At 43.0% G+C, this 143378-nt stretch overlaps 8 protein-coding genes across 22 annotated transcripts in view; 6 read left to right on the top strand and 2 right to left on the bottom strand.

The window, feature by feature from the left end:
• The window catches only part of LOC133133682 (glypican-3-like), an 89647-nt gene extending 80843 nt beyond the window's left edge, over positions 1–8804 (top strand). Inside the window, exon 8 of the mRNA XM_061249829.1 lies at positions 6700–8804. Coding sequence (XP_061105813.1) covers positions 6700–6890 — 191 coding nt within the window. The 3' untranslated portion in view covers positions 6891–8804. The remainder of the gene's footprint in view (positions 1–6699) is intronic.
• Positions 8805–13204: 4400 nt separating this feature from the next.
• Positions 13205–54048, top strand: LOC133133909 (glypican-4-like). The gene is made up of 9 exons (XM_061250197.1): positions 13205–14127; positions 37426–37584; positions 44488–44885; positions 46393–46558; positions 47652–47782; positions 48495–48641; positions 49341–49465; positions 49763–49935; positions 50429–54048. The coding sequence occupies exons 1-9, from the start codon at positions 13971–13973 to the stop codon at positions 50659–50661; spliced, it is 1689 nt and encodes a 562-aa protein (XP_061106181.1). The 5' UTR covers positions 13205–13970; the 3' UTR covers positions 50662–54048.
• A 3587-nt stretch (positions 54049–57635) lies between these two features.
• On the top strand, positions 57636–63960 carry LOC133133873 (heparan-sulfate 6-O-sulfotransferase 2-like). Its single transcript, XM_061250141.1, has 2 exons — positions 57636–58216; positions 63251–63960. The coding sequence occupies exons 1-2, from the start codon at positions 57636–57638 to the stop codon at positions 63957–63959; spliced, it is 1290 nt and encodes a 429-aa protein (XP_061106125.1). The 3' UTR covers position 63960.
• A 5422-nt stretch (positions 63961–69382) lies between these two features.
• Positions 69383–111936, top strand: LOC133133017 (muscleblind-like protein 3). Of its 14 annotated transcripts, XM_061248912.1 has the most exons (14): positions 69383–69693; positions 79857–80077; positions 80240–80445; positions 80925–81117; positions 90789–90953; positions 91079–91276; positions 92486–92728; positions 98424–98577; positions 100334–100369; positions 101648–101758; positions 102920–103014; positions 103644–103695; positions 104022–104044; positions 105023–111936. In XM_061248912.1, exons 4-12 carry the CDS (start codon positions 80944–80946, stop codon positions 103692–103694), a joined length of 1227 nt encoding a protein of 408 aa, XP_061104896.1. In that variant the 5' UTR covers positions 69383–69693; positions 79857–80077; positions 80240–80445; positions 80925–80943; the 3' UTR covers position 103695; positions 104022–104044; positions 105023–111936. The 14 variants fall into 14 exon arrangements, with proteins under 14 accessions (XP_061104896.1, XP_061104899.1, XP_061104897.1 ...); XM_061248915.1 differs by lacking the exon at positions 80240–80445 and having other exon boundaries at positions 69383–69416; XM_061248913.1 differs by lacking the exon at positions 80240–80445 and having other exon boundaries at positions 105026–111936.
• A 3-nt stretch (positions 111937–111939) lies between these two features.
• fam199x (family with sequence similarity 199, X-linked) lies at positions 111940–119515 on the bottom strand. The gene is made up of 7 exons (XM_061248909.1): positions 119365–119515; positions 118546–118730; positions 118141–118360; positions 117581–117733; positions 117098–117259; positions 116253–116474; positions 111940–115603 (listed from the first exon to the last, which is right to left on the bottom strand). The coding sequence occupies exons 2-7, from the start codon at positions 118710–118712 to the stop codon at positions 115430–115432; spliced, it is 1098 nt and encodes a 365-aa protein (XP_061104893.1). The 5' UTR covers positions 118713–118730; positions 119365–119515; the 3' UTR covers positions 111940–115429.
• Positions 119516–119893: 378 nt separating this feature from the next.
• On the top strand, positions 119894–127460 carry commd5 (COMM domain containing 5). The gene is made up of 7 exons (XM_061248559.1): positions 119894–120484; positions 121583–121743; positions 122076–122104; positions 122404–122454; positions 122936–123031; positions 125079–125154; positions 126960–127460. Exons 1-7 carry the CDS (start codon positions 120376–120378, stop codon positions 127059–127061), a joined length of 624 nt encoding a protein of 207 aa, XP_061104543.1. The 5' UTR covers positions 119894–120375; the 3' UTR covers positions 127062–127460.
• Positions 127461–128335: 875 nt separating this feature from the next.
• LOC133132695 (LON peptidase N-terminal domain and RING finger protein 3-like) lies at positions 128336–136580 on the top strand. 2 transcript variants are annotated; one of them, XM_061248333.1, is made up of 12 exons: positions 128336–129121; positions 130032–130150; positions 130272–130394; positions 130726–130878; positions 131284–131383; positions 131488–131572; positions 131749–131863; positions 131972–132093; positions 132354–132512; positions 132819–132981; positions 133148–133297; positions 134277–136580. In XM_061248333.1, the coding sequence occupies exons 1-12, from the start codon at positions 128473–128475 to the stop codon at positions 134433–134435; spliced, it is 2097 nt and encodes a 698-aa protein (XP_061104317.1). In that variant the 5' UTR covers positions 128336–128472; the 3' UTR covers positions 134436–136580. The 2 variants fall into 2 exon arrangements, with proteins under 2 accessions (XP_061104317.1, XP_061104316.1); XM_061248332.1 differs by having other exon boundaries at positions 131146–131383.
• Positions 136581–142304: 5724 nt separating this feature from the next.
• Positions 142305–143378, bottom strand: part of LOC133132559 (CRACD-like protein) — a 22403-nt gene continuing 21329 nt past the window's right edge. Inside the window, exon 11 of the mRNA XM_061248036.1 lies at positions 142305–142918. Coding sequence (XP_061104020.1) covers positions 142752–142918 — 167 coding nt within the window. The 3' untranslated portion in view covers positions 142305–142751. The remainder of the gene's footprint in view (positions 142919–143378) is intronic.

The following is a 143378-nucleotide window of genomic DNA, read 5'->3' as shown; positions in this document are numbered from 1 at the left end:
GTTGTACGTTGGCATGTTGGGCGTGTGTGTACTGAAAACCACGAGTGTTGAGATTTCTCTGGCCCGATTTGGAACATTCGGTCGTCGCTGCAAACACGTTTTATTGCCTTTGTCAGTTCAGGAGGGTGCCAGTTCATCCGTGCAAGCAGGAGATGGTGACATATGCTCTCCACCTCGGGGTGACGTTACCGCTGGCTTCATGTCCCTCCTGTGGGAATCCCTGGCCCTCCACAGTGGCGCAGCCAGAATTAAATTCCCGACCATAACTGCATTGAGACGCGGTGGTTCATCTGGATGCGTCCGAAAGGCTGAGGCTGCCCTTTTCCGCGGCGCTCAGATGCGTTTCGCAGACTTCCATCCTGACTGTCTGAGGCAGAATTATATGTGAGGTGCAGAGGCGCGGTTAGCAGTCGGAGGGCCTGATGTTTTTGGCACACCCAGCGAGGAGGTCCTCCCTCCTTTCTCAGCGTGGGGTCAGGGCCGGTCTGGAGAAAGCTCCGGCCTGTGGGGAACGCAGCTGGGCCCGTGTGTCTGTGGCCGGCCCCAGTCCGCTGGGATCCCCTCCCTTGCCCCTGTCTACTGGAATCGGCAGTCAGCTGGACCCTCTCCATTGTTCCGACTCTCCCGGAATCTTCCCCACCCGTGACCTCTGTCAACCCTGTCCGTGAAAGCGCTGTTAGCTTTCAGATTTATGGGCCTTTTTAGTCTCTGTCACCCCACCCTAACATGGCCCAGGCCCAGGCCAGCAGCCTTAACATAATCACTTCTTTGTCATCTTTAATTTGGTCTTGCTTCACCCTTCGCAACACTTTGTGTTTCATCTTATTGGAGAACTCCCAGTGAATCCTCCCCATCTCCACTGAGAATTTATTGATCTCTCCCTCTTCTCCTTTCTCTCCCTCTCTTCTCCCTTATATGTTTTGCTTTTGTAAAGCCGGTGGCTATAGACTTGGAGGCAGTAGGAAGGTTGATTGAATTGAGTGCAAGGGCGGGTTATAGTCGTCATGACGTCTTGCTTCATGGGAGCAGTGACACACATACATACACACACACACACACACACACATACACAGCTTGGCCATGTCTATGGGTTCTGAGTAGGTTTTTGGCTCACAGTGCCTCTGAATGTATATTTGAAACTGATATAGGGTGGTCAGCTTGGACAAAAAAAAATCAACTAATAGGACAGTACAGACACATGTTAATACTTGCATTTGAAAAGCATTTTATACTATTGCATTTTATAGTATGCGTAATTTTATACTATGTATTTTTTACTATTCAAGTTACATTTCAAATGAAATGTAATACCATTGGATGATGTTCCCCTTCCAGAAAAGTTAAAAGTGCAATTACTAAATGTGCCAGCAGTTTAAAATCTGGAACCATTTTCCATATTCCTTAGTAAATATTGCACAAGAGGAACAATAGCTTTGGTAATTTGAAAACCATTGAGATTCTAAGTAATGCAGTGTTGTCCATCACCCTCCTCTCTCTGCGGCGGGAGTGGAATAATAGTGTACGTTTGCGGAGGTGTGGAGGGCAGCGTCACTCACAAAGCCGCTCTGTTTCCGTGCTTCGGCCTCCGCCGAGCGGCCCGTTTATCTTGGCTGCGCGTCCTCGGGCTCCCAGTGTGCCCCTGTAATTGGGACATGGGCGTGGGGCCTTACTCCAGCTCCAATCGTGACCCAGCACCAGGCACCGCAGAATCCAGCATTACTCAGTCTCGGCTCTGAACTCTCTCCAGCCCAGAAGGCATGGGCTCCGCTTGCAAAACAATATAATGGAGCTTGCCGCATCATGTTAACACAACGCGCAATAGGATACAGGTACAACGCGACACCATGACAAATAATGCCATTTCCACCCCACGCATTCACATTCAAACAACAGAATATCAGAGCCCACTTACGTGTAATGTATATGTTTGAAGGAACAGTGGTATCACTTTCCCTCAACAGTACCTGACTGTATTCTTAGGTGTGTGGACATTTTCTTTATCTTTAACTTTCTGTTGGAAAGAAGAAGATGACTAAATCTTACGGGCCTCAGAGAACTTTTTTAGATACGTTCTTTCCCCAGACGTTTTAATTTCAAGGTACATTCCTCTGGACAGTGGGATGAATTACTGAGAATAAGACCTGGCCCCACCTCTTCGGCTGTGCAGCTGCCATCTGAACCTTCCAAGTGTTTTCATTAGCAACACCTGCTTTCGGTGCTGAGTGCACGTGCCCCTTTTGTGCGTGTTTCTGTCTGCGTGGATACGAGCAACTGTGCATGTGACCATGAGTGTGAGCATGTTTGTATGTTCTTCTGGAGCAGTTGCGTAAACTTACATACAGTGACCTCCATAATTTTTGGGACATATATTTTCATTGATTTGGCTCTGTATTCCACAGTTTTAGATTTGTAATCAAACAATTCACATGTGGTTGTGATTCTCAGTTTTATTAAAGAGTATTTCTATACATTTTGGCTTCACCCTACAGAAACTAAAAACTAAAACTACTTTTCATACATTTCACGACTCCATAATTAATGTCATGCTAGCTGTTATGAGGCTGACAAATTAGAAAAAACAGTAAGAGTAACCAAAACCAACTGTTTGGAACATAATTAAGAAGAAAGAGAGCACTGGTAAAGCGCACTTGCCAAGGGCCTGGCAGGCCCAGGGAGATGTCTACAGTTGATGACTGAAGAATTCTCACCATCATGAAAAATAAAACCCAAACACTATTTGACAGATCAAAAGCCCTCTTCAGCAGGCAGGTGTGGATGTGTCAGTGACTACTGCCTGCAGAAGGCTTCATAAGTAGAGCTTCAGAGACTACACTGCAAGATGCACACCACTAGTTACCAGCAAAAATGGGATGAGCTGGTTACAACTAAGAATGGAATTCTGGAAGGTCCTGTGGACAGATGAGACCAAGATTCACTTGTATGAGATTGATGGCAACAGCAGAGAGTGCAAAGGGGAACTGTCCAAGATCCAAAGCAAGGTGAAGCCAAAGTATGGATGGAAAATATCCATCCATCCATCCATCCATTTTCTATCCTCTCTCCAGCAAGATATAATCCCTCCAGCATGTCCTAGGTCTGCCCCTGGCTCTCCTTCCAGGTGTACATACCTGGAACACCCCCAATGGGAGGCGCCCAGGGGGCATTCTTATCAGATGCCCAAACAACCTCAAATGACCCCTCTCAATTCGGAGGAGCAGCAGCTCTGCTGGGAGGTCCTCCCGGGTAGCTGTGCTCCTCACCTTATCAAAGAGAGTCAGCCCAATTGAAGAGAGTGAATCATCAATTGTACAGTGCTTTGGATAAAGGCACTCTATAAATGCCAACTCTTTACCATTTACCGTTCTTTGGCTTTTCCCATGCTGATGGATGACAAAGGGATTTTGCATGCTTGTCAGTTCATTTTTATACTCTAGTGTAACAGCAAGTGAGGGAATGACATAATGTAGTTTCTTCAGAATGAGATTATCTAAAGAAAGTAAAATTGTCAATTGTCAATTTCTCTTTGTTTAATTTTATTTACAATAATTGTCAGGGGTGCCAATAATTTTGGCTCCTGTGGTTCTCAGAAAAAATAGATGACTAAATAAAAAACATTGAAACGTAAGAGTAAATGTATTGAAATAAACTTATAGTTTTCCCATATATTTGAATATAAAATATAGATCATTATCCATGTTGTTTATTATATGCAGCCTTTTTCCTCCATTTTTATTAATTCTGGAGCCCAATGTATATAGCATTATTCTGCTGTATATTTTTCTTATGTATATAAAGCAGTCAGTCAGAATGCTTCTTATTCTTCTTGCCATAATTAGCTGTGAAAGTAATTGTGATGGTGTAATACTGTAAATGAAAAAATAGTGAAGGAATGATGTAATATGTTAACAATTGGTAATTATCTTTCATTACCAATCAATTTTCAAGCTGTCAACGTCTAGCCTTGAGAGCATGTTCAGCTGGTAACACTCTTTGGTAATTGGAATAAACTTCAATTCTATTCCATATGCTTTATTGTCATGACAAAATTTTACATTTGTATTGCTAAAGCGTAGCAGGTAGATCATTGAATATATAAACATCATGACAGATAAAGATATCATAATAGGATTAAATGAAAGGACTCAAAATAATACAGATTTCACTTCCAATAGAACCATTAATTCCTCCACAGTCTCTCTCTCTCTCTCTCTCTCTCTCTCTCTCTCTCTCTCTCTCTCTCTCTCTCTCACACACACACACACACACAGGTGTTTTTCACTCAGGGGAGGGGTTGTACATGTTTGGGCCCATGGCTTTTCAGAGCTCCCACTACACTACAGGCTTGCACCAGAGATAATGAGAAATGCAGGTCCTTCAGCCAGAGAAAATTGTGCTGAGAGTGTAAACTATATGTGCTCCATTTTGTCATGGATTTTGTCTCCATATCTAGACTTGAGTACATTTGGAAAGCATTTTGTACTCACTGATTCCCACACCACTCTCTCAGACCACATATAGCACTCCTTCTCCCATAGACACACACAGACACACACACACACACACACACACACACACATACACACACTGACTATGAAAGCTGTATCGCATTGCACCTCAGTATTAATTGGTCCAAGAGTACAGTGTGCTGCTGTCACAATGACAAATAATCCTTTCAGGGCTGAGAGAATGTCAAACCTCTGCCTTGTTAGAGGAGAGAGGGAAAGAAAAAGAGAAGTTAATTGTCCTCTGGCCTTCATTCAACTTCTGCCGTAATGGCAAAGAAATGTTGAAGAGGTTTGAGCAATCGGAGGTTTGTTTATTTGCCTCCTTCCTCTGTTTTAAACTATGTCTGCTTGAACTGGTCCATAGGGTTGGCAGGGACCCCTTGAGACACTGTTCCCCCTCCCCTCTTTCCGGTCCTGAGCCCGATTTTCAGTTGGTACCGGCTTTATTCTGACAGAGAATTTATCAAAACTTTTAATGCTCTCCCTAATCACAAGTTTGAACCTCTTGTTTTCTCCCTCTGTGTTAACGTAACCAAGTGCATGGTGAGAAACCTGATGGCAGGCCCATGTGTTTTAAATGTGTTGTGTGGGTCTTTGCTTGTTACATTCCAATGTGCATTTCTGAATACCCTCTCATAATATCCAAGGGTTGTCTATCTGTGTGCTGGAAGGAGCTGTACCCTGGTCATTACATTAACTATAAATCAAACTCTTTTGAAGATTTAGAAAATTCCTTTCTACCAGTTCATAGCAAAAGCTGCAAAGGAGGATATTTTATGCCTTTCTGTACTTTCTGTGACATACGGTTTCGTTGCTAACACAGATTGTGCCAGTGTTGGTAAAAACATTTTCTCAGATTTGATGGAAGATCAGTGTTGTTGTTGCTTGTATGGCTTGGATCAGCTTTAGCTGTCGATGATATTGGGTTAACTGCTGCTTTGTATTGGGGCCTTTGACTCTGTGTTTGCTCTTTCTGTCAGAATTGTTCCAATGGCTGTTGCTTTTGTAGAAATCCTTGATGTTGAGACTTGTATGTTTTGCAGTTGTTGCTGGGTCTGTATTTGCGTCTGTGGTTTCTGTCAGAATCGTTCCCTTGTTGTTGTTGCAGGAATTGTAGTCATGGCTGGTATTGTTGCTGTGCCTGTTGGTTTGATTTGGTTCTGTGAATGTTGAGGGTGTTGTGTGGTTTGTGGGTGTCACTGCTTATGTTGTTGTCAGCATTGTCCCTGTGGCAGTTGTTGTGGCAGTTGTAGTTGTGTCTGTTGCTCTGTGCTGGCTGCTGGGAGCTTTCCTGGGAGAGGTATGTGAGAAATGCAGAGCTTCTGTAAGGCAGGAGGCAAGTGTGTGTCTGAGAGAGTGCTCTAAGCCGAGGAGGCTCCTAAGCTGGCTCGACAGGGGACAAATCCATACATAGCCCGCATGCCACAGTGTCAGCATTTTATCATGCCAATTTATCACACTTTCCCATAAACAAAACTTTTCATGCTTCAATCTTAGTGACCTGTTTTCCTGGAAAACAGCACAAGCACAAAAGCAAATGGAGGGATGTATGAGTATTAAATAAGAAATGTCATGTGCTTCTTCTTGTACACTGAGAGAGAATGCCAGGAAAAAAAAGAATGACGCCCGAGGAGAAATATACAGGCAAGAGAAGCTAAAGTAGGTGGCATTCTGAGTGGAAACAGAATAAGAAGACATGATAAATGCCAGATACACAGGGTGCTGATGGTCAGGATTGAAGGGTGGGGTGTTGAATGGCAAAGGGAAAAAGTGTTGATTTAGGGTCCTGATTTAGGGTGCTTTAGCAGTGAAGGGGGTCTGTCTTGGTTCAGTATGTCTAACACAAGGAAAATGGAAGGGGGCTTGCATTACCCAGCTCCTCAAATCCCCATCGTGCCTCTGAGTAGCAAAAGGATATGGTAGGAACATTCCTCCTGACCCAGTGGGTGTAAAATGTTGTCATCCATAAGTCGTGGTGACATTGTACCATTATCTGGAACATGTCCACTGCTACACATCTGCTGTGTTGTTGGAAATGATACAGATCAGTTGTATAATTGCCATGCGACTGTTGTATGCTGAAGATGAGATGATTATTCCCCTCTTTCCCTTTCGTCTCTAACTATTTCTCTGGTCTTTAAACATGTTCACCATTGTTTCACCACCTCTTTGCTTCTCCTTGTCTCTCTTTCAGACCTGGCTGACAGCTTGGCTCTGGATGACCTCACTTTCAATGAGCAACTGTTGACACCTAGGCTGGCCACAGATACAGAGGGAGGAGAATCGGCAACAGGGGCTGCCAAGGGCCTGTGGGGCCCGACCAGAGCTCTCCCAGGGGCCACCTTTCTCCTCACCCTCATCATCACTGTGCTTGGACCTCATTGACATCCTAGCCGAATTCTCACCATCCTTACTTCTGCCTTTGTCTCCCTCTGAATTCTTAACCCAATTTCAAATTTCAGAGTGCCAAAAATGGGCAACTGGTGTCTTTCATTGTGGTCTGAGAACAGTTTGAAAATTGCCTCATGACTTTTATGAATTCACTGGAATGACTTGAGGACTGGAGGACTACCTGCTGTTTTAATGCTGTCTCTACTTCTACCCCTCCCCTCAATTGCTTATTCTGGATCAGAGACTCAGAAATCACTCACCCGGGGCAAGCCCAACCCCATCTTGTAAATACACCACTTCCCTGACCCCCCTTTCACCACAGCCAGTCTAAGTGCTGTCAGATTTGCCATTGTGGTCTTTTTTTTGCAGAAGTCTCAACCTTTGTATAGCAACAGCACTGTAAAAACAGGGATTGCTCAGAGGTTGACCTCTAATTTAACCCTTTTTACTGCTGAGCAAGTGATTATGAATATGCAGTGGCTCTCCACATTCACTCAGTGGAATTCTTGCTGGTCTCTCATCTAATCTATTTCCAGTGATACTTTCCCCAAAGACTCACAATGCAGAGCCAAGCATAGCAATAGCCTGGAATAATGTCTGAGTGTGAAATGTAGTAATGTTTTTTCTAAATGTTTACTTTAGTTTCCCTGAACTAGATTTCTAAAATGAATATTGTGTGATAAGTCATTTCCATATGCAGTTTAGGTTTGAAACAGTATTAAGATTACATTACATTATTATCAGCATTTAATGTTCATAGTAATGGTCAAGCCAAGTATTTCCAGTCTGAAGAGAACTTTGTATTAAATAGCTGGAATCTTTGGCAGCAAAACACAACTTACATTACCTACCCTGTGGTATTACATGACTTGACAGAAATGGCCAATGAGAGACATACACATGAGGTGATAAATGGTGATCTCCCCGTTTTGTTCCTGATGTTAAACACAGCCCTTCCTGCCAGTTTCAATCTGTTTTTTGCGGTAACCGTAGAATGAGAAGAATTTCTCTGGGGGAGCAAGTGGTCCTGCCAAAAAACTGAGGTTAAAAAGATACTTTTTTACCATGAATTTGGATTGTAATAATTAATACAGTGTTTATAAACATGGTGTCAGAAACAGTTTGTTCTGCCAATTGATCTGGGTTTGTCTGCAAACTGACAGGCAGGATGTGGTGTATTTTATTTGTAGGCAGAAAATGAAGTATATAAAGGCATTTAATATGAATGTATTAATTTATTTCCCTGATAAATGGTGTAAGATAATTTTTGAGTCACTTGTGGAAAAAGGTGAGGGGAAATTCATTTAATTTTCTGATTGCCATAGACACCTCCATTGCTTGTATCACCGTAGCTAGCAAGACAGCTGATTCCATTAACTGCCTGTCTTTTACCTTGTTACCTGTGAGAGTGCACACAAATCACATACTCTTTTTGTTGCAATAATGATCTCCAATTCATGACGTAGCCTAAAATAACTGGGTATGTTGGCTATAGACCACTAGGACCCCTAGTGAACAATCAACAAGTTGTAGAATGCACTGATTTTGGAGCTGTCTGCAGCAGTAAGTATTTTAATTCATTCATCAGTCAAATGAATATTTGCAAAACATTCATGGTTGATCACAATTTTGTGTTCTGCCAAACTGGCAGCCCCTAAAATTGAGTGTTGATACTTGATTATCTGACACTTTATTACACTTTATTAAATTTCAGTCAGTTTCCACCTGTTCATGTTCCCTGTCCTTCAATATGCCATTATGATTCCTAAATCTGAAAGGGTAGTATTGTCTCCAAACAATATGTAAGATACCATTTTCACACAGAATATTATCAGCGAGTACTGAATGATTTATAATTACAAGTGTTCATATTCTAAACACAGATGAAAAATAAAGGCCAATTTTGGATTATGATGTGTGTCTCTATGTGTTTGCAGCATAAGGCCGGTTGGGGTTGTGTGCACACAGGCTCTGGTTTACAGCTACATATAGCAGAACTGGGGCCTGTTCCACAAAGCAGTATTACACAGTTTGCTGGATAACTGCACAGAGTAAAACCCGAGAACAACTATATTTACTTCAGTCCATGTTCCAGATGTGGAAGGGGTCCGGGTTTTACTCGGTGCAGTTATTCGGCTAACTCATAATCCTACTTTGTGGAACAGGCTCCACTTCCCAGATGCGTCCTTACCAGAATCAGCTAAATAGGGAATCTGGGAAAGAATAGAATCAACACTGTTGGGTCAGTATTTATCTAATTATGCTCCACAACACAGCAGAAATGAAGCCAATAGTTGAGAACATGGAAAGGACAAGTGGTGCATTACATTTAGACAGCACTGTCTAAAATGGTCAGTTTTAAGAATGTGTATACATGCATTTGTATACCAACTCCCACCAGAGGAGGGCAATCTCACAGTGGGAGCAACCAGTCGTCAATCCCTGGTCGTCACATGCAAATTAAATCTGTTCTGTTAGCTTTCGTAGCATTTCCGTACACCTCCTTTGTATCTTTATTCAGATAATACCACTGATTTTGCCATATAGGCCACCTTTGGGCCTTTCAGATTTTGTTTCAGTCCATTTCAATTCCCTTTCTGAGGTGACAACTTCTCCAGCCTAGCTAAAATCCCAAATGATCCAGCCATGTTCGTTTTCTAAACAGGGCAGCAGCACCTTTGGGGTGGCACGTTTTTGGTTTTATCAGTGAAGTGACTAAACATTAACCAGAGGGAGAGCAGCTGCAGGCAGTCTTGGATACACATTCATATTAAAGAGAGGCCGAACACTCCTAATTAAATGTGAAATTTGGCTAATGGCTTATGTTGATACTGGGGTGACAGTTTCCAACAACTATGTTGAGGTCAAGGAGTCAGACTTTATTTACACCCTATATTTTCTGAAGTGTCCAACTTGTTATGACTGAGTGAATGATAACAATGATATGTGACTTTGTAAATATTCTTGATTGAATTGAAGTGTTGCAGAAGAGCTACTGGGGTTAAGTGTAGGTTATTATAGGCTAAGATCCTTAACAGACACAGAGATAGGTAACAAGACTGATCTCAGGTCACAAAGAGATTACTAAGATTGGAAGAACTTTTGAAATAAATTTTTGGTCTGAGATAATCTCTTAATTTAATGTAACAATGATAGAAAGCATTTGCTCAAGAAAGAGTTGTTTAATGCGTGAAATACCATGTAAGGACTTGCACGAGAAACGCCAAAGGAAGTAAATGTATTGGTATTATGAAGGCAGTATTATCAACCATGATTTGATGAATTGTCATGAAAAATGCTCTTTCAAATTGTACTCTGAGGCATGGCAATGATACATGCTTGCTTTACTAACTTTGTGGGCGCCTTCCAAAAACGGATGTCCCATAATGAGTGGGCGGTCACACCTTATGAGGTCCGAATGAAAGGGACACCAGTCCACTCTTTCACACACCCCTAGAGTCAGTGCACTCTCAGAGTCCCCCAGGAGTTCCCTTGCTTTCAAATGCACAGTCACACAGAATGGATGGGGGAAGCTGTGGAATGCTGTGATACAATGAGGAGAATTTAATTTCACTGAGCGCACTCACCTAACAACACAATCCCTCATCACACACACACACAGGTTTTATTATATTTATTATTTACTATTTCTGAAGAATGCAATCTAGGAAACTCAATAATGTATGATATGAATAAGGGCAACTCTGACAATCTGTGTAAGACCGACTTAGGACTGACCTACAATACTTTCCAAAAATCAAAACTTCTCTAACTATTACTTGTCTCCCTAGCCCAGGGGTCGGCAACCCTGGTCCTGGAGAGCCACAAGGTGTGCTGGCTTTTGTTGTTACTTGGCATTAATTGATCAATGAAAGCCGTTGATTACACAGTTAACTCACCTCACCTGGTTTCTTGGGTCTGAATCAGTTGCTTATTTTAAGGTGGAGACGAAAGCCAGCACACCCTGCGGCTCTCCAGGACCAGGGTTGCCGACCCCTGCCCTAACCCATAAAAAGTGTTTATCATGTGTATATAACTGTAAATTTACATTTTGTACATGAAGCTTATGGGTCCAAATATCTGAACAACATATCCTGAAGATGCATCAGTTAAAGGGAAAGGATAAATATACAGTAAAAAAGAATACTAAGAACAAAACAGTTAAGTCCTAATTTGTATCTGTGCGGTACCTGAAATATCCATCACTGCATCTATTTATTCACTGCTCAGTCACTGTTTGTTTCAGGCACTGACTCGAAACCCACATTGGAAAACCTCAGAACAGAGGGAAGAGTGTCATATCATTCTGACACAGCAGAAAACAATTATGTTTTCCCCATGCACATGCAAAAACTTTCCCTTTCCGTCCAGAAAAATATATTTTCCCCAAAAATTCACAGTCATGTTATAAACCAAAGCACTATGTATAAATATCTGGCACTGTGTTTCTGGGATTTATTTATTTATTATGAACGGAAGTGGGTTCCCCTCACTTAATGCTAATTTTGACCAAAATGGTGCCTTGGCATCTAGAAGCTTTGAAAAGCAGCATTTGGAAAATGGCTTTCAATTTACTTAGCAGTGAAATGAATTTTCATTTATGCACCAGTAAATGGTTTGGCTACAGTTTACAAGGTTTAATAATTATTTTGACAGTTCACTGAATAGTAGCAACACTTTTGTTATTTAAATTGACTTTCCAACTTAAAAAACAGCCAATACTTTTTATAATGGAGAACTATGATTTTTGGCTAGGATTTTTGGCCACTGTAACTGAGAATATAATCTAATATAATAGAATATAATCTTATGAATACGACAATTTAAAAAGAAAGAAGTAAACAGTAAACCACTGACACCCACTGATTTACATTAATAACATGGCCCACTTGAAAGCTATCTACCGTTTGAGTGTGTGATTGCAGGGAAAGGAAGGCCCCATCTGAATTTGGATTCTGCAATGGGACAGTTTCTGTTCTTTTGGCTCTGTACTCCAGCAGATTGGATTTGAAATGAAACAATAAGCATGAGGTTAATTTGAGGGTTTACATCCAGATCGGACGATCCATGTACGAATTACATTCCTTTTAATACATATGGTAGGTCTGTGCAAAGTCCAGTTGGCCTTTGTTGGTTGAAGAGATTGGCCACGCCAGAGTAAAGGGCTTTGGAATGCAGAACATCAAAAAATCACTGTTTTACACTGATTGCTCGTGTTCTAATATAAATAACAATTTTTTTGCGATAATATGCTAACTCATAATAATAATACAATAAATGTATCTTGTTCATAATTTTTTTTTTCATTGCAACAGAAGTGGGGTGAAATAGCGAAATTGGTGGGATAAAATAAGATGTTTTATCATTCTGAATTTGATTCATTTTTGCCAAATCTAACTTTTACTCTCCTGCTCTGATGGCCAAATCTCACACAATTACACACATCCCAGTTGAAACACACCCTCACTGCAGTGGGGATGCCATTCTTACTGCACCTCCTGACACATTGGCTCTTGACTTTAATTATAATCTGTTTGGCTGTCTGGCTGTCCTCATAAACCTGTCAGGAGGCCAGGGCTTGTGTTGTGATGCCAAGTTGTCATCCCCTGAGAGAGACATTAAACCCTGTCCACTATGTTATCAGTTTTCCCTGGGTCTTTCTCACTGCCCTGTTCAACCTCAGAATTGTGGTGTGCCAAAAAAACACACCCATATTCACACACACTGAACTTTTTGAAAGTAAATGTATCATTTGTGTTTCGTTTGGTTTAATGCTTAAAATTTTCTCTCAGCATCAGAAAAGAGTGTCACACATTGAATATGTGTGACATGGATTGGTCATAATAAATTAATAAATAATGTGGATATATGGATCCTTTGGACTGTTTGTATTGTTTTGCATGTGCTTTGTAAGCATTTTCTTTTCATTAATTTGTCTCAGTTGACATGACTGTAGTTATCCGCAATGTTGGGCTTATGTGAAGCAGGGTAACTCAGGGACATATGGCACTCTCATGGATAATATATTTGTATTCATATTGTATTGCCAAAGTGCTTATTTGGCAATACAATTAATACATTTATTTAATTTACAAGTCCCTTGGTGTGTAGACATCTTTGACAAAAAATGAGTAAAAACAATAAAACACCATGAATACATCTGTAGTTAGTTATGTGAGAATATGACACAAAACAACACATTCCAATTAAAACAAAATTGGGTCTTCCAGTCAAGAGCACGCGGAAGATATACTAGGCAGGCGCACTTTAACCCCCTCCGCCGTTCCAGACGCATCAGAAGTCCACGTCAGGTATTGTGCGCGATCCACTCTTTGTCCAGAACACCAATGCGTGTTCGCGCAACGCTGGCTGTCCGCCGAGACCTCGCCGCGCATACAACCTCCAGACTACAGCAGAAGCAGGCGTCCACGGTCCCAGTACACCGTCAAAACTGCAACAGGCGACAGAAACTTTTTCACTTATTATTTCATTTATATTTTCAGTAACTGTTGTCACAACCAAGCCCGAATTCGCCTTGGAAAGTACTTTATCCATAAACCCTGACACGAAAGTTATTTTATGAACGATTTTATCTTAAGACAGTGGACTTTTTAAAATCGATTACTCGTGTCTTTTCGGTACGCTGCAATCCAATTGTCGTTTTTTCTTTTGCCTTAAACGTCTCTGGAGACTTGTGGAGCTAAACACGCCAAAAAAAAAAGTAAAGGAGGAGAAGAAAAGTTTTATTTTAACACAACAGAGGTTGTCTCATTCCAGTAGTCTATATTTTCTATTTTACTATTGGGACACTAATTTGACAATCATTTGCACTGTCTTCAACGAGGCCCTTGTAGCACTGGCCGAAGTACCGTGCACTTTCTAAAAATCCAGTTGGCAAGCTAGTCAACCAACTTGATTTCTGACTGCCCGGCTCGCGAGCTTAGCTAGCTAGCTAGCTTGCGAAGAAGCGTACGTCTAATACTGTGCATGTGCAAAAATCTAACGAGGTACATCGGAACACTTGAGTAGGAAAGAGTTTTTAAGGTTTTGAGTTTTGCTGTTTAAAGTATAACCATGAAGATGTTAAAAGTGCCTTCAATAATGTGCACGTTGGTCGTGTTTTTCGTCTCGGCACAAGCCGAGCAGAAATCGAAGAGTTGCAGTGAAGTAAGAATAGCGTACAGTTCCAAAGGTTTCAACCTCAATGATGTTCCCAATCAAGGAGTGAATGGTGAGTAGTAATTTACGACGATCGCCTTACTGATTTCCTCCGCATCCATGAATTTCTATAGCTAAGTTACCTTCACATAATTGCCTCAGCTGCCTACGCGTCCTGCAACGCACCGGCCCATATGAAGTTCACAAACTCTATCTAACATCTCGAAACTGCTTTTGACTAGTTGTTTGAACGTGTTATATTTTTCTTTTCTAAACTTTCAGCCAAGCATTTGTTGTGTGTGAGATGCTGGCAACGACCACAAACCTCGTGTTTTGGCGAGTGATTTGTCACGTTGTGTTTTCGTCTCTTGTCGAGAACTTGAAATTTGCTTTTTTGCTTGCAAAATGAATATGGTGAATTTTCCATATGAAAACCAATAGGTTCACGTAGCGATTGCATCCCGTAGATTATTGAAAGCTACCGCGAGCTCTGGGTGTACGTTTACGTTTGCAGCCGCTTAATACATCTAGCCTTAAATTTAGCTAAATTTAAATAGTTTTATCAGTTACAGGGGCAGCCAGTGTAAATTGGTTACCCGTCCATCATTGCGTTTCACTTGGCTTTTATTTAGCTAGCCAAGTGCTTTTTCCTCTAAAAAATTTAAGTCAAAAATATTTGGGCATGCTTTGGAGATATGAGTATCTGTGCGTGTTAAGGGGTCTTTATTGTGCAATTAGTGTAGTTGAAAGGTCTGGGTGAATTTCTTAACCTCTCTTTGTGGGCCATTATGGTCATGTAAATCGCGTGGGAGGGGAGCCTATGGAGCTAGTACAGTGCTTCACGTTTTTGTCGTATTTTTTTCTGCAAGACGTGAGAAGGACTGTCCCCGGAGTATGCGTTTCGACGCTTCTATTGTTTTATTGTGAATTCAAGCTATTGGAGTAGTCTTAAATGTGTGCTGACTATTCAACTGGTGATGTTGATGAGGGAGAAGAAAAGAAGGGGAAAAAGATTACAAAAGATCCCTGTATTGAGTGAAATTGCACCCCTTGCTCACCTGCTACAGGCACTTTGCCTTATTGTGCAATTAGTAGATATCCACTTAATTATCTATTTTTAAAGAAACATGTCTCAATTCCTATTTCAAGCTGACTTCTATTTTCAAGCAATGTGCTTGGTTATAACGATAGTTTGCTTTTGATCAACAAATAAGGGCCATAAAATTTGTGTTGGTCAGTTATTGCTTATGAACTTTACTCAGGGTTGTAAATCTGTCTGGGGAGGGGACCAATATATTTTAAATGTGTGCTTTGATACTGTGGTTTGATGGGGCTGTCACTGATGGTTGAATGGGCAGTTTTATGGTGTTCACAAGCAAAAACTTTATGGCTTCTGTTTTGCCGTTTGTATTTGAAATGGTGTGAGTGATTTCTAAGGCTCTGCTAGTTGTCTATGTGAGACATGCACTGTATTTCTAGACTGGTTTGGAGGTTGCTTGTGAGGCATGCTCATTAACAGAGTTGATTTGTGAGGGCAGTTAATCCAGGGCAACCTACATATTAAGGCTAACTCCTTTATCTGCATTTAGGCCTGAGCCTGCGTCTTTCTTTGAAAAATGATGCTGATTGGAGCTCAACACCTTTGTAGTTGTCTTTTTTTATCTTTGTGGTCCATAAATGTAGTGGGGGTGGTTTTTTTAATGAAAGCAGCGTATCAGGCCTTTCTCTGTGGGTTTGTGTCGCACGTGCCTTGCCCAACACAAAAGGTATCCTTATGCACAAGGTTCTGTACATGCCTAACCTCTTCATTGTTAGTGTGGGAAACCGAGATAATTGAACTACAGAGAGCAGCAGCGTCTACTGTCAAAAAATAAATGAAAAAAATCCAAGCTATAGGAAGACGGTGCACCCTGTTGCTAGGGAGAGAACCATACAGCTCAGAAGCTGCAGTAGGCCTCTTATGCTGGCTCTCATAGCTGGAACTCAGTTCCCCAGTAGCCAAAAGGTTTTTCACCATAGTTCAATCATCTAAATTCCATCAACCTCGGTCCTTTGACCCTCTAAAAGTTATTCTAGCAATAAGCGTAATAATGAACAATATTGTTATCTGTGTGATGTGAGAACATCACATGATATTTGCCCCCCTCCCACCAAAAAATGGATTACATTTTTGGCACAAGCCAGGTTTTGAAACATGCTAAACATTGCAGACATAGCCTCAACCACGCACATCATATTTATCTGGCAGCTAGCTGTGAGCTCCATGTCTTAACCCTGTGCTTCTCTGATGGAGTGGCACAGCAGTCCATGTCCTAGTTTTAGGGAATGTCAGTTTTAACAAGACACGGCAGCTGTAAAATAAGAAGCTGAATGAAATCTTTAAATGCTTAATGCTGTATAAGGGCAGCATGCACAGCTATTGAGCCCTCTGTTACGAACAGACTAGGTTCCATTAATGCAGTAAAAGTGAATCTTTGGTTCAGCGATCAGTCAGTAAGGAAAGCCTTCATTGGCTCTGGTGATGTATTTTTTTCTTCCCAGAAAAATGTTAACATGCATATTTGCTGAATCGGCTTCGGTGTAAATTCTTTCTGTGGCATTTCTCGTGTGAACATTGTAGTGTTCTGTGTGACGGGCCAGTTACTGTAATCATTGGGTACCCCATGTAATATTTCTTATCAGCATTTATTTATTTATTTTCTGTATTCAGTCAAATCAAATGCATATGGGAGTATAAACATCATGACAATGGGTAAAAGGGTTAAGAAAATATCTTATCAATTTTATATATTGGTGGGGGGCTGAAGAATGCAGAAACACAAGATCCCCTCGCAGAAATCCGAGTAGAAACCACTTGTGTTCCAACTGCTGCTGTCCTATTGTACGTAGAATTCACCCTGTGGACACAAGTTTCACAAGCCCCGCATTACAAGCCTTGCAAGAAAAGAAACATCCAGCCCACCTCTTCGCAAAGCCTAGCTGATGATTCGCCTGTACTGAAACTTATGAAGTGCATGGCGTAGCTTGCTGTGGATTGCTGGAGGACTAATATCCCAGAAGCCCGAGCAAAGAAGTGGGTAATGGAGTGCAGACGTGGGAGACGTCCTGTCGGAAGCCCCTCTCCCCCGACTGTGTTTGCGATGCCAGTCCCACTCGTGAAATTACTTTTGCTTTTTGCCCCAGGCTCTGCAGAGATCAAAGAAGGGAAATGCCTTATTTTTATTCAAACATTTGCTTATTATTAACTGTGATATTTAACCTGAGTGGCCTGGAAATGTTCTTGGCTGTGAATAATGTGTCATATCCCCCAGAAACTTCAGTGTCTGGTTTGTAGGCACCATTTTTGGAGACGTTGGTGAATAATAGTTTCTGTTGTTGCAATGACATTCAAGTGATTAGATAAGAGCGGAGAAACTGGGACAAGCATGTCTAGGTCTCGGTAAATTGTAACAAATCTCATCTGCTTTTCCTGGTTCTTCCCTTTTAAAACTGTAATTACTAACTAATTAACTTATCTTGAAGACAGAGTTTGCATAGTGTCATGTGGATTGCAGGGTGCTGGATTGTTTTCGTTTTTTTTAGTTTAGTCTTTTCTTCTTTCTCTGCCCTTTGCCTGAATCTGTCTGGATGTCTTAATCAGAGTCACAAACAAGACTTGGACTTTGCCGTTAACTCTCACCTCAGAAATGCCTCACAAGCCCTGACCCTTACTTATGAATTTGACATTCTCCCGTCTGATCTTGGAGATCTCTAAATAGCCCAAACACTAGCTGTTACGTTATGGCCTGGATTCAAGTGGATGGATTTGACCTTCGCTTTCCAAAATTAATTTTCCTAAAGTGTGTGCATTTTTGTCGGGCACAAATTTTCCGTTTATTTAGGCTTGAGGTTGTGCCAGAAGAAAAATAGCCTTAATCTGCAGTGCAAGAGAATTGAATGTGTTCTAGTGGAGATTTCTGCGGGTTTATTTATTATGCTCTTAAAAATGTTAATCCACGTGAATATGAACTGTTTTTCTATGAAACGAACTTGCTGAGAATGCGTTCCTTTCTGGAGCTAGTTTTAAGGGAAAAGACGTTGGCAACCGTGAACTTTGAGTCGTTACTGAGGGCACAGTGTGCTATAAATGATCAGTCCTCCTGAACACCAGCTCCTGCTTGTGCAGTCGAGTATTTCTCTGGGTCTGAAATGTTGCGTTGGTCCGGGCTCATTAATGTGGGGTGCAGTCGGGCCGGCTGGGTGTGGACTGGCTTCTCTGGCTGGGCCTCTCAGACAGCGGCTTGAGACGGCTCTGCCTTTAGAAGTGAGACGGCGCAGTTTTGCCCTGTGACTCATGTGGCTGGGACGCTAGTGTTCACAGTTGGCCCTGTGCTCAGTGACTCATGGAGGAGCTCTGTGTGCTGTGGCTGCGCTTAGTGTCATCTGACTGGGGGAACTGAAGTGCTATGTGCAGCATGTGCTATGGCCCATAGAGCAGCGGTCTCGCTAGGCCAAGCTGTGTCTGTGGAAGGCAGGACGTTTCATCTGTTCTTCGTTATACACCAATTCGTTTGTGTTCTGATAAAAGTAACTATTTTTGCGATAATTTGGCAACTCCCAATAATAACACAAGAAATTTGTCATTCGTAATTTTGTTATGACTCTTGTAACCGAAGCAAGATGAAATAGTGGAATTAGCGGGATGGAATAAGCTACAAATAATGTTTTGGCATTTTGCTCAAAACTAATTTTTGCCATGCAGGCGAATATTAAAGACAACTCTTGGAGTGATTCTGTTTTTATTTCAGCAAGCTAGCTAGAACGTGACATCTCGTTTTTGACTTTTCACTCAAATTAAGCGTTTTCTCTTTGAATCTTACAATACTACCATCAGCTGTGTAAATATTATGACCAATGAACCACACAAATGTCAGACACGAAAATGTGATTGGCTCAAGGAAACATAATTATTTTGTTGAGGTTCAAATCTGCAACAGCATCCATTTATAATTGTAAAAAAAAGACCTTGGAATATGGTCTGTAACTCACAGGAAGGTTGTAGTATTGACTCTGCTCTGTGACTCACAGGGAAGCTGTAGTATTGACTCTGCTCTGTGACTGACAGGGAAGCTGTAGTATTGACTCTGCTCTGTGACTCACAGGGAGGTTGTAGTATTGACTCGGCTCTGTGACTCACAGGGAAGCTGTAGTATTCACTCTGCTCTGTGACTCACAGGGAGGTTGTAGTATTCCATGACTCGCAGGGAAGCTGTAGTGTTCACTAATCTGTGACTCACATGGAGGCGGTAGTGTTGACTCTGCTATGTGACTAACAGAGAAGGCAGTAGTGTTGACTCTGCTCTGTGACTCACAGGAAACTATAGTGTTGACTCTGCTCTGTGACTGACAGGGAAGCTGTAGTATTGACTCTGCTCTGTGACTCACAGGGAGGTTGTAGTATTGACTCGGCTCTGTGACTCACAGGGAAGCTGTAGTATTCACTCTGCTCTGTGACTCACAGGGAGGTTGTAGTATTCCGTGACTCGCAGGGAAGCTGTAGTGTTCACTACTCTGTGACTCACATGGAGGCGGTAGTGTTGACTCTGCTATGTGACTAACAGAGAAGGCAGCAGTGTTGACTCTGCTCTGTGACTCACAGGAAACTATAGTGTTGACTCTGCTCTGTGACTCACAGGAAACTATGGTGTTGACTCTGCTCTGTGACTCACAGGAAACTATAGTGTTGACTCTGCTCTGTGACTCACAGGGAGGCGGTAGTGTTGACTCTGCTCTGTGTCTCACAGAGAAGCATCTGACCGTGCTGCGTTGGTACAGCTGTGCCCTGTTACTGATGGGGAGCTCGCCATGTTTCGTGAGGCTGCTGTTTTCTGGGGGCTTATCAGTGTTTAGCTTTCCACACCTCCAGGCCCTGCTGCAACCACACATTCTGATGGGCCGCAGAGCCCTCCTGTCCCACGACAGGAAGCTTTGAATTCCTCCCACGGCCGATCTGCCAAGTCTCTTTTTTTGCTTTATTTTTAAAGAGGCTGTTCAGTCCAAAGGCTAAATAAAACCATCTTCCCCTCCGCCGTCCCCGAATCGGTGCACGTTGCTCCACCGCGCGCTCGGTCCCCCCTCAGTCCCCCTGTAGGCAAGTGACCCGTGGGGGGTGGACACACTGTGTGGGAACAATAGGGCGCCTAAATCCACCCCCCCACACCCCCGCCGCATTCCAGAGGGGACCACCAGGACCCACACACAGGGAGCGGGGAAAACTGCAGCAGCGGGACAGAGGCTGAGAGAATGGGAGAATCGGCAGAGAGGGAGAGATATCTTTAGTCTTTTACCAGGCGACACATCTGTCTGCTGGGGAGAGGACGCCGGAGGCTGGTGTTTGCAGTGAGCTCTGCTGAAATGACTGAGGGCTACGTAGCATTGCGCGATGACTCGCGCTCACATGCTAACGCAGACACACTGGCCTGCATTCAGCCCCACGTATAAATCCTTTCATGGTAGCAATCGTGAATGTACACTTTTCTGTTCCCCCTCAGGCTTATTTGGCTGTGCTGAAGAGCCTGGCTCATGGAAGAGAAGACTGGGCCTGTATTCATAAAGCATCTAGGATCTTTTTTTTTTGGGTCTCGTAGCTCGTAATGGATAAGGCCCTGATTCGTAGAGTGACTTTCATCCTCTGAGTGTGAGTGACGCTGTTGCTGAAGTTGCCTGGCCCGTCTTTACTGGCTGCTGCCATGCCAACGGTCCTTTCCGGTCCTATTTTCGCTTCGCGCCATCTCCAGTCACGCTTAAATTCCGCTTGTCCTTCCGGCAGACGGGATTTTCCTGATGATGATATTTAGAGGAGGAAGACCTTTTGGCACTAATTCCCCCCCCCCCCCCCCCTCTCTCATTTCACCTCCTGCCTTCGTGTTCCTCTTAAAGTTTTTTTGGATACATGGCCGTTACCCCCCCCCCCCCGTTCCAAACTTCCTACTCAGTATTCCCATTCTCTCTCCTCCTTCTCTTCATTATTTCTTTGCGTGGGAAGAGTTCCACGTTCCAGAGGATTTTCAAGCCAAAACAGCCCGCCGGTGTTAGCAACCACTTCCGTCTGAAGCCTCGCCAATGTGCTTAAGCGCTCAATGGTAGCACTAAAGACCCGACGCTGGGAGGGCTTGCTGCTGTTATGGACGCACGTCTCTTACCCCCCTCCACGCTAGCAGGCTGCCCTCTTTGCCAGTTCTCAAGTAAATGAGGTCTGGGATAAGTTATATCTAGTGTCGCGTTGTGGGGTTGTGTGCATGCTGGTGGCTCTGCACATCTGTACATCTGTGATATTTGCTGTAAGGGTCTGTCCGGCAGTTGGGAATCTAGGATCAAAGTCCAAGAAAATGGTGAGGATGTTACATTATTGGCATTGTCACTGTTTGATATTGGTTGTGGTGGACATTGATGACGATGAAAACTGGAGGGGTAGGGAAGTAGGCGTTGAACACGGGGAGTTGCGTTTAAGTCCATGCTCGGTTTTGGGGTATGCATGTGGTAATTGCTCCCAGATCCATCTGAAGCATTGCTGGCTTCTTCTCATATATTTCTGTGCTTTCCCTTATAGATCTGCCTTTAGAACCTAAATCAAATGCATTCTGTGTTCAGTGCGCATTCAGGCAGCATGTCACAATCTGTGCCTTTGTGTTACTGAGTTGTTAAATAGGGTCTGAAAGTGAGTGGACTGTCTAACGTTCCATGTAGGCCAGCCTAATAATTTTTGTGGTTTTCTGAAACCGTATAGAGTACGTTTGAACCAACTTCACTGGAGTGGGTTTTGTTCTGCGAGCAGGTGTGTCCGAAACATTGCTCGCCAGTTGTAGCTTTGAGTGCTATGAAATTCTATCCTGCCAAACCCCATTGCGTATTTCAGTGCATTGTCTGACCTCATCCATTGCATTATCCTGTTAAGTGTTTGCTGCTGCATCAATATCCTTCCCCAGTGAAACACTGACTTGCGATATCAGTTCCAGTGTGTGTACATAAGTTTTTAATCCAAGCTTACTCACCATACAGTTTGCACACCTGCACTAACATCGTTTTAATTTTAATTATATCAAAAATCGAATGTTTCCTCCACAGTTCCTCTTCTAGTTTATCTGTCGAGGCACTCGGTCGGAACAAACAAATAGTAGTTGAAGCCCAGCTGCTCATAATAAATATAATACTGAAATGAATAAAACACCACTGAGTGTACAACAAACGCTTTTTGTTATTCAACAGTTGTCCTAACATGCAGTCTCATTTCAGGTGTCAACAAAATTATGAATGTATTCAGAACAACGTCCTAGTTACAGTCCACAGTCAAGGTACAAGGCACAGATTATACAAACCTTTATTTGACTAGGAAGTAACATTGAGATTAAAACCTCTTTTACGAATGAGACCTAGCCAAGACAGGGTCAAATAGCAGCATAAAAAAAGATTGTTAGTTACAGTATATACACGCAAGTTAAATCAACAAATGCCCTTCAATTTAGTGGTTTATTTGTCCTTACAAGATCAAGAAAGTAAAAAAGAAAAAAAAAGAAAATGACACCTGGCAGTCCATATGATCGGGACTGGGTTAATGGAAAAGCACTGAACGTTATTCAGTCTTAAAAGTGAAACGATGAAATCAGGGTGTGTTTCTGAATGTTGGGGAAATTTGACACGCACACTCACACACTTTCATGTAGTCCATTGTTTATAGATTAGGAGCTTGCTGCATGTTTTCTCTGTTTCATGACAATTGTAGCGTGAACCATCTCCTCGTATTCTGTTCTTTAAGCCTGCATCTGTTCACACTGCATTTCAGCCTGTCATGCTTTTTCTTACCTATATTGTGATTATAGGCTTTCTCTCTCCACATAACTCTTCTGTTTTATGTACAGTGCAAGAGGTGGGGCTCCCTTCTTCATTAAGAAAGAAAGGGGTGTTTGGACACGTGCGTACAAGCGTGTATGCAAGAGTGGAAAATGAGGGGAAATTGAATTGGGGGGGGTTTCTGCAGGGGAAACCTGGAATGTAGATGTTTTGAATTGCATACACCTTAAACTGAACTCAGAGGGCGCCATTTCCTGCAGTCAAATAAAATACACCCAGTCCTATGTTCAGAGTTGTATAACATTTATTTGCGTTGTTTTTGGTATAGTGCCTAGATCTACTTACATTTTAATTATGCCTGTGCATACATGACGGTTTGTTGAGCGATGTAGATTAAACAGAGAGGTTATTGGGTGTCTTGATTAATACTGGTTGAAAGTTGACCGTTATAACAAGCAGAACCTGTAAGCTACAAATGTACGGTTTAGTGCTCCAGCCTGTAGCAGTTAAAAGTTTTGAATCCATTGGAGAACAGTTGAATGCCCCTCAAGGAGCTGACCTGGGAAGTGCTGTTGGCAGGAAGCTTTTTTTTTTTTGTTGGGAGACAGACAGAAAGTGAGGTGGGATGAGAGAGCAAGAGGCCAGAATGATCTTGTGGAATCTCCTAAGGGGATTCTGGGTAAACTGTTCATGGATGACAGCATTTTGGAATGTTCACAAATGGAGTGTTTTAATTGGCCAGCAGCCCTGACTGGTTTAACCATCAGAAATGAACTCTCTCATGGCAGTGAGCGGGGCGGAGAGTGTGTTGGTTTGTGTGTGTGGTGTGTCTGTGTGAAAGAAAGGGAGCGGAAGAGGGAGACCAAGTGTGTAACGGTACTGCAGGAAACAAATCTTTAAATTAATTTATGGTATGTCCATTTAGGGATATATCCATGTCATGTACTGCTAGAAAAATATGTCATCATTGGAATTAATGGCTGACAGATGTTTGCATGTTTATTCAGTTTACTCCATACTGATCATTCAAATGTTGGCACTTTGTGAAGCATGTTGACTCTCAGAAGGATACTGCTGTGTCCGTAAACTGGCTGTAAGCCTGTAAAACTTGGACTTCAGGTCAAGCAAATCTGTGTCTATTTGTTTCAGATGAAGAGTTTTAATGCTTTTGACTTGTGTCTGTGCATGCACAGTCGTTTTTAAATCGGTGCACTCCCATCTGTAGAGCAAACCCCGGCAGTTAGGTGCTTTGACAGCTGTGTATCGAGAGATTTTAATCCCCAATTTATTTAAGGAAACATTATTTCTTGAAACCCCTTCCCTAAGCCCTGTGGCTAACTGTGTAAAAACCCCTGAACTCTAAAATCATGAACTCATGGAGCATGTTTTTTTTTTCCTTCCAGTTTTAATATAACCTGTAAACTCTGTGGCTTCACTGCTAGTACTTTCCTTTTTATTGCGATTCTGGAATATCTGGCCTTTATTTAGCTTTCATTTTCTTATTTTTTTATTTGGTTCCCCGTGTGGGGCTGAATATGTACAATTCCTGTCATAATTTGGAACATCCAATTATCTGCAACTGCAGCAGGGCTCAACAATAAAGATTGCCCTATGGCCTAGGTCAAGTAAAACCCTGCTTTTTGCCTGGTGACAAGTTGACATTCCAGTCGTGTAGATTTTTTTCCAACCAATCCAATCATTTAATAACCCACTTGCATTTTCAAGCGAGTGTGGATCTTAAGTGTCACTCCTAAGCACCCTTTGAACATGCATTCAAATGGACTCCTGTTAATCCAGTTTAGTGTCTTGCCAAATCAAACCAGTCTTATATTTTATCACTCTTTAGTGCGACATGATTCACACAAGAATACGAGGCTTAACACCTGTGAAAATGTGCTGAATTATACCAAGGTCAGGGTGATCTCAGTTCAGATTGACTGGAAGGTGTTCATTAAGAAGTGAGAACTGCACTCCTGTGACAGTCAAATGGTCTGATCACTGTTCTAAATTCATATGCTGTCTGTTGATACTTAAAAGATGAACAAAAAAGGAAAAAGGTTTATATTTCAGAAACTGAAATGCATGCTTATTTGAGTGCTTGTATATTACTGCGTAATGTTATGGATGAGCGCGCAGAGCTGTATAAATTTTCTCTCCCGCCATTCTTTGCTAAAGCTCATTTTCTGCTAATTTGTTGTTTTTGGAAGTTGTGGCATTTGACGGAGGCATTTAATGGGCTAATGTTATTTTGTTAAAGTGTCCAATTTGAGTTCTGTTCTCTTGTTCAAGAATGTGTGGTAGAATTAAATGGATTTGTGGTTGTCTGTTTTTTTTAAAAAGAATAACGGATTATAACGAAGCTTTGCTCAGAGTAAAGGAAACCTGCTGGCAAGAAGCCTGTTGGTGTAATGGGCTCCATCTCTAGAAACAACACCGTGTTCGTCCAAACTGCAGTTTATTCAGAACGCGTTTGCTCATGTAAACCACCACTGTGAGTGGAATAATATGTTTTACTTGCTCATAAAAAGAACATTCAGAAAATACATTCCAAATTATGCGTTTGGAATTCCCCTAGATTCCTAACATGGTTTGGATGCAACGTAGTCGCTCAGATGACCATGTTGAATGCCGTTATATTTTGCCAAGATTGTTCTGCCTCAGCATGTTTCTACTCTTATCTGAACTACATATTGCTGGGGTTCACCTTTCTGGGTAATGTATGCATCCCATGAGTCAGACAACTGGGCCCGTCAAAGTCAAGTGGACATTTTATTTCATGAACCAAGAGATGGACAACCAATGAGAGACAGAAGCACTGAGGGATGGAGATGTGAGAAGAAGGCTATTGGGCGGAGGGGAAAGGTGAAGAAGAGGGTAGAAAGGGGGAGATTTCCCAAGCTGAGGTGGGAGATTTCCCTCGGTGTGAGGGTGTCCCAGGATGACCCATGTGTTAGCACTTAGAAGTGGTTTCCGGTGACGTTGAGGGTTCGGCTTGGCTGTCCAGTATGGGATATCCTGCTTGTTAGCGCACTTCCTAATTAGCAAACCCCGGCACTGGACCACAGACTAGGGCGAATCCATCATGACTGACGTTGCGAATTGGAGGGTTATGGAAAAATAATTGTTGTGCAGCTGCCAATGCCATTCATTATTTAGCTGCAAGTTTTGAGTCTAGCTTTCCTTGGCTCTTGCTTGCAGAGCTCAACATGCCCTGTCAGACAAGTGGACTGAAAGACCACTGTCCTAAACTCAAGCTGGTATTGATTTGTGTATTAAATGTCAATGGTAGCCACTTTATGCACACTTTCCAGCCAATCTGTCAGTCGAGTTCACCCAGACCGTGGTATAATTCATTGTAATTTTGCATTTGCGTCACCGACATTTTGAATCATGTCTCACTCCGGAGACAAAAAATGCAATTTGCTTGATTTGACGAGACTCAAAACCGGATTAGTCCATTTTAATGTGTGTTGAGAGTGTTTAGGAGTGGCACTTTAGATATTTATGCAACTTGCTTGAATATGCAAGTCGATTGTTCAAGTTCTTTTAACTGCTACTGTCCAAATCCAGCATTTTACTTGCCCGGAGCAATTGCGCCATTCTTATTGTTGAGCTCTGGCTTGTCATCGAAGTATTGTCAATTCATAATTGGCTCTACGCTTCTTTTGTGTTGAGGTGGAAGTTCGGAGCATTACTGATGTTAAGAAGGCCATAGTACACTGCTTAAAAAGCTTTTTTTTTTTTTTTTCCTCTCTCCCCAGTAATCAAAGTAAATGTAGCGTGACTGACACATATGTCGTTCATAACCTTTGGATTTGAATTGAGATCTTGAAGGAAGTCTTTGCAGCAAAATAAATTGATGTATTGTGACATGTGTTTGCCATCTTTATTAATAGGGATGGGGATGGATTTTCATGTTTCGGTTAATTGGCAACGTTTAATCGAATAACTGATTTAAAAATCTTTTTTAAGAACTCCCTTAATAGGCTGAACAATCATGCTGCAATAGGCTGGACTACAGCCAAAACTATGAAAGTCGGTATAAGCACATTAATTGGATATATTACTGCACAACAGGGGCATTATTCCAAGAAAAAAGCTGGGCAAAAAATGACTTACTTAATTTATGGTTGCATAAAAGACAGTGTATCACCGGTAATATTTCCAAACTCCAAATATTTCGAAGGCATGACATTGACAAGGGGTGATTGCCGATCAACTTCCTTTTTTTCGCTTTGGAAAAAGCACAAAGTTGCATATTAACGGGCTTGAAAGCTGCCAATGCCACTTGTCGAACTGAACTTGTGAGGCACTTGAAGTGTAATTTCTCATTGGCTTTTTTTCTTTAAAATCTTGTGCTGTTTTTGGTTTCAATTTGTTTTAAAGGTAATAAAAATACAACTGACGTTTGCTATCGTTTTCCTTCACCTCGAGATTTGTCATGGTGCTTTGGTTGTGCATTATATCATGCAGTTGTTGAACCTAAATTTGATGCGACTTATTTACACTGAAGTTTTTACAGATTAGATGTTAATTTGGCTTCTCTGAAATTCTTCAAACCCTATTTATCGCTACAGGTCATGGAATTAAAAAAATACAGAGCTGGGTGTCTCGGTGGCGCAGCCTGTGGAGCACTGACCGCATGCTCAATGCGGGCCGCGACGTCGGCGGTTCGAGTCCGACCGTCTGACATTTGTCGCATGTCTTCCCCGCTCTCTCGCTCCCATTCTTCCTGTCTCTCTATACTATATACTGTCCAATAAAGCTGAAAAAGGCCTAAAAAATATCTTCAGAAAAAAAAAAAAAAATCCAGAGCTGCGTCAGATAATGAGCTTTCCCTCTTTTTGGAATGTGTGGCGATGGATATTCCATCATGTATCCATTGAACCAAGGCCAATGAACCAAAATGGTGGGTTTCAGACAGATTGAAGGCCCTCAGTGAACCGCATAGAATATGCTTATCCAGGATAACATGGATTGGGCTCATTTGTGTCTGCAATGTGCAGTGAGTGACACTAGAAGAGAAGGCTATATTGGGAATGGTGGGGGTTGAGCTGTTGTGCTGCTCTTACTGTAAACGGATACGTCATGATCCTTGGGTGTGTCTTTTTTTTCTTATTGTCATGCCAATTTGAGTTGAATCAGGGAATGGGCTGCTTAGAATATGGGTGTATATGCTCATAAATGGAAAATAAATGTAATTGTTACTACAACAACAACAACATTGTTTATGAATGAATTACCGTGATTAATAACATATAAATAATACTAATCAAATGCATTACCAATAACCCTTATCCTAGTTCTGGACAAGAATCTCATGAGCGCAATAATCTCAAGTTAATATGCCGTATACTTCTGCTTAAAAACAAATGATATTTTATTTTTTTATTTTTACCCAGTGGCCCTCAACAGGACACCATGGACCCTATACCAGGTGTACTTATTGGACAAGAAGAAGTTAACCTTTAAAAAATATCTTTTAAAAGGTTTTGGTAGAGATTAGTCTAGTAGTTCAACTGTAACCCATGTAACACAGTAACCCATTTTGTGTTTACTCAACTGTGTGTGTGTGTGTGTGTGTGGAGGGGGTCATGTGTACACACAGACTGTGCGTCTCCATGTGTATATGTCTATATGTTATGTTCAAACATGTATGTCTATGTCTTGGTCGGTGCCTTGCATGGCAGCCAATCGCCGTCGGTGTGTGAGTGTACATTTTAGATTTTACATTTTAGTCATTTGGCAGACGCTTTTAATCCAAAGCGACTTAAGTGCATAGGTTCTTCCACAAGTCAAAGCATCACATCCTTAACTAGGAAAATACAGAGGAAGTGCTGTTTTAAACATATAGTCATAAGTGCAATCTTTTTTTTTTTGGGGGGGGGGGGGGGGGGTTAGACAAGAGGGATAGGGATATCACAAAGGGGGGTGGGGGAAATCAGGAGGGAGGACTAAGGTAGAGTTTGAAAAGGTGTGTTTTTAGTCTGCGTCGAAATAGGGGGAGGGATTCTGCTGTCCTGACAGTGGTAGGCAAGTCTTTCCACCACTGAGGAACCAGAACGGAAAACAGGCGTGAACGTGCAGCTCGACCGCCAGGTGCTCGTAGTGAGGGAACCATAAGGCGACCAGAGCTGGCAGACCGGAGTGGTATAGCTGAGGAGTAGGGAGTGATCAAGGGAGTGATCAAGGATTGTATGTAAGGTGGGGCAGTCCCCTTAGCAGCCTGAAATGCCAACACTAGGGCCTTAAGTCGGATGCGTGCGGCAATAGGAAGCCAGTGGAGGCCAATGAGAAGCGCGGTGACATGAGCATGAGCATGAGTGTGTGTATAAATGGGTGAATGAGAAGCATCAATTGTACTGCGCTTTGGATAAAGGCGCTACATAAATGCCAACCATTTACCATTTACCATTCTTGTTTCAATGTTTTTACATTGTAGTCTCACTTGAAAGCCATAGGTGTCAGAATTAACAATGAAATAATCTCAAACGGAAGTGCAATTGTCAAAATGAGTGTACTTAATTTAGTTTCTCAGTCTAAAGGAACTATATTGTCATATATATTATCTCTTACCGCTTTGCCATCCATCTGCGGAAAGCGGAAAAACGATCAATTCAGAAGAGATGCATAGTAGTTGACCATAACAAGTTTGGGAAACTGACTGTGAGGAAGATGGTGACGGATGCCATAAAGAACACAAGGATGCAGTTTGCTGCAGTTGCACACCGGGGACCGGGGTTCGATTCTCGGTCCTGCCAAAAAGCCAAGTTTGGCCAGCTCACGTGGGGCAGCAATAATTGGCTCGCTGCTCCAGAGGGAGGGACTTGGCGGGGTTATTAGATCGCCGCACAATAAGCACCTCGGGCGCCTCGGAATCATGGCAACGGGCACGAGACGAGACGGCTTGAAGAAGGCGTGTCGCTCTCATTCGGGCCGCCGAGGGACGGGGTACGGGCGGTACATCTAATACAACTACCTCCAATTGAATCAGACGAGGTACAATTGGCTACCAAATTGGGAGAAAAAGGGAAAAATCTGGAAAAAAAAAAAAAAAAAAGAACACAAGGATCACAGTTTAAGAATTGCATACATTGGTTGCATGCTTGGGTCAAAAAGAACCATAAACTGGCACCCTTTTGGAAGGGTGGCATGAAGACTGCCCTAACTGAGCATAATAAACAAAGGAACGTATTTGGAGTTTTTCCAAACATCATTGGAATTATGACTGGAAGAGGGTGCTATGGTAAGATGTGACCAAAATTTAGTATTTTGGCCATACACACCATCGACATGTTTGGTGGCAAAAGAGGAATACACACAAGCAGAAGCACCTAATACCTACTGTCAAATATGGAGGTGGGTCATTTATGTTTTGGAGAGATTTTGCTGCATAGTAAATTCAGCAGTACCTGGACATTTTGGCAGAATGTCTGGTTATCTCTGCTAGGAAGCGGTGACTTTGTCATAGGTAGATTGTTCTGCTGGACAATGACTCGAAACATACATCAAACCCGTGTATTTGGGTCCTCAATTGGGATGGACTTCTATTAAGCAGTAAATAAAAGCTAGTCAGTCTTTCTATCAGCCATTAATAAAATAGTCAGCCTAATGTTAATGAAATTCAACAGCCTAATAACCATATACTAATAGCTTGCTGATTTTATTGACTGCAAAATAACTCCAGACATTGTGAAATTACACCGCTTGAAAGCATCAACATGTACAGTACATATTTGTTAAATGTCAAATGTCAGTGGGTTGCTTATGCAACTAAAGGGCAAATATGTGTCTGCATTGTGAAAATATGGACTAATATGTATTCAAGTTGAAATGTATGCAGTTTGTATTTTGCCAGCAGTCTACATTAATTACTTTTGTAATTACTCTTGTAATAGGTAATGAGAGGGAAATGAGCCTAGCTTTTATGTGCGGGAAAAGGTTTGATGTATGTGTTGTGTTGTCTAAAAAGCTTTTGGGAATATTTTGTGGAAGTGGTTTTAACTGTCACAAATTTATTCTGCCTTTAACAAAATCACTCGTAAACCTGACATTCCAGTAGATAAAGATTCCATAGAGATTTCATAGGGAGTGCAGGTCACTCTCAGTGGGGATATACCATTGTTCCTCCGAATCATCTCCATTGAAGTAGCCTCTAATAGAGGTATCCCGTGACCAGAACCTTCAGTTAACACGTTGTGAGGAGGATGGCACCGCCAAGGCTCGTGTGTACCTACATGTTTCAGAGAGGCCTATTTAAAGAGAAGCAGCTGTTTCCTGATGAGTTAAGCTAACAGTGAACTTTGGGCTGCTTGGGACATTTTTTTATAGTCACTAGAATGGCACAGCTCAATGTGCACTGCATTAGCTGGAAACCAAAGGCAGACGTTGCAGTCTAAAGTAATGGCAGTGTTTGTATAGATAGTGCGGTGCTTAAAACGTGCAGACAGTCCTGTCTTTGCACTCCTTTCAGCATGCTGGGCTAAGAGCTCTTTTTTCGAGAGTAGCCTGAGAGTCTGTGACTGGGGGCTCATGGGAAACAGGAGACGAGGGTGGGGTTGCCACCCAGCGCAAGTGAAAATTCAAAGAGCGGCTTTTACGACTATTCTGGAGTCTGGAAACGACTGAGAGCTGTTAGCCCTGGATAGACAGGCAAAGCCTTGGGGTATGAAAAAACTGAAAGAAAGCAAGGGGGGTGGGAGAGGGTGGTAGCTTTGGGGAAGATGAACACGTACGCATGCCACAACATGAGACACAAAATGGGGGCAGGGGGACAGATAGAAGTGACTTAAGTTAGACGTAAATATGCTGTAATTAACCAAGAGCTAACCAATGCTTTTTGTTATTAGTTGGGTCTTAGACTTGCTTTATTGTTAAACTGGTCCCAAGGTATAATTTAGGTTTTAAATTATTTGAGGTTTCAGAAAGTTAGTCGACCACCATCTTTAAAGTTTTAAATATCTGTTTATGTAGGTGTCAGTGTTTAAGCTGATGGACGCACGCAGATGCGTGCACACCCACACACACCCATATGCACACACACACGCGCACACACACACACACACACACACGCACACGCACGCACATGTATGCACACAGGAACATGTGCACTTTACAACCTCATGCTTAATGAGAGGAACAGAGGAAGAGGGGAAGAGACATAAAGTTTCACAACTCCCCCTTCCCCTGCCACAGTAATGAACCAGAACCAATGATTGAAGAGCGAAGAGATTGTGTTTGTGGCGTTTGTGGTGTGGCTTGAGGTAGCTGTCTGTTATTGTGGGTGCTGTTTAGGAATGGGCGTGGTTATTTGAATTAACCGGTTAACCAAAATCGACACTTGACCGAAGTGGCCAACGTCTTAACTGGTTAACTTTTTTATTTTTTATTCTGCATTATGGCTTCATAATTACCGTAACTTAAGGAAGGCTTGTAAAAACATTTTTCAGAGTGTTCTGTATTCTTAATTGCTTTTGTGGGTAACCTACAGCAGTGCGGTTGTAGAATTTGCTTATAATTTGATCATTTAATTAATACGAAAACCATCCAACGCAGCAAAGTAGGCTAGGGCAACATGTTGAAGAGGATAATCGAATAATTAAAATGTTGCATCACACTAAATTTGCCTATAACAGTTCAGCAACAGTGTGATATATATAATGCCCATCAAAGACACCATGACAAATATCTAGATGAAGGAAAACAATAGCGATCTACTAAACGCAAGTTAAACCATTAAAGAGCATATTGTACTGCTTGTACTCACTTGTATGATTCCTAAAGGCCATGTTGGCTCTTAATTTTTGTTAAGCTATATAAAGGCTTTCCTGAACTCATCGAGTTGTTAGAGCCTGAATATTGTGATGCATATTATCGAGTGCCAGGAGTGCATACACACATGGTGCATACATATACACTCAGTTAACTTGTTTGTGAATGCATGGGCACCTGATCCCAGATGACTTTCTCACAGGAGTCCTCACAAGTGTGTGAAAACAAGATGTGAGGTCTGCTTTCCGTGTCCCTGATTCTGACCTTATTTGCGCGCACCTGGGTGCGCGTGTGAGTGCTCCTTGGCTGTCTGTCGAGAGGAAGACTGAACGGTTAGAGAAAAATGGCAAGAAAACATAAACTGTTTGGATGAGCGGATCTGTACAAGTAAACGCTTTGCACCCAGATGATGGTGGATGGCTGACAGATAGCGGAGTGGGTGTGGAAGAGATTGAGACCGGATGGAGAGCCGGACTGCTCTGGTTCCTTTCAGAAGGAAAATCAGAGGTCCTGACAAAGAGCAGCCAGTCTGCTTTTTATCACTCTCCCACAAAGTCATGCTGCGTCTCATTTGCTCTGACACTGGAATGACAATGTAACTGAGTGAAGTTGTAGAGATGGAGTAGTCTCCAGAATTGCAGAGATTGGTTGTGTCTTGCGGTCACCAAGTCTATAAAGTGACTACTACATATCAGCAAACTCTTTGGAAGGGTGGCAGGAAGACGGCCCTTACTGAGCACAATGAACAAAACCCAGAATTTGCCAAACCTCATCGGTATTACGTCTGGAAGAGAGTGCTGTGGAGAGAGGAGACCAAAATGTAATGCTGTGGCCATACACACAATCAACGCGTGTGTGTGTGTGTGTGTGTGTGTGTGTGTGTGTGTGTGTGTGTGTGTGTGTGTGTGTGTGTGTGTGTGTGTGTGTGTGTGTGTGTGTGTGTGTGTGTGTGTGAGCAAGAGAGTCAGTGGGAGTGAGGCAGTGTTCAGTGCTGTGAGACAGCGAGGTCAAGGGACACAGCCTTTCTCAGAGGAGTGGCTGTTAACCCCTGATGGTAGGGGGGGTAGGGGAGTGTGTGTCTGGATGGAGGAGGGTGGGTGGGTGTTGTGGTCTAATTTGGGTTCTGTCTAGTAGGCATTTTCAACCTGCCTCTGCCCTCACCAAGAGTGGTTTGAGGTTCAAGGAAACAGAGGAGGGAAGTGACTTATTTTTAAGTTCACGGAGGAAGCTAGCTACCCACAGTGTGAGTGTAGTCGGTAGGGAGAGTGTATGTCTGCCCGAGCTTTAAAAGCTAAAGCACAATGTAATTTAGCGCACATGAAATAAATGGTTACTTACTGGGCATTACCTTCCATCCCTGTATACCAGATGATCATGTAGTTCTGCTGGAATAAGGGGGGTGGGTTTAGATATTGTAGGAAGGTAACCATAGAAGATAAGGTTGAACATGGGGCTGGTTTGTTGACCCTTGCCCTTTCACTCTTTAGATAGGACTGGTTCCAAACCCCTTGGTTGAGGTCAGCTGCCCAAAGAGGAGAAAAGAACCCATTGTACGATGCATTCATTTTCCTGTGAGCTGGACAGTTTAGTAGTACAGCTTCTGGATTTCTGTGTAACATATCTCATTGGAATACTGTATGATATGATACATTTCCATTTCGAAACTGAAGCTTCTGGCAACTTGTGTGAAAAGAATGTTGTGAAAACATATCTATAATCTGAGCCCCTGCCCACAGAGAAGATTACCTAACTTTGCCTACCACAAGAATGGATATTCTCAGAACTAGCTGCTGAATGACGTAACGTTATCAATAATAGCTACCTAGCTACTTTCGTGGCTAAGTTTATTACTTGCTTAATTGGCTGGCAAGTAGAAAATCCAGGTAAATTAGTGTTGAAATGTAGACCCTTCTGTCCAGCAGAAACAATTGGAGCTCTGTGGCCTTCAACTTCACCCACTTGCCACTTTCCGAATTGTGCGCCCATATTTACTCGTTTTAGTGAGCTCTATCCATTTTTATTTTCTTCTTTTTGGCATTACGTAGTGGGAGCAGCTTGTTTCGCTGCATTGTAAACCACTTGGCTTTGTAAACACTAAATCTTAGCCAATCCCTGGTTTTAGAACACAGAATTTGAGGGTATAAACACAGTCTATGTATGGTGCTGGATTTCTCTGACAACCGCTCTTTCCATGATTGTTACGAATTAACCACGACCATTCCCTAATATCATTCTGAAAATGCTTTGATTTTTCAATCGTGGGCCGGTACAGCACAAGACGGCACCCTAATTACACTATCATTAAAATAATGTTGAGTTGGACTGTTTTGGGAGAGGAAATATCTTAATTTTCCTTGGTTACAATTTCCCTGTAGTATTAGGAAAGGTGGCAGTGCAAGGGGATTTGAAAACTTACAAAACTGAGAGAAACAGATCTACAAAAAGTGGAAACAAATTCTTTTTAATGTAACTTGTGTTTTTTTTTGTGGTTTAGCTCAATGCCAGTCTCTTTTTGGCTGTACTCTTTGGGACTTTAGTCTGTTGCACCATGTGAAACTAAAACCAGCCCGTTCCAGTCTCCCTTTCAACTGACGGTTCACTCCAGGTTAAATTGTTTTGGAAAATGGATCAAATTTGCTGCCAATATGTCCAAACTGTTTATTTCTTGTCCGTTTGGTTTAAGTGCAGTGGGTCTAAGAATTTGTTTGAATCTTATCTTATTTAGCTTTTCCATCTATTTATCGTCTTGTTTTGGGTCATACTGCACGGCTGAAAAGCGTCAGTGGGGTTAACGGTCTTGTAATTCATAACCATTTTTGGATTCATATCATCGTCCCATAGTTATTCTGGGGTGTGTGAGTCAGTATACTAAAAGACGTATGCATGTGGTTCTGTCTTGTGGTCTAAAGATGAGTCAAAAATATAATAAAATAATGAAATTGAAATGCCAAAAAAAGAGCCATCAGGAGATGGGGAGAGAGCAAGATGGGTACCGAGAGACCGAGAGAAACCTGGGGCTCCTGAGTTTGTGTTCCATAGGGTGAAAGAAACCTGGGGCTCCTGAGTTTGTGTTCCATAAGGTGAAATATTGCACAAAGCAGACCTTTCAGACTCCACAGGATGGAAAGAGTGGGGGAGCTGACATGGTCCTGGAGGTTATTTAATTCTGCACCTTTTGCTGATGGAGGGAAAGGGGGCATTGCAAAAATAAACAAACCATAAAAGCATCAGTCTTTGGGACTTGTAGCACTTGGCGGGGCTGAACTAGGTTCTGCGGGTGTGCGTGCTTGCCTGTGTGCACACTGATGAAGCTGATTGCTTTATGATGATGAATGCCTGTAATGTACAGATGATATCATTTTATAATCAGGGTGTTCTGTAAGGGGTCAGTCGTATCGATGATGCTGCACTATAATTCATTGCAGAAGTTCCATGCGCATTCTCTGAATTGTTTGTAGCTTGCCTAGACTTCTTTTCAGTTCGTAGTCTACTAGCTAAGTTAACGTACGATCACACTTTAAAATAAGGGTACATGAATTGGCATTAACTAATGTAGTTAAGATTAATTTATTGATTTAATACATTAATTAAGCATGAAATTGCATTTTCATTAGTTCATATATTAACTGCTAACTAATGTATTGGTTACAGGAATATTTATACATTACTAAATGATAGGATGGACAGAATTAATTAACCGTTAAAGGATTTAACTAATGTTGTTAACATGAATTAAGAGATGCACAAATGCATAAACAAAGCTGCACATATGAGTCATTAGTTGGTTAACAACTACATTAGGTCATGCCAATTCATGTAACCTTATTGTAGAGAGGAACCCTGCACGAGTGGCACATATGACAACAACCCATCACTCAGTGAACCAGAGGAGGGGAAATTCAGAAGAGGGATATTCTGCCAGCCGAAACTTTGGTGATGCTGTGGCCAATTATCGGTAGATTTGCGAGGCATTGCAATGTATGGCACATGAGGGCTACGAAAAAGGAATTTAATTTAATGCCCGAAAGAGGGGGTCCCTTTAATTGGCACAGTTTTAATTGGGCCTCCTGGTGTGAGGCTATACGCCTTATTGAGACAACTGCGGCGAAGGTATGCACTGTACGGCGCACTTTTGTTTGCGGCTTTCATCGCTTTCGAACCTTGGCAACCAACAAATACCCCGAAGAGCGGTATTGTGGGAATTTGAGGCCCGGTGACCTCTCGGGTAGCAGATGCCTCCTTGCGGAGTGTCCCAGGCCAGCTCCGGACCGCTGGCACCCGGAGCCAAGCGGACGGTTGGAATCGGAGGGCTGAAAGAACTCTTGTTCTGCCAGGATTCCAACGGCCGCGTTTAAAAGAAAGATAAACACAACTTTGGGCGCTGGTCTGCATTCCGCCTTCAGAGTTTATTCTGCCCGTGTTAATTTGACATCGCAAGCGGGCTCATTTGGGGGGAGGCATTATTCTATCAGCCGGGGCTTTCCCTATGGGTTGCCTTTATAGAATAGCTGTAAATCTCTCTGGAGGTTGAAGTGCTGATCTAACTTTCACCAGTGTATCATTGAGAGTGGTGGAAAGGGAGAGGTTTTCTTTATGGATTGTATGGTAGTGAGAGGATAATGTTGTTATCTTCCTACTCCCATGACTCTGCTGGTTAGTCATCCTTGCCCAGAATGAAGTAGCAGAATAAGCTGAATTTGTCAATTTGTTTATGCGTGAACCCCCCCCCTCTCTGCACCATGGAGTTGACCTGTGACCCCTCCATCCCGTGTAGGTGCCCACCTGAAGGTGTGTCCTCAGGGCTTCTCCTGCTGCACGGTGGAGATGGAGGAGAAGCTGAGTGAGCAGAGCTGCACTGACCTGAAGGCCCCAGTCAACCAGCTGAGCAACACACTGAAGAGCACCTTCACCCAGAGGCACCAGCACTTTGACCGTGAGTCACACGCACACAGACGTAGTCAGATGCATGCATTCAAGCACACTCTCTCACACACACACACACACACACACACACACATATACACACACACTCATGCATATATCCACACACACACACACACACACACACACACACACACACACACACACAGAAGTACACAGTCGTGCGCACGCACTCACAAGCTAACACACAAGCACACGCAGACATGCGCACTGTCGCATGCATGCACACATGCCCTCACACAAGCTCACACACACACACACACACACACACACACACACACACACACGCACACACGCACACAAGCTCACACACACACACACACACACACACGCACACAAGCTCACACACACACACACACACACACACACACACTCGCACACACACACCCACACCCATGCACAAGCGCTCATATGCTAACATACTGCGTATGTGCGTGAGCCGATGCACATGAGGCTCAAGCTTCTTCACAGTACAAGCTTTTGACTTTGTGCTAGGGGTGTAAATCTATCATCGGTCACGATATGTGCCTGTTGAGTCATGAAATCGGTCCATTTTTCCCACTTCAGCCATTTTTGCTTTTCTTTGATTTCTATTTCTTTTATCTGTGCACATCCAGTTACTGAACAAAATGGTGAAACGCCTGAGTGAACTCACTTAAGGTGGTTTTGGGCCACCCCGTGTCACCGTTAAAAAACGATCGACTCGCACTTAGCTGGTTGGGAAGTGGAAAATGCTAGATCATTCCAAAACTCATAAAAGCTCGTTTGAGTTCAGATCTGGTGATGAGAAGGCCATGACATACGGATGATATGATTGCCATGCTTCACAAAGCACGTTCACAAAGCTCTGTCCAGTAGACAATTTCTTGCTCTCTGGATGGTGGCATCCTGACAGACACCACTGTGTCGGACAGAAATACTTCAACATGTGGTGAAAATTGTGAAAGTCTCCCAAGATGAGCGTGTATCATGGAGGTAGCTATAGTAACAAACATAAAATGTGTGGAAGTGGGAGCACGGTCTGTCAATCATAGCTAATTGACAGTTCTCATTACCACGCCCAGACAGTTTGGGTGAACCTTTATAGTTGGAAATTTAGGCTTGGTAAAAATAAGTTTCAAAATACATTTAATTGACTGAATAATAACAAAAATTATGCACATTTGTTTTGTAGTTGCCTAAAGGCAACTGGCAAGTGGCACAATCAACCACCATGTTACACATTTAACTTTAAATCTAGGAAAAGATTGAACAAAGACCTGCAGTTCTTAATGAATTTAAGTGGCTGATTTTGGAATATGGTGTTCTTGCCGACAGCTGTACATTTCAGTGTGGCACTCTGGGAGGCCAGGGGGTGACATTAGTGGCCAAGAATGGGTGTCCCATTACAGTTTAAAGCTGTTACCACACCAAATTGGGTGTCTGATTCTTCTGTCATCACCATTGCTTCTCTATACACACACAGCCGCACACAGAGATGCATGTGGCTGCAGACATGTTTGTGTGGTCTGGTATCACTGTCCCTCTCTGGACCCCTTGCAGAGCTCCACTACAGAGCTGTGTTGGGCTTTCACAGGTGACCCATTTTGAAGAATTTTGATAGATATTTTTTCTTTTTATTATTTTAATTTAAAGCTATTTGTATTTATTAGTTAAATATTAAAATATGGGGGTGTCTCAGGGGCGCAGCCTGTAGAGCACTGACCGCATGCTCATTGCGAGCCGCGACGTCGGCAGTTCGAATCCGACCGTCTGACATTTATCGCATGTCTTTCCCTCTCTCTCGCTCCCATTCTTCTTGTCTCTCTATACTATATACTGTCCAATAAAGCTGAAAAAGGCCTAAAAAATATCTTTAAAAAAAAATTATAATTAAAATATGTCACACCCTGCAGCATTTGTTAGCACCAGAGGGGAGCAGCAACACTTTAGTCAACTAAACATACGTGAAACTAGAAATATTAGAACAAAATCGTTATGAAATGCTTCGTTTTTGCTGGAGGAGGCTATCATATAACTAATAACATTAAGCATTTTTTGATGTTTGGATAAGCGATTGGCTTACAGAACGTTTATGCATTGATTTCTATGAGCTTGGGTGCATACCACAGGGCCAGGTTGACTTAATAGATGGCAGGGAGAGCAGCATCATTTCAGGATGTGTTCCATGTCAGGGAGAGCTGAAGAAGAGAGCCTTGCACACATTTTAGCCTGTGAGCCCCTCCTCTCCCCATTTCATGATGGGTTTTCATCCTTTTCCCCCTTCTTGGGAAGTCATTTCCGTGCTGCCTGTCTGTAGTCCCTCCTGCATAACAGCTTCCTTCATTTCCCAGGTGGCTGATGGGTGGATAAGCATCACCATCAATTCCTTTATTACCAGTCTGTGAAACTTGTATATGCCTGTATATGACATCATAACACAGTGGTTCTCAAACTGGTGTTTGGACAGAATATTGTCCCCTTTTTAAGCATACTTTGGTAGATTCATTTCTGTATTTCATTAATGACGTTTTACACTTGAGGATAAGCTGGTTTGATCTGGCCTGGTTTATGAATCAGTAGTGCTACTGGCATCATTGCATTTCTCAAATATTGATATTGACCACAGTAGCCATGTGTTATGTAGACCCCTGGAGGTGGAAAAGGGGCAGAATGGCACCTTTTTGAAGACCCTGTTTTTATGTACTTATTTATTTACTTAATTACTAACTTAACGACTCGCCTTTCAAAATGTGAGGCGTTGTTCTTTGTACTTGGCTATCCTTGGCACAAACTTTGTAGTCCTGCGTGATTTCCAGTCCATTAAAAATGAAATTAACCCTGCAGCTGTAAATCCACTGTAGGCTGCATTTAATTTGATTATCAAACTCCGCTTGGAATCCAGTAAACCACCGGTGGCATCACAAAGTTGATTAAAGGACAATAATTACAGTCTGCGTCAGCGGCATGAAAGGACACTGCTTCTTGTGTGCCTATGCTCCAATTTTGACCAAATAATATATGTATTTCTGTTGTGACTGGAACAGTAAACTTTAATTTCAATTAAAAAATATGTATATGAATGAAAAAAAATTTGTAAAAAAATTAAATGCGTGTTTCCAGTTTTGTTGCCCCAGTGACTGGAGTAGCAGGATCTGAGGGAGGAGAGGGTAAAATTGGTGTGAATATGGATGAGGGGGTGATGGTGGTCTGGGACAGGACTGAGAGACATGGGCAGTTTGGGGGCACGTGGCTCTTCTGTGCGGTGAAGAGACGCACAGGGGCAGAGAGGCGGGTGGACGCACGCTCCTTCTGAGGGATGTGCGGAGAAAAGGGAGGCGGGGGGAGGCGAGGGGGGGGGATTCCTGCCGCTGCGCCTCACCAGCGACTCCGAGCAGGAGCGTGACACCCCGGCCCAGCTGCCCGGAGCTTTTTATCTCCCTACAAAACGCACCATTCTCCCGCTCCGTCACTAACCTTTCACACACATTCTCTCCGCATACTACCGAGCAGCAGTCATTTTTATGGGAACCCGTTCGGGAGGAGCTAGCCCGCCCGCAAAATTGGCTGACTCCTGGAAAGCGGGCGGGAGAGGGGAGGGGAGACCGCTTTAATGACTGAGCGAGGGCCTTGTGTAAGCCTGACTTCATGTTCCCCAGCCCGCTCTGAGTTTATCAGCAGCTGCGACATTACCGCTTACAGCGGGGAATGCAGTTTCCCTTTTCTGTAGCAATTACTTTCCCCCTTTTTCTACTCCCCAATTTGGGTTAGACAGCCGCTCCTCTGGGGAGGGACCCCCCCCCTCCCACGCCGTGTGAGAGCTGGGACTCCCGGCCTGATGTGGAGCCGTTTCCCCGGCACATTCCGTCTTCCTGTCCAGGTGTGATACAGACACTCTGCAGCGCTGGGACTTCCCCGGTCCTTGTGCGGACATTTTAAAACGTCGCCGTCGATAATGCACCCCCATTACTCAGCCAGCCCGCAGCCGGTCTTTCTTCTTTTGGGGCGCAATTCCGAACGCGGTTTGTAAACATTTTTAAGATTGCAGCCTTGACCGTTCCTTCTCCTGGGTGTAAAGGCTGCTGACCCGGAGTACCTCCCTTTGCTAAAATTGCCCTGTTTAGGACTCTGAGGTAATTTCAGATATGTGAGAAATACAGGAGGAGTCTGTGCCCGTTTTAAGACGTTTTCCGCAAACTATTAGACAAAAGGCTGTACGTAAACGCTGCTGGGGTGACGGTTTTCGTATCATATCGTGTGTGCTGTGAGCTGAGGGTGAGTTTTTGGTGTGCACTTGGAAAGTCAGTGTGGTTTTATCTCTGTGGTGAGGGTGTATGGGGGACGTATGGTGCCAGTACAGAGAGGCTCAGGGGGCAGAAGGAGTCCGTGGAGCCGACAGTGAAAGTCCCTGGATGCTGCTGGGGCTACATGCTCTGTTGATGGCGAAGGCTGACCCAGACCAGCCACCCCACAGGGGGATTTAGCTCTGCCATGTGAAGCAACCCCCCCCCCCCCCAACTCCAAATCCCACAACCCCCCACTGCCGCCTCCTCCCCCTGCGAACGCTGACTTTAACCTTGCGGCAGCGGAGCCGTTCTGACAGGGGAGGGTGTGTGTGCGGGGTGGGGGGGGGAGAGTGGTAGCGGGGGTCTGCAGAAGTCTTTTGTTTTAATCTCTCTCAATGGACCGTGCTGCTTGGTGCCCTCGCTCCAGTCTGTGAGCGAGGGCAGGGGGCTGGGAGGTAAAAGGAGAGGCCGCAGTGTTTCCGGTACCCTTGGTAACACAGTGGGAGGGGGGTGAAGTAAAAAAAAAAAAACTTAACCCACCAGAAGCCCCCGCCTCCCCCCTCCTTTCTTGGCCTTGTGTGTGTCTGTCTGAAGTGGAAGTGACAGACTTTGTCAGGGCCTGCATGGCAGCTCACCGAGAAAGAATGCGCGCCCGCATTTGAATGCTGATGTATGCGACTAATTATGGCGTGCATAGATTTGTTAACTGTCGGCATTGTTTAACAGTAATGACTGCGGTTTTCGAATGCCCTGTCCTTTTGTTGATGCTCCGTTTTGATTGATGGAATATTCCGCCACCCTCTGGGCAACTAATTCGGTCAGGGGAGTGTGCGCCGAATATCCCGTGGCAGAGCAAAGGGGTAGCACCTGCGGTTTTCGGGGGGAGCACTTGATCTCTAAAGCGCCAGGGAGGTGAGAAACTAGGAGTAATTCTCAGTGTGAACATGTTCCGCACGGAAACGGAAAGGACGGGGTGTCCGCAGAGAGCTGAACTTTCCAGCCGAAACGCGTTGTGCGTTTTTGTCCGTAAAGTTCTGCGTCCTGTCGGGGAGAGAGAGAGAGGTAGAGAGGGAGAGCGAGAGAAAAAGAGAGAGTGAGAGTTAGAGAGGTATTCTCATTTTGTACAGATTATGGAAGTGAGAGGTGGGGAACGGTTGGGGTCTGTAGAGGGAGTCGGGGGGGTGGGGGGTGGCTGGTTGGTGGATAGCATTCCTCAGGATGAAGTAGGTCATTGTTCCTTCTGAAGGAACTGATGATCTGAAAGGGGGAAAGCGAGGGAGAGGGAGTGATGGGGAAGGGGCTTTAGGGGGGGTACAGGTCATTTTTTAGGGGGGGGGGGGGGCTGCATTATTCAGTAATCCTATTGAAAATGTCGCTGAAGGACAGACAGAGAGGCTGAGAGGGAGAGAAAAGAGAATGGAATGTGACAGAAAAATGCCATTGATGGCGGTGTGCCTGAACCGGTCTGTTGGTAGTCATTACTTCTTAACGCCAGTCTGGACTAAGGAGCAGGCTCAGCTGCTCCCACAGTCTAAATAAGAACAAGGGCCATCTCTCTTCATCCTCCTCCTTCTCCTCCTTCTCCTCTCCCCCTCGTCCATCTCCAGCATTCTTGCCTCTTTCCAAGCCTTAGCCTCTAATTTCTGTACAAATTGCACCATTCGGTCTTCTGGACAGTTTCACTTTTTCAGTGGAGCATGCGTGTTTGTTCAGAAATCTGTTAAATGCGTTACTGGCTGCCCACGTTCCAGTTCAAGCCTTATTGGCCGCAGTACCGCAGTATTTCAGGAGCGTTTAACACACATGGCCAGTGCATTGAGAGAACCTTAAATCTCTTTCTCTCTTCAGTTGCCTCAAAGTGACATGTTTCTACCTGTATTGCCAAATAGTTCATATGTAGTGTGTTTAGGTATTAAACCTATTCCCTTCTGACAAAGGAAGCCGTTGTTTGTGAAGTTCTTTGTGTTCTCTGTTTAGTGTCGTTTGCGCAATCAGAATGCATTTAAAGTGGTGCAACTGTGCCATCTGAACCTCCGGCCGTCTGGTGGTTTTTATTCTAGCTGCAGTATTTGGCAATTCTCACACTTTAAATAATATCCTATTTCACATTGCGTCACGTTGAATACATTCAACATTGGAATTAATTTGCTTGACAGATCTTAATCCAAACCTGCATTCTTTTTTTTTTTTTCTTTTCTTTTTTAACGAGCAGCCCAAGCCCAGCGAGATGCAGAGATTAACTTCTACCCTGAAACTGCTCATCGCTAATCAAGTTGTTTCTCTTGCTGTTACAGACTTTAAGCCCTTAAACTTGAACCTTTTCCAAATTAATATTCAGAGAGTGCAGTATTTGCTAAACCGTTTAAGTCCCAAGCCCAATATGGAGTGGCTCCAGCCAAATCCCAAGGGGTTTGAAAATTTAGAAAGTTAAGAGCATTTAGTAAGGTTTTAATAGGGGCTCAAAACAATAGTATAGCAGTCATTATGATTGGTTGAGAAGGTATAAGGTGGAGAATGTGAAATGGCACTCTTGGGACTGAAAGTGTTAAACTGTATCACAGCAGCTGATAAACCTGCATGTTCGCATAAGAAAAACAATAAGTCGTTTGCCGCCTCTCTCCCGCCCGCAGAGTTCTTCCGCGAGCTGCTGGACAACGCGGAGCGCTCCCTGCACGACATGTTCGTGCGCACCTACGGCATGATGTACGTGCAGAACGCCGAGCTGTTCCAGCGCTTCTTCCAGGAGCTGCGGCGATACTACGCCTCGGGCAGCGCCGCCGTCAGCCTGGACGGCATGCTGGCCGAGTTCTGGGCCGAGCTCCTGGAGCGCATGTTCAAGCTGGTCAACGTGCAGTACGAGTTCCCCGAGTCCTACATGGACTGCGTGAGCCGGCACACGGAGGAGCTGAAGCCCTTCGGCGACGTGCCGCGGAAGCTCCGGCTGCAGCTGACGCGCGCCTTCGTGGCGGCCCGCACCTTCACCCGCGGCCTGGAGCTGCTGCCCGAGGTGGTGGACAAGGTCTCCACGGTGAGAGAGCCGCTCCGGCCAGTTTTATTTTATTACTGTTTCTCAGCGTCAGAATGGCTTCCTTGACTGTTATTGGCACAACTCTGGTCTTCATGTTGACAACTGCAATAAGACCCCAAAGGCAAACAAAATGCTAGAATGAAGACTAGATACTGAAAGGTCATGAATACACCCGATTAATCGCAAACGGCTGAGAAGCAAACTGTCCAATTACTTTTGGTCCCCTTAAATGGGGGGACTTTGTATTTTTTAAAAAGTGTGTAATTCCTACATGGATTGCCCAATATGGATAGAAAATAGGTCTGCACTTTAACCTCATATTCATTGTTTCATTTCAGATCTAGTGTGCTGGAGTACAAGGCCAAACGGACATAAATGTTACCATTGTCCAAATAATGACAGACTGCACTATATGAGCTACTTTTAGAATTTGTTCTTGCTACCAAGCTGCGATGACCATTGCTTTCTTGTATAGCCAATTAACATACTGTACCAATACAAATTCATTATTTTGGGTACACTTTTGGTTAAAATAACTTTTAACAAAAAAGTTTGGAACAAGAGAGGGCAGAATTGCGATCAAATTAGTGCCACTGTGGATGTAGACGCCTCCGTGCCTGTAAAATAAGGGAGTGAAGGGTTTGTTTTTGCCCAGTCTACATTGTAAGTACACCAGCGCCTGAAACTCATGCTTGTCTATATTTGTAACTCCCCCCGTCCATGTCAAATAACCAGAGACGTTCTCTGAGTCATACCCAGGCTGCCTGACCGAGTAACTGCTAAGGCTAGGTGTTTGGCTGCAGCGCATCTTAGTCATGCCTCATAGGACATCAGCTGGTTGAAAAACACTGAACCCATAGGCCTAAACCTTGAACCAAAAATACTCTTGACTCATTTAGGCTTTGCTCATGCGCTGAAGTGCTGATTCACTGTGTACGTTGGCTGAGAAAGCGATGTGAAGTGAACAGCTGTAATAATGAAAACGCACACCACTGGCCTCTCCCTGGTTGTATCTCTTGTTTAACCAGGTGTGGGAATTCCTACAGGGTAGTCATTTTGGGAACAAAATGGAAGCCTCCTTGTTGACCTACCTGTAGACCTGTTTTTTTTTTTTTTTTTTTTTGCGGGTCAGAGATCAGGGTCTCTCGTGTGTGCGTCAAAAATGCCTGATAAGGGCCACTTTTGGCGTGTGAGGTGCAACACAACCCATTAGCATTACATGGTTACGCAAGCAGTAATAAATAAATAAATAAACAAACCCATTGTTATTCTAGAAGTATCTGTGAAAGTACTCTTAAGTTCTCGCAAAAGACTGTGGAGGGAGTGCTCCCCAGACTGCAGCATAAACATTTAGGAGTGCCCGCATTGCCTGTGATGCTTTTTTTATGCAGTTTAGCTATCTCCGTTGTGGGACTGAGGAGATGGCTGTTTTTCCGGACTACGGTTCCTTTCGGCCAGTGTCTGTGCGGGGTGTGGTCACCGTGGTAACGGCCCCTTTCTCCCACAGGTGAGGGCCTCTCCCGCCTGTGAGCGGGCCGCCATGAAGATGCTGTACTGCCCCTACTGCTCCGGGCAGGTGGCCCTGAAGCCCTGCCTGAACTACTGCCTGAACGTGCTGCGCGGCTGCCTGGCCAACCAGGCCGACCTGGACTCAGAGTGGAACAACTTCCTGGGTGAGAGGAAGTGGGGGAGCGGGCGGTTTCCAGGAGCAGATGCTGTTATATTGCAAAGAATTCTAACAGACCAGAGTACTTTCCGGAACGTTAAACAACAGGCCTACAAACAGGAAACGGTCGACTGGATGTAAGGAAGGCCTGTTCCCGCAGAACCATAATGTTGGACATGTTCTGCGCCTGTTTAATGGCACATTCACTTAGGGTCTTAAAATCTCGGTCGTTGCGGTCGTTTTAATTAAGGCTTCTCTTGGAGCAATGGCGTAAAGGGTTTATATGCCACAAACAGCAGCCCCACGCTTTGGGTTTGCCGGATTAGGGTGCGAAGGCCCCTTGGTTTGGAGGGTTTAGCGCAGAGACGACGCGCAGATGTCGCTGGAGGTAGAAGAATCCCTCGGAGCGGGGGACGTGGGCCCTGCTGCAGTGCGGTTTGTGTTTGCAGCGGGCCGGCCTGTGAGGAAGTGGAGACGACCAGGGGAAGGGACACTCCTTTGAGCGCAGTTTGGCTCTCAGTGTGGCTTCTCCACAGGGGCTCTTTGTAGCACTTTAATTGGTGCGTCTTGTTAAAACCCCTGGCTGTTTTACAGGCCTCGCACACAGCACGGTCCCGACAGTGGAGGACTGGCTTGGCGCACCCCCTTGTGGCATAGAGGTGTAACAGATTGTATTTTATTTTTTTGGGCGGTCATTTCAGAAATCACTAAGTGTTTTAGCGAGGGGTTAGGCGGTGTGGAGCACCCACGCGGGTGACGCACAACATTTTGTGCAAGAACGCTTCACCACACACCACTGCCTCCGGAGAAGAGAGGTGTTATTTAGAACAAAAAAGATGGGGATGATTAGGAGGTCAGTTTAAATTAACCCAATTGAGTTTGAGCAGTGAGCATTCCTGACGGCAGGGAGCCGGGCTTGTGAAAGCGAGGCGTGTTTAATGTTTGTTTATGTAGTGTAAACCTGGGGGGAGGACGCGGTGGTCATGCACACTAAACGTACCTGCCTCTTCACAGATGTGAGAAGTGTCTTTAAACCTTGTAATAAAACCCTTTTCTTTCACCTTTTCTCCTACTTTGTCCTTTTAATTCCTCGCTCTCAGAGGCCATGTTGAGCCTGGCAGAGAGATTGGACGGCCCGTTTAATTTCGAGTCTGTTATGGACCCCATCGATGTGAAGCTCTCTGACGCCATCATGAACATGCAGGAGAACAGCATGCAGGTCTCACAGAAGGTGAGTTTGTGTCTGTGTCTGTGAGTGTGCTCATGTGATGTGATTTCATAGGGTATGTCCATTTTAACTGTGATGGCTGTATTTAATGGCTAAATATAGTTTTAAATTGTTTGAGTGTGTGCAAACACAAGCCAATTCTAGACTGTAGTGCTCTGAGAGGGTGAACACTTTGGTCACACTACTAGACAGGGTTCACAGTCATTCGTAGACTAAAAATTACATTACATTACATTACATTAATGGCATTTGGCAGACGCTCTTATCCAGAGCGACGTACAACAAAGTGCATACCCATAACCAGTTATATAGCCCAATTGCAGCCCGTCCAGGCTTTTAACGTCTGTCCTTGTGGAATTGTGCCGAGCGTCTGCTCCTGTCTGTGTGTCGCTGAATGGTTGAGCGGTCAGGCAGGATTGTGCTGCCAGCTGTCCTCTAAACTGGGGTGAAGGACTCGGAATGACCCGGCTCCCCTGTCTCTGAACACTGGCCAATGGGCTACAAGCCTGCTGTATTCCAGTTTCAAACATACCTTATGTGCCTTTGTGTGCATTGGTGCCTGCGTGAGTGTGTGCACCGTTGTCCGAGTGTATGCTTGTGTGTGTGCCTGCACGTGTGAGTGACCATGCACGCCGGGGGTGAGAGAGTGAAGGCCTCACAAGGTCAGCATCCTGTGCCCTTTCTCTGGCCTAACATCTGTGCCCTCCTCACCCAGGTGTTCCAAGGTTGCGGTCAGCCCAAGCTGGCCACGGTCCCGCGGGCCAGCCGGTCCATCAAAGACGGGAGCTTCCCTGGCCGCTTCCGCCCGTATACCCCTGACGCCTGGCCCACCACTGCGGCCGGGACCAGTCTCGACAGGCTGGTAAGAGAACGCCACCAAGACCGCCTCCTTTCACGCATGGCTCAGTTAATACATGAATTCTGCTCTGGTCTCCAAAGCAGGTTTGTGTTGCTGGAGTAGACCCAGGCATATACAGTACAGTTAGGCGTGCAAGCAAGTGTACTGGACAGACATTATGGCCATTAATCCGGTTCAGTCTCATTAGTACCAAATGAATGAACCATATGTACCATCGCTTTTAACACATTTTTAAGTATCCATCCATCTGGAATTTTTAGCCACTCAATAAGTGACACATACCAGTAAAATATATGTAAGAAAAAACATTTTGTACATTGTACTGTATGTTTTACAGCAGTTATTGCATTGCATTGCAGTCCACACACCTTGTTCTTAATGCCTTAATTGGCTGATTGAAAGGAAACCACAAATACCAGCAGACACTGTGGCCCTCCAGGACTGGACTTTGCCACTCTTGTGTTAGTTGCTGAGCTGTCCACCAGGGGGTGTTGTTGTGTTGTGGCCTCTCTCAAATATGGAAATAATCTGCATTTGCAGATTGTGTATGGCATTCCAATGTTACTTATTTTGATAACCATTTGTTTCAAGAACATGACTGTAAGGAAAATTAATGAAACTAATGAAAATTAGCATACAAATATGAATCAATTTTCCCCTCTGTTCTTTTTCCGCCTCTTCACTCCATTTTCGGGCCTCCAGGTGACGGACGTGAAGAAGAAGCTGAAGCAGGCAAAGAAGTTCTGGTCCACTCTGCCGGAGAACGTGTGTGTCGGGGAGAAGGTGGCACCAGGGGACGAGTGCTGGAATGGCACTGCCAAGAGCAGGTGAGTGGGGGTCCATGGAGCCATTGTTGGGCGTTTTCAAGATTGTTTTCTAAGTGCTGGATTTTCTTTACATCCTAGGCAGAATCTTCTCACCTGTATAAAAAAAGTTAACTTTCATTCTGATTCTATTATGTCTCCTTTTGCCATGTTTATCCGTTTCAATTGCATTTTGCTTCTAAATGTATTTCTTTTTTTACTCCAAAGTACTGAAAAGTTGGCATTTTGGCATTTTACAAAAATAGTGTGAAATTCATGACTGAGACCCGTCATGAATGCTTGGCTCCTGACTTTTCTCAGGTACGAGTCTGCCGTCATGGGCAACGGCTTGGCCAATCAGGCGTCGAATCCCGACGTGGAAGTGGACGTCACAAAGCCGGACGTGATGATTCGCCGCCAGATTGCGGTGTTGAAGGAGATGACCAGCCGACTGAAGGCGGCCCACAGCGGCAATGACATCACTGTTGAGAATGGTAAGAAGAGGGCGGGGCTCCACAGTGACATTATCATCTGCGTCCCCAATCCGCCCTTTCGCACTTCTGCAGTCGGAAATGTTTCCCCTTATTTATTGCTCTCCCCATCTCTCAATGTATTACATTACATTTGGCTGATGCTTTTATCCAAAGCAACTTACAGTTGATTAGACTAAGCAGGAGACCATCCTCCCCTGGAGGAATGCAGGGTTAAGGTTATGTTTACCTTATCCACTACGCTACAGGCCTTCAATTCAAATTTGAGTGCTTTATTTGCATGACAATGAGAACCTGTAGCTAAAGTGGTGAATGCATCGATGACATTAAAAAGCTAACACGGAGACACAAACGCACACAGGGCGCACCATGAAAAACGGAAGGTTTTAACTGATACAAATGAAACGTCGGTCCTGGACTTCATTGATAGATTGATACGAATGAAACGTCAGTGCTGGAATGGATTGTTGGGTTGACCGAGTTGTTCTGTCTCCAGACGAGGACGAGGGCAGCGGGGAGGAGAGCGGCAGCGGGTGCGACTCTCCCTCCTGCGAGGACAACCGGGACATCTACTTCTCCACGGCCACGCCCCGCAAGCCCGTCGCGCCCCGCGTGAAGGAGGTGAAGACGGTGGAGGACGGGAACGCCGCGGGCCTGGAAAGACGGGGCAGCGGGGCCCTGGCGCTGGCGGGCGTGGCCCTGGCTCTGCTCTTACCCTTCTGGAGATAGACCGCAAGAGCGAGAGAGAGAGAGAGAGAGAGGAAGAGGAGGACACCGTCAGCGAGGACATTTGACTGCCTTCAGGACCTTCGTCTGCCATCTGGGGATGAATTTTGAGCTGTTCACCTTTTATTCCTTTCACCCTTCTAGTTTTTTTTTTTTCCTTTTGTGAATGGACATTGTACGCCAATGGGATCTGAATTCCCTACTTTTAAAGTCACCCTCTCGCAGACTTTTCTTAATTGGTTTCCCCCATATGATTGACGGCGTCTGTTTTAATTCAGTGTGCCTTTGTCTTATTTTCTAAAGATGCACGTGGCCATCGTGTGTGTGTGTGTGTGTGTGTGTGTGTGTGTGTGTGTAAGAGAGAGAGGGAGAAGACGTATGCATTCCTTTTCTAAACCACAATGTATCCTCTGACATTTCAGTGTAATGTAAACCAATTTCCAATTTTACAGAAGTTTTCAGTTAGGAATTAGAGTATTTAATTGGAGTGACAACACCTCTTAAGTTTGTTTTAACCCTGTTTGATTATCATGGATTTGTGTGCATGAGGCTATTGGTTTGATCATTTAATCTGACTAGGGGATGGAATTCTCTGCTCACATTGAAAGAGAAAGTGCTCTGGATATAAAAAATTCCAAGTTGGAAATTATATGTATACAATGGATCAGGCCTTGTTTAACATGCGTCAGGTCAGAAATGCACAATCGTGCATCTGTACACAGGTGTACGTGTGTATCCCAAAGGGGGTGGGAAAAATAGATTCTGGGGTTCAGTGTCAGGGGGGCATAAGGGATCTTTGTTCAACGAAAACCAATTTGGTGTGGCTTAGAAATGGTGGATGTCAAGTGCTGATAGGTGCAGATGGAGCTTAAGCGCAAAGCGACTATAAATTTAAGAAAGGTGAATTGTTGCCTCTTTGCTAGGTTGAAGCTTTTGGTGGGGGGTGGGGAATTGGAAAGATACAAACGGATGGCCAATAAGAGGGTGATAGGATGGTAATGGCAAGGGGTTTGGGTTAAGTGTGAAGGCTTTGCATTGGGAGTAATGAAAGAACAGTGCACAAGAGCATGTGCATACGTAGGAGTGAATGCTGACTTTTGGATCTACACTTAATAAACTTCCTGCAGATGGGAAGTGTTTGGGCTGGCCGATGGGCGGTACACAAGAGAGAAATGTCCAGTAGTGTTGCGCACAGGTCGAATGTGGAATGTGACCATCAGAAATGGCTGGGACTTCTCTCTGTACATTGAATGTTGTTGAAGAGGGAAAAACCAGCCCTCAAAACAAGCCCTGAAGAAGCAAACCCCAACGGCAAGGGAGTCCAGAACGTGGAAGTGTACAGACTCTACACAGTCCATCCCATCCTATCACACTAGAGCAGTTAAGCCCCACAGAGTATCTGATGAGACTGACAGGTGACCCGACCGAGAGGTGGTGTGGATTTTAAAGTGTGAATGTGCAGAATGTGAGATTTTATGGCTCGGAATAACCACCCAAATGGAATTGGAGGGTGGTCAAATTCAAATCTTTTATGTGGAAGGAATTTTACTTTCATATATGGTACTTAAGTTAATTTTATCTCTAGTTCCAAAAGGAAGACTGAAGTGTTTGTTTGCACCCCAAAACCTGCATCTGTGTACCTAGACTGACAATTTCTTTGAATGTGTCATTTCCGTGTATTTCCACTATTCTGTATCCCTCTTAGTTCATTGGTTCAGTCACCTGAGTGCCTGTAGAGGCAGCAGTGTACCCAACGTTGCAACCATGTTCCATTCTTGTAACTCCGTAATTTAGGGGCACCGTCTGCTACTTAAGTGGTGGGAGAAGAGACTGGTCTTGACCTTTCAAAAGCATACATCCTGTAAAGTGCCTGCAGATGTCCCATATGCTTACAATGGCCAATGTGATTGTTGACCATAGTTGATTTTTATTATTTAATTCTTTAGCCATTTGATCATTGACAAATATTTTTAGCAGAAAATCAGCCGAATCAATATTTCAGTTGATACTAACTTTTTTCCTGCACCAAACTCGAGCCTTTGCCATCTCCAGATTCTATTAATTGCCTTACATTTGACATTGTCTCGGTCATGTACAGTAAATTATTTAATTGCATGTTCATTTTTTGGTAAGTCACTTACAAATACACACACGAAAATAGCTTCTATAGCTATCTGAACAACACAGAATTGTTACAAATAAAATATATATTTACATACACAGTTGCAGATGAGGGGGAAAAAGGCATTTTAATGGTCTTTGAAGAATTAACTAGTTTTTATAATAACTTGATGTTTTATGTTTTTTAAATGACATTACATTATGTAAAACAGATTGTATTGTATGTCAAGGACTTTTTTTTTTGTAAGGTGATGATGTAGACTGACTGAACTGGGTGTTTGACCAGGTCTGGCCAACTCCCCATTGAAGGTACATTTCCAGGGATCATTAATAACAGCTACTATAAAGCTGGGGGTGATTTCCTCAAGCAGAGCTGACACTCTGCTTTGAGATTGAGTAGATGTCAGAATCAGTTTTGCGTTTTAACTGGGCCAGTCCCTGGACTGGTAACCACAGGGGCGCAGTTCAATGAGAAATAGCCAGCGTCTTCTGCAGAAAATGGAAAAACTGGATTCACTAAGTATGTGACAAACCTGACAAATCGCCAGATGGAGGGTAACTGTGTGTGATATTCCATGCAACGTCCTGGTGTGAGCGTAAAGTGTGAGAAATGGCGGAAATGAAACCGAATCGCACAGCCCGTGCGGTTGCCATGTTTGTTTGTTCTGCCCCCGGCGTTTATGAATGAGGGTAAATGAACGTTTTTGTGTGCTTGAGGAAACTGAGCTGGGGGGAGAGTTTTTGAGTGTGCCGTTCACAGATCAGTGTACAGATTCCGACGTGGTGGAAAACAGCCCCCACTTCTCCTTACCTCGTGTAATATTCCCATCGCCGTCACACGCGCCAGGAAAAATCGCTAAGAGGAAGCGATGGGAGCTCCGGCTCTTAAGGCCGGGCTCTTGTAAAGATTAAGTGGGTATTCTAAAGATTAAATGGCAGGTGTCAAATACCTGGAATAACAAGGGATTTAATTTCAGATCCAAATAATGATTTTAATCCAGTAAGTGAGACTTGAGATGGATTGATGTCTTTTGGGCACATGAGGGCTGGTTTTGGCCATCTCTGGTTTTTCAAGCAACTGGATAAATCCTTGTAAATACTGAACAGCCATTTTGTAATGTTAGATTCTTTGAAAGAAGCCTTAACAAATCACTGAAAACCTTACCAAATCCTGTTTGAAGGGGAGCGATTGAAAGAAGATAGATACTAAAATGTAAAAAAAAATATTGAGGAAAAAAAAGTCTTGTTAAAATAAAGACAAGTATTTAATTTGTCTGTCGGACATTCTTTTGTGCACTCACAGAACATGCAATGACAATAAGAATGTGTTAAAGTGAGAAATGCAACTTCAGAAGAAAATGGTGAAGAAAGAGTTGATAGAATTATCGTCTGAATGAAGGTGTTGCAACAACTGAAACTCCCTACTGGATATATCTGAGAAGATTAGGAAAATCGGAAATGTTTTAAAGTTATGTATACTGGTTTTCTGAATTTTGATTTTGAACTCCAGTATGCAACTGCTCCAACCTCCTGCCATACAAAGGAGGTTCTGTAAAGAAATTAAATAATTCTGAATGGGCTATAACTCTGGTCTGTCCATTTTAAAGCTGGGAAATGATGGCCGGGGGGGTGTATTACACAAGGAATTTAACATACCCGGGGTTTCTTTGTATAACCTGGCTTCACAAAACCAAACAACCACTATTGGGCTTAACTGGCATTACAAAGGTTGTTACCAACTTGCTGTGAAGATGGGCTGTGTTAACCAAGAGCTGTGCACGTTCCCACAAAAGTGGCAGTGTATACAAAAATACAGTGCAACTGGGCTGTCGGCCACTCAAGCCACATATTTCTCATCTGAGGAAGAAAACTGTTAAGAACGAATATAATGGACAGATACGAAGAACATGAAATATTCTTATAAATAGCAAAAAAGTTACACTGATTCTGCCAACAATGCCAAGGATAAAGGTTGTCAAAAATTGCTCATGTAAATTTGTTAGTTATAAAATTATCTAGGCTATCGTACCACTCAAATAAATCTACAATACTCAAATTTTATTCGTTTATTTCTGCTACGGGAATTGGGCTACACATTCTAGAACTCCTAAAACTTCACTTAATACAAGACAAAGTATTATGCCTGAAGCTGAAAATCTTTATTCTTACTCTTGAGAACTCATAATCAAAGAATTCAAGAAGCTTGCATTAATTTGGCTACTGTATTCTCTCCGTTGTAAATCTAGCTTATATTTTTCATACAGTGTAACCAAGAAGAAGGACAGCCAATGAATTTGATTTTATGTTTCAAGCAGGCAGCCTGAACATAACCTGCCCTGGACCAAGTTAGCCGTACAGCATACTTTTCCCTGGTGATCCAGATTTAAAGTTACTTGGTTTTGTAGTACGGGAAACCCAGGGTTAGAGTTCAAGTTACCTTGCTAACCCTATAATTTCGCTTCATAGTCGGCCTACACACCCCAGGACTAAACAAACGGATAAACTAGCTTGCATTAGATGTTCTCAAAGCTAGGACCCACCCCCCTCCTCCAGGCAGCTGGTGTAATTATGCTGCTCATTCATGGGCATACATTCAGAGCAGGCATTGTTTAGATCTACTGAGCTGTATACTATCTGCATGTGCTGATTGTGCATGCAGATGATTAGCCTGACAATCATAAAAGCTGCTGTAAATGATACTTGTGTCTGGCGATAAAAGCTCCGCCTTTTACTTCAGAAAGACTTTGATAAAGGCCTGAATTGTCTCCCATCTTTAGCAATAGCACCAATTTCACCATTTGTGTTTGTCGACACCTCTCCATTTAAACTAAACTGAATATGTTATCGGTGGACCTTTTTTATTTAACAGCCTTAGAACCCTGCAAATGTTAAATATGCTTAAATATGGTCAATATATGGATATCATTCCACAAGATAAAGAGTGGCTGGCAGAAGAGGTCACCAATAATTTGGCATCCTGTAGCTGAGAGCGCACACTTCTAAGGAAATGGAAGCACAGGAGCCAATAAATGACCGTAACTTGATGTGCAACACATCAATGCTACAAGGTGAACCTTCATGTGGTCTGACACTTCTGGCCAAGGTTACTGTACAGCATTACATTCTGATTTAATATTAAGGCATATAAGCTTCTACCCTGCAATATAGTGTGTTGTGTTACTATGTAGTTGTACTGTTTGCATTGACACGCAGTTACATTATTGTAGTTTATTGTACACTATTTAGACTATTGTAGTTTATTCATTTTTGGGCTGAACAGCACTGTCAAATTCTGGAGACTGTGTCAAAGAGAGGACAAATGCAAAAAAGAGCCCATTATGCTAACTGAGCTGCCGGACAGGGTAGAGCAGAGGTTATACTCTGCATAGTAAAAACTACAAATTCATTGTTGACTACTACACGTCATGTAGAGATAACACTGCTCATACCACTTGGTCAACAGTTGTCATCACTGGATAGGCCTACCTGAGATCCTGATAAGTGACAATGGGTCAGGGAGACACTTTTGAGCTTTTGCAACATATTATGGCTTTAAACATACGACAAGCAACCCTTAAACACTAACATCACACATAACCAAAGATTACACCACAGTTTTCACTATTATAAACTAAGTCGTATAGTGATGTGCATGAGCTGGGTTAGCTATTATACTGCCATTATGATGGGATCTATATCAACGTTTTGAGGCTTCTATTCTTTGAGGTTGAGGTAGCCTATTTGTAGATAGAGCAGTTTGGGGAGCATATGTTATATGTTTATAAGTCAGTTGCCACTTCCAGTAAATGGCCATTAAAGGAGAGACTTGCGTAATCAATTATCTTACCGACAGCTACAAAGCAAGTAAAATGCCGAAACCCGGGATCGAACCAGGGACCTTTAGATCTTCAGTCTAACGCTCTCCCAACTGAGCTATTTCGGCGTAACACGCGTTGTGCTCACACAAGAAAATAAACGCGGAAATAGAGAAAGCGTAGTAAACACAGAATAGCTAAATGTAGTCCTGTACGAAATAGTTTTGTATTAAAAATCTCCTTTCAAAATTTGTTTTATTCTTGGACAAGGCTTAATCTCTGTCTGTGAAACTAGCCCATAGTCGTTAACGTTAGCAAACCGTTTCTTTATCATTTTGACATTACGCTTAGCTAATAATCAGCTGTAGGCAAGCTAACAAATGAAATACCTCCAGCTATTCCCTTAAATATCATTTTTAACGATAGGTGCTTGAAATGTTAACGAATTTAAAAATGAACTTACTGACATCCATTTTTATGATCAACTTGTTCAGTTCACAGAGTAACATTAGCGTTATGGACAATTTGTCACGACTCTTCTTTCGAACTAACGTTATCTTTATTTCAACTATTTATTAGTGGCTAAGTACAAACACCAAGCCACGTTGCTGTGCCATTTTCGTCAAGTAGCCTCGTTACCCATGTTGTTAGCAGGAATCAAGCACAACGCTTTCTTTAACTACTCCTACCAGATGAGCTACGCGGCGCAGGGTCTGCTGGGAAAGGGAGATGATATTTAGGATGGAGCCTATGGGATAGAGGGATACATTTAAACGGCGAAACCACGCACAGGCTACTCGAAGAGCAAATAGTGGAAGTGGAATAGTGGAATGGAAGATCATTTACAGAAAAGCACCGTGGTTTTTTTTGTTTGTTTCAGTAATGCTCTAACGAGCTTTAAATGGAGTAACGTCACTGTCTTTTGGCTTTAACTTACTGCCAAGCTACCTGTATTTGTCAGTCGAAGAGCACAATCTAACCAGTTTTCCCGGTGCAGTGTGCTGCCCATCACAGTAATGTTACTTGCTGTCGCAAGAGAAGATGGATGAAAAGTCCAACAATAGCCGGCTTCTGTTGGCCCTATTGATGGCGCTCTTGTTTGGTATAATTGTGTTACAGTATGTGTGTCCTGGCACCGATTGCCAACTGCAGCTACGCTTGAGTTCGCTATCCAAATTGCGTGAAACTACATTGGAGACTCGTATAGGAAGAGTTGACAGCAGTAGAAGAGAAGTTGCTGGAAGTGACCCGTACATTTCAGTAGACGTCGCTCTTGCCCGATTCGTGCCGCAGTTTAATTTCTCCACGAACGACCTGGGGCGCACAGTTGACTTCGATATTAAGGGCGATGATTTGATCGTGTTTTTACACATCCAAAAGACCGGGGGCACCACATTTGGTCGCCACCTAGTGCGCAATATTCAGCTGGAGAGACCATGTGAATGTCGGGCTGGCCAGAAGAGGTGCACCTGTTATCGACCAGGTAAGCGGGAGACCTGGCTGTTCTCACGCTTTTCGACCGGTTGGAGCTGTGGGCTGCACGCGGACTGGACCGAGCTCACCAGCTGCGTACCCTCGCGTATTGACATTGCAGAGCGGCCCAACATGCAGAAAGTTCCCAGGTGAGTTCTGGAGTAACCCAGAGCGGAATAATTGCAATCAATAGACTATAATTAATGGAGCTTACTACTAGCTGCGACTAGCTGTTGTTCGAAATAAACGCATTTGGCGCACAACACGAATACGAGTGTGACATTAGTGTCATTTTATCAAATTTTAATACCGCTAATTACTTTGATGACCTCGATGTCGCTGTCACTAATGGGTTACTAATGGCAAAATTGAACATTGGGAGTCAAAGAATATTTAACTTTTGAAGTGGAACAAGTCGACACAACATTTTCACATGGCAAAAAGCATCTCCAAATTACCAATAGGAACACATTTTCAAATAAATCCTATGGATGTAGCCTACCTACGGCATGTATGCTTTACAGATCTTGCATGATGTCCATAACGTACGGGATCTTTGGCATCATGTTTTACATAACATCCGGTTAATTACTTGATAGGCTCACTACACGATAGGCTTATTTGTAGATGCATTGCTTGTATCGTGTGTGCAGATGTTCAGTTAAAAATAACTTCACCAGAACCCCCCAATTAAACGCACAAGTGCTTTTCCCCGTGACCATTCGTGACAAATTGAATACTGTTTTGCATCTTTCGCATTATTGCGAGCATTGAGTAGAGAAACCACATCTATTTCTAAGAAGATCCTTTTCTTGGAGTGTGACTCCAAGAAAATAGACAGCAATACGGCAAAATGTCACTATCTGTATTATAGTACAGCCGTCTGGAACACTGATGAGTTCCATTTCATTCAGGTCTTGAGAGAAATTAAGCGTGGAATCCCCGGGCCCTCCCCTCTGTCTGCGCTTTAGGTTTGCACGTGCTCCCCTGTCAAAAGAGCCTCATTTGTCTGTCAAGTAGAAACATTGGGCTGACGTTAAGTCCGCCCTGTTTGCTCTTGGGGAAACTTCAGTAAAGGGAAAACAGCCATTGACAGCAGGCATCTTCCACTTATCTTTTATCTTGGTTTTAGTTTTAATTCCCAGGGGCACACGAGAGGAACAGAAGGAGGTCCCATAACATCTGGCCCCTCACAGCCTAGCGTATTCCCCATTCAGCACTGACAGGTTTGCCACGCGGACACTGGTCCCGCTCTTGATTCGCTTGTCTGTGGAGTGGATTTACTCTTGGCTTTAATCGGGCAGTGTCAATCCAGTGATTAATAGGCGTGTAATTACAATGCCATGTGGTAATGATGGGCTTTTGTGAATCCTGTTTTTTAATACCTCATTGAACCTCATTTAAGCCCTCGTGCAGTTGCTGATCTTGGAAGAATCCAACTTTTGACCTATTTACTAATGAACTGAAAGGGTTCTTATTTAAAGTAAATTGAAATTACATAAAAAACAGTGTATAAACCATGTACAAACTTGTGCAATGATAAGACCTACATTAAACCCTAAAAACTAAAACTAGCGCAGTTAAAATAGCAAACGGGATGTTTTTTATTTGTATTGGTGCAATAATGCTTTTGTGAAGGTTAATGGTACAATAGTGATCCTATATATTATCCTGTATGGAGAAATTCATTTGTTTGGTGTTACCATGCCTTGAAACATTATCGTAACATACTGAGGGTAAGGAATATAAAAATGACACTTTTCCACAGTAACACAAAACCGCATGTGCCCAGCACCTCACCTGTTTGCAGCTAGCCACCAGACATATTGGCTGTAATTTCCTTTGGTAGAGGTGGCTGTGAATTGATTTGTATGGGTGGGATTGATTTTGGTAATAGCATTGCATCCTGATTTCCTTTGTGTTGCCAGGCATTGCTGTGTTGGTCTGCATATTTATGAAACATCCCATTTCCCAGAAACAATTTGACCTTTTTTTCACAGAATGTATTGCTTTTTCATTTTGACGTCCTATTGATTTGTTTAACTTTTTTTTATTATAAGCATCAAATATTTCTGGCTCTAGCCTAGAATAGGGTTTTCATGCATCTACATACATTTGAATGGATTGTTTTAGAAGTAATTTGACAAAATGACATTTATCTGTGCCCATCTGGGTATTGCTTGTCTGTATGTTCTATTCTTCTACGTAAGTGTGCAAGTGCGCCTTGTTTTCTGCAGTTTTTGTTTGCTTCATATTTGGTTGGTTTATGAATGAGATTAAGCTCTGTTTGTCCCTGTGAGCAAATGTTCCCTCTCCTAGGGGCATTCTCTTGATTTATCTTCTACACACAGGCAGACATACATACACCTTCTTATCCCAGAGCATTAGATGGTACCGTTCAAAGCCACTTCACAGCCAGAGTCTGGCCTCTTAATGCCACTTTCTCACTATAAGTAGCTCTGTCAGTGGCATGTCTGCATGTGTGCATGCAGGTAAAGTACTACATGCTTTTCTGCAGGAATGATGAGTGCGCTTTAAGAATGCATGCCTTCAGCATGTCACATTTGCTGCTTCCTGAATAATACACAGTGGCCTAGATGTGCACCCTATGTTCACATACCTATACATATTATCCGACATGAATTCACAAAGGTGTTACTTCAATGCAATGTTTTCAAGTTGTGCTTTTAACATTGACTCCTGCTTAGGCACTCAAGTCTAAAGCAGAAAGAAGTCCCTTGACATGTATGCATACTGCATGTCTACAAATGTAAATGTTTTAATGGTACGGGAGCGTGGACAGTCCAGCCTTATTTATTTTATGACCAGTGTGGGGATGGGGTGGGTCATAATATAGATAGTGGGCTCTTTCCAATTGCTGGTTTTTACATGCTCATTCTCTTTCGTTACTTCTATTCCTTGTTCCTAGCTCTACCCATTAGAGAAGGCAAGGAAAGGAGGTGAGGACGGAGGAATCGAGAAAACAGTTATTAGGCAATTGGAATGTCCTTGCTTCTTAAAATGTTAGTTTTTAGCCATGTCAGTGACAGACACGTGGCAAATGGGGTGAGGTCGAACCACAGGGCGACCATTCATGTGTCACACATAAAAAATAAAATATTCCGCAAAGGATGCGCTCCTGTGTCCTCGCTCAGCAATTCTCCAGGAGCCTGCTAGCTCCTGGCTCCTTAGAGCAACATTCAGCAGGATGCAGTGTACTTAAAGATGGCAGAACTTCATCGATTTTCAAGTCTTTCAAAGAACAAGGAGACAAGGAAGGATAAAGCAAGTGATTGGAATGAGCCCAGTGTGCGCTACATAATCACAGGTCACAGTTGAGTTGGACCCGCCACATAATCTCCCTGGCTAATTGATTTTTAAATTGGTTTTTGCTTATCTAATTTGTTACAGCCAAAATGTGTATTTATTACAGCTTTAAACAGTATGAATCCAGATTCAGTTCTATAAAAATGTTCCAGTCAATGACTGGCTCCTCATAATCTTTAGTGGGCCTGTTTTGCGTAGTGACTTTATGGATTGCCTTTTGTGAGGCGAGTGTGTGCCACCTGAACGTATGCGTGACTGCATGTGCATGACACTTGGTCTGTGTGTGGTTACTGAAGTGGGTGAATAAGTGGCAAATGAATTTCTGTTTTGATCTCATAAATTAAAAATGAATGGTACTTTGAATGAACCCACTGAAAAAAAGAATGAAAAAAAGGGAAGGGAAAGGTGGTAGGGGCACTGGTGTTCAGTAAGATGGAGAGGGGCAATATGAGAGTAACATTAAGGTTTTTGAGTGTGTTTGTTGATAACTTTTTTAAGCACTATGAGGTATGAAGGCAAAAATAAAGTGTCCAGTACTGGGAGAGACAGAGAAGCCTATTTCTCCACTTCAAATGTCCACTGTGTGGAGTTGTCCTTAGCCTGCAGCAATCTTCCCACATGACTTAGTGTTCCTGGCAGTCTGACCTGCTCCGGTTATGATAACAGCATTCAGAGGAACACAGGGAGCGGAGTAGATAAGAGCGCAAACATGGAAGGAGAGAGTTAAAGGAGAGATGAAAAATGACGAAAGGCAAGACAGGAATGTGGGGGTGGAAGATAAACGGATAGGAGGAAGTTTAGAAAGGGGGGGGGGGGCAGTGCAGGGCGTGTTGAGATGTCACTGTGGGAGGAAGAACACCCTGGGTCACATCGGGCCATCAGTATAGGTGTGAAAAGGGATTCTTTAAAGGCTGTACGTGGGAGAGACTGTCAATGTTGGGAAAGTACTGTTATTGGACAAAATGTATCCATTTCAACAACCAGCCACTTTTCATTCGATATGGATATTACAACTGGGTGGCATTATATTATGGACAAAATTAATTGAGCACATTGAATTGGTTGGTAAGTTTTGAAAACGACATATAAGAGATAACAGGACATAGAATATCAATATGAATATGAATATGTACACATCAAGTATATTTTTCATCATAGTATGTTGATAGCCTAAAGAAAATCTGAAATTGCAAATGAAAGCCTAACGTCATCAATGCCACAAATTTCACTCTATTTTAGATGGCATTGAAATGAAAGTTGCCTATAATAAGGTTTTTTTCACAGAAACCTTTGCATACATTTCAATATGTATCCCCTTTTCTCAGTAAAGGTTTTAACAGATGGTGTCTGTGATGAGTAGATTTTACTTGATTTCTAAAGTTAGATAGAGTAAACAGCAATGGCCTTTGAGAATTTCATTAATGTTCAGTAATGTTATGATGTTATGATATTTAGTTAATTCAAAGGCCATATAGTTTCTATGGGAACCGTGTATGTGTAACTGAAACTGCTCTGAAATATTCTATTCTTTTATTTTCTTTCCTTTAATCTTCTGAGAGATCATATTTATTACATTTATATTAACATTCTAAAATATGGCAAAAAAGTATTTATAAGTCTGTAATATCAACATGGCCTTGGAATGTAGGTTTAATGGCACTTTAAATGTATTTTGGTTATACTGCTTTAATTTAACAATATAATATGACTAAACCAGTGAATATACAAATTATCTTTTTACTACATAGCTTTAAAGGATGAAGCAGTATATTGTACAGTATATTGTAGTGATATGAACTGACTGCAATAGCGTAAACTCTTAAGCTGGCTCCTCAATTTTTCTCCTCTCTCAACAGGAAGTACTACTACATTACCATCTTGCGGGATCCGGTGTGGCGCTACTTGAGCGAGTGGCGTCACGTGCAGCGGGGGGCCACCTGGAAAGCCTCCCCGCACGTGTGCGCTGGGCGCGCGCCGACGCCGGCCGAGCTGCCCAGCTGTTACCCGGGCGACGACTGGTCCGGCTGCTCCCTGGAGGACTTCATGGGCTGCCCCTACAACCTGGCCAACAACAGGATGACGCGCATGCTGGCCGACCTCAGCCTGGTGGGCTGCTACAACCTGTCGGCCACCAGTGAGCCCGAGCGTGGCGCCGCCCTGCTGGACAGCGCCAAGCGCAACCTGAAGGGCATGGCCTTCTTCGGCCTGACCGAGTTCCAGCACCAGACGCAGTACCTGTTCGAGCGCAGCTTCCGGCTGGAGTTCATCGCGCCCTTCGCCCAGCTGAACGGCACGCGCGCGGCCGGCGTGGAGGCGGGGCCTGAGACGCGCCGGCGAATCGGGGAGCTGAACCGGTGGGACGTGGAGCTGTACGGGTGGGCCCGCGACCTCTTCCTGCAGCGCTTCCAGTTCGCCCGGCAGCAGGAGCGCAGAGAGGCACGCCAGCGCGGGCGGCAGGAGGTTAGGAGAAATCGCTACAAGGAGCAGCAGAGGGCACGGCTACTGAGACCCCAAAGGCTCGAGCCACACTTCCCTCCTACTCTGGTCCAATGGGAGGACGGATAGAGAGATGGGGAGGAGGGTCAAAGGCAAGGTCGGGACTACTTGGAGAATGTTGGTGGTAACTAGTGAGGCATTGTGGGACAGTGTTGGAGAGCACAATGTGACTGGGTTACAAACCGTACTTATTCCATACTGAGTGGTGGACTTCCACAGCTTATTTTGCCCACACCCACAATTTGACCAAACGCCTCCTGTTTTGAGACTGTTTTTATCACTTAATTTAATACAGTAATAATGTTTTAATGTATGTTCTGTTCATTTCAAAGCTGTTATGTGCTTTAAAAAAGTATGTTACTAACAAGTTGCTATATTGAAAACTACAACAATGGGCACATTCCGCCAAGCACCATTCAAGCCTGCATGCAGGCTAGTACTTGGTAGTTACTTTTTTTCAGATTAATTTATATTGTGGAACAGAACGTGAAACTCTTTTAAGCTTATGTTACCCACAGACCTTATTATAGACCTGTACACCAACTTGTTAATGCAAATATTTAATCAGCCAATCATGTGAGAGCAACTAAATGCATAAAAACAAGAGGTGTGGTTACTGAGGTGGGTGAATAAGTGGCAAATGAATTCTTGTTTTGATCTCATAAATTAAAAATGAATGGTACTTTGAATGAACCCACTGAAAAAAAAATGTAAAAAAGGGAACAAAAAGGTGGTAAGGGCACTGGTGTTCAGTAAGACGGAGAGGGGCAATATGAGAGTAACATTAAGGTTTATCCACAGGGTGGAAATGGGAGTGTGTTTGTTGAAAGATTAATAACTTGATTCCACGTGATCAAGAGGTTCAGCTGTTTTTCAGCCCAAATGTCAGAATGGGGAGGAAATGTGATCTAAGTGACTTTGACTGTGTAATGATTGTTGGTGCCAGACAGGGTGGTTTGAGTATCTCAGAAACTGCCAATCTCCTAGGATTTTCATGCACAATAGTCTCTAGAGTTTGCAGGGAATGGTGCAAAAAAGAAAAAAAACATGCAGTGAGCAAATGCAGGCAAAAATGAGATCAGAGAATGAGATGAGAGGTCAGAGGAGAAGGGCCAGACTGGTCAAAGCTGACAGGAAAGTGACAATAACACACATAACCACGCATTACAACAGTGGAATGCAGAAGGTCATCTCTCATCAGCAGACCAATACGTCTAAAAAAATAAGTCTAATAAATGCTTAATAAAGTGCTCACTGAGTGTATATTTTCTTTGTTAGGTTGGACTATCTTTTCAATTTTTCATCTGAAAATGATGAAACTGCTTTAAGATGTGATTCAATCATTGCAGTTTTTTCTGCAGTGACTGTTGTTTTATGCAGTTGGGAGCTGATGTCAGACCAGCACGGCTTATTTGAAACCCCTGATATATTGAAATATTATCTAGTATTCAGCAATTTAATAGTTGGCTTTGTGGGCCTGCAACACTCTTAATGGTGTTGATTTAGGCCAAATATAAAAGGCATTTGTGTACTGAACTAAAAATAAACATGTTTATCCAGCGGAGGACCTTGCTTTTAGTGCATCTGGACTTTTCTGTTGCTAACTGTTGCTAGGGGCCCTGTGGAATGGTGTATAATTGGCTGTAGCATTGCTGCATTGGCAGGGTATCCCCCACCCTATTGCACAATAACAACTCTTTCTGAGGCAGCTTAGTCAGAGAGTCCACCATTACAGAAACTGCACAGATCAGCCGCTGATTTGGCAACTGGTCACACTCCCTTCTGAGGATACAGTTGCTTGTTGAGCGCCCTCCAAAATTGTTGGAGGACACTGCGGTGATTGGAGATTAAATTTTTTCTCCCCAAATTAGATGCCCAGTCATGCTTGCACTGAAATCCTCACCAAAACCTTCATTACAAATTTGGGAGAGTGCAGACAAGCGCATGCTTATATATATATATATATATAACACAGCAGGCGCAAGTTGGCTCACACAGACATGAGTCAGAGGAAGACTCCTTCCTGTGCAGCTGACCTGTTGAGTTTGCGAGTGTCCAAATATCCAGTGGTGTTTGCTGGTTTGCGATGACACACAATGCTAGACCCAATTCTGCATCACCCTGCGGAGCTGCTGGTCACAGTTGGCACTGGCACAGTGCTGATTCAGTACCATACCCAGGGGCCTGGCCATGCACTGGCACAGTGCTGATTCAGTACCATACCCAGGGGCCTGGCAGAAAAATCAACTTTTCATACAAAGGTTAGTAAATGGCTGTTTGAAAGTCTTTGTTTCTGTGACATTTTCCACCTGGTGCTGTTATGGTTAGCTTTGACACCTGTTCATTATAGTGTAAAATTGGGGGTATTTGTTTTTGTGTGATTGTCTAAGGAATGTTTCAATTGAAAACTATTTTGGTGTTAATAAAATTTAAAGAAATGAGCATCTTCATAATTTCTCACACTGAATCTCCTTTTCCTTCCAAACTCTTTCCCAACCCATTTCAGGGCCTTTTCCCCAATGTATGCAACAAAATCAGCAATGGCCTGAGTAGCAATCAATTTCCAAAATGGTTTCAAAATACTTACAGCAAATGCTTAGTGCATGTAAGTACTATACACCAACTATCAATCGCTATCACAACAATCACACACCTCCTACGCAACCATGCTGTAATGATCATTGTACAAACTTGTTAATGTGTCCTGGAGCTACCGCATATGCGTTGGTGTGCTCACAGCAGCATGCATACTGGTAGCTGTACTGAACTTGTCTACATTCTGTGGCAAGCAAGAGTTACCTCTGTTTCCAGTAGGTGGCGATAACTACATAAAGTTCACTCTTCAGATTTGAAACAACAATCATTTTTGTTAGCTTTTATTATATGTGTGCAAGTCAAGATGATCTGATCAAATGTCTTCCTATTTAACAGATACTGTAAAAGCAGGTGGTTACTTGGCCTGTGCAAAATTCATCCAAGCTCTCTGCACAGATATAATCACAAGAAGATCTATATCACACTATTCTTGAAAAGCTGGCAAAAAGTTACATTTTATTTAACGAGGTGGCAAATATGATGTATATCTTTTGTGGAAATACGTTGTGAATGAGTAGTCTTGAGAACACATTGCAATATGCTGCCAACGAGATCTGCATTCTACCAACAAACATGGCTCCTGATCACAGGTTTGTCAGCCATCTGTTACCTCATCTCTCAATCTCATCTCTCCCCCTGCCCCCTCCCCCTACTACTTCTCGCTCCCCCAAGAATGTAGCCGAGTCTGGACAGGTATGGTCACGGTACTGCACAGGAAGTGGGAGCTGGGTGGGGATTGGTCCTATCAAATGAGGTATGGCTGAATATACTGTGACTCATAAAAGTGTTTGTATATGTGTTTCTTTAATGTGATAGAGGTTTGAATGTGAATTGTTCATGTTGGGTTGTCTTTTTCTGCGTGGGTGGTACAAGCATATCCAGGTCTGTCTATCCACACATATACACATGCACACACTCACTTTCTTTTTGTGTCCCTGTGCGTGATGAATGGGTAAGATGAAATGCAGCAATCATCAGCAAAGTACTTTGTTCAAACAAAATCCATTTGTGCTTTGTGTTATACAGGAGATACTTCCATTATTAGAAGAAGGGCATTGAAAGGAAAGACCAGAGCCAATGCAATAAAGGAGAAAGTAGACAGAAGGTCCAACCAAAAGAAAATCATTTAAATATTGCTCTTACACACATATCTGTTCTTGCATAATAAACCTTGTACAATAAAAAGCATGTTATATAAAAGTTACTTTTCAGACCTTTGATATGCATATGCGTGTGCATGTGCTTTGACTTTGAAAAACCTCTTGTTGCTTTGGCATTAAGTTTGGGATCATTGTCTTGCTGTAGGATGAAGTACAACCCAATGAGTTTGGAAACATTTGCTTGAACTTGAGCAGATAAGCGACATCAAAATTAATTCTCATCAGCAGTTGCATCATCAAAACCATGTCCAAACCATGGCTGGGGTCGATTCCACTTTAACGCATTACCTTCCCTTGCTGTCTTCCCTCAAATGAGGTATTTCTTAACTAAATGTGTGATGTGCAACAAGCAAACTCTGCAAGGGAGGACTGGAGCCCACCGTACCCGGCTCACGCTCCAGGAGTCTACGCCCTCGAGCTTTGCCTATTCCAAAGAAAACTGAAAAGGAGAAGAGTGAAGGACTGGGATTCCCCTAAAATGGAAGCACTTAGGGAGGATGCAAGGGAGGACAGACGATGAACAAACCGAAACAGAACTGAGCCGCCCTCGCCAACTATATAGGGAGTAACCTTGGCTCCATGTGCAAGTATTTTCTTTTTCTATTGGATGACTTTGGAATGTTAATTAATAATGAATAACAACCACCATAGCAAATAAAGAGTTGAAATAAAACAATAACTATGTGGTCAAAGTCCACACTTTCATTTTTTCATTCTAATTTCATTTAATCCACAATGGATGAATAATGTAGGAATATATTTTTAAATATAGCCCCCCCCCCCCCCTTTGGGGTCCAAAAGTAATTGGACAATTGGATAGATGAGACTAAGATCAACCTGTAGCAGGATAAATGTCAAAGTAGACAGAAACATCTTGTCTGCTGAGATGGACAATCATCCAAAACATACAGCCAAAGCAGTTTTTTCGGGCCAGAGTAGAATATTTTTGACTGGCCAAGAGAATCACCTGTCCTCAATCCAATTGAGCATGCAGTTCACCAGCCTGAAGGTGCCCCCCCAAAACAAGCAGGAGCTGAAGAGAGCTGCATTATAGCCTGGCAGAGCATCAACAGGGAAGATATCCAGCATCTGGTGATGTCTATGGGCCGTAGACTTCAGACAGTCATTGATTGCAAAGAATTTGCAAAGAAATGTTGAATATGATCACTTTATTTCAGTTTGTGTTCATTTGTCCAATTACTTTTGGTCCCCTAAAATTGGGGGGGATTATGTATAATAAGGACTGTAATTCCTACACGGTTCATCATGTTTGTGTTTATCTCTTTGAGATCTGATCTGTTATGGTCTTGTAGTTCTTCATTCTAAACGTACAATAACAAAACAGATTTAGCTATTTCTCACTCTTAAAGTTTGGTTAAGTAGCAACCATTCAGTACTCTTACAGTATAGTTTATGGATCACAACGTTGTTCAATAGTCCCCAATAAAGACGTCAGTGGCAGGCTTCTCCCGCGCGACGGACTGGAGCCCACCGTACCCGGCTCGCGCTCAGGGAGTCTCCGCCCTCGAGCTTTGCCCGTTCCCCAAAGAAAACCGAAAAGGAGAAGAGAGAAGGACTGGGATTCCCCTAAAATGGAGGCACTGCGTAGTTAGTAGTGCAATTCGGTAGCCGTATGCAAACCAGCACTTTCACTTCCACCCCTCCCTTCAGCCCTCCCTCGTTTTTGCCTCGCCTCTCTTCTTTTTTTTTTTTTTAATTTAACGACATTTCCCATAACGCATGCTAGTGCTTCGTCTGTCGCTCTTTTCTGGTGATTTCCATGCGTACTTTTAGAACCTTTAGCCATCCCGCAGCTAGGCGCTTAGCGAGCTATGCGTTTTATTTTAGCTGCTATTAATGTTAGCTAGCTTGCTTGCTTGCTCGCAAGATAAGTTTTTTATTTTCATTAAAACCGCGTGTCCACAACGCTTCATGTGTGACGTAGATTGCTAGTTATTAATAATACAATTTATTAAAGCCCATTATTAATCCATGAATAAGAAAAATTGGAAACTGTAGAGCTGAATTTGACTGCTCTGTGCGAACAGGTAAGAAGAACCTTTATAGCTTCCTGTCACTCAATTCACAATGTGCGCATGTTGTTCAGTTTTTGGCTAGCTAGCGCTTGCTAAGTGGCTAGTAAAAAATTTCGTTAGATATATGGTTAGCTTGCCAACTGAACGGTTTTAATTGCAACATATGCATAAGTACACCAGTCTTATGTTATAGATGTTGCTATTGGTGTAAGTTGGCATCAGCTAGCATCAGAATAATAGCCGGGCTTGGTTGCTGACAACCATACTAGCCAGCTAATTCGGCCGGCTAGCTACGGCTCAGAGCATTGTACTGTAGGATATTCAACACAACAGGTTGAACAGAGTTTAGCACAAACGCTAGCTATCTCGCTTGAGCTGTTTTTCATGTGTATTTTTGGTGGTTCGTTTTTGCGCATTTTATTGGCTGATGGCTGGCTAGCTTGCTATTCAATATTATTAGCAACACCTGGCAGGAACACCCCTGTCAAAGTAACCAATGCTAGAAGCAAGCTAGCAATGTCAAGCTTTCTACGAGCGAGGCAAATGTTTCTTTATTATTATGTTGCTTATGTTATGTTACTTTGTCACTGTATTATTAATTATTTTGACATTTCAAGTGCAAAAAACAATTAATGTGCTGTTTTTTTTTAAATCCCGGTGAATAATGAACATGTAGCCAGGACTTAACTTAATGCCTAGTCATCTCTCAGACTACTCATCTGGAATCAAATGTTTATGTAAATCGATTGACAGGAATGGCGCACTCCGTGTGTACTGGGAATTTAAATCAGTCCGACTCTAAATTGCATAATTATTGTTGTTCTACAGCTACACGAACCAGACACAGATTTATTTCGGAGTGTTTGCCAGTCCAACTAAACTATTGGTTGTCCAGGCATGGTCAGGTGAATTCATAACGTTGGGGAGCGGCGCAAGCAATGCAGTTAATTGTTGCAGTAATTATTTGCACTGAAATTGTATGCGAATCATTGCTATACTTCTTTTTTTATGACTATTAAACCTAAATATTTTGAACATCGTCGTAATAATATATGACTCATGTATTAAATATGTCGTACCTTATGTCTGACATTTCAACGCATCTGTCTGAGATGTTCTCCAGTTATGTGACTGAGAACTCTGGAATGAATTTACGTGTGCGTGTTTGTGTGCAGACTAATGTATGCATGGACAGAAAGCTGACAATATAATATATTGAAGTAGCAAATTAATTTGTTTGTGTGTGAACTTTCTTAAATGTAAACACGCATTGTTGGGTTGGGGTTCCTTATGGAGCAAGCGGTATCCTAGGAGGTGGTTGTCATGGAGCTTTGAGACTAGGCTGACACTATTCTTGTGACCCAGCTCTGTCTGTGGGCAGCTCTAGTTCTCGCTTAAGATGAAGGTGCCCTGATGTGACCCTGAGCAGGGACAAATTTACAGGCAATGTGCTCGGAAATCTTTCCTGTGTGTGACGGTGTGCGAGAAGATTGAGTCCCTGCTTGCGAAAGTCCCTGCTTGGCTTTGTGTGTGTGTGTGTCTTTTGAGAGGCGCGCTGTTGGTATGAGCCAGCCAGGAACACTTGCTGAGAACAGGCGCTCTCGGGTATACTGAGAGGGCTTACTGCAAATCTGTTTTTCTGTATCTGTCTGGTTTTCATTCGTCTGTAATGCCCCGTGTCTCGCTCTCTTTCTCCCTTTCGCTCGTTGTTCCGGCTCTTTCCCTGCATCGGGCGTCGGTGCGTGCAAGCTGACTGGTTATGAATGCGCTACGTGTTGTTTTTCTGCTTGGTAACCTGTCCGTGGGCAAAGAGCAACAGGTTGTGTGTGTGGAGTCAGACTTCTGTTGCGGGGCTGTATTGTTGCAGAGGGTGAGTGGGCCCTAGCTGGTGTGTGTGTGTGTGTGTGTGTGTGTGTGTGTGTGGGAGTGGGGATGTGATGTGAGGCTTTTTTCCCCTCCCTCTCTTGTTGTGCGTATGTAGCTTTGTGCTCGTGCTTGTGTGGGAGTCGGTAATGCGTGCCTGTGCATTTGGAATCGCGTGTAGGTGTACGTGTGTCTCTGGTCCCATCACTCTCGGTAAAAAAAGAAAAAAGAAATTGGTTATCTGGGATGGACGCTTTGACGTAGACAAAGCGGACTCGAATGCTAAATGCATTTTTTTTTTAAACATTGCTATCAGAGAGGTCTTATCTGAGGTCTGTAAAACCTACTTCATGATGACCGATGAAACAATTTATGACTCAGACTTCTACAATAGAAATTCATGCCATGCTATTGGGAAATGCGTGTGGACATTCATTCTCCCATGTTCCCTGATAATATGTGGTAGAAGCAGTGCTGGTAAAATTGTTTTCTACATTGAAGCAGGCTAGCCCTGTTAGTTTTGAGTTATTTTTCATAGTCAGCCTACTTAATCATGTCAACCGGTTGACTGTTAACCAGTGTGACGAGTATCTGCTTCACAGTGCGTAAAGTCAGAACCAGCTCTATATAAAATGGCGTGGTTGGCAATGTTTCAGTGGGGAGTATGCCGAAAAGATATTGATTTATTTTGATTGCTATTTTAATATTTAGAACACAGGAGTACTTATGATTAGCATGGGCTATGGGGATATGCCACCTAGTTGCTCAACCTTTTCTTATGCATGTGATTGTGGCTCTAGGATTTGAAACTCAAAGGGACGGTCATCACTTTGTTTCCCCATTGCTCCTCTTTCTTTGTGTCTGTGACTGTAACCTCTGACAGCATGCAGTGTCATACCCACATGTGTGCATGCACAGACAGTGTGACACTGATGTGACTTATACCCAGCTGCCACATAGGCTGTTTCTCAGCAGACCGCGTTTGACTGCTTTGCTGCTGTAGCAGCGAGGCAGAGAGACGGAGACGGGCGCTGGCCTTCTGCGAGGGCGTGGCGGGGTCTGGGCTTGGCGTACGGCGTACTGCATCGCCGCGGGGGGTGGGGTTGAGGCGCGGGTCCCGTTTTACTGCCTGAGGATGCCACACACCCAGCAGCCCCTGCTGCAGGAGTGAGAGACATTGTCTGCATGCGCACATACACACGCAAGAATATACACAGTACACATACACACACACAAACACATACATAAACACAAGTATATACACAGTAGACATACACACACACACACACACACACACTGTCCCCGCACATGCATATGCACAGTACACATAAACACACACACAAGAATATGCACAGTATACACACACACACACACACACGCACACACACACACATTAGCACAGTACACATGCACACACATTCACAGGACGCATACACACACACACACACACACACACACAAGAATATGCACTGTACACATACACACATATGCACAGTGCGCACACACACATATATGCACAGTGCACACAGATACATACACGCCTGCACAGTGCACACACATGGTCCCCGCACACACACATGCACAGTACATATACACAATGTGCGCACGCACACACACACATATGCACAGTACACATACAAACATTCTCATACACACCCACACCCACACACAGACACAGACACAGACACAGACACAGACACAGACACACACATGTTCTTCGTGCGGTTATTAGCCTGGCTCACCTGGTGTCTGTGCTCTGCCTTATCTGCAGCCTTGGCTAAACTCTGCATTAAAAGCAGTGTCAGACAGATAGCGCAGATAGACACTCGGGCTGCGTGCGTAATCGCACAGAAACAAAATGAAGGTCCGGCTCAACAACGCCTTCACATGTAAAAGAAGGGTTTGGAGAGAGGCGTCTCCTCAGTGCCCTGTAATCAGTATCTGTCTTAATCCCAGTCTGAGAGACGAGAGATTGTGTGGTCTGATCTCAAGAGTCAAAACATTTTTCCACGTAAATAATTTGGACTATTTTTTTGTTTGTTTTGTTTTAAAGTATCGTGTGAACAAAACTGAAAACCTCTGTGTAAAGGGCAGACATCCACGCTTCATTATACGGAAGGCTATAGCCCAGCTAATGCTTTTAGCGCAGCCTTAAATATAGGCCGAAACGTCCGTGCGTTTCATGAACCCTGCACCATCCAGCGGCAGACAGTCATTTCATGTCATAGCCATGGCTTTAGCCTCACTGCACTCATGCCGCGGGTTGACTGGTGTGTGTGTGTGTGTGTGTGTGTGTGCGCGTGCGCTGTCAGCAGCCCTGTGGACTGTGTACCTGTCTGGGTTGTTTTAACAAACCGATAAGCTCTGCAGGGATACGCTCCAGCAGGGTTACTGTACATACAAGAATGTCCTCATTTCCCCTTTAAACTGGCAGGAAACATGACACCCACACCGCCATTACGCTAGCAGCAGTGCCTCTTCCAGTCTAAACGCGAGTCGCCGCTAATGAAAGGCTTTCAATGAAGACTCGAATGCGAAGGGGGGGGGGCTAATATCCAGTCACGTTCCTTCCTTCTGGTGACCTGGAATGAATGCATCTCCAGGGCGTTTGAACGTTTAAGAGTAGGGCTTTTAGGAGCCGGAGGGAAATGAAGTGGCCTTCGCAGTAGTTTTTAACCTTGGGGCAGAAACCAATTGACCGGCATGCTCATAATCTACCTGCCCGCTGTTTATTAAGGCTTTACAACGGGTTCATAAGCAAATTAGATCGTTCAGGTGCTATAATGTATAAATGGCCATGTTGGTGTTTTGCAGCAGATTGGTGATGTGATTGGACAGCAGCAGGGTTGCATTAATTTCCGCTGTGCTCCTTGCACCCTGTTTGCTGTACCTGTGGAGCTGTATGTCCTTGGCTCCAGTGCACCACGTGTGCCCTTTTTCTTCCTTTTAGCGACTGAGGCTTCGAGGAGGCGAGGAAGGGAGTAAACGCACACTGCGCTGTATCAGAAGTTACCCTTTCTTGTTTTTGTTTTTCTCTTATTTCTCTCTCGCTCTCTCTCTCACAGATTAGTCGCTGTGTGCCTTTGAGTTTTTCTGTGGGAGAGCAGGAAACACAGGCTGTTACTGGCGTGCAGCACGCTGTAGTGGGGCCTGCTTTTCCGTGTGCAGTGGCCCCTGTGTGTGGGACTCGACGGTAGTGCAAGGGCAGCGAGGGCCAGCTGGCTAGAGAAAGCGTATTTCAGTGTTACTGCACCGTTTTAAAGGCTTGGACTGGGATGTTTCACCTGGTCTGGCTGTGAAAGGCCCTGCTCCCTCAGTTGTTTTTCTCAGTCCCTGCGCATCGTGTGGGCTCTGGTCTTGTGTTGCACAAGGGACCGTGGGGAAACTCCCGCCCTCTGCATTAAACGTGAAGACGTTACGGAATCAAGCTGTGGCACTGACAAATACAGGAAACGAAACTGTTGAAAATGAGAAGGCTGTTTTTTCAGTTTCTGATATATGCCTTGATTTATAAGCATTTTTCTGCATTTTCAAGGTGTAATTTGCATTTGAAGCACTGTTCTTCTGGTGTCCTCTCCTCAGTTATAGAATGGAGATACCGCTTTGACATACAACAGTGTTTGAAGGGCAGCCGTGAACTGTGGCGTTACACAAACACCAAGTTCATCTAAAAACATGTTTTTTGCTGCTGTGTGTCTTCCTCCAGTGGGTGTGCGGCATGTTAGACACAGTTCAGCTGAGGTGAGCCATGCCCTCCGTCACTGTAAAACAAATTATTAGGCTACACTGTTGCTATAATAATAATAATAGTAATAACAATAATAATAATAATAATAATAATAATTCATCATTAATAATGGTATCTGCACTGTGATCTGCACTGTTTTGTATGTCACTTTGGCTAAATTCATTAGTATCATTATGTTCTGGAAACGCAGAATGGCGGTTTGGCCTCTCTACACCTGCGAGGTCAGGTGTGCACTTTTTTGTACGTCGTTTTGGATGAAAGTGTCTGCTAAATAAAATGTAATGTAATAAAATGTAATGTCATTATTATTATCATCAGTGTCATTATGTTCCTGAAACGCAGAATAGCGGTTTGGCCTCTCCACACTGGCGAGGTCAGCATGATCCGTGTTTCTCCGGCTGAATTGCTGCTTGTCCTTCAGAGACGCATTCAAAAGCTGTCCGCTTCAAAGCTGAGAGCCACAGGACCAATTACGTCTCCCTCCTGAAAAAGGGCAAAATCTGTTTTTCAAAACACCATTTCATCATCACTAGCCAAGAGAGTCCCCCTCCACCCCTCCCCCCTCAACCGGTTATGAACGGCCTGGTGCCAGTGCGATCGATTCTTTTCAAATGAGTCCCTCATCATCAGCGTCCTTCGGTTTGTGAATGTTAGGTAGATGTAATTGCAGGATTTAAGCATGCTGCGGTGATTCATAGGTCTGTTTCTGCCTTGCACAGTAGGCTGTAAGAGAACTGCCCTGAATCGGTCATTGGTCCAGATAACGGTCCGGCTATTTTTCCACAAAAATGGACACATTCAAAGTAAAGGGTTGCTTGAATTTACTGCCCTTTTGTTTGTTTTGGTCCTGTTCATTTACCTAACGTTGAAGGTTGAGTGGCTCCTCTCACAATAGAGGCCTTGGCATTGGAGTGTGGGTCACCGTGAGGTAATGTTTCTCAGTGTGTGGTGTGTCTTGTAGTATTGTAGTGTGTGATTGCATGCTTGAGGGTGTGCACGTGTGTTTATGCACATTGTGTGAGTAGGCCAAAGCCATCCCACCTGACCTCTACCTGCTGATGGCTGAGCTCAGAGAGTCTGACTGGGTTTTTCCCACAGCCACAATGGCTCCTGTTCCACAGATCAGAGAGTCTGACCGGGTTTTACCCACAGCCACAATGGCTCCTGTTCCACAGATCAGAGAGTCTGACCGGGTTTTACCCACAGCCACAATGGCTCCTGTTCCACAGATCAGAGAGTCTGACCGGGTTTTACCCACAGCCACAATGGCTCCTGTTCCACAGATCAGAGAGTCTGACCGGGTTTTACCCACAGCCACAATGGCTCCTGTTCCACAGATCAGAGAGTCTGACCGGGTTTTACCCACAGCCACAATGGCTCCTGTTCCACAGATCAGAGAGTCTGACCGGGTTTTACCCACAGCCACAATGGCTCCTGTTCCACAGCTCAGAGAGCCTCCACACACGCTGTGCCAGTCATTCCTGCTCCTCACAGGCCGGCTGCACTCAGTAGTCGGGTTTGTGTGAGAGAACGTGCTGTTGCCCATATCCAACTGAAGAACCAGGCCTCACTCGGTGTGGAGAGCAACACAAACAGATAAGCGTATTGCTCAATGTGAGTTTGAAACATGCCAAGTCTAAATATGAAATGGCTAGCGGTGCCCTTTGGCGTTCCTTTAACAGTCCTTCCTCTGTTGAAGTCAGGAGTTGTGTGGAGTTGCCTGCTTTACAGTCAGGAGTTGTGAGGAGTTTCAGTTCCCTCTCCAACATTACACCAAGCTGTACGTACAGAGAGACAGACATGCATGCATGCACACACATGCGTAAAGGCATGCACACGCACACGCACACACACACACAGACATGCATACACACACAGGCACACACTCATGCGTACACACACACACACACACACACACTCAGGACACACAGTGCCGCACTCCACCTGACTCCTCCTCACCCCCCAAGGCCACGGTGCGGAGCCAGTCTGCGCTGGTGGGGTGACCTTGCAGCGGAGCCAGGCTCCTGCTGTTTACCCAGCCCCTCCCCCGCCGAGATCCTGTGCAACATCACCGCTGCAGACCGGCGTTTACCGACAGCAGCACACAGCCGGAGCGGGGGCCCAGCCCGGCGCGCATTAGCCAGCAGTAAAACGGCGCTATCACTCCTGCGTGTCTCTGCGCTACATAGGGCCACAGCCAGCGCATCACTCACTTCCGTTACAGACAACACGCAGGTAACACGCAGCACTCTATTTCTGTCTCCCGTCTGTATGGCCTCGTCATCCCGCAAGGCTGCTCTCAGTTAAACCCACCGCTCTTCTGTATCCGTTTACCTTTACCTCCAGCCTTCGAGCGTTGTGCCTTACGAGGCACATGAAAGCATGTCAGCTGTTACATTTTAATTCGTTTTTGGCTTTATATTTCTCTCGACGATGTATTGCGGCACACTGATGAAATATCCTTTTCCCTCCCTGTATTAATAATGCAGTACTGCTGCATGTCTGTAGAGTTCCTGGAATATGTGGTCGTACTGGACCGTATATTGCGCTGAGATGTGCGCGTATGCGTGCGTGCGTGTTGATGTGTATGCGTGTGCCTGTGCGCACGCGTGCGTGTTGATGTGTATGCGTGTGCCTGTGCGCACGCGTGCGTGTTGATGTGTATGTGCGCTTGTGTGCGTTGATGTGTGTGTGCGCGTGTGTGTTGATGTGTGTGTGAGTGTGTGTGTGTGTGTGCGTTCTGTACAGGGTGCTGTCGTGTATCTGACAGCAGCAGGGACTGTACGGGCATACGGAACATGGTGTGCTCCTTTGGGGAAAAGCCCTCTATCGATTAGCAGCAGGGCAGAAGAAGGGGAGGTAGAGACCAGCACACGCCACAAAGCGTAGCGTCTCCTTTAGGGATGAGTATGCACTTCTGCACTTCTGCACTCTGAAGGCCCCATTAGTCCCCACACTCATCTCTCTCTCTCCTCTTGTACCTCAGCCTCCCTACTGTGGTGTGCTTCAGCTGGGGGTGGTGTGCCACCCTTCCTCCACCCATCCTCTATCTCTGTGGCTGCAAGCTCTCAGTATCTGTCCCTGCCGTTCTCCTGCTCTTTCCCCAGCTCCCCTCCACCGTCTTCTCTCCTGCTGCCCTTCCTGAGCCTGTTGCGTATCGCAGCCCTGAATCACAATTCGGTAATTTCAGTCTGTTCCTGTTTGGGTCTCTTCTTCGTCTGGCAGTGACTCGGCTGATTTTCGGCTGTGGAAGTCTGGCTCTGACCAGTGACACTGGGGGACTGGATACTTTTCCCTTAGTCACTCTCCTGTTCTCCTTCAGTCAGGTGTCACGTCTCTCTCACTCTCTCTCCCTCTCCCTCTCCCTCTCCCTCTCCCTCTCCCTCTCCCTCTCTCTCTCTCTCTCTCTCTCTCTCACTCTCTCACACTCTCACACTCTCACTTTCTCTCTCACTCTCACTCTCTCTTTTTCTCTCTCTCTCTCCCTCTCTCTGATCCCCCCTCCCTCTCTTCCGGGTCAGTCCATTGCATCCCAGCAGTTCCTAACAGTGCGCCTTCTGCCTTATCTCCCTCCACCCCTGTGGCCCTGTCCCTCCCCAATGAGGCGGTGCTTGTTCCCTGTGTTTAACGCTCCAGGAAGGGCAGTCTGAGCTGGAGCCTTTCTCTTATTTAATGTGCGCAGCGCTGAGACAGTCTGCCAGGGGAAGGAGGTGAGAGAGCAGGGGGAGGGAAACTATCTTTAAAGATCAATATAAAACACTCCTCCCTATTGGTTCCCCGCTCTGCCGACCCGCCTGCAAACCCGGAGCTGGTTGGCCCATGCCTCCTGCCGTGCACAGCAACTGCAGCTTGTGGAGAAAAAAATGCTCTCTCACTCACTCCCTCTCCCGGCTCCCTCGTTCCTCATCATTTATCTTTTTTTCTGTTTTCATTTCATCCTCCAACCTGTCTGCAGTGGCTGTGGCCTTCCGCGGGTCGCCTGTGCCGGTCCCTGCGCCCTGCTATAGAGCCGTCCGCTTTTTATTTTCATGTCGCAGTTCAGTCCGAGTCAAGCCGGTCAATTAGCCAGGCGTTCTGAGCCTCCCATGAGTCGCTGAAAGGGACATCCGCTATATCTCGTACATGCGCTCTCTCACTCTCTCTCTTTCTCACTCTCTCTATCTCTCTCCCTCTCAGACACAGTCTGCCCTTTCTCTTGTGCTGCTGCCTGCTTCTGCTGTGTCTGGTTGCTCTATCTCTCTCTCTCTCTCTCTCTCCCTCTCCCTCTCCCTCTCTTTGTCGTTCTTTGCTCTTTTTGTCTTCATCATGTTCCAGCTGCTCTCCAGCTTCAGTGAATGTTTCTCAGATTCCCCGCTCGGTACTGGTGCACTTTATAAATATGTATGAGTCCGTGTTCTTTCTCTGAACTTTCATCTGTCCTGTGCTTCCTGCCAAATGACTCGAAAATGTGTGATTATCTTCAAGGTCTTTTGCCATTTTTAAAATTTGTTTTGTTTAACCCCTTCTGCACTTCTTTCTTTCGCGTTGCTCCGGAGTTTTTATAGACTCTTCATTTTTTCGACAGCGAAATCTGCCTGGAAAGGACGAAAGCAGATGAGCAGTTAACGAAGAGAAGAGGAGAGAAAGGACTGAAACTTGGAGAGGGAGAGACCAGAAGGGGCAGATAAGACGAGGAAGGACGGAGCACACGGTCATTACTCTGGAGCAGTACTGACGGAACAGCCCCCTGTCTCTCCCTGGGCCTGACTGTCACCCGATGGGGTTTTAGCTCCTTTGGGACAGCGGGTGAGTGACCAGCGAATGTTTGCCTGTGGAGTCGGGCCTTGATTGTGACTGTACATCACCCTGACAGCCCTTTTCCTGCGTGTGTACCGGCTGTTGCTGTAGGTTGCTAATCGGATTTGTTCTCACGGTGCTTTTCTTTCTTTCTTATTGCCGTTTATTAAGTATTTCATCACAGAGCCACAACGCTGTCACCCGTCGCCCAACGCACACCGCACGACTATTTTGAGCATTTGGGACATTGGATTTATTTTTTTTAGTGTGGACTAAGAAACATACAAACCGTCTAACAATACCAAAGGAAATACTGGACCTTAACGGGAGATACTGTGACTCCCAGTCACAAAGGAAGCAGCGAAAGACCAACTCTGGTACCTTTCTCTCTCTTTCTCTCTCTCCCTCTCTCCCTCTCTCCCTCTCTCCCTCTCTCCCTCTCCAGTGTAGTGTCAGGGAGTGTCCCAGTCCTAGTCCTCCCTGATCCCAGCATGCTCGAGTGACCGCCTTCCCTTGCCCCTCACGACCGTGACAGAGCTGGACTCTGCCCGCCCGCCATCCCGTGCCCCCCTCACGGCGATTCGCTCCCCTCACCTGGCAGAAGAGCCATCTCAACCTACTAAGAGGAAAACCTCTCCATATACGTTTTTTTTTTCTACCCCAAAGCCCGGGCTGGGATGAGAGGTTTAATCCACTTTAGGAAGCATGCCATTTGATCCCAAGCTTTCATTTTCTGTTTAATTTGCCTAAGTGAGCAGCCGGTCCTTGCCCAGTCGGAGAAGAAAGCCGAGGTTGTGTTTGTGTCTAGGCCCGGGGTGGAAGCTGCCCTTGTTTTACCCCCTGGGTCGTTCCACAGAGGAGCCCGAGCACCTGCCATGGCTGGCAACATGGCCATGGGCCGCGACACCAAGTGGCTGACCCTGGAGGTGTGCCGCGAGTTCCAGAGGGGCACCTGCTCCCGCTCGGACGCCGAGTGCAAGTTCGCCCACCCCTCCCGCAGCTGCCACGTGGAGAACGGCCGCGTCATCGCCTGCTTCGACTCGCTCAAGGTGAGCCGCGCACAGACTCACACACACACACACTCTCTCACACACACACACTCTCTCACACACTCTTTCTCACACACACACACACACACTCACACTCACACACACACATACACACACACACACACGCACTCTCATACACATACACACACACACACACGCACTCTCATACACACACACACACACTCACACGCACTCTCAGACACACACACACACACTCTCTCACACACTCTCACACACAAATACACACACACTTTCACACACACACACACACAGTCTCTCTCACATATACTCTCTGCACACTTAAACACACACACACATACACACACATACACACACACAAAGTCCATACTCTGCGCACACTTAAACACACACACACACACACACACACACGTAGCCATGCACACACATAGATATACACTCAGAGTCATGGTAATGTGTGCACACCAGTATAGAGTCTTGTCCTGCTGTGTTTCATGGCTCATCATCAGTGAGTCATCAGCACGCGAGTGTGTGAATGGTTAGGAGGACGCTAGGGTCCCATCTGCAGCGCTTTTTGTCACATTGTCGGTGTAACAGGGGATCACATGAACTAAGAATGATGAATAACAGCGGGCCTTACAGGGCTTCAAATCTGAGCAAGGGTAATTACAGAAGATCCTCCTGAGAATTGAAAACCGAGTAGCACAAAATTAATGCAAATGACAGTTTTGGGCCCAGCCCTGTTTTGGAGCTGAGGCTCTGACTCACGCATTCGCTTCTGACCATTCGCTGTTTATTCTTCTCCTTTTAACTTTACACACCTTTGTTTGTTTTGGGAAGTGGTGGAAGTGCATGTAACATGAACTACAATCGTATCATAATGATAATCTTGATAAGAGGGCGAATGAAGACAAACGGCCGGTTTTTGAGTCATGCCAAGTATTTCATAGAGATATTCAAGAGGCATTTAAAAAATGCGATTGCCGTATGGGTGTTCAGGAGGCTCTGATAATATGACCAGGGTTTGACATAAAAAGGCTGAAATACATTTGGTTGAATGTGTCTGAATGCAGTTTTGCCAGTTGTGAGGAGCGCGGTCTGAATGCACTGAGACTGAGGCAGATAATATTGCTATTGTGAGCCCCCTGACTCTGTCAGCAGGCCAGGCAACCTGCGTCTGCCCATCTCAACGCTCACTCTCGCACACAAGGCCGCCTCTGTCCCACACAGCCAGCTGTCTCCTCATTACTGACTCAGATTGTATTATTCTGCCGTTATGTGTGTATATCCTCGGTGACCACTTTATTAGGTACACCTGGACGCCAGCTTGTCGATGTGAATATTTAGTCGGCCAGCGTGTGGCAGCAACTCCATGCTTGAAAGCATGCTGACGTGGTCAAGAGGTTCAGGTGTTGTTCAGACCAAACATCAGAATGGCGAAGAAATGTGATCGAAGTGAATGATTGTTGGTGCCAGGCGGGGTGTTTTGAGTATCCGCTGATCTCTGATTGAGTATCTGCTGATTTTCTTGCATTAGGTTCTGGAGTTTACATTGAGTGAGCGGCAGTTCTGTGGGTAAAAATGCCTTGTTAATGAGGGCAGTCATGGCCAGACTGGTTCAAGTTGACAGGAAGGTGACAGTGAACAGTTACAATAGTAATCAGTGAAACCTTAAAGTGCATGGGTTACAGCAGCAGAAGACCTCACCGGGTTTCGCAACATGAATCCATCGATCCATCATGCGTTGTGTCAACGGTTCAGGCGATGGTGGTGGTGTAATTGTGTGGGGAATATTTTCTATACAAATCAAGTGTTGTTTAAATGCCACAGCCTACCTGGGTATTGCTGCTGACCGTGTGCATCCCTTCATGGACACAGTCTTACCCATCTTCTGCTACCTCCAGCATAACATGCCATGTCACAAAGCGCACGTCATCTCAGGCTGGTTCCAGGAACATGACAATGAGTTCAGTGTCCTCCCATGGCCTTCACAGATCTCATTCCTATAGAGCACCTTTGGGATGTGGTGGAACGGGATATTTGCAGCATAAATGTGCATCCCAGGAATCTGCAGCCCATGATAGCATCACACAGATCCTATCCAGAATTTAGAAAGGTGTGCCTGTCACTCAACATGAGGACCAGTGTAGTGCCAATGAAAGTCAAGGAAGCCATTATGAGGCTGAGAAATAAGACAAAAACAAGCCAAACAATAGGCTTACCAAAATCAACTGTTTGGAAAATTGGAACAGCTCCATAACGAGCTTTTGTTCTGTAGAACATTTTTGTTAATTCACACGTACTTAAAGTATACAGTCTCAGATATGTATGAAAAGTGTCATTTCTACATAGCGAAACCAAAATCTATAAAGATACACTTTCATAAAAGATTTGTCTCAAACATTATGGAGCTCATTGTATATTTTATGTACGTATATATGTAAGCTGAGTTGAGGGAGTCCTAAAGACAGTTGCAATGGCAGGTGGATGGTTTAAGCTTCCGCTGTGATTCCGTTGACATTAGTAATAAAGTCATAGATTGTGCTCTCTGTTGCGCAATTCGTCTATTTGAACAGGCTTTGAAAGTGACTGTAATAAGTTATCGGGATTGGATGTCCTGGCTAGTCCAACCTCAGGGTGGGTGGGACCAGCAGCTTGTGATTTGGAAATGTTCTCAGGGCGACTGAAGGTCAGTTTTTACTCATCAAGAGGAAGCTTTCCAGCAGCAGGGCATTCCACACACCCGCACAGTGGTGCACCTGGGGCACACGCTGTCTCCTTTCGCTCCTTTCACTGCTGATTCACTTCCAAAGGCAAACTCACAGGCTTTGGAAATGGTTCCAGTCGTCGATGTTTGCCGAAATTTGAACATTTAAATGCCCAGAATCTTTGAGGAGGTGCCCAGAATACTACCTGTATAGCTTTCAGAACGCACGAGTTTTGTGAATCAGGTCTCTGAACTCTGTGACGAACTGAAACTGAGATGGAGACTATTCCGAAATGCCGCATGCAGAGTTTGAGTTCCATGTGAGTAGAGGTGCGGCCGCCTGCCCTGGTGCCCATGAGTTGCCTTGGGAATAACGGACAAACAATGACAGCCTCAGCCCTAGCTCAGCCCAGCTGCCATGGTCCCTTTTCTCCTCTGCAGTCCTATCCTTTACCCAGACTGCTTGTGCCAGGTAATGCCTAGCAGGAGATGGGCCATCATCGCTACAAGCCCAGTGTCCGTATTCCTTTCATGAGAGGGGGCAAATTGGGAGAATTGATTTGGGTGAAAGTATGTGCACACTTCCTGGATGTGAGATGGTTACGTGAAGGCTTGAACTGTGGGGGGGGCACATCTGTGGTGGGGTGACCCCACTGCTCACGCCTGCAGATGAGTAGGTACGGGGTGGGGGAGGGACGCATATGGTGCGTGTGTGTGTGTGTGTTTGTGTGTGTGTGTGTGCGCGCGCGCCTGCGCCTAAGTGTGTGTGTCTTTTTGGGGGTCTGTGCGAGTGGGGTTAGTGTTTTTGTAGAATTACTCTCCTTGTTTTCGTTTGTTAAATACAACTTCAGTATTTAATTCAAGTCCAGTGATATAATTTATTTACTGCACAAAAATAATATCTAGTCTATATATTTTCTAGTTTGTGACCTTTGAAATGATGTGTTATTATCCACATAGACATGTTCTGAAATGATGCAGCACGATTCTGCTTTTAGACACTGATGAAGTCAGAGGCCTTGGCGGTGGCCTTCAATGAGGCACACAAAGTTTGTGAGGATTGCAGAACTTCACCCACTGTACAGGGCTTGTTCATGAGCCAGAGCACAGTCTCCAGAATAGTTCTTGGCATTTGTGCGTACATTTTGTTAGCATCATTATTTCTCGCCATTGGCTGTGTCTGACATGTTGATAGTGGTGTTATATATATGGAAGACAAAATAAATGCAGAGGGATAGTTATCTGTTTTATGCATTGCTTGTACTGAGAAGTGTGATCATGAAATTTGGACTCGGTTCTATAAAAAAAACTTTCACAGCTGGTTGGATGTTTTTGTAATTTGTGATCTTTTCAAGCTTTTCAAATATCCATCTGTTCGTAAATTTAGTTTTCATTAACCTGCTTTGTGGGATGGTTTTATCTGTCCCCTAAAATAGTCTTGAGGATCATCTTAGTGCTTTGGACATTTTGATTATTATTTTAATTGCTGGAGAATTGTATCAGTGATCTGTGACATTAATCAATAAAGGATTAAAAACTGTCAAAAATGAACTGAATTCATACATAAATATACCAGTAAATTGTACAATTATTTGGTACATTATTTATTTATATATATATATATATATATATATATATATATATATATATATATATATATGTCTTTTGTGGAGCTGTTTATACACTCACCTAGCACTTTATTTTTACTTTATTACACTTATTCATGCGATTATCTAATCGGCCAATTGTGTGGCAGCAATGCACTGCATATAATCGTGTAGATACGGGTCAGGAGCTTCAGTTAATGTTCACATCACCCATCAGAATGGGGAAAAAATGTGATCTAAGTGACTTTGACCGTGGAATGATTGTTTGAGTATCTCAGAAACTGCTGATCTCCTGGGAGTTTCACGCACACTAGTCTCTAGAATTTGCAAAAAATGGTGCAAAAAATAAAAAAATATCCAGTGAGCAGCAGTCCTGCAGGCAGAAACGCCTGGTTAATGAGAGAGAATGGCCAGACTGGTTAAAGCTGACAGAAAGATGAACGTACCGCAAATAACCACACATTACAACAATAGCATGCAGAAGAGCATCTCTGAACTCACAACGCATCATAACTCTTAAGTGGATAGGCTACAGCACTAGAAGTTTAAAAATCAATCATATGTTTCAAAAACTGCAGATACCCCACTCTATTCATTGTATCTGCCTGCTTTGATTTTAATTATGCCAAAGTGAACTGACAAATAAGTTAATTTTCGTGAAATGATGTCTGCCAGTTTTTAACAACAGTGATATAAACTGTTCAAGTCACTGAAAGGTTTTATGTAGTATTCAGACAGAGGACTTCACTTCACCTGTAGCATGGTGTAATAAAGCGGCTTTTTCCGTTGGTGAGTTCTTAAACTCCTTACAGAATTTAATAAACAACAGGAATTGTAGGAATTAACTATTGGAGGAACAGTGATGTGCACAGCATTAGGCTACAGGAAATGACATCAGGTGGAAAGGGTCGAACTTCAAAAACGAACTTCAAAACAGCTACAGGTACAGATGTTTTATCAGTTGCCGTAAAAAGCAGTTTGTCAACACTGATAACTTCATTACTCCTCATATTCATCCTATCCAGCAATGATTTATGTAGTATTTAACACACATGCACACAACCCAGACATATTTTCATGTTTAGGATGACATTTGATTATGTTAAAATTATTTTTGGAATCTGTTCTCATGATTTATATGCTTGCATAGTTAATTATGTATACCTGTTAAAAATATTTTTTCATTAGACATTTCAGATTGTGTCTCAGGTTCTTTTGCAGTACAGCTGTGAACGTTCTGTTTAAAACCTGGCAGTTTGAATTGTGAAACTCTTTACAAAATCAAGAGCTTCACTGACTTCTGTGTTTAACATTTCCACTGATTTATTGAGCACACTTGAATTTTTAGTCCACTTAATTGGCCTTGTGTTTGCAACCTTTTAGTCAAACAGCGAGCAGTAAAATGCCATTAGGAAAAACAATATTGTAAAGATGTGTTATGAGATGGTCTCAGATCAGAGTGGCTTGGCACTGAATGCAACCTGAATGTTTTTTTTTCTTCAATATGTCAAGTTTCCTCATTATTCCTCAGAAGGTCATCTGCTCAGTAGAGTAGTAATAATAGTGTGAATGTAAATGATAAATGTTGAGCAATACAGATAGCAAGGAGAGAAGTCATTCTCTTTATCATAGTACTCCAGAAGAGATGTAAGGTCTGATCGCTCATGAAAAAGTCAGATGGCACTTGATTGCATAACCTTGGCTCTGAAAAACACATGATGTTTATGCTGTAGTGGAGTAGAACGGAACTGGTTTATCCCCTTAGAGATAGTGTGTTCTAACATGTTCTGTTACTCGTACGTACAATTATACATTTGTTGTCCTTCGGCGTGAATGAGACTTGTGATAGAAGTGGAAACTTCTGGAATATGTTCTGTGGTCCTCAGGGCTAGGTAGCGTGTTATTCCCATGCTATTCTCCACATTATCTCCATTACTCTGTCTCCGTGGAGGAGAGGGGGCATTAGGAGAAAGTCCCAGTTGCCTCTCTGTGTTTCTATGGCTACAGGGAGCAGATCTCTGACCCAGTCTAATGCTACTTGCAGCTTTTCGTTATTCACTTCTTTCCTTGTGGAATGGCACAGGCCTGGCAGAAACCTTCACCTTCATGTTTACATAGGCGGTGTAAACATATAATCTGGGTTTTGTATCGATCCAATCATTCCGCTCCACTCAGATCCGGAATGTTTGCTCATACGGTGTAAAGAGCTGTCCTTCGTGCAGCAGCACAGCCCTTCCCCTCCTCTGCCTGTCTCCCTGCACTCTGTGTGCAGGTGGCAGAGCGGTTTAGTTGAGGCAAAGGCTCATGGGAGTTGCGGTTTCTAAATCATTTCTCCCACAGCACACAGGCGGCTGATGCAATGGGTGCGCCCTTGGGAGTTTGTCTATGCGCGCTTTGCAGATGTGTTTGCGCTGTTTGTGTGTTGCAGTCATCTGAGCAGGAATGTGGAAGACCGTTGTCTGGGGGGGGGGGGGGGGGGGGTTACATTGGGGCAGACTGCAGTTTTCTGGGAAGTAACATGAGTTATATTGCTGAGATTTCTGTCACATCATGGCTGGCTGCGCAGGGCTCGTACATGGAGGACGGAGCGGAGTGGATGATGTGCCACCGAGCTCGGAGCTGCAGTCCTGGCACACGCACCTCTGCAGGGAGAGCAAGCTTTCATACTGAGTAATGTCTCAATGGTTTTGGGACGTTTTGTTTTACAGCAAGAGGAGAGTTATGTTCCTGCCTGATAATGACATCCCTGGCGACAAAACTGAAACCGTCACGAGGGCATGATGTCATGCTTCTACTGAAATTACATACCCACTTCTGTCCAATGAGTTCATCGCTGAACATCATAAAACTAATAATGTCCTGCCCCATTTTTGTTTTTTTGTTCAAATTGTCTCGTTTATGCTGCAAAATGCACAATTTATCACATATCCTTAGACCTGCCTGTAGGGTGAAACATCAAAATATTTCTGTGAGTTTTTGTAAATGTTTTCTTACGTAGGTGTATATTTGCCCTACGACCCAAAAGGCATTTCTTTTTCCCACAAAAGAGAGTTAGATAACATGTCCAGCACCATGGTTTAAATGACCTCATGTGCTTTTGTACTGTTCTTCATTCAGGAAGTAGAGGACATACACCCAAGCTGAGCTACTTTCTCTCTCCGGCCGTGGGTGCCGACCTCAGTTTATTCTCCTTATCTGATGTGCGACTTTGAGTCATTTTCACAGATATCAGAATTTCATTTGTGAGCGTAGAGGGCTCCAGTTGGCCAGCCTGGAAATTCCCTCTGCTTTTGCAGAGAGTTCTGCCGACATAGGGAGCGGGATTTGTCCTGAAACGAGTAAGCATTTCAAATCCTCCGGTTCATTACTGTGATTGGAATCCTTGCACAGTTGGCATAGTTTGGCAATTAGTGCACGGCATCCTCAAGGAAGGGACCTTGCACAGATTTTGAGCTGTGAACAGTTATGTGATTTTAACACTTACTGTTTTATATAATGCGTATTCATTGCTAAAAGCAAATCTGAACTGACTTGTCATGCTGATCTGTCATGGTGGAATATCAGAGGAGAGAAAATTCCCCTTCCACCAAAAAAAACAACAACAAATGCCATAAATAATCTTTTTGCATGACTGCATCCCCCACCCCTCCTCTCTGTAGTATTTCACAGAAGCCCCTCTACGTGTGTGGGTAACAGCCTCTGCTTTCATTTACCCACTTGTGCTCCATGGCATTATTCACATGGACAAACTCCAAACTCAGAAAAGCTGCTGGAACAATTGCTAGTATATCTACAACTGTATCTGCGTAGTAATTTATCATCTATACACCTACGCTATGAACATAGTCACGCTTATAAATAGTACTCTTTCGGTGGACTGTTTATAGTTTTGTTTTTGTACATGTTTGTGTTGAAAAGGGTTACTCTGTGCATATAGGGAATATTACCCTGGTGTAAAATCCAGCTATGACCAGCTTGAGTATAGAGCTGGTCTAACTGGTCAACCAGCTACTATGGAGCTAGTTTCAAAGCCTAGCTTGAGCTGTTTTTTTCAGCAAGGTAACCTGGCAAAGAGGTCATGTGCTGTAGCTATCACTTTGTTGTGGGGCTTGTCTTGATGACAACTGAAGTGTAAATCCCAGTTTGAATATCTGTTGTGGTGCGCAACCAGTAAAAGCACCAAGTTCTGGTGCAGAGCTGGCCACTTCAGGGTAGTTTCCAGTCTTGGCCGATCAGTTGTTGGCTAGCGTTGGGAGGGATAGTTTGGGATTGTTGCTCTCTCCCTCTCGTCACTCTCTGGCGACTTCTACTGGCAATGCGTCTCGTGTGAGAGTTGTAGCGGTAACCTCCAAGTGCTAATTGACCTGTCGCAACAGTCCGAAGCGAGGGAAAAAAGCCGCTAGCTTTGCTAGCATCGCAGGAGGTTTAGCGCTAGCCATCGCCTTCTGGAACTGCGATAAACATCGGTAGACGAGTCATGGGACTAGGAATTGGCAATAACGAAAATTTGGTGGAAATTGTGCATAAACAGCGGAGAAACGGCAGTGAACCAGGCGGTAGGTGGTGATTTCAGAAATTTCGGTCAGGTTAATGCAAATTGTTGAAAATGTTACAAGGTTGAGTCATACCGTCATTACATGACTCATTGCTTCTTCCATTCTCTTTATTTCTTTCTGTTCCCTTCACTCTCTCGGCACAAGTAAACGCCCAGCTCTGTCTCATAATATCTCGCTGTCCTTCACTATTCATCTCTGTAGCATGTCTGTCATCTGACATAATTATTTGGCCGTGATTACCTTACGCATACATCGTCACTTAAGACCGTGGTTCCCAGCCTCGGTCCTGGGGACCCCCTGTGTATGCTGCTTTTCATTCCAACCACAGTTGGAATCCCAGAATTTTAACAAGCTGTTTCATTTTATTAATTAGGTGCTTTTCAAGTTCAGAGGATTATTTATCGTCATTAGGTAAAAATAATACCTTGTTCCCATTGTGCTTATTGTGTTACATTGCAAACAATTACGTAAAAGAGGTAACAACATTTAACTGATCAAATTAGAGACTGAGGTGAATCAGCCGCTTGGGTTGTGACGTAGAGCTGGCAACTGTTGCTATGGTCCTTGAGGGGAAATGGGAATAATGAGTTTTTAGAACCATATGCTGAATATCTACAGCTTAACAAGCAGGAAATTGGCACATTTTTTTTTTTTTTTTTTTAAAGCTGGTTGATTATAGCTTGAGGTGAGGAATTAAAATTGTAGAGCACTACAGCCCTGAACGACTGGAGTATCCCAGTCCAGGTGTAAACAACTGTTTCTACCTCTTCATCGGTCTCTCTCTCTCTCTCCCCCTCCCTCCCGTCCTCCCTCCTTCTTTAGGGGCGCTGCACACGAGAGAACTGCAAGTACCTGCACCCCCCGCCCCACCTGAAAACCCAGCTGGAGATCAACGGCCGCAATAACCTGATCCAGCAGAAGACGGCGGCCGCCATGTTGGCTCAGCAGATGCAGTTCATGCTGCCTGGAGCCCAGTTGCAGCCTATAGTGAGTGTTGGGGAGGAGACCAACGAAAGGGGGGCGGGGGGGCATGGGCAGGAAGTCATGCTTCTGTTCTCGGTCTGTTTGTGTATCCACCCCCTGACGTTCCCGCTCTCCCCTTCCCCTCCCAGACAACGTTCCCGGTCACGCCCTCCCTGGCCACCAGCCCCAGCATGGCGTTCAGCCCCTACCTGAGCCACATGAACCCGGGGATGGGCCTGGTTCCGGAGATGCTGCCCAGCGCCCCCGTGCTGGTCCCGGGGAGCCCCACCACCCTCACCATGGGCGGCAACCCCGGGCAGAAGCACCTGCGCACCGACAAGCTGGAGGTACCCACACCTCACCGAGCCTCCATCTGCCTGGCTGTGTGCTCAGGCTCCACAGCGCTGCTGTCTCTGTTTCCATGGAGCTGTCTGTTTCTGCTCCTCTCTCTCTCGCTCTCTATTTCTATGCAATGCTAAGCTTTACGGCATTGTTATACTTATACATTGTTATCCATTGTTAATCTATATTCATAAAACATTCCATTAAACTGTATTACTTGTTATATAGCTGTAGGTCTTCCCGCATGCTATTTATTGGGTGATTTCTATATAAGGGAGCCTTTTGTTCCAGGCTGTTCACACTGCATTGTAGATGGGCTGTTCTTCTCTCATTAGTGGGGTATTATTGATGAAGCCCACAGAACACCTGACGCCCCTGTGTTCAGGCTGCTAGCAGTGGTCTCTAGGCCCCTGTGTGCAGGCTGCTGGCAGTGGTCTATAGGTCCCTGTGTGCAGGCTGCTAGCAGTGGTCTCTAGGCCCCTGTGCGCAGGCTGCTGGCAGTGGTCTATAGGCCCCTGTGCGCAGGCTGCTGGCAGTGGTCTATAGGCCCCTGTGCGCAGGCTGCTGGCAGTGGTCTATAGGCCCCTGTGCGCAGGCTGCTGGCAGTGGTCTATAGGCCCCTGTGCGCAGGCTGCTGGCAGTGGTCTATAGGCCCCTGTGCGCAGGCTGCTGGCAGTGGTCTACAGGGGTGCAGAGTCTGAGCAGCGGTGCAGTGAGGCCCAATGGGGCTCCTTACATTCTGGCTCCTGAGAAGCACCGCAAGTGCGATTAGGAGTTTGGAGCTAGATTCTCCCTCACCATGTTTATTATGAAAATAAATCCCTCTTTAGCTCATGACAGCAGAAAAAACAAACACATGTACAGCACATCCTGTAAAAAGTCTCTTGGAAATTTAATGAGTGTCATCTTGGGCAGTCCGTGGCAACTGATGTTCTGTGTTGCGATAAAAACCCGGGAACTCCTGAATCCTGGGAGGACGGAAGGAAAGTGGGTGTGTGGTGGGCAGAGCTGGAAAGTCCCACGGATAGAAAATAAAAGTCCTGCCATGTTTCTTCTACCCATGAACTAAACCAGCCTGTTTCACCAATTAGTTCTCCTGGCTAAAGTCGAGGTGATTAGATACAAAATACTGGGGAGGGCTTCCCCTGTGGTTGGTGAGTGAGAGCATTGTGCAACAGCGGTCTTAGCTTCCTGCCCCCCTCCCTTCTTCCCAGGTGTGCCGGGAGTTCCAGCGGGGGAACTGCACGCGGGGGGAGAACGACTGCCGCTACGCCCACCCGCAGGAGGCTGCTATGGTGGACGGCAGCGAGAACTCTGTCATCGTCTGCATGGACTACATCAAAGGCCGCTGCTCCCGCGACAAGTGCAAGTACTTCCACCCACCCGCCCACCTGCAGGCCAAGATCAAGGCGGCGCAGCACCAGGCCAGCCAGAACGCAGCCGCTGCAGCCGCCATGGTGAGTGGCCATTTGCTTTTCGCTAACCCAATTGTCTGCTTCGTTAAAACCGCTTTGTGTTTCGCAAAACCGAATCGTCCGTGTCGTTAAAGCTGCTTTGTGTTTTGCAAACCGAATTGTCTGCTTAGTTAAAACCGCTTCGTGTTTTGCAAACCGAGTTGTCCATGTCGTTAAAACCGCTTCGTGTTTTGCAATACTGAATCGTCCGCATCGTTAAAGCTACTTTGCGTTTCACAATGCCAAATCGTTTGTGTCGCTAAAGCCGTTTTGCCTATTGCATACCGGATCTTCCACTTCCTGAAAGCCGTTTAGCATTTCGTTAACTGAATCATCTGCGCCGTTAAAATAGCTTTGAGAGAAAAAGGCCAAAAATCTTTCACAGCCACAGAAGGTGAAGACACGGGTGGCCGGTACTTGTTCCAAAAGCCTTTTTTTGGCATCCTCATTTTCTCTCCTTACGAAGCCATCCAAGGTCGCTGGCCAGAGACGGCAAACGGTCTCTCAGAATTGGAAAATGGAAACGTCGACGGACTGCCGTTTGATTACATTTCTTCCCTTGACCTTTTATGTAAACACGTTTCCTGATCTCCAAAGCCAGGAAGACAGGTGGGGCTTCTCCGCCTCCTAATTCAGACATTGAAAGCTTATTAAACTTTTACATCCCGGTTTAGCTGCAGGTTGGGGAGCCCATCCACTCTGTTTTCCTTAATTATTAAACGGAAGATCGAACTGTAGACCTTCGGTTCGCCCATCTGCTGGGCGCGGGGTTGATTTGTTTTCAACCCAGCTGTTTTTAAAGCGCTGTTTGTTTGTGAGGCTGAATAATTCATCGTTCCCCCTGCTGTGCGGAACGGGTCTTTGTCTGACCTGTCGTACGAGGTGCAAGAAGCGGATGGAGTCGACTCGACAGAGGACAGAGTGTCTGGCCACAGCCGCAGGGATCTGACGGGGTAGGGCGGACGTGCAGAGGAAGTAGAATTGAGGCAGAAAGGAAGTAGAAATGAGCTGCGGGTTGGATATTTTTCCTTTTTTAAGCGCACCGGCGGAGGAGGAGGAATCCGCCCTGTCTAGCCTGTGGATTATAATGTAATGATTATTTCAGAGGGGTTGTGTGAAGGCTAATTTATGCTTCGGCGACAGAGTGTCTTGCGAGGAAATGTCCACTGACAGAACTTTGCCCAACGACATTTCGCATTAAGTTCAGTGACGGCGCACTTTGTTACTATAGCAACCGGCTTGTCCTCAAACCCGTATGCGCAGGAGTGCTTTCATCCTCAACTTTCAGTCGCGTGTCTGAGAGAGACCGGCTTTCTTTGTTTCCTGCACAACACTGTCATTACAGCAGTTGCTAAAACTCAGGGTAGAGGTGGGGTTAGGAACTGTGAAAGCTAATGGTTGCTTGAATCCCTGACTAAAGAACTGAGGGTGAAATGCAGTGTGGTGATGATGTAGATTATGTGTGTCGCAGGTGGTTCTGTGCCCGTTGATGCCCTCCAGCTTTTTTAGTTTAGTACCGAAGGTTGCTGAGAGAGAACATACTGATTAGGTCGCAGGTGTGATTCCCAGTGGGACATTGCCCTTGTACCCTTGCACCCTTAAACAAGTCACTTTAGCAAAATAGTTTTCTGTAAATTATTTTTGTAAATTGCTTATTGGGGCAGCCTGTGGCTAAGGTCCATGACTGGGACCTGGAAGGCTGGTGGTTCAAGCCCTGGTGTAGCCACGATTAGATCCGCACAGCCGTTGGGACCTTGTGCAAGGCCCTTAACCCCACATTGCTACAGGGGGGATTGTCCCCTGCTTTAGTTGAATCAACTGTAAATCACTTTGGATAAAAGCATCAGCTAAATAATTATTCTTATTATTTATCATTATAAATGCCCAGCTTGTGCACATGGATATGTAAGAATGTAGGAATGTAAGATGTGTAAATCGCTGTGGATAAGGTGCGAAATTGCCTTTAATGTGCATGTGAATGAAACTTGCTGCAGACGCTAGCCGGTGGCTGCTGTCGGGTACGATTTTAATTTCCTTCTGAGAGAGCTGAGAGGACAGGAGGTTGAGCCACGCAAGCTTTGATTCCTCAGACTGTGACAGACTCTTACTCTCGAACACGCCTCAGTGAGAACACAAGCTGCCCCGCAGCTCCCAGTTTTCAAGCCCGGCATCAAGGCCTTCCTTTGCCTTATCTCAGACTGGTTTTCATATTTCCCGTAGTCAAATTCTCCCTATCTTTGAACAAGGCCACATGTCGTTTTTTTGGCCCAGCCGTCTGGCTGGTTTGTAATTTGCTTCCATATTGTTGCGTTATTCCCCTGGCTGACAAGGAAGGCACAGGCACAGGCAGACACGGCACTCTAAGAAATAATAGTGCGGCAGAGGTATTTTTGTTCTTTAAGGAACAAATTTCCCAAATGTACCCTGAAAGCACAGTAATGTTGTATTTGGGTACTATTAAGTACCTTTTACAAGCAAAAAAGTAACAAATAAATAATGTATTGCAGGCTAGGGGTATAATTTTATGTACTTATAGGGTACAACCCCACTGACAGGAGAAAGCATTACTCACTCTGAATGTGTGACTGTGTAGGCCTATGATTACAGGTCCTCAAGGTTTTTCTTGCTTTTTACTATTGAACATTTCTTAAAACTGGTGAGATATTTTGAATGCTTATGGGCATCCAACACGCATCTAAAGTGAAGTTTTTACTTGACTATATTCCATCCAGCCATGTTGCTTTTATAGTTATTCCTGTGTGGCTGTGTTTAGTTTACTCTCCCTGATTTGCATAATATTTTTACATGAGATTTAATTTTGGTGTGCAATGTAACCCTTGTTTCCTGTTTTTGCTCACTGTAGTCACGTTCTCACTGTAGTCCTCACTGTAGTCACGTTCAAAGGTTTGAGCTAGGGCAGCACGATATGAGGAAAATATGCGATATGTGACAGCGTTGTTGAACATTGCGATAAGTAAACAAATATTGAGGTGTGTACAGTTCTGATGTCTTTCTGCTTTAGGTACACTGCTAACATGGACCCCAGGCAATGATTAGTATATATCCACTGCATAAAAAACAACAAAAAAAGCAACATTATTTCCAACATGCTTTGATTGAACAAGTTGCATATGAACAGCCAATAAATTTAACAGAACATCAATTTAAATAAATATCTCACATGTTCATATCTCGATGACGATAAATATACAATATATGGTGCTGCCCTAGGTTGAACGCAGTCGTCCAAATGATAAGGTGCTAGGTGAACATAATATCATGGCAGTAATAAGACAGCCAGCACACTGAGCATGCCTCCTGTGTTCTAAATTCAATATATGGGGCGGACAATCTTTTGACCCAAACAAGGTATTTTTCCAGGACAACGGTGTGTTAGCTAACCCAGATCAACCCCGCAGCCTACCTTCAACCTGTCTGTCTCGCCTTTCAATTTTGGCGATTCATGTTGACATCCTTCCGTGTGCTTAGTGCCATTCCTGTGACCTTGTGCACCGCGCACCGTGTTTGGCGGTCACGGACGAATAATTTATTTATTATTAACCTTTATACAGGGTAAGTTGACTTAGCAGGCATGCTCTTTTGCGGCAACACCCTGTTAATGCCCCCCAAGTAGCCCAATCTGCTTGCCTTTGTATTGTGGGAGGAAACCGGAGTACCCAGGAAACCCACGCAGAGTACCCAGGAAACCCAGGCAGGCACAGCGAGCGTCCGCACCTTCTTGCTGTGAGGCCACAGTGCTATCCACTGTGCACTGTGCCACCATATGAACCGACAAAGAATCTAAAGCAATATTGGAAACCCAGGGTTTTTTTACGGGGGTACAATTGCAAAAAGGGTACAAAGTGTGGTGAAATAAGAAGCGGAAAGGTGGTGCCACTAGCATTCAGTTACTGTAGATAAGCTTTAGCCCAGGCTCATCGCTAAGGATAGCGGCTTGGTAGCTGTCTAACTATGCCACACACATAAAAAAAAAAAAAAACTTTTTCAGTCACAGAATGAACTTACAATTTCATATTAATTTAAAGAATGTGTTGATAGATATGTTGCTAGCAGTTTGACAGAACTGTTGAAGTATTGCTCTGCAACAAGCTAGCAATCTAATGTGCAGCTTGGTAGTGTCACAAGCCTTCAGCCTTCAGTTAAGCACCTCATAGAACTGCTGGCAGTTGACAGAAGCTGGTTTGACGGAGTCACTACAGAGCTATGCAGTGTATAAGTGCTCCACCACAGGCAGAGACGATCACTGTTAGCGATTCTGTTTTCTTTGCCTGTGGCTGCCGGGCTTGGTGGAATTCTCTTCTCTTTCTCACGTACCTGTGGGAAAGCAGAATCTTAACACCGTGCTGGGTTACACCCTAACGGAGAATTCTCACCTCTGTTGACTTGTATCAAGGACTTGGAACAACACTAGCAAAATGGCAAGCAACTGAACAGACAAATTACATTACATTAATGGCGTTTGGCAGACGCTCTTATCTCTTGTACTGTTGATTAGACTAAGCAGGAGACAGTCCTCCCCTGAAGTAATGCAGGGTTAAGGGCCTTGCTCAAGGGCCCAACGACTGTGCGGATTGTGGCTACTACGCTACAGGTCGCTACGACTAATGAGCTGCGTCTATATTATCAAGATGTATCTTCCAGTGATGTCATGTAATGATGAATGCATGATGACAGATTGTCGGTAGTACTGCCTCCTTTGTAACCTGTATGTCTCCTCCTCTGTGACTTGTTGCTTACCTATCACACATTATGGGACATGTTGTATTTCGGGTGGTATTATGGTGTAATGATCAGAGAGCTTATAACTCTTGAGGGTATGAGCTTAACTCTTAGCTGTAGCACTGATGTTGGACCCTTCAGCAAGTTGCTGAGCCTGGATTACTTTAGTACAACATCCAGCAACATGGATGGATTGTATGTGTAGAATGTAAGCTGTAAGTAAACAAGTATGTTTGTAAATACATACATTGTAAAAGTGTAGTTAAATGGTGTGGTAACACAGACAAAAGCATATGCTTTTACAATTCTGTGTAGTTTATGTTTATATTAACCGCTGACGTTCTTTCTTTAGTTTGTTAATGGTAACAGCCAGGGTTTTGATGCCCTTGTGGAAAGTCTAGGTTGTGAGTTGGCTTTGGGAACCTGGCGTGACTCCGGCTGGAGGTGGCTCTGTTTGCTTTATCTAATGGCACAGGGCGATGCGGTTTATGATAGTGTAGCAATGGACTGATAAACACGGGGAGGAGGAAGTTGTGCGAGATTAACATTCTTGATGGGCATTCTGAGGAAACCCTGCATCATCTGCCTTGCCTCTGTGCTAACGGCTCCTCAAACGGGAGTGAACACGATTAAACTAAGTAAATTAAGAGGAACTAAATGCCCATAGTTTCTCATCTGGGTCTTAGCTTCAAGAATGAATTGGTCAATATAAGCAACGAAAGGTTCAAATGTTAAAACAGTCTGTGAAATATGCTACAAGTTATGTACGTTAGAAGCCCAGAATTCATAATTTGGTCATTTTGTTTAACAGGAATTGCATTTTTACCTTCAGTTACTTGTGTAAAGTGACCCCTTGTGGTCTGAGACAGGATGAACAACGTGTCTGGGCTGTTCTATGGAAACTGGCTGTTATTATACAGTAATAACACCCTCGCTCCCTCTCTCTGTGGCCCCCCAGGCCCTGCCGCCCGGAGCCCTGCAGCCGCTACCAAAGAGACCGGCTCTGGAGAAGACCAACGGTGCCGCCACGGTCTTTAACCCCAGCATGTTCCACTACCAGCAGGCTCTGGCCAACATGCAGCTTCAGCAGCATTCAACCTTCATCCCCACAGGTGAATCAGCAGTCAGTGCCGACACACACACACACCAGCATACTCACCCAGCACGTTCCTTTCAGTACACTCACACAGCACACACACCCACCAACACACACACACACACACACCAGCATACTCACCCCAACATATTCCTTTCAGTACACACACACCAGCACACACACACCTGCACACTCACCCCAGCACGTTCCTTTCAGTACACTCACACAGCACACACACACCAGTACACTCAAACCAACACTCTCCCATGCAGTCAGTGCAGACACACTCACACCAGCACAAGCACACCTGCTCACACAGACTCATGCAGTCACTGCAGGCACACTCCCTGCTGTTAGAACACCTGTATGGTAGGGAGTGGGCATGTTAATGGGTGCAATGTGGGATGTGTGCCCTTGGGAAAGAAGCAGGTAGTTGGCAGTGTTACAGTGGGATGACTCACACAGACACGGGTCCTCACAAGTCAGGGTTTCCAGAATCTGTCCAACCCCTTTCTGTGTAATCACACATCCTCTGAATGTATGGCTCTGCGTGTGTGTTTGTTTGTATGTGTGTGTGTGTGTGTGTGTGTGTGTGTGTGTGTGTGTGTGTATGTATGTGTGTGTGTGTGTCTATGTGTGTGTGTGCTCGTACAGTATATCCGTTTGTGTGTGTGTATGTGTGTGTGTCTATGTTTGTGTGTCTATGTGTATGTGCATGGTTGTGTGTGCTCGTACAGTATGTCTGTTTGTGTGTGTGTGTGAGCTCGTACAGTATGTCCATGTGTGTGTGCGTGTGTGTGTGTGTCTCTGTGTGTGTGCATGTCTGTGAGCGTACGTGTGTGTGATTGTTGCAATGCTTCTGGCTGGGATTCATCTTAATTTCTTTCTGCCCCATTCCTGTGTGATCTTGTGTGAACACTCCTCCAGCAGCGGCGCAGTGAAACGTTTCTGCGCTTCGTGTTTCCCTCACGTTCCCTCACCCTCAGCTCACATTCATACCTCCATCCCCGTCCCTGTCAGCCCGTGCCACAGCTTCAGAGGCCGTTTAGTGCCCTAGTGACTCTCATCCAGCCGGGCCATCCTCTCGCCGAAGGCAGCGCTTTTGTTTCGCCTCTTCATTAGCCGAGAAGGCGTAAAGTAGAGACAGGCCCCTTTTGGACCGCTTCCACAGAATGAGTAATGGCTGTTTGAGAGCGCGTCCATTCCCACTCCTCCCAACACAAGCGTAGGCCTGCTTACACACAGCACGTTGTGTGTAGGGTTTCCAGAACCGCGAGTCCTAGCACAGGGACGCAGGGTGGTGCGGAGTCATTACGTTACATTACAGGCATCTGGCAGACGCTCTTAACCAGAGAGGTGCAACAAAGGGCATTACCATAGCCAGGGACAAGTGCGCTGAAAGACCCTAGAGGGAAGTACAGTTTCTAGTGCTAGGAATGACCATAAAGATTTGTACTTGGACCTTGAAGATTAATCTCATGACAGACTACAGAGCTCCAGGTGACTCAGGATGTGCCTTAATTTGCCACCGCTCTTAATTTTTCACCCCTACCATCAACTGCCCCTGCTGTGTCTTGGATGTGTTCGGTGCTTCTGTCCGGGAGGGGGCGGGTTATTCTTGTTGTTGTTACTGTTGTTGTTGTTGTTGTTGTTGTTGTTGTTGTTATAGTAACTAATCGCTGTGTTTTGTTTTTCTGTCTTGGTGTCGGGCCTTTTGAACTATCAATCAAACCCCCCTCCCCTCCCCCACACATTCCTGCATGACGCTGCAGGCTCAGTGCTGTGCATGGCACCCTCTGGAGGCGTTGGTAGGTCTTCACTCCTGGCTGCGCGCGGCCCAGAGGGGGGGGGCCTGCGTCTGGGCTCTGTGACAGCGAGGGCTTGCTGTTCTCTGGGAACAGTGACATGCTGCGAGCGCAGAGCTATAAGCAGGATCGGGCACAGTGCAGTATCAGCAGTAATATCAGCCGTTAGATCACACTCAACTGACCAACGGGGGCTGTTGGTCATGAGATTTATGTCCATAGACGGGTACTGTTACGAGTAGTAAATATGGATGAGGAACTAGTATAATGCTGCTTTCGTTATGGGGCAGGAGTGCTGTTGCAGAGCCTTGACATGGCCCTGTCCTTCTGTGTTTGTCCTTGTCCGCTTGCACATGGCACCTGTGTCCTGATCCTCGCCCAGTGTGCAACTGGATGCCTGTGTGTGTGCCTGTGTGTGCCTGTGTGTGTGCCTGTGTGTGCCTGTGTGTGTGCCTGTGTGTGCCTGTGTGTGCTTGTGTGTGCGCCTGTGTGTGTGCATGCGTGTGTGTATATATACAAGTGTTTTTTGCCTGATTGTGTGTGTATATGCTAGTGTGTGTTGCGTGAATGTGCATGCGTGTATGTGTATATACATGCAAGTGTATGTTGTGTGCTTGTAAGCGTGCATGTGTGTGTGTATACACTCAGTGAGCACTTTATTTGGTATTTATTCAACTTATTTTTTTTGACCTATTGCTCTTCTGCTGCTGTAGCCTATCCACTTAAAGGATGGACACTTTGTGTGTTCAAAGATGCTCTTCTGCCTACCACTGTTGCAATGTGTGGTTATTTGCGTTACTGTCACCTTCCTGTCAGCTTTGACCAGTCTGGCCATTCTCCTCTGACCTCTCTCATTAACAATGCGTTTTTTCCTGCAGAACTGCTATTCACTGGATGTTTTTTTGTTTTTTGCACTATTCTTTGCATACCCTACAGACCGTTAGCGTGAAAATTCCAGGAGAAGGACGGTCGAAGTCACTTTCACCATTCTGACATTTGGTCTGAGAAACAGCTGAATCTCTTGACCATGTCTGCATACTTGTATGCATTTAGTTGCTGCCCCATGATTGGCTGATTAAATATTTGCATTAACAAGCAGGTGTACAGGTCTACCGAATAAAGTGCTCAGTGAGTGTGTGTATTGGAGTGTGTGTTGCTTGCGCGTGCTTGCGCGCGTGTGTTGAGCGCAGGACGGATACGGGCGAGGCGCGTCACTCCCGCAAGGCTGCCTGGCGCTGTTGGACTCACGTTGCCCCCTCTCCGTACTCCCGTCTGTTGTAGGCTTTTTCAAGCCTGCTGCCCCACTGGTGGCGGAGGGCCGCTGGGAGCGGCGGGACTGGAGCAGCTGCAGGCTCCCCCACAGCCGCCTCCTGTCAGTGCCCGGAGCTACCGGTGAGGAGAAGCACCCCCAAACATGGCCCCCGCCACCCCACCCCACCCACACACGCTCCTCTGTCCCAGCCACGGGAGAGCGCCGGGCCTTCGCCCCGTGCCCACAGCCCGAGCGCCTGGTGAAGGCTGTTCACCCGCCGTGCCCTCCCTCCCTCCCTTCCCCCAGGCAGATCTGACACAGGCCTCTCTGTGTGCTGCAGGGTGAGACTCAGCTCTCTGTCACACTCTCAGTGTGAACTCTGTAGAGCGCCCCCGCAACCCTCTCCAGAAATGTAGGCACATGCTCGGAGTGAATGTCACTCGTTATTGTGTGTGTGTGTGTGTGTGTGTGTGTGTGTGTGTGTGTGTTCGTATTCGTATGTGTGCATGTATGTGTGTCTGTTTGTGTGTGTGAGCTTGTGTGTATGTGTGTGTATGTTCGTATTCGTATGTGTGCATGTGCGTGTGCCTTTGTACGTGTGTGTGTGTGTGTGTGTGTGTGTGTGTGTGTGTGTGTGTGTGTGTGTGTGTGTGTGTGTGTGTGTGTGTGCGCGTGGGGCGGTGAGTACAGTACAAATGTACTACATGTGCATACAGTACATATCATTAGTGTGTACACTATGTGCATATATACTTTTGTACAGCACACCTTATATACATTTATGGCTATATATATTTTTATTTATACTGTATATGCACCAACATCTGCATACACATCTATCTTTAATAAATTCTACACATTCATCTTTCATATGCATTTTAGTTTATTTCAGTGGTGGTGACTGAAAAGCATTGCATTTTCAGTTTATGTTCTTAATATTGTTCAGTTGATTTCAGTTTCAATCATCACCCTGCCCCATAAAAAGCTTTGCCAAAATGGCAATTTGCCTTTAAATTGGTCAGAATACTTCTCGCTTTGATCAATTTGGTTTATATTTCTATTTTATCTTATGCAATTTGCACAATTTTATTACTGATTATTATTTCTGTTTTTTTATGTATTACTGTAGCAATGTATTTTTTCCATTGAATCTGCATGCCTTAGTCATGGCCGTGGCCATGGTGGTGTCATATCCTTTTGCCATGCCTCCTCCTCCTTGCCACGCGTTGCCATGGTTGCCATAACGTTTCCCCCTTCCCCTCCGCCCACCACCCCTCCCTGTCTTTCGGCTGCTGAAAAAGTTCCCATGATGCACGGTGCCACGCCCTCCGCTGTTACGTCGGCCGCGACCCCCGTCACCAGTGTTCCTTTCGCTGACACTGCGGCCTCCAATCAGGTTTGCCCTTTCTTTTAGCTTCTGTTTTTCTGCTTAGCAACTGGCTCTCCAACCCTGGGACACCATTGGCCGCATGAGCTCTCCCTAAGCCTCAAACTCTCTTATGTAAACCAATTTACTTTCAGTTAAAGTCTCTGTGCAATTGCTTTTTTTGCTTGTATTTAATCATCCTTAAAGTACAAGATAAAGACATACTGTATGCTTATTTGTAAGCAGGAAAGGAAAAGCAGTTCCTTTCAATGTAAACTAATGCATTATGTATACATAACATGGCATCTCTGTTCTGCATGGTATATTGTCTGCACTACTATTTGCCAGCTCACCAAACAGGCGTACAGCTGATTGGTTAAAATATGAAATGCCCTACTAGCTACACAAAAACAAAAAAACAAAAAGTAATCAAATGTTCAATATCAAATCTGCCTCTAGTGGGTAGGACAAGAACTTGCTTTCAGAAACTTATTTAAAATGCCAACTGTCATGACATCATCATGTTTTCTTTTGTTGATTATATAGCTCATATGCAGTACAATATGAAATGATGATTTTGATTGCACAGGGTCTTTAAATGTATATGTGGTAACCAGTTCCTGAGGAGGTTTTAGAGGGATTTTTCTGTCTTGTCCCAGGTTGGGGAAGCTTGTTATTTCAGTCCTTCTGTGGGTGTGCTGCTGCCCTGATGTGAGTTGTGATGCTGGTACAGTAGATACAGACAGCTTTGCTCCCAACTCAAGATGGACTTTTTGCCATCTTCAATAAGAATTTCCTCCATCTTAGATAAGATTTTATTTCGGAAAGATTTAACTTTTAAATGAAATCTAAATTGAAACATATTCTTGGCTTGGCCTAATTTAGTTTTTCTTTTTTCCATCTATTTTCAAGTTATCAGTTATGTGGTTTTTGATGATTTATACTTTTAGGCAACCACATTTTACTATGAAATCTCTTTGTCTGTACATTTTCCAATTATTTTACATGAACTGACTAGCAACTTGTTTGTTTCACAGATGTAACCGTTGTCCCTAGAAAAGTAAGTTGTTTTTAACACCTTAATAATGAACTGCTTAAACATAAAAAATGTTGCCAAGTGTATTAATGATGTGTGGAGGTGTAACACTTTGCTGTATGTCTATTTTAAAATCTATTTTAATACTGAACCAATTTTCAGTTTTACAGATGAAACTGCCAATAATATCAGTGATGCTAGCCCACAGAATGCTGTCTTTAGAATGCAGGGCATTGCAAAATCTGCTTTTTACGCTAATTCACAAATATTTTAGCCATAATATTCCAACTCTCAATAATAATACAATAAATGTATGTTGTTCATAGTTTTATTATGACACTAGTAACCAAATTTGGAAGAAAATGTGCGATTAGCAGGATGTAGTAAGATACGAATAATGTTTTGCACACAGGCTCATAATATACAATTTTTTTTACTCATGTTGATCAAGCTAGCTAGAGCGTGACATTCTGTTTTTGACTTTTAATTCAAATAAAGCACTTTCTGTTTGAATCTCGCAGTGCTACCACTGGCTGTGTAAATGTTATGATCAATAAACCAAGCAAGTGTCTGACAACAAAAGACGATTGGCTCATAGAGACAAGAGTAATTATTTTGCTGTGGTTCAAGTCTGTGTCAAGGCCTCGGAATATCTGCCTTTACAGAACTCAATGTTTTTTTCCAGCAGTTTGGCTGATTTCTGCTTAAAACGCGACCACATTCCTCGTGTTGTACATTTCAAATGTATTTTACGTTGCAGAGGCTTGTTGCCCCTAAAGATTTTAACCGGTTTCATCCTAAGCTATTTGTTTATTTCCCCATGTATGGATATACTCTTTATCGGGTAGCCTGTACCACATATACTTCATGCATTGCAAACTGGTTTAGCTGTAGTGTCCATCAGCATGCATGGCTCCTGTGTGTGATCAGAGTGTTCATGCTTATGTGTGCTGGTACCTCACATTTATCTCAGACCCTCTTCCCTCTGCCCCTGTCTTCCAGTAGACCCCTACACGGTTCTGAACGCCAGCCCAACGGATCTCCAGTTCGCACCTGTCCCACTTATCCCCGAAACCCGTCACTTATCGCCGAAAACCGTCGCTCCGGTGGCGCTGAACCCAGTAAAGCCTGTCTCCAAAACCAAGCTAAGTTCATCCACCACCACAATAACCCCAATCCCCAAGCTGTGCCCAGCAACGCAACAGCGACCAGAACGCAGAAAATTGTGCCTACTCCAAATCTCCTCTCGGCAGGAGCGTGAAACTTCTACCGCATTCTCGAATAAGCGATTAAACGACGTCCCCACACATTTACGCCGACAATGCAGAGCCGGCCCCAGACCTGTCCCCTACACTGAGACTGACGCCAAAAACAGTGGTCAGGCAGGCGAAGAGAAGCCCCTGGTCTGGTGTGGAAACGAACCGCACATGTAGCGTCCAGCTCATCACGTCCCGTCCCAACACCCACTGCGCCCCAACGGCCTGAGCACCGCAGTGTTCAGAACAGAGCAGCGGGCTCTGTGTGCAGGCAGACACGTTTACACGACCCAACACACCTGAATGTTCAATTAGCCGGTCACTCGGGAGGGCACGACCGATTCAAGCTAAATGCAGGCCGCAATTTCAACTGTACTGCACGGCAGTAACAAAACTGAGAAGGAAGGACAGAGGCAATTTTTAGAAGATGGTCTGACAACTTTTAATGAAAAAAAAAAAAAAAGATATTGAAAAGTGTTACGATGTTTTATGTTTACATGTAAAAAAAAAAATGCTAAATCAAAGAAATCTCATGAGCCGATCGGCGAATTACTCTCATTCGAAAGGAAGAGGACACTTTTTGTTCAGAGGGCTTTTCTTCTGTCCTCCTGTCGTCCAGGATTGAGCATTCAAACCTCAACAGCAGGTGGGTTTCTGTCAGTTTAACCAGTGCCTTTAAATTAGCCACTGTCTGTAATAAGGGTGGGACCTCCTATCCTAAAAACTTATCTGAATGAACAAAGACCTTAGGTGGAGTGATGAGACAGAAACCGCTTCGGGCCTGGAATACAGGAGCTCTGTCTGTACTGAGCGGAGGGATACGTGGTGGGGCTTTCCTGCATTTAAACTCACTGGTGTAAGAACGCTGCATAGCACAGCGTTGCAGTGTTATAAGACCACGAATGTGGGGATGGACCTCTCCTATAATCTGACTGATTAGCCATAGCGGCACAGCTCCCCCTACCTGCATGGAGGACTACCAGCACATCCCAGCGTGAATGCCATCAGTTGGCTTCTGATTGGTTCCCTGCTAACGGACTCCTTATCAGTGCATTTTGTATACTGATGCTACTTTCTAAGGGCAGGAATCAAAACAGCCTTAAGCAGATAAGTGGGTACCACAAGCATATGTCTGTATAATTTGAGGTTGGGAGCTCAAGCAGAGGGGTGACCAGTTGCATAAATAAAAGATGCACGTGGACATCCGTCATAAATGAGAGAGAAAAAAAAAAAAGATTTTAAAAACAGTTCTTTTAAGTAGCTTTAAAGCACTCAACCTTTTAATTTTTTTGTGTCGTCCCAGAACTTGAATTTGAAATTGACTAACAATCAAAACCAGAGTTTTGATTTGAGTGTTCTTGTTTGCTGTTTAATGCAACCTGGCCACCAGATCTCTGCTTGCACAAGTAGCCTGGGAAGGCAACGACAATCTGATGGAACACCATGCGTAATCGGCTACTCCTCTCCTGCTCAGCCATCTGTCTATTTAGTGTGTGTGTGTGTGTGTGTGTGTGTGTGTGTGTGTTTGTGACAGAGTCTGTGTCCATACACGTGTGTGTCTGTGTTTCAGTTGCCGTGTCCGTTGTTGTTAATGCCTAATAAATACTCCTAAACGTGAAACGCACGGACACACGCACGCGCATAAACACAAACACACACTTAAGATCTGGGCGAGTCTGAGACCCGTGTCTTTGGGTTCCCAGCCTACCGTGATGGTCTCTTAGTGCCTGGTACAGGGTGGAGGAACCTTTCTGCGGTGGTTCTGAGATGAGAGGAAAGATTGACCCTCCCGCAATCGTCCTTTCTCTGCATCTCCCTCCTTTTCTCCCTCGTGTGAATGTGCAGATTGTGTTTGTCCATTTATATCATTTTACCCTCTTTCCCGGTGCTTTTTAATACGTTGGGTGTTTGTGTTGTGGACGATGAATATGATGAGTGTTGTGTTGCTACAGGTAGTGGTATATTTGTGAGAAAGGGAGTTCGGAGCACTGGAATTAGAAGGAAAGTTGCAGCGGACAACCTTGCTGACTCACAGGTTGATTCATGGAAGGTCATAAATTTGTCAGAAACAAAAAAAAAAAAAAAAAGAAATGTTGAACTGAACTGCCATCCTGTTGATTGCACTTTTGGAATTGGGCTGTTTGTGCAATTTATTTGTACATTTATTTTGGATTGTACGTGTGTGTGTCTTTTGTTGCTCTTGAAGTCACCGAAGACTTAAAATTGGACCTTAATCACTGAAATGCACTCGTGCTTTCAAAAGTCGGCGGGCTCTAAACGTTCAGCGGTCAGATGTTGGCTTGTGGGCTCTGAGAACAGGAAGAGGAAGTGGAGGGGACGAACTGGGGACGGCTGCAGATGGGTAAATTCACGTAGGAGGTGCTATTCACCGTCCGAATGCTCTGCCCAAAAGCCAAACCTTAGAGATATATTTGTGGGCACGATACTCCTCTACGCTCTTCCTGTCGGGTGGGTTCAATCGTCTACATTCTGTAGCCACACATTCAAATGGAGGTATGAAATGTACAAGAAAAGGATGTATGAATCAGTGTTTGATACACTGCACAAACAAGCAGGAAAGGGTTATTTTACTAGGGTTGTCGCAAACCTTTTGCCTGAATTTCAGAATCTTTCTCTTTTAAATGCAAAAACCGAAGCCATGTGTTCTCTAGTCTGACTTTCCCAAACTCTAGTTGGGCTGAACGTTTAAATGACTGACTCACTGAGGGGTGGCCAGTCTACGTAAGAAAGGTCAAATATTGGCTTTATCTGCCTTTCTCTCGCTGCTGTTTCCTGTAGTGCAGCTTGTGGAATGAGGTTGTCATATCTGACTGGAAACCGTAAAAGAATCTTCTAGACGAGCAGACACGTGAGAGAATTTCATGAGTACACCTTTGTTTCTGTCATATTCTTTCTGCTTAGAGGTCAAATGTGAAGCAGTACAGAAACAATATTCTGTGTTAATCTTTTGTGTGTGGTATAATTAGAGATTTTGTTTGTCTTTGTGAAACTTCTCTTCTGGAGCATGCTCTATTGGTTTGTGATGCAGGGCTGGCTGCTGTTGCCGTTGTCCGTGAGGGCAAATGGGATTGCATTTTTGCAAATGTGTCCTAAATATTGTCTGATTAACGAGCAGGAAATTGATACTTCAAAATTAAAGGTGGTTGAATACAGCTTGATGAGGAATTAAAATTGTAGAGCACTACATCCCTGAAGAACTGGAGTATCCCAGTCCAGGTGTAAACAACTCTCACTCTCCATCAGCATCTCTATCTATCTCTCTCTCTCTGCCCTCTTTTCTTCTTCGATCTCTCCCCCTTCTGATGTGAAATATGCCTTCTCCAACTGCTGCTCAGCTGGAAAAAAATGACTTGATTAAAAAAAAATGCATCGGGGGGGGGCCTTAGCCATTTAATGTACACTTACCTTGTGTACTCTGTTTGTGCGATGAGTCGATTAGTTAGCTAGGGTAATCCAAGTGTAAATATCACAACAACTTTACCACTAGTCTGTACTCATCATTTTCTATAGGTTCCTATTAGACTTTTTTTTTTCCCCTCTTCTTTTGATTTTATTTTACGGAATACTTTTTCCTGTTGTATCATTTTAGTTTTATATATGTACTGGCAGAAGTGTTGGTTATATTTGATGTATTTTTAAAACCATATTTTTTCTTAATCAGTTCAGTTTCCTATTCATTATAAAATACATAGCATGAAATTTAAAAATTAACTCAATTCATAGTTTGTGTAGTTTGCTGTTTCAAAACATAAAATAAAAATAGATATATAGAATATACAGATTTGTATGTAACTACAATGATAGATTCATTGTTACTTATGATATTAAGTTGTTGTTGCTATGGCAACAAAACTACAACATGGCTACCTTTATATACCTTAATTGTGAATTTTTGTTCACATGTAAATTGAAATAATGTACAACATTAACTTATTCAAAAAAAAAAAAAAGAATGGGTAGATAGACTGTCTTGAATAAAGAGATGATTGAATATTTTGTAAGAAAAAAAAGCAAAGAAGAAAAAAACTTTCAAATCCAAAGGCCCTAATTAGGGGAGATCAGGTGTGTTTTTATTTTTCGTTCTATTTTTATTTTTTGTGGTTTTTTTGGGGGGGATTTTGTCTGGTCTGGTGACCTGGAGTTAACGGCTGGAATGTTCCGTCTAGGCTTGTAAAGCCATCGGTGGGAACTTTTGGGGAGATGGAAACTTGTTTGTTTTTTTATATTTTCCCCTTTTATGACTTATGGTCACTTAAAGAGAAATGTAAGCCATTATCACAAAGCATACAGAATAACTAGAAGATCACTGTTGTATTTTTGTTTGGTTAGCATCTTGTGCTGCTTCTAGCGTTGATGCAGTTATGTTGCAGTTGTATACCATATGGCCTCTCCTGCCTTACCTTTTGAAGGAAGATTGGCGTGAAATTTCTAAAGTCGTAGCACTGTTTGTCCCTCTCCTTCATTTCAGTGACATTTCTCAAGTTTCCCTCTCCCCTCGCCCCACCAAAGCTAAGCCCTGCTGTGCTGGGGGCCTTTGCCACTCACTGGAGCTGAGATAAATCGGTGTACGAATGTGTGATGTTCACCTTGTTTGCACTTATGTACATAAATAAGTCAAGATATTCAGACCAAGTTTTGAATATTTGGAGAGAAAAAAAGAAGAATCTATCAAAAGTACTATTGTTAATACGGCAAATAATGATCATTTTAAAAGTTTGTAAGAGATGCAATTGTGGCTTTTGAGGGATTTTTTTTCTTTCATTTAAATTTTGTTGTTATTTTCTTTTGGACTCATCCTTATCTCAAAGCACTTATGTTAAGATGGCAAAAGTATGTTGAAAAGCTTTATAGTTTGTCATATCTTAAAAAAACTCACTGAATGTTTCATCCAGCTGTCTCTGATACTGAAGGAAACTGCAGGGCTCTTTCACAAGAAATTCATAGCCATTGTTTTTATTATTAATTTGACATTATTAATACATCTAATAATCTGGTCCAAAGCCCAGTCATGTTTTGAGTCTTTGACAGAGTCAACGTGTGTGTCTGTTACAAACAACAGCCTCTCATTGGATGAGGTTAGACTCAATGACAGATTCCACAATTGGTTTCTTTTTGCAATTTGAATTTAGTGTCTTAAGACGAATATAATTTTCAATATTAAGTAAGAAATACATTATTACATATACATAGACGGAGTTTCACTCATTTTAAGTCAAATGGCTAATCCAAATGGCAACGCTCTCTTTAAAAGGCTTGCTTTTCAGCAACATTGTTAGCACTCTGATGAGCCGTACCCAGTGGTTTCTCAGGTACTCGAGTCCATTGAAGGTTCAATCTAACCTACACCGCCCTCTGCAGGCTGCCTGAAGAATTCAGATGACAGCTGGAAAGCATTGCAAAACACAAGGAACGTAATATTATTTGGTTAGATGTTTTTATTTTTTTTTAGGTTGTTACATATTGGTTTTATTTTGAAAAATGCAGATCAGTCTTAATCTCCATAAACCTTCAACTAAATTGAAACCGGAACAACAATAGCTCATTCGTTTTACAAAAACACACAAATAAAGAAGCCTCCGTTTTTGCGATATTGTACATTTAATGCGCTTTGGATAGCGTTGGAAGCCAATAATTTTGTTGCCATGGCACTTGTGTCCTAGCAGTGGGGAAGGGGTTGAGCCTTAAAGGGGTTGCGATGGGTCGTTGCATCCCCGGGCCGTGCGATTGGCCCACAGCCTTTGGGCAGTTTACAACACCAAAGACTGAGTCTAACACTTACCTGCACAGAAAACCCAGGAGAGACTGAAAGGCATGCCATTTTTTTGAGACACATCCGAAATGCTACTTTTACTCTTAACTCAGAATGCTTATATTTCCACTGTGGAGCTCCATAAGAACTGTACTGTTAAACCTGCTGCGTATGGAGCTGCTGAATCCCATACTGTTGTGCCTACATATTCACTGTGGTGAGAACGACACCGATTCGTTCTCTCACTATCGACGGTGACCGCCTCTTCTGACCCTTTAATACGAACCGAATTCAGTCTTTCAGTAACCGGGAGTGGAGGGAGGGCTGACATTACCCGACTGAATGAGAGCTGAGTGAACAAAATGTTACGCAAAACCTGACTTTCAAGATGCCCTTTAATGTTGAGCAGTGTGATGTGTTAGCTTGAATCTGTGAGTCTATATTCACAGGTACTAAACTGCAGTTACTGTCCTTCTTCAGTGTATCAGTGTATGGGAGCTTCACCAGAACCCCCCCCCCCCCGCCATCCAGGTTCAAGTTTGTAGCTTGAATGTTTATGATTGTACTGGAAAGTGCCTCAGTCAGGAGTTGTCTGCCCAGCGTTTGTAAGTATAATTTAGATATGAGAATGTCCATATTGTCTCAAAGCCATATCAGCTAGACTCACCTCTCCTCCACTGCAGGGCAACAAGAAAAAAAATGCTCTTTACTTCTTTGGGTAATAGTTTTATTCCTTACTCGATTTCTATTAGCTTGTAGTGCTTGTACGTGCTTTAGAACTGTGCTTAATTCTAATCTCTTTTGGTATATATAAATATATAAATATGAATATATAAAATATATTACTTCTGTTATTTTTTGACCTTTTAATAAAGCACTTAAATACACAAGAGTGTTTCTTGAGTTTTTATTGTTGGTTTGTGGCTCTTTGAGAATAAACAGGAAAGACAAAAAACAAACAGAAATCATATCCACATACAGAAGAACATCTGAGGGGAAGAAAGGAGAGTGCGTGTTGATCCAGCAACTAACGATTTCATGCGTTACAGTGCTTGCCATTTCTCCTCTCGTGCTGAACTTAAGGGAGATGAATGGGAAGGAAAGGTAAGTGGTGTAAAAGAGTTATACAGGCAGTTATACAGTTTACAGTTTTAATGAACTAAAGGAGGACAGGGAGTGGGACAAAAGGAGTGGAGGGGTTTTGCAGGAGAATTTTTCAGGCGATCACATGCCAGTAAAATGAGAAACACTAGTCACTATATAAAGAATAAAAAAATAGTTTAAGATGTTTTAAACCTTTTCAAGTAATACCCTTAGGTAAACACAATGGTAATGCCTTTTGTCCTGGGGTGAATATTACTGAAAGTTGTATGGGTGAAGTGTAATGCTTAATATTCATGTTTTGTAAGTAACGTGCAGCTACTTTTAGCTGTCGGCGTCATTCGTTTGATTTCCAGCACGTTATACTCTAGCTTCTCGTACAGCTTTTAGACTATGCACCAAGCTGCACCAAGCTAGGGTTCGTTGATACAACATGGTTTATGTTCTTAAATAACATGCATACTGTAACCGGTCATAATAGTATCTGCCCAGGAAACCGTGTTAGACACTAATTATTAGGAATTTATGGAGGATATGGATGGTCCTTAAAAATGGTTTCATTCTACATGGCACTGTTGAGGTGAAAGTCTGATCAAAGAAATGCATTTAAACAGGTCTGGATGCTTTTGAAAAGGTGACATGGACAGACACCAAGTCAGCCATCAGCTTAGGGAGGTCACTTTAAAAACAAAAATATTTCATCTTTTTTCATTTTTATTGTGCACCAATATAAAAAATAAACCATCCATATTACATAAACAGGGTTAAAGGGCAAATACAAATATATGAATTAAGTCCAGAACAAAAAGTTGCACAGAATATTGTTGGAAAATGTACAATTGTGTACTGACAGAGGTAAAGCGGGGATTTACATTTAATATTATTTATACAATGCAATACCTCCAAGCGCTGAAATCTGATCACAATCATTTGCTCCTATCGTGTAAATTTTGGTTTATTTTCACTTGGATTTGGTTTGATTCCTTAATAGCAGTTCTAATGATTCAATAGTCGATGAAATGAAATTTTCCTTTTTTCATAGAAGGCCTAATTTCCTATTTTGTTGTTCAATTATTTCAGACTGCATTTAATTTTGCTTTATATACTGCAAACATGCAGTACTATATTGCATAATAAGTACCTAACTTAGGAAAATAAGACCAAACACCCGGTTCAGCAAACTGAATGAAGGGCTGTGTACTGTACAAAGTCGAATGTGAAATCTGTTCGTACAATCATAACTGAAGCTAATTTAACTTTATGCCATACATCCTATAGTTGCAGCTTCATTCATTTTTTAAGTTTTATAGGAATTGCCATTAAACTATCGAAAGGTAAAAGTAATGCACTAGCCTGAGTATAATTAACATGTATGGTCCTCAATCTAGAAACCTTACTTAACCTATGATATTCATAAAATAGTGTTTTTTTTTTCATTTATTAGTAAAATTATTTTCATGACTACCATGTCTGATGTGGCACATTTTGCATAAAGTACATGGTCTTATTTAGATTTAGCATTACTGAAATCAGCGACTAGAGTAACATTTTACATTTACATGACTGAAATCAGCGACTAGAGCAAATGCTACACTTCAACTTTATGATCTTGCGCCTAATCAAACTGTATGTTTGTTTGTATGTATATATACATATACAGAGATGAAGAGAAATACATTGAAAATAAGTGTTATAGAATGCACAGACCTATTTACAGTGATAGGAAAAGAAAGTGAAAAGAAAGGGGACAGTCTCCTTTACTGGAACCTGTGTAACAAAAATAAAAAAGTTTTTATAACTCTAAAAGCAATTGATAAAAGTAGCACTTGTCTGCTTTTGTAGTGATGAGAGAGGTTTCATGAACCCCATAGTGGGTGGAGCTCAGTCAGTTTTGGCCTCCATTTTATATTTCCTTTCACAGTAAAGTAAAATGGTCGCTTCAAATCTGAGACACTAAGAGCATCACCCTTTTTGGTTAAATGAAGATTCAATCTCTTATCACTACCTTTCATAATAATAGGTTGGAAATGACCAGAATATTTAATACAACAAAAACTATTTATTAATCCTGAAATGTCCAACACTACAACAACCAACGAAATCTGTTGTTGAAAGTCGACACTCTGGACTTATTTTACAACCCAATTTCAATATAGAATGCTAAATCCTTGACTACACATAGAAATTATTACACTATTAGTGTTTTTAGTTAATCCAAGAAAAAAATAGAAATTTGTAACTTATGGTACAGCGATGCATCTTCTCTCCATTTCTGTCATAAATATTGACTGTAGATACTTGTATGCAAATGTACAGCAGATATAATGCGTAGAGATCATTTAAAGAGCATAAATATATATCCACAGTACACTGTACCACTACAAACAAAACTGCAAGTGCACTATAGTCAGTAAAGTAAAATGCACTTGTTTCCATGAGGGGGGACTGTGTATATGGAAATCCCATTACATCTGCGCAAAAGATGAGTCTATGCTCAGTACAACCAGATCCCACGATAACCAAAAAAACAAGAGGATGAGGAGGAAACAAATACATATTAAAAAAAAAAATAAAAAAAAAGAGGTGACAGTACAGCAGTGTGAAATTACCCATTTGTTTCATTTAGATGTTAGTAGAATTTTATGTCACTGCAAAGTGAAAATGACGACACGTTCAGGTAATGCTTTAGCTTCTACGTCACAGTACAAAATAAGAGAGCAGTTATATAACATTTACATGATTACATACAACTTTAATGGATGCTAACTTTTTAATCATTGATCCACCAAGGATTCAAAGGTCCACATTTTCTCCCACGTCAGATACGAGGTTCAGTGTTCCCTCTACGCCTTCAGCTGGGTTCACTCAAGCCACACGGTGTACAGACACCAATATAGATATGCAAAGCCTTGACTGCAATGACACTCTGAACTTTTGAGTAAATACTGTGCATCATTTTAAATGACGATATTCCAATCCAAGACCAGCATTTCCTAGTAGTGTCAAGATTGAAGCAAAGCACATAAAGCAGTAAGCGCTTTTATTTTCTCTAAAACTTAAGGTACTTTAGTCTCTTAATTCTAGGCATTTCATGCACATCTTTTTCAGGCGCGGGTCGCTAAAACAGATTTCTTCAATCTTTCAAGTGGGATGCTTCATACAACGTGCCACATTTGTTTATTTTTATTTTATTTTTTGAAATCAATACTCATTTTGAATTTGGCCGACACCCACGTACGCGGAACCCGAGGCGTAGAAGGAACACTGAGACTTTCACTCCTGTCACATCAAGACGTCCACGTCTCCTTCGTGGTCCTGCTCCTCGGGCACTTTGAGCGACAGCACCTCCTCGTTGAGGAAGAGGCCGCTGAGCCTCTCCTTGCGCGCCTGCCTCTGTTCCTTCAGCTGGCGCTTCCGCAGGGCCTTCTGCTGCAGCTTCCGCTGCTTGGAGCGCTTCTGTCAAAGGCAGCGCACCCACCCCCTCCGTCAGCCTGTGCTCCACGCCCAGATTACCGCCAGGCTACAACCGTTCCGCCGCTCGGAGCTACGACACACGGCTACGTTTATACTACCAGAGCTTCTTTCACGTCAAGTCTTATCCCTACGTGTGTGGTTTAAGGTTATGTTCCACAGACAACGCATCATTGCTCTTCCGGATCGTTTAAGAGGAACGTACTTCAATTTGGTATGAACTTGAAAAGATAAATCTTAATCTGTAATCTGAACAGGTTTACGCTACTGTCCCTGAAAGTTGAATAGTTGAGGGATGATTTGCAGCAGTAAACATGTAATCAATTTGACTGAAAATGAGATTTGTTTCAGTGGAACAGGACCTTAATTCTACACTGACTATGGCGAGGCAAGCAGTGGTGGCACAGCGAAGCTTCGGTAAAGCCAAGATGAGCCTACATCATATATTGTACACAAGTTATCTACACTTTGCCTTTCTGCCTTGTTATTGGTTGAAATGAGTCATAACACACACAGTACACAGTAGCTGGACCCACTATGACGAGCACACAGCCCAAACGGCCATCGGTGCGTCAGAGCCAGCCCCGGGGAGGCGGTCGCAGGGCACCGTGGGAAACGTAGGCGGAGCCCTCACCTTGGAGTCGCGGATGCGCTCGGCGGCGCTGGCCGACAGGTTGCCGTCGCTGTGGGCGCGGCTGATGTTGGAGGTGCTGCTGGAGCCGGCGCTGCTGCTGCCGCTGCTCACCATGCTGCCGTTGCTGCTGCTGGCCGCGCTGCTGTGGGCGCTCCGCTTCCAGCCCTCCCGCGTGCTGCCGGGCCGCTGCCGGGGGCCGTGCTCCCGGATGTAGCTCCTCACCTGGGGCACAAGCTCGTCAGCACACCCGCTCTCTGCGCAACGTGGACTCACACATGCACTCAGACAGCCAGGGGCACTTTGCAGTCTATTCTAGTTGCAGCTGCATTGTTTTTCTGTTTGTTTTTATTTTGATACTGTAGTTAGCCTGAGTTCCTTACTGGCTTTGGCTACTTGCCATGTGTACTGGAAATAACGTTCATGGCTGTTAAATTGTTTCTTTGTAAATTGTAGCTTATCCGACCCGTTATGTAGTTTACTGTAATGACCTTGATATGACGTTTTGTATGTCTCTTGTAAAAATGTTGTAAGGTAACGATGTGGAATTTCCAGGGGTCCAGCTAGAAAGTCCTGCTACATGTTTCTTCCACCAATGAAATCAGCCACTTGATTTCACAAATTAGTTTTACCTCCTGGCTGATGAATTGCGCTAATTCAACATATGGTTGGAAAAACATACAGGGAAGGACTTATTTCTGGATTTTGCACCAGTACAAACCATAACAATAATTTGGAGGTTTGCAGTAAAGACACAAAACAATTTACACATTGAGAGGCGGAATTACAAACAACAGGCAATAAATATTTTAGAGAATCCGCCTATTTGTCTTTCAGTGATCGTTTACCTGCTTTAGTTTTTCATCTGTCAGACAGTTGAGCTCAATGATGAATTCGCTGTCTGTCGGGGAGATCTGGGCACACGGGTCGATGATCTTTATAATGTCCAGCTGTTCCCGCAGTCCCATCTCAGTGCTCACCTTCCGACTCAGGTATTCAATGTATTCCACCTATGGGATGGACAGAAGACTGGTGTTACTAACACCAGAACTCTACGTAGATCAGGCTGAACAACACTTCAGTGGGTGGAGATGGATTATAGCCATTTAGTTGATGCCCTTACAGTGCAAAAGGACATAAATGCATTCACCTCTTTAGTAGAAGCACTAGTGCCAGACCTGGCTAACAACACTCCCAGACAAGAAACTGTATATGTAACGTCACTAGTACAGCACAAAATGCCAACCTAGAGCCGTAATACAAATCTGAAAAATGTACCATTCGTTAAGCATCTACAACAAGTCACAGGACATGAGGTGTGGTGTGTATACCTGCTCGTCATTTGTCATGGCACTCCAGGGGAGCTCGTCAAGGTTCCTGTGCTGCTTGGTCTTCCGCTTGGGGACCAGACAGGGAGAGCTTGGGACGCTGGGAATGATGTCTGACAGCACATCGCTTCCACTCGCAACATCGCTGCCTGGCAACTGAGAGCCACCGTAAGGTTAACAACAACAAAAAGGAGATGCACTGCTAAATGTCCAAAGGGGCATAACAAAATATTTATTGACACTTTAAATGACACTTTTTGGCAGATGCACTTACTAAGAGCCAGTTCCAAAAGAGCTTTCAACTTAAGTACAGGTATAACAAGAGAACTTTGCATCCAAGACTAACCAAGTAACATGTCTTCTGACTGTCAACACTGCAAAGCCTGAGCTAAATGCCAACATCTCTTGTGATGTCTGGATGTGACTGTCCATCTAGAGGGCCCTAGGCATTACACATAACAGAATATATAATCATGGGCCTATCACATTCTGGTTCCTTGTCTCCATACTGGTTTTTAATTTGTATATGTGCAATCTGTCAAGTAACCTATGCTCAAACATACCTGCCATTCAAACTCACTATCCGACCAGTCCCAGTACGTGCTGATGGAGGACGACACGTCACTGCACACACTGCCCTCTGGGAAGAGGTCAAAGGAGGTGAAGTCCTGATCATCCAGCAGGGAGTAGCAGTCGTCCTGGTCCCCGACAGAGACTGAGGAGAAGAGCTCTTCACTGCATTCTGAGCTGGCCACACTGGTGCCACAGGATGTGAGGTTCCACCTGGAAGCACGCAACATGATCATAAAACTTGCAACCCAAATTTCTCTCTTAAAAATCACATAAGTCTGTATCCATTTAGATTTCCGCAGTTTAAGCCATTTCTCTAGATTTCACATTACATTGGTAATGTTCTAGGTGCATGTATGGACAACATCAATGGGCGACTGATTTAAGTAGTCCTTTACCTGTTGCTATGGAACCGGCGCAGAGGGTCTGTTCTATGACACGATGACAGCTGACAGCCGAAATCGCTAACATCCAATGTGCCGACTTCGCTGAGGTTTCCTCGTTGAGAGAGTAATGGGAAAGGCTCCTCGGGGGCGAGGAACTTTTCATAAAGGTCTTCCGACATTTTTACAATAATGAGCGCCTGAAAACGCAGAGGAATGCAGTTGCGGTCATTATTGATAGCTCGTGAAAACTTTGCAGCACATATTGGGGATTATACAGCTAGTTATATAACTAGACGGCAATAAAACGACAGTGATAAATAGAGCACAAACAGTATGTATCCTTGTACGCGGTAAGTATAGCACATTCACACCACCTTCCTGTCACGTATAACGTTAGCAATCTACCTGGCAGACATGTAACGTTAGGTACAATCCACAATCTTATTATCTAATTGCAGCCTACCGTCAAGACTAAGCCAGTGCTTCATTAAACACAATGTTATTGAAAGATTTAGCAGGCTTAGGTAAGTAACGGACTTGGATAGCTAGCCATAGCTATTTCTGCAGTTATATAGGTTTGAAAACATTCGAATTATTGAGATTAGCCAACAGGCTTTTTTTCGGGCCTACAGTCTTGGCTACATCCAACATGGCCACAGCGCAGGATGAGCTCATAATCGGCCAGCCACACGCAAGCACAAACAGAATCAAGCGCACGGAAAACCTCCTGAAGAACAAACGAACTGATCTCCGTCCAACAAAATCTAAAACGAATAAATGTAGTTTCAAAAATATGTGAAGGTTAAAAGTGAAGTAATTTCGGCAACTCACCTTGCTTTGATTACAGTACACCACTTACGCTCCACTCCATTTGCAAACCTGACACTTCACTTCCTCGTCTTCACAACGCAACGGACTGATGAGCTGGCAGAGAAAGGTGATTGCAGCCCCCCCTAGCGTGATGGAGGCTACATGCCGTCGGTATCTCGCGTGCCCATTTCTCATTTTGGATTAGGCGACAGCACTCACCCTGCTTTTCTGTAAAATATCAAATAACATAAGCAATAAAGATTCAAAACCTTTCATAACAAACCCATTTGGCATGTGTTGATCATTTTTAGATGTGTATTTTTATTTTATTTTATAATGTTCACGTTTACATTTCTTAAATAGTTATTGAGCAGGTTTATGTCATATATTACATTTTAGGATCAGTAGCTAATGTACTAATTTCTTCCTCTTCCTTTTAAAGAAATAAAATCGTGCACAAACCTAGTCTATGGAACAAATCTGCTTTGCGTTACCAGTGTTTTCCTCTAAGTGGCAGCATCGCCGTATGGCCGTCTCCGAACCAGAGATCACCTCCTTTCCATAAAAACAGTTGTATTGTATTTAGTCTTTGCTAGCTAGAGCTAGTGTTGCAAGCTACCTATATAACAGTATCTAACGTTAGGAAATTGTTACGTTATTTCAAACTTATCACAACCATGTGCGGAGATGTCGCATAAACAAATAGTTTGGATTAAAGACAACCTTCAGTTAACTTATGTTAATACGATAATGTTACATAGGCTAGGCCGCTAGCAAAACAAACCAATTTAGCGGCTACGTTAACGTTAGCTACTTGATGCATACTGGTTGGTATCGAGCTAGCTATTTTGATATCCGGGGGTGTTGGCTAATATCGTATTATATGAACAGTGCATTGGATTAGTTGGATGGCAGGGGCTAACTGGATACACGCCAGATATATCTAGCTAACTTAACAGAATTCCTTTAGTTTAGTGTCTGGCAAACTAACGTTTAACAGTAGCTAACACCGTCGTTGCACATACTGGAGTAATGGCCGACCGGACTAGTTTCTTGGGAGGAAGGATTCCTGTGGAAATTGAAATTATGGCAAAGCACTTAAAAGATTTAGACAAAGATTTTTTCAGGAAGATACTTAAAGGTTGGTCAGCTTGATTACATTGCGGTTTTTAGCTATCGTATTAACGTTACCTTGCGACCTCAACATGTCACAATGTTGATAACTAACGTTAGCTAGCTAGCTATAGTTACGACCAAACGTAACTTATTAGCTAACTTAGGCAAATTATTTGGTTATTGTGGTAAATGTATAATTTAGAAATTATGCCAAATATATATTAGACATTTATCTCTTAATTGTATGTGGTAGTACTGGCCACTGTAGAAATTCATTGGGTGGGATCAGAGTTGAGTCACAAGATTTGTAACTGACAGGAAGGCAAATGTCCGGCCGTTCTTGCTCGAAACGCTTTTTCGGGTTACAGCTTTTGGTTTTGTTATTGGTCATTGAATATCTAGTACAGCAGTATAGCTAATCGCTAATCAACTGACGGGTCGCCGTAGACTTGGTGTTTTGATTATTTTTAGGGCGAAAATGTATTATTTAGATGCATACAAAGCAATGACAATGACCAGGTCTACACACTCCACTAGTGAACGATACATTACCTAAGTAACGCCTATGCATATTGTAAGGTGGTATTTACATAATTGACATCATTTATTTAAAAAATAATATGTTGTACAGAATTTTGACTAGCTAATGTATAGTATATATCTCAAAAACTATATTATACACTCATCACTTCATTAGACCACACACCAGCTTGTTAATGTAAATATCAGCATGTGGCATAGAAGCATGCACGCATGGTCAAGAAACTCAGGTATTGTTCAGGCCAAACATCAAAATGGGGAAGAAATGGGATCTAAGTTATTTTGACAGTAGAATGACTGTTGGTGCCAGCTGGGGTGATTTGTTGATCTCACCAGTCTGCAGCAGTTGCATAATGCTATCATGTTAACATGGACCATCTCGAAGGAAAACCTTGTCGAATCCGTGCCACAAAGAATTCAGCCTTTTCTGGGGGCAAAGGGTGGTCCCCTACCAAGTACCAGAAATATGTAACTAACTAATGTATAAAACTGAGTATAAAATGCCATGTGCCTTCTCTCTTCTTTTCAAATGATACATTAATAGATTGCATTATTAACAGGCTGTGTTTTTTTTATTGCTCAGTGGTGGTGAATGCTGTTGAAGGGAAGGACTGCAGAGACTCAATGAAGTCGCTTGCAGATAACGGGACCCTCTCCGAAGAACAGTTAAGCCATATCATCGCAGGAATATATGGACTGCTTAAAGAAGCATTACGTCTTCCAACGTCTTCACTGAAACAAGAGGTAAGAAATCATCTTAAATCAACTTGTTTAATCTGGTGAATCGTAATAATTGTAGTATTCGTATTGCATTGGTAGTTCCTCTAATTTGCTTTTACAGTTGCTATTCGCATGTTATGCTCACTGATTAAGGCAATGTGCTGAAACTTGAATCTTTCAGGCTAATCTTAATCGTTTCATGTGTCATGAATGAATCCAAGTTGAACATTTATTTCACACAAATTTTAAATATTCAGGGTAGTGAGCTTATAACCGTTAGTTCACTACTGATATGTTACCTGTTACCTAACTGCAAAAAATATGCTGACTGTGGAACTGTACCATCTTTATTTTAGGTTTTCAAGGAAGATCTCAGAGAACTTAGGTAACCTAATTTTTTGTTTACAATGTTTACACTAGTACTGTTAACTGACCTGCAAAAATATAACATCGTGACCATCATCTGTGTATGATTTGTTTTGTAATGGTGAAATCATTTGGCAGGGCAATATTAGATTATTACATTATTATTTAGAGTTTCATGCCTTAGGGCCAGCCATGGACGATGAGGGTAATTTTTTAAAATAGTTTCAGGGAGCTGGTTTCTTATTCACTTATACTATTTATTTTCTGGCATACTTGTCCATTGCATGTCATTTTGATGCTGCTTTTCTGTTTTTGCAGGATATCAGAGGAGTTTATCGCTGACTTTGCCAGCGTTGTCTTTGGAAACAGGTTTGTGAATCCACTGTTCATAATGTTAGCTGCTTCTTTATTTTTTATTAAAGTTGTGCTCCATGGGAAAAAAAAGTGTTTACTTTTATTTACTTTTGTTTATTGTGTTCTCTATTAATGTGCATTTGTATTCCAATTGTGCCGTTTCAAAAGCTTTCCGGATAGGCTTGAATTTTCCAGATTTGTTAGATGTGGTGGGAATAACTGCTTTTGTGCACTGGCGTTTATGGGATATGGAGTTTGTCTGGAAATAAGTTAAAGTGAACCTTGTGAAAATGTGGCATCACAGCACATAATGTACTGATGGTAGGATGATGTAGCTTGGAGTAGAGTGTAACAGAGTAACAGAGTAGTTAAGTACTGGACTTATTACAGTTCACTATGGGGGAAAAGTCTCTTTAGCTGGGCAGCTTCACTGTTTGCATGGCCTTGTGTTTGGCTGAGTGCTGTCTCATGCTGAGCTCTCCGGTCCCTGGTATAGACGTGCCTGCCTTGATGCTGCAGCTACTGAGCAGGGGCCTCGGTTACCCACCGTCAAGGACGTCAGGTGGAGAGTGGATGTGGCCATTTCGACAAGGTATACCCACCTCTTAGGAGCTTGAGTTTGTACAGAGGCCCCTGCCACTGGCAGCTAAAATGTCAACGTGAACAGTTGACCATAGTAATCCAAATCCTACTGTTCAATCATGCTACTTTTAACTGTGTTAAATAAACATAAACTGTGGCCTATTATGTACAATTGCTCTTTGATGTCTTTGCTTTTTGCATATTATTTAGTTGCTTATTATTAAGGGTGACTCATGCATATGTCTTTTTAGGTGTAGATATTATGCATTTGTTTATCCGTTTGTCAACCCAGCTACAAACTTTTCCCTTACCACTGCCATGTTCTGCACAGCCCAGCACCTTCCATATTCACTGGCCTGGGTTTCAATTTCTAGATCTGCTTTCTAGATCAAGTGACAACAAAATGATGCATGGGATATTACCACAATGGAACGGGAATAGCCCCAGGCAAAAACATGAAAACTGAAATCTTGCACTATTAGTTTGTGGTATTTGAGTCCATATGTAGACTGGCCAAACCAGAGTGCAGCAAGCTAGGAATTTGGATAGAATAAAGCAGACATATTTTAAAAGCAGCCCATTTGAAGCACAACTGAACAATGGCAATGGCTGGACTCAACAATGGATTGAACACTTCCAAACTTCTGCAGTGAGAATCGTTGACACACAGACATTGAACAGCCCTGAACCTACCTCCTGTCAAATGATGTGGCTATTCTAGTCCTTTCAGCCACTGATGGCCTGCGCTGGAAGCCATTGTGGGTCATTCTAGTAAGGAGGCTAAACCCAAAGATTGGACAGCTGCCTACTTTGCCATGTCTGGTACACGGAAGCTGCCTGGATTATAGATGAGGCTGTGTTTTCCACATCCTATCAGATGGGCTACCCTGGGCTGGACTGACACTTCAGAATGCCATGATTTGTCCACAGTCCAGAGATGTCTGTGCATTGATGTGCTGCTTGAATGTCAAAACGAAAAATATAGGGTTCATGTAAGTTTGTAATGATGGCTGAATCAATTACGTTTTCTCTTATGGAGTGATTATCATTAGTTGGCTCAATATAAATGTTATTTACATCAGTTGTCAAACTGCCATATACACCCAAGACAAATTTGCATTGTGGTTCCAACTGGCTAATTTACGAACATTTAATTTTGCCTGTTGGTCTGTATACAGTGCCCTCCATAACGTTCGAGACAAAGTGAATTTTTTTAGAAATCTTGGGCAGTTCCTTCTCTCCTCCATACTTTGCTCTTGCCATCACATAGAAGTTCTTCATCTCATCTGTCCACAAAACCTTACCTTTTTCCAGAACTGTAGTTGTTCTTTTAAGTACTTCTTGGTAAACGATAACCATCCTGTTTTTGCAGCTAACCAGTGGTTTGCATCTTGCAGTGTAGCCTCTGTATTTCTGTTTATGAAGTCTTCTGCAGACAGTGGTCATTGACAAATTCACACTTCTTAATTATGTTCCAAATTTCTCAGTCTCATAATGGCTTCTTTGACTTTGGTCCTCGTTGATAAACAGCAATAATAGTTTCCAAAGTTGATTGAAAGAGGAAAGACTAGGTGTTGAGAGCTGCATTAAGGAGGCAACACCTGAGCAATTACAAACGCCTGTGAAGCCATTTGTCCCAAACATTATGGTGCCCTGAAATGGGGGAACTATGTATAAACATAGCTGTAATGTCTACATGGTGAAACCGAAATTTATAAAAAAATATCCTTTAATAAAATCTGAAAATGTGCACTTTAACCTCATGTTAATTGTGTTTCCAAAACTAAAATTGTGGCAAATCAAAACATAATGGGTCTTTGTCCCAAACATTATGGAAGGTACTGTACATAATGTACAATGAAATTACACATGAATAATATGGATAGAATTTTATCTTTCAGCCAGTGCTAACAGTGGTGCTTGATTTTAGTGGAACAAGTTCACCAGATTTCAAAGACTATGCTTTTATTCTCAGAAGAGTGGCATTAATGTAAAATTGTTTGGTCTGTGTCTGGTTAAGATTTGAAACTGTCCCTTTTTTTCTGTTTTGACAAAAGTTCCCTTGCTCGAGCATTGCAACCATCCATTTTAATGCAGATGAAGCTGACAGATGGAAGTTCCCACCGGTTTGAGGTACAAAGTTGAAATATGTTAATTATTTTTATCTCTCAGGTTACAGTCCTCTCAGACCCTCAGTTGAATATACACCAATGAGCCAAAACATTATGACCATTCACAGATGAAGCTAATGATATTGATTATCTCGTAACATTGGCATATGTCATGGTCTGAGATGTATTAGACGGTATGTTGTTGGGCAGGATGTTGGGCACCCAAGGCTCATCGATGTGCAAGGGCAACAAAGGCTCTCCCGTCTAGGTCCGAATCGACATAAGGGCTACTGTGCCACAAGTCACAGAACATTTTAATGATCTTATGAACACACAATCTACATTGCATCCTGCTGCATATGGGGCTGTGTAACCCATGCTAACTCCAGTTTACAGTCAAAAGCGGACCTTGGAGCATTGCAACAAGGTTGCCTGGTCCAATGAGTCACATTTTCTGTTACATCATGTGAACGGCCAGATACTTGTTTGCTGTTTACCTGTGGAAGAGATGGCACCAGGATGCACTTTGGGATGAAGACCTCCTGGAGGAGGGAGGGAGTGTGATGCTCTGGGAAATGTTCTGCTGGGAAACCCTGGGTCTGGGCATTCATGTAGTCAATTTGACACATGCCACCTACCTCAACATCATACACCCCTTCATGGCAATGGTATTCCCCCGATGGCAGTGGCCTCTTTCAGCAGGATAATGTGCCCTGCCATACTGCACAAATTGTTTGGGAATGGTTTGAGGAACATGATAAGAGTTCAAGGTGTTACCCTGGCCTCAAAAGTCCCCAGATCTCAATCGGATGTGCTCAACAAGTCCGATCCATGGAAGCTGCACCTCGCAATTTACATGACTTAAAAAGGATCTGCTGCTAAGTTCTTGGTGCCAGATAGCACAGGGCACCATCAGAGGTCTTGTATAGTCGATGCCTCGGCGGGTCAGAGCTGTTCTGGTGGCATGTGGTGGACCAACAGCATATTAGGCAATGTTTTGGCTCATCGGTCTATGTTATTAAATATGTGTGTCATATGGCTGCAAAGAACACCGTTGTGATCATTTTCATATAAAGCTGTCAACTACATTCTGCATGCACTTCTTCTCCCCCATTTACTAAGAATATATTAATTGTATGAATGGAGATTCAAGCGTTCAGAAGTAGTCAGAATTATTTGTAATTATAGTTCCAGTACATTATTTGCTATCTATAAAGATTAAATGCTCAAACCCATTGGTCCTTTTTTTTAATGTGGCAATAAGTGTTTATTAGTATTTACTACCACTATTGAAAATTAAGCTGGTTACCATGTGTTATTTTCAACATTGGAATATTTCAGTAAATTATTAATCTAATGACCCGAATAGGCCAGACCTCATATCAGGTTGTTTCAACGAGATAGTCTCATCTTGACTTTTAGTAAGGTTTAAATTTAGCATTAACCGCCTTGTATCCCCTAAGTTTCCTTTTCCCTTGTAACACTTAACATTAGTTAACCTTTTCAAATTTAATTTGAGTTTTAAAATGTATTATAAATCACCAAAGATTTCCTGAGCAATGTCATAAACATTATTCCAAACAGAAAATAAAATGAGCAGTTGGTGCACTAACAACATTCTACCACCAGAGGTTTCAGCTCCACAATTACTGTTCCGTTTATCTTTTATACGCTGCATAACTGACTTAAGAATACTGTTACCTTACTTACCTAAACTTTAACTTACTTGGAGAGCCCAAGTTGTTTTGAACCTAAGTTTGCGCTGTTTTTCTTACAATTAATACAATTAATAATTGAATACAGTGCTTTTGTTTCTCCCCTTTCCAGGTACCTGTCAGCAAGTTTCAGGAACTGCGTTACAATGTTGCACTTATTCTGAAGGAAATGAATGACCTTGAGAAGAGAAGCATTCTAAAAATCCAAGACTGACAAGTTTTGTTTGTTTTTTTAGGAAAAACAGAGGAATGAAAAAAAAGAATGTTTTAGATTGTCTGAATATATGTATCCTATGACAGCTGTACATTCCAATTGTCCACAATGGAAATGTATTGTGATGAATGTTGGTCAAGCTGAATGTTCCCAAGCAGAAGAGATCTGCCTTTAGCTCTGTGTTAGTTGTTTCAGATTCTCCATAGTGATTTTTCAACATGAATTTTCAACTATTCCATGTTCAAATGGGCTACATGTTGTTCTTGAAGGTACATTGAATGCAATAATTGAGTTATGTCATAACCCTAACTGAATTGCTGAAATTCACCATTTATATTGCCGGACTATGTACATCTCTAATAGCAAATTGCGAATGATTAAACGTTACTTACACTGTAACACTCTGTTTACTTCCTATTCTGGTCTTCCTATTTGGTTGGCAACAACTCTCAAATGTGGAATTAAAAGTTCACATGTAGTGCATATCGTGTGCTCTTAAGTAACAAGAGCCTATTTAAAGGGTATTGGTGCGTGAACACGTCTGTGCTACTGACATACATACAGGCATTAAAAAAATGGGGCAGCAGGTCATAGGATGCCTCATGCATGTTAAGTTGAATATAATTGACCTGTGCAGTGTTATGTCACTTTCTACACTAAGCCTAATCAGTCTAGACAGTCCGACTGGGTGACTGCTGGCCCACTTTACCAGATTCAAATATTATGAAGGAGCTGCTGTCTGAAAATTGCAGTAAGACCATATGACCAATTATTCGATATTAAATTGAGAAATTCATGATCCATCCATTGATAACAAGATGTATTTATTTTTAAATGTAGCTTCTCACCTTGAGACTGTTAAAACTTTAAACGTTGAACATACGTACACTGCAAACGTACACTGAATAGCCGTATGTAGGCTACGTTTTCTACGATTGCATGGTTATCAAATTTTATTACGTATTGTATATTTTTCTAAGATGACCTTCCCGAATGTTCATTTACGGTCAATGCATTACTATGTGCGTTGTCGTACAATCCAAGAGTATACCCTGTAACAAAAGAAATGCAAGCAGGGCATGGATGGATTTACACAATTCTTGTATAATGTAACGATAAAACAAATCACTTTAGCGCGACGGACTAGACAAGTTAGAAAACTGACTTGTTTTGTAACAGTTTTAGAAACGTACCCAATGAGAACAGCCGGTGATAGTCACATGACCCTTATGTAACATTTCCCCCCTCCAAGATACTCTACGTAAAGAGCAGCGATGGCTTTCGTACAGAGATACGATAGGAATAGGCGGCGAGTCGCGAAAATGAGAGGGATATCATCATCGTCTCTTGACCAGCCTTTACCTCAGAATAAGGGACAGTAGTTCAACTATATACTCGGACTATATGCAAAATGGGAACACAGAGTATGGAAAGCAATGTTATGCTACAGCTTGCCACTGAAGCCTTTCAAGCTAAAAACTTTGAGCTCGCCGCTGAGATCTACGAATGCCAACTAGTGGATTATAGCGACGTTGTCAGTCAACACGAGCTGCTTGTGAAATGGGCTGATGCTCTAGCTTTTGGTGGCAAGCTAAGCGAAGCATTCGAGATCTACCAGAAAGCATCCAAAATCAACAGGCTACGATCAACACACCTCGAAAATCTCATCGTATGTTTGACCAACAGCATTAGAAGCAAAGAGGGGTTTGTCGGGCAAAAGTTCCAACGAGGACAAGCGGAAGGATGTGGCAACGATGCTTTTGTTTGTCGGATCTGTGTGGGATTTCTATACGAACCGGTTACCTTACCTTGTGGACATTGCTTTTGTAAAAAGTGCCTGGACAAGGAGAAGAGGCCAGTTTGCTGCAGACAATGTAAAGACGACTCCAGGCTCACTGATCTGCCAAATTACAGAGTTAATGTAATTCTGAGCAACTTGTTGACGAAGTGGTTTCCTTCTCGGTTGCTTACAGTGCAACTGAGGCACGAGGGCAATGCACTGTATGCAGAAAATAAACTGGAAATTGCGTTAGAAAAGTACAATGAAGGAATCGCTATAGGTAATGAATCCAATTATTCAGCCATATTTATACAACTCGTCTTTTTACCGAACGAGACTGCAAAATGTGTTTTTGTAATGTCAAAATTTGTAGATGAATAGCCTACATAGGTTGGAGGTATGCCTTTTGTAAGTTCCAAAAGCTCTAAAAGTTTTTGATGTAGCCTAGTTCAGTATCGCACTTGCCTTTTAGTTGTCATATAATGTATTGCTACTTAAAAATGTCCTTATGTGTCCCTGATCAAAGTTGTGAAAGACCAGTTAGGCGAGTTGGCTTGCAATAGGAGCCAAAACACGATTTGTTTGGTGCACGTCTTACTGTGACCTAGTAACTGGAGAATAAGGTTAAGCCGAACAGCGAGTCGGCGCTGCATCGTAACCTGAGCAGAAGGGCGTGGATATGAATGTAGGCTAGGGGAGCAAACATTACGTAACCTTGCGCTGGAATTTGATGTAGAGCAGCCCTTCGCCCTATTACGCTTCTGTAACTAATGAAACACTGCGACCTGTGAGCAATTAAAACAAAAAAACAAAAAACCGTGAATAAAAAATGTAGGCCTAATGTATGCTGAACCGAAGTCTGTTTGATTGATTGTAGATGCATATATGCACGCAGACTTTGACCTACATTCCATTCATTTGCATGATTGGGTGGATTTCTTAATACATAGTACACCAATTAAAATGGGTTCACAATAATTTAGAGAAGAATAATTCTTCATGACTGTAAAGTAAAAATGTACCGTATGCATGATGCATTTGCAGCTTCTTTTGAGTGGAATTATTTTTGGTTATAAATAGACTGTTTTTTTGTGAAATGCTGCTGCAATTGTAGCCACAAAGGGTACAGTATTATAGTTGCAGTATTTTATAATGTATTCATGTGTGCATTTGTGTCAAATTCTACCCAGATCCTAGGGACCACTTGCTCTTTTTCGACCGCTCCTTGATAAACTCCAGTCTAAAAAACAATGAAGCTGCCCTCACTGATGCAGAGATGGCCTGTAAACTCCAACCGTATTGGCTGAAGGTCAGTTCTTTTGACAAAATGCAGTCGCACCCAAATATTTACATGCAATACTGTAAGATTTATATTTTAATTGTTGTGCACAGGTAAGGTTGATCCCAGCTTTTCTGTTGGTTTCCCACAGGGACGTCTGAGGAAGGCACAAGCACTAACAGCACTGAGAAAGACAGAAGAGGCTTTAACAGAATACCTATTCTGCATTACTTTAGACCCAGAAAACAAGCTGGCAAATTTAGATGCTCAAAGGGTACGTTGCTGCACTGTTATTCATTCACATCTCTTCTTTTGAAGTGAGCATATGTCGATGTTATGCTGTGTAGTGTAATAATAATTAGTTTATAGGTGTTTATGGTGAAACTGGTTTTTTATTCATGGGCAGTGTGCCACTAACGGGTATAGTAACTGTAGTATGTAGTATATCGTGTGTATATCCGATCATTGCCATTAAAGGATGTCCCCATTTAACATCCATTTTAATCAAGTCACCATTCAGGAAGCAAAATGTACCTTTAAATTAATATATCTAAACAGTAAAATCAAGCCACAAACTGCAATTCATAATATGGTTTCTCTTTTAGCTGCTCAGTGACATCTTTGATCCGCTTCCCGATCAAGTCCAGGAGAGACTACCTGACTACATGCCTCTGCTGTCCTCAAGGACGAGGATAAAAGGAAATCTGACAACCACTTTCAGCTCAAACTGCAGCACAAGCTCCCCTGAGCTCTACAAGGTGAGGGTATGGCTATTAAAGACTGCTTTAAAAGCAGACATGCATGAAATGCTTTATTCAAGGATGTGAGTTGCTTGTAGAAAGTAAGTCTCACTTGAGTGTGATTAGTGTATGAGGCAATGTTTATCTGGTCCACTTTTTGTTTGGGTGAAGGAAGAATATTACCTTGCTAACCAAGTGAGCAGCTACAGCCGCGATTACACATCGGCAATAGGCAGATCTGGTAGCTATTGAACCGTCATTTATAATTGTGCCATTGTCTTTTAGGGGAATCGTACAAATGATGACAGCTTGCACGGGAAATCAATGTCACTGTCAGGAAAAGAGACTGCATCCACAGACTTCAATTCGGCATGCTGTGGGGACAAATGTGAAAAGGGGCATGTTTGTGGTGTCTTTCGCCAGTCTGCAATCAACAGAAGCCAGCTCACCAAGCGTAAACCGGTCTGGGAAGAGGAAGGCAATGCAGGAAGTGATGGGTCACCATGCAAGCGCTTTAAATCCGGTAAGTTGAAAGACCGGTTTGTTCTTCATAATGAAAGCTGAATTTAAATTGAAAGAATTATATAATGTAAACATATTAATGGAGTCTATTGGTCTTTCTATCAGAAGTGAAAGTGGAGACAACTTCTTGGTGTCCAGTGGCCAGGGAACTCATCGATGCTTCTGACTTGGAGTGCTCTTTGTGCATGAGGTATTAAATGGTTTCTACTGGAGATATTAGTATGCTTTGGTGAAATTCGTTTGGTGAAGCCATTTCAGTGGTACTCTCGTCGTCAACTGTTAATACCTACTCATTGTATGATGTGCTCTGATGGTTCCCTGTCCCACTTTTTGTAAGATATTGTCCGTCTTCTTCCTGCATCCTAGGCTTTTCTATGAACCAGTCACCACTCCCTGTGGCCACTCCTTCTGCCTGAAATGCCTGGAGAGATGCTTGGACCATAATGCCAAGTGCCCACTATGCAAAGAGGATCTCTCTGAGGTACTGTTACATTTCTTCTCCCCACTTCCTGCTCCCATCTCATCATGGGTAATTATGACCAGAGATCTTAATGTCTTTTTTTTTTTACCCCTTATTTATTACCTGCAGTATCTGGCCCAGCGGCAATATAGTAAAACCATTCTGATGGAAAACCTCATCGCCAAATATCTTCCAGAGGAGCTAGCTGAGAGACGGATTAACAATGACGAGGAGATTGCTGAGCTGTCCAAGTAAGTAAAATACACACAGAGACATTTTACATTTTTACAAGCATTGAAGTCTGTCTTATAAAATCCTACATTCGCTGTGAAATGTAATAAGCAATCATTCCAAGTAATGAGTGGTCTCCCATTTGACATATTCAATGATTGTGTGTGATTTGTGGTCTCTTGTCTGATTCCTCTTGTGATTCTGCCTTTTTGATGAACTGTGCTGGCTGCATTGAGTGGATAATGACTCCGTTGTGACCTGTGGTCTTTTTTTGTTGCAGTTTAAACAAGAATGTGCCTATATTTGTCTGCACCATGGCCTTTCCCACGGTACCTTGTCCCCTGCATATATTTGAGCCCTGCTATCGGCTTATGGTGCGCAGATGCATGGAGACTGGGACCAACCAATTTGGCATGTGCCTCAGCGATTCTGTTAATGGGTAGGTCAGTCCCCCTAAGAAACCCAAAACTGTGTTTCAGTGTTGGTGTGATTATTTATGTTGATTGTGCTGATTTCTGTTGAACTATTATCTATTTTCAGCAACATTTACATTTTAAATGTACTGTATTTTAAGGAAAATTACATGTCTAATGCATCGGGGGAGATATTTTTGATGTAAATAGTGGCTGAAGTGTTGACTTGATACCTTTTGGAATTGCTTTGTGGTACTTTTAAAACGGGAATTATGAAGGTATTTAATGATGACCTGTATTGAGCTTTTGAAACGTTTAATGTCGCCCTACAGATTTTCAAATTACGGCTGCATATTGGAGATCCGGAGCGTTGAGTTCTTCGCAGATGGTCGCTCTGTTGTGGACACAATCGGTAGAAGGAGATTTAAAGTCATCCAGCACCGCAAACTGGATGGCTATAACACTGCAGACATCGAGTACCTGGAAGACAAGAAGGTACGCCATTGCCATTTTATTCATTTGCTGCTTGATCTCTTCACTGTTGGAGAATGAGGCTTTTTATGTTCAGTATAACAAAGCTGTTTAACAGTCCTCTTCTGTCTCTGCTGAAATGATACCTTGAGTGAAATGGTGATGATGAAGGTGATTGTGTGATTGGTAGGTGGGTGGACCAGAAGAAGTTGAGCTGAGAACCCTCCATAATCGTGTTTATGATCAGGCCCTGTCCTGGCTCAACTCCCTCAAGGCCCAACAGAAGGATCGCATCATTGGCCATTTTGGACCCATGCCGGAGAAGGACCTAGACCCACAGGTAAGTGTTATGTGGCATGATCTGACTTATTCAGACTTGGCCAATTAAAAAATGTATGCATATTTGTGTCTACCAAATGCTTCTAATATAATGTAATGTAATTATAAACTCTATTATAGCTTTAAACCTTAAATAGAGAATTTAAAATATTGGGCATAGGCAACGCAATTGCTAAACTGTAAGGCTAGACACAAACGTATAAATGCCGTTAAGGAAATTGGACCACTGGAATATCAAATAAAAACGAATTCATAATTATCAGCTGTGACATTAAATGTCACCCATATGATCTGGGCCCTGATCTGTTGGCTCAGACAGTGCTGTCAGGTTGTACCAATATGTTTTATTAAAATTTACTTTATCTTTTTGAAGAAAACATTTTTTGGAACGTTTTTTCATTGTCAGTCAATTGAACTCAATTACCAGTAGTGATTATTACAGCAGTACTAGAATGATGACTTAACATTCTAATCACATATGCATTTTTACATTACATTATTGGCATTTTGGCAGACGCTCTTATCCAGAGCGACGTGCAGTTGATTAGACTAAGCAGGAGACAATCCTCCCCTGGAGCAATGCGGGGTTAAGGGCCTTGCTCAAGGGCCCAACGGCTGTGCGGATCTTATTGTGGCTACACCGCGATTAGAACCACCAACCTTGCGTGTCCCAGTCATTTACCTTAACCACTACACTACAGGCCATAGCGTGATCATATACCTTAAAGGGTTAAAACTTAAAATGATAAACAATTTAAAGCAAGTCCAGCAATGAGTCTCGAAGCATTGCAGTGCAGACTGGGCAGGATGTCTGGTAGGAAGGGTTCATCTGTAGCCCTCAGGAGTGTTTGTGTTACCTAGGATCTTTAGTGCTAGGGTTGTGATTAACGAGGTCTGCACATAAGAGCTGTTGAATGCCCTGAAGGGTAAGGTTGTGCTGTTCCCAGTAGTCCTAAAAGCTTTGGTTGTGCTGTTCCCAGATCAGCCCCAACGGACCGTCCTGGTGCTGGTGGCTCTTGGCGGTTATGCCCCTGGAGGGCCGAGCCCAGCTGCCCTTCCTGGCTCTCACCTCCCTCAAGGATCGGCTGTCGGGGATTCGGAGGGTGCTCATCTTCATGTCCCGATGCCGGTCTCGGTGACTTCCCCCTTCTTCCTGCCCGTTCTCCCCTTCTTCATATGTGTATACATCCAGTTCGGTCTGCACATATCTGCACAGCCTTCTTTACACTACTTATTCAAATGCCTCCCACACAACCTGTGCCTCTTAATGGATGAGTTTTAAAAAAAGGAAAGCTGCTGATGTTTACATTACATTCGGTTTCAGTTTCAGTTCATGAGCCCAGGTGTGCTGTCGTCTCATTATGAAAAGAGTTAACTGTGTTTAGCTCTCGGGTTTACTATGAAATGACTTCTGCATTAAGTTCAGTGGTCAGTTAGTAAGAAATTTATGTAAATACACAGGATTAAGAGAATTCCAAGTTTGCAGTTGGGTATATTATTTAATTATTGGTGCCTAATGCACCTGTTTTGAAGACAAAAGCAGTCTTCTTTGCAGAAACTGCTCCTTATTTTATGGTACAGACATTTTAATTGGAGTCTGAAGTCAAGATGATAAAGTATTAAATGCTGCTACGGTCAAATGTGGACACTTTGACTGCACCTGTATCCACTAAATTATTTAACCATATATATATAATATATTTTAGAAATCCTTCTACCACTCTCATTCTACTACTCTCTGGGCCAGAACTGAAAGAATAAAGAAAGGTTTTAATGATTTGTAGAATATCATCATGGGACAATTCACTGTCCACAAGATAGTGATAGCTTCTGCTGCTTTAACTTTAGGTTACAGGATTAAATATGCATTGAATGTATACAATAAAATAATAACATTGTTCAGTTTTTAAAAAATGGTAAACCATGAATCTCTAAACCAAAACAACAGAGTTGAGTTTAAACTAGATTATTCCAGTTTAATTTTTTTAAAGGGCAAAATAGGGAAACTGAAATGAGGTGTATTAATATTTACAAGAGTTTGTGAAAATGTATAATTATTTTAGACATTGAACATAATATTCCAACATAATTGTCAATACATTTAATCTATAGAATTGTAACATTTTAGTCTTGTTGCCTATTTGTTTTCTATGCAAGTGATTGTCAATTTCATAAACCTCTGAAAAGAAACAAATCTGATATTTTGTTGCATTGCTGTGCACTAAACTGGGGGAAATGACCTGTTATCTTGAAAAGCAAATTAGTGCATTTCAGGGCAATTTAAGTGCCGTGAAAGGTTTGTCTGTTTCCACTTAAACACGAAATGTGCTCTGTACTGACTCTTCAGACCTCTATTTTGGAGGTTAAAAAAATCCATTGTCTGCCATGCTCCATCTAATTTTAAGTATATGAGAAGTATTTTATGCTGGGTTGAAATGCTTTTTTTTCTTTTATGTTTTTTTTCTTTCATTTTCATATTTGTATTTATAACATTATTCTAATACTTTTTCAACATCCAGTGCCTTAGTTGAACTTCTTCCATGACATCTGTTCTCATGCAATAATTAAGAGATTTTAAATTCCCTTTTGAATGCCAGGGTTCAGCACAAGGAAGAAAATTCCATAGTGTGTGGAACTAGTGTTTGGTCTTAGAGTTTAGCACTTATCTTTCTCTTCTAGAAATAATATCTCTTTGAGATAGTATCATGAAATAAAGTGTATTATATGTTTTGGAACCAAAAGACAATACCAATCAAGCCACTTCTGACTTGAAATGTTTACAATTGCCCCTCAGGCAACAATGGCATCTTTCATCTTACAGACACATTGTTCATATTAACAGAGAGATAATATATTATAACGTGTGTAAACGTTTTCCTTTTTTAGCTTATGTACATTATAGCGGATGTTCCGAGTTTTTGAAATGTTGAGAAATTTCCGTGTGAATAAATATGTGTACAGCCGCTTTGCTGGTGAAAGCAGTTTACAAGGTTTACAAAGTTCCAACTGATACTGGCTTTCTTGGATCTTTGCTCTTTCCTCCTTTCCCAAAAATACAAATGTACATGACTGACCTAACTTTATTAAATTGTATATTTGATACACTGGATCCAGAATATAATATGTTTATTGGGTTGTATTTTGTATTTATGTAAATCATTGTGAATGAATATTATATCACTGCAATGCATTTAGGCTAAACCCAAATGGTATAAACTAGAACAAACCGATCTCGTGGTGATCTTGAGGATTATTTCACGGTAAAATAAAATTTTTTAAATCCACCATTGACCCTCATTATCTAAGTTCAACTACCTCATTGACCCTTATTTAATGCTTCCTGCCATTAAATGCAAATTAAACGAGTTTTGAGTGGTTTTATTTGTCTTTTTTAACATTGCCTCTAAAACAATAGACCTGCGCGTGTTTATGGTTGCTGTAGATACTGTAACTATGTAAAAATGGACTTATATTTAAACATTCTGTGAGAAGTTTTCGAACCAAAACTAGACTTAATCTGAGCACGTAGCGCGTCATCCATTGAGAAACGTATCGATTAAAACTCAGCAAACATGTTCAAAATACGTTTCAAGTCAAGCTTCCACCGCCAGAGTTCACATAGACTACGCGACAATTGAAGATACGCTGTCCATAAATTGCAATTTAACAAAGTACTGTTGTTTTTCAGTAAGTTTGCTACAGATACATAGCCCTTCTTTGACAGAAAGCAAGCTGAATAAAGAGAAGTGACATAAGATACTTTCCCTGCCTAAACGAGTGGAGTTTATGCAAGCGTGTGAATGTAGGTCAGCGCGAGGCAATGAAACGAATCGCTGTCCTACTGACCTACATGTCTTCGCACGACTTCATTTTACCCGAGGACCCAGCGGATAGGGAGATATCGGCCACTCCCATACTATTTTGCTGTGGGTCGAGTGAACTTGACAGTAAATATCGCTTCCCGTGATGGGAGGGGCGCCGATTGCGTAACTGGGCAAAATGAACGACGAAGCGTAAATTTCGGAATGGCTCAGTTTTTACACGGAGTACTTTCCTTCCCTCAGTGAAGCCTGGACGGCAGCAGCTTGTAGAACTGAAAAACTAATAGCAACGGGTTTAACAAACTAGCTAGCTCGGTAACATAGATAGGCTACAGATTGATTTGATGAAAATATTACATTAAAGAAGGCTGCCTGCGAAGTAGTATGTAGCCTACACACAATCTGTGGTTGGTTGCGCTGAACCTTTTGGTTTCCAGGCGTCACTGAGGGAAGGGAAGTACCATGGGCTTTTTATAATGGGTATGAAGTGATTAGCGATGTTGCGAATGGCAAAGCATGCACGAGGTGTTTTTCACGAGTTGCTATAACTATGCGACTGGGCATGTCAGCATTCAGGGTAGTTACTGAAACCCAGGAAAATTCCAACCTAGCTAAACGCTAGAGCCACAGAACTGTATAAGAACTGTGACTAGGCTGGACCTGCGCCAGACATTGTTTTACAAGTTTCCGTTTATTTTCTGGTTGCGTTCACTCATAAACTAGCTATAAATTACGCTGCAAGAATGTTTAAAATGAATGAATGTTTAAAATTTAGCGTCATCGACTATCTTGATCAGATAGCTTTATAATCGTAGGCTTATCTGAAGGGCTTGAATTGAACGTTCAAGGCTAGGCATACATAATCTAAACGATTTTCTTGAGACACTTTTTCCTCTGTTCAGAAATTAGATTACTTGCAGTGGCGATTAGCCCAGCTTCTTTCTTTATGACGAAAGTATGCTACGCTGAATTGTTCTCGTGCCAGTTGAGGTTATACAACTTAAAAGACCGCGTCAGTGTTACATGTTGCTATATGCGAACTTGGCTTTCACATCTATCGAAGCCAATATTATAAACGTAAGGCGCTGGATAAGTAGGTCACAGCAATGCATGACGTGTTACTGTACACTCGCACAGAAAAAGCATTAAAAAGATCTTGTTGTGCGGTGATATTACACAAGAGTAGCCTACAGTCGTAGCTACTTGACCCCGCCTCTCCTGTGCTGGCTATAGCATGCAGTGTTATTTTCGTTGGCATAAACAGCTGCTGTTATATAACACGGTGATAGATCCATTACTCAAAGCATTCAACAAAACACAAGGAGCATTAGGCAAAATATGTGTATCTTCTTCGTTACATAAGACCGCAACTTTCTTCAGTTATAAGGGGTTTGCATATCCTTTTCTGAACGGAAAGATTTGAAACAAGACGTAATACAACGTCTCAAATTATCGCCGTCCATTAAAACGTAGGCTATTTCCCATTTAGTTTTTCTAACCTAATACAGTGTCACAATACTAGACAAATCTTCCACAGAGCACTGAGACTACATTGTAATATGCTGTACTTTTAATGTGTTTGTAACATGAGTTAATACTAGAGGGATTGGAGATTGTTTCTGAATGTTTAAGCACAATGCTAAATGTTTAACAAAACAATACACTTGACAAACTAGTCCTAATTCACCCATATATTATTGCTAGCTCTAATTATCCATCACATGACTCGCCTGTTTCAGGAAATGAAACGAAACTAAATACCGAGTAGAAAACACTTCCAGATATGTAGCTATGGTTCCCAGTTAACACTGCGATATTTTATAAAGTACATTGCTGTAACGACATTGTGGTGCATGGACAACCTCATTATCTACTCCCTTGCATATCAAACAGAAACTGACTTTTCAAAATCTGTGCTCTTACTGTAAATTCTCACAATTTATACTTCTCACATATACTCTTTGTATTATTTGTGCAGTGCCTGTTGGCAAAACAGGGTTAGATATGAGGCTAATGTGTTGGATAGAGTCTTTGTTATGAGACTGCTTTGTCAAGAAGCCTCAATTTAATGTGTTGGGATTTGCTTTTCTGAAGCAGTTGCTGTAGTACCACATGTAATTTACACAGGTCAATGTACTGTAGAATTAAAATATTTTTTCAAGTATGGACATACAATAAATGATGATGAATTGTATTAATATAGTAGAATTGTATTAATATATGAAGCACACTCAAGGTGCTTGAATACAGCACATTTGGAACAGAATATTGGTCTGCTGCTGTAGCCCATCCATTTTAAGGTTTGATGTGTTGTGTGTTCAGAAAAGCTCTTCCTGTCAGCTTGAACCAGTCTGGCCATGCTCCTCTGACCGCTCTGGCATTTTCACCAACATAATTGCCACTCAATGTATGCTTTTTATTTTTTTGCACCATTTCCTGTACAATACAATACAAGAAGGACAAATTGAGACTGGAGGATATGGGAATCGTCACCCACAATTGCAGTGACTTTCCTGAGTGTCTGTTGGAAGTAGAACTTCTTGGAACTAATGTTCACAATGCATAATTAAAGTTTTTTTATCCTTGTGAGTGAAGGAGTTGAACCAGCTGGTGAAAGAGGATGTTAAATGTTTTCAATAAAAACAGTATCTTTTTATCCACTCCAAATGAATTCAGTTTCCACAAACAGCATCGCCGCAAAAATCTTGAATGGAGACTCTTGAATGGAGAATCTCCATTTAAAATTGAATTTAATCTAGGACTAAGCTTAACCTCTGTCTGCAAAACTGAAATAAAAAAAACACAAGGAAAAGTCAATAATCTCAATAATGAGAACAGACAGGATTATAATATTATTGAAACTCCATGGGCCAGTATATAATGTAGGTTAAAATCCCATTTAAACTTAATTAATTATATTAAACTACATTCATAAATGCTCAATGGACCTCATTCACGAAACCTTCATATGGTCAGATTTGATCGTAAACTGCGTAAAAATTCTTCCATGAGCATCTTTTTTTTCTTATCCAAATTTGCTCTTTGGTACAATCAAAATGTATGTATGTTTGGAAACATAAAATTACACAGAAGAGATTTCTATTTAGATAGCTTAATTATTTATGCAGTCAATTTAAGTTGTTGTCATATTAACAACAAAACGTTTATCAATACAATTATAGACTTAAGTAAGCGATTGTGTAGTGATTTTAACTGTATGAACAAGCCCATTTGAATAAGCTAAAATCTTTCTCTAGTTTTTCTTTTTTATTTAAAAACATTTTTACTTTATTACACCTACTTATTCATATGATTATCTAATCAGCCAATTGTGTGGCAGCAGTACAATACATACTATCATGTAGATACGTGTAGATACTTCAGTCAACCTTCAATCAACCATCGGAATGGGGAAAAAATGTGATCTAAGTGACTTTGACCGTGGAATGATTGTTGGTGGCAGACAGGGTGGTTTGAGTATCTCCGAAACTGCTGATCTCCTGGGATTTTAACGCATACTAGTCTCTAGGGTTTGCAAAGAATGGTACAAAAAACCAAAACAAATCCAGTGAGCAGCAGTTCTGCATTCTCTGTGCATTTACAGGTTCTTTAGTTCCCTCTAGAGGCAGTGCCTGTGAATTCCATGTTGGTACTTTGATGACAAAGCATGCATAGTCACAGCATGCAATATTTATGAAATTTTGGTTATTGGTTGCACTAGTGTATACTTGCTTTTCTGGAAATGTTGCTAGCCAGGTCAGGCACCTTTGCACAAATTCTTCAGATAAATGCACACCTATTTCTCCTACACTGAGGTAAGAAGTGTGAGTTAAATTAATGTAATGATACAGGAATTAAGCTACTGGACACCAGACTACATATATTGGAGACATTTAGCTCACTCAACCAGACTCCACCCCTCTGGTATTTAGTTTTATCACTTAATACCAGATCAATTTTAATAATCCACAAAAATTTAAATCAAGATCACATGGGTTTTAAACGACACAATCTTTATTATTAAAATACAGGAAAGATTCAGTTCTGTCACCAAAGGCACAACATTACTAATCCTACTGCTTATGACAGACTGGAGATGCAGCCTATGAGCTAATGATCTGTTGATATCATTATATTGAATTTGGACTGCATAATTGTTCATTTAATTCAAGTGCAGTTTCTGTATAGTAGCAACATACTACCAATTCCACCATACCTTGCATTTGGAACCACAGAATCTTAAAATGGTTGATGATTTAAAAATACAACCTTTCTTTTTATTCAGACATGTTTCTATTTGAAAGCCAAATATATTTCACAGTGCACAATATTGTTTTCATTATTGTAAACATTTCATATACCAACTCACTTCACATACAAATGGCAAGGGCCACTCTAGAGCCAACACAAAACATAGGACACAAAAAATGGATCTTGCAATCAAAATGTCAAGGCTTCATGGGTATGCATGTATATGCATAGAAACACAAACAGGCTTTCTTCGCTGTCTGCACAGTATTCATATGGCAGAAATGACCAACCCAGAAACCTTGTAATACTCAATTTTAGCGATGCAATGGTACATGTAAAAAAACTATTTTTCGGTTTGCACATGTTTAGTTCGGTTCAGTACAACAAAGAAAATAAGGAATACAGAGAACAGTAAACTCACTTTTCTTTCGCTTAAATAAAAAATCCAGCAAGGTGAATTCACAGAGAGTGCAGCTTATAGCTGAAGCACCAGTCAGTTGGTCAGTGTGCAAGTGCACAAGAAAAGGCAGTTAGAGGATCCTCTGATATCGATTAAGTCTACTGTTTATTCTGGATTCAGTGTTAACAAAGGTAGTGATGGGGAAAAAGGTACATAAAACAAAGTCTGTGCGTTGCATTGCATTGCAAGTATGCTCAGAGGTGGAAAGTCCAGGGGTCAGAATTGAAAAATCTTGCCATGAATTTTAATAATTAGTTCAACCTCTTGGCTGAAGAATTGTGCTAATTGCTGGGGAGGACTTTCAGAACCTGGATTTTCCACCTCTGTGTGTGCTAAGGGAATGTGTCTAGAGACATGAAAGAATTGAAACAAATCACTCTGGTGTGTCCCCTCTCTGTTACAAGAGCAGAAATGCATGCTTTACCTAGAGAAATTAAGCTGCAACCATCTTCTTTGCATTTTGACACAATAAAATACTGCATTTAAAAATCCAGTGGAAATGTATTTTTATTTTATTATGATCTTTTTATTGTTTAAAAAACGAATGAATGCAGTCTTGTCTTGCTTACTAAGTACAATGCGGGTTGAGTTTGTGCTGCATTTTATATTGATGGGCTTAGCTTTAGCCTAAAAAGTGGATACTATTTTCTGGCACTTTTCCTTTTGAAGGAAAACCTGTTTGTTCTCAAGCATTTGATAATAACTTGATCACGGTTTGATAACCATTTTAATAACATTTTCATCAAATTAAATATTGGCATTGGCAATGGAACTTTTGTCTCTGCTTCATCAAAAATATACAGAACTGTACTGAACCTCACCAAAACCGTGAACCAAACTGTGCACCCCCACTCACCTGTACACCTATGCACCTGTGCCTTTTGGTGGTGGCGGAATGTTCCGGCTCTTCAGGAACTCTTTGTCTACTGCACTGTCTGGGGCATCTCGCTCCAAGCTTTGGCCTTCTTCTTGGCCAGTGCTAGCCAGGGGGGCTCCTCCTGGCCCAGAGGCGAGGGGGGCGAGTGAGACAGGACTCTCTTCTGCTCCTCCACGGTCGCAGGTCTGGAGATCTCCCGGGAACAGGACATTGCTGGGACAGTGTAGGGGGAAGGCTTTGAAAAAGCGCACCAGTTTGGGTTGATGATATGCATTACATAGACTGCTAATAATGTAGATCAGTGTATGGTGGTGACAAGGCCAGTAACCATTGATGTCAGAGGCTTATGGTGTTGGAAAGTTGAAACAAATTAATTTAGACTGTATTGTTTTGCATTGGAATAATCTCATAAAAGTAAGGTGATTTTAGTATGGAAATGCAAATAGTTTTAGTGACATTTGAGGATTCGGACAAGCAAGATTTGTTCACTGTGTGCACTGAAACAACATGAAGGAAACTGATAAATCACATATTAAAAAAATGTTTAACCTGTTAGATTCTAGTAAAAGGTCTGCAGATTAATGACAAGAAGAATCCATTTACACTAGTATTATGGAAACTTGCCTTTCATATACATACAGTAGCTGTACAACAACGTGCTTCCCTGACAACT

The sequence above is a fragment of the Conger conger genome, chromosome 7 (assembly GCF_963514075.1).
Source record: "Conger conger chromosome 7, fConCon1.1, whole genome shotgun sequence".
Taxonomy (NCBI): Eukaryota; Metazoa; Chordata; class Actinopteri; order Anguilliformes; family Congridae; genus Conger; species Conger conger.
Note: the sequence above shows the minus strand (reverse complement) of the source record. Positions and strands in the feature narration are given on the sequence as shown.

Coding starts and splice junctions, on each gene's coding strand:
- LOC133133909 (XM_061250197.1), top strand. CDS start 13,971: ATGAAGATGTTAAAAGTGCCTTCAATAATGTGCACGTTGGTCGTGTTT. Junction 49,466..49,762: donor AATGGCACTGCCAAGAGCAG/GTGAGTGGGGGT, acceptor GACTTTTCTCAG/GTACGAGTCTGCCGTCATGG. Junction 49,936..50,428: donor TGACATCACTGTTGAGAATG/GTAAGAAGAGGG, acceptor TTCTGTCTCCAG/ACGAGGACGAGGGCAGCGGG.
- LOC133133873 (XM_061250141.1), top strand. CDS start 57,636: ATGGATGAAAAGTCCAACAATAGCCGGCTTCTGTTGGCCCTATTGATG. Junction 58,217..63,250: donor AACATGCAGAAAGTTCCCAG/GTGAGTTCTGGA, acceptor CTCTCTCAACAG/GAAGTACTACTACATTACCA.
- LOC133133017 (XM_061248915.1), top strand. CDS start 80,944: ATGGCTGGCAACATGGCCATGGGCCGCGACACCAAGTGGCTGACCCTG. Junction 81,118..90,788: donor CCTGCTTCGACTCGCTCAAG/GTGAGCCGCGCA, acceptor CTCCTTCTTTAG/GGGCGCTGCACACGAGAGAA. Junction 101,759..102,919: donor GTCAGTGCCCGGAGCTACCG/GTGAGGAGAAGC, acceptor CTGCTGAAAAAG/TTCCCATGATGCACGGTGCC.
- fam199x (XM_061248909.1), bottom strand. CDS start 118,712: ATGTCGGAAGACCTTTATGAAAAGTTCCTCGCCCCCGAGGAGCCTTTC. Junction 118,361..118,545: donor CGCCGGTTCCATAGCAACAG/GTAAAGGACTAC, acceptor GCGTGCTTCCAG/GTGGAACCTCACATCCTGTG. Junction 115,604..116,252: donor AGCGCATCCGCGACTCCAAG/GTGAGGGCTCCG, acceptor TGCCTTTGACAG/AAGCGCTCCAAGCAGCGGAA.
- commd5 (XM_061248559.1), top strand. CDS start 120,376: ATGGCCGACCGGACTAGTTTCTTGGGAGGAAGGATTCCTGTGGAAATT. Junction 121,744..122,075: donor CGTCTTCACTGAAACAAGAG/GTAAGAAATCAT, acceptor TCTTTATTTTAG/GTTTTCAAGGAAGATCTCAG. Junction 125,155..126,959: donor GAAGTTCCCACCGGTTTGAG/GTACAAAGTTGA, acceptor TCCCCTTTCCAG/GTACCTGTCAGCAAGTTTCA.
- LOC133132695 (XM_061248332.1), top strand. CDS start 128,473: ATGGGAACACAGAGTATGGAAAGCAATGTTATGCTACAGCTTGCCACT. Junction 129,122..130,031: donor CAATGAAGGAATCGCTATAG/GTAATGAATCCA, acceptor AATTCTACCCAG/ATCCTAGGGACCACTTGCTC. Junction 131,384..131,487: donor ATGCAAGCGCTTTAAATCCG/GTAAGTTGAAAG, acceptor TCTTTCTATCAG/AAGTGAAAGTGGAGACAACT.